This window comes from Salvelinus namaycush, chromosome 8 (genome assembly GCF_016432855.1).
Source record: "Salvelinus namaycush isolate Seneca chromosome 8, SaNama_1.0, whole genome shotgun sequence".
Lineage (NCBI taxonomy): Eukaryota > Metazoa > Chordata > Actinopteri > Salmoniformes > Salmonidae > Salvelinus > Salvelinus namaycush.
In genome coordinates, this window is record NC_052314.1 from 46,069,180 (window position 1) to 46,182,468 (window position 113,289).

General features: G+C 42.1%; 1 protein-coding gene across 1 annotated transcript; it reads left to right on the top strand.

Annotated features, from left to right (window-relative positions):
- Positions 1-16,264: 16,264 nt before the first annotated feature.
- LOC120052154 (C-Jun-amino-terminal kinase-interacting protein 3-like) lies at positions 16,265-88,116 on the top strand. The gene is made up of 35 exons (XM_038998987.1): positions 16,265-16,564; positions 34,687-34,807; positions 37,775-37,845; positions 37,988-38,079; positions 40,299-40,322; positions 44,117-44,174; positions 45,100-45,334; positions 45,592-45,694; positions 45,767-45,885; positions 46,572-46,583; positions 47,022-47,039; positions 51,119-51,176; positions 51,860-52,012; positions 52,098-52,161; positions 58,915-59,066; positions 59,420-59,476; positions 59,926-60,096; positions 60,791-60,917; positions 67,392-67,412; positions 69,507-69,584; positions 70,501-70,665; positions 70,783-70,857; positions 70,980-71,070; positions 74,882-75,070; positions 79,295-79,484; positions 79,776-79,898; positions 80,130-80,210; positions 80,337-80,404; positions 80,604-80,752; positions 81,042-81,213; positions 81,641-81,754; positions 82,653-82,691; positions 83,697-83,873; positions 87,571-87,717; positions 87,989-88,116. Exons 1-35 carry the CDS (start codon positions 16,265-16,267, stop codon positions 88,114-88,116), a joined length of 3,942 nt encoding a protein of 1,313 aa, XP_038854915.1.
- Positions 88,117-113,289: the final 25,173 nt, after the last annotated feature.

The window sequence follows — 113,289 nt, forward strand, 5'->3', positions numbered from 1 at the left end:
GTATTAACTGGTATACGACTCCTTGCCATTCTTCAAGTTATAACGCGTTAGTTGCTTACTGGACCCTGGCAATCTGAAATGTTAACTAGCTAACGAACTAACTGTTTCCCTCTACAGTGTGTGGTTAATTTTCAGAATGAGAGAATTAGGTGAAAATGAGGCGTTGCTTGTTAAGCAAGTGGATTCGGGGATCAAGTGGAGCTGGACCTGGCTTTGGCCTAAGCCGGAAGCCACTATAGAGTTGAAAGGAACACTACACACTTTACCTTTTTCATACTTTTTCAATACAGTGGATAAAAGGGGGTATGCCAGGTATCATGCTGTGCTGGCACATTGTCGAACAGATGTCCACAGGCAGAAAGTGTACAATGTAATAATGTGCAGTGTAGCCCAAATATATAGTTTTTGTTGTGTTGAACTTGACAGTAACACGTGTGTGTATGAGAGAGGGAGGATTATTTAAAAAAAATACTCAGTGAATGTTATTTATGCACACATGTAGCACTTGATCGATGTCGTCTACTATAGTGGCCACTATAATAGAGCAAAAATAGAATGCTTGCTTGTTTCATTCTATTTCTACTTTAAGCTGTTTTTCCCCAAGTGCAATATTTAGATTGTGTGTGGTCACAAGTGTTCTATTATAAAGGTTGTCATGGCTAACTGCAATATTAGTGTATTGTTTTTTGTCTCAAGACTTGTGTCATTTACAGTAAAGTCTAGGCAACAAATAACATGTGGATTGCTTTCTTTACATTTTTTTTAGCTGTGAGTTAGGTTCACATTAACCACTTTTTATTTTACACACACAGACCGATCATGTAGATCATATTATGTGTTTAATTAGTTAAAACCTGCATTTCCCCCTAGCAGGGATTTTTTTTGCATGTTTCAGTGCAAAAAAAAAAAAACTTTTCTGATCATTCAGTTCTACACACATGTATTTAATGATTTATTTACTAACTAAATAACACAGAATACACATACTTACATGAGACAAAAGTCCCTAGTGGACTGACAAGATATGATGGCTTGTTACACAATGAAGAGGGGGTGGGGAAAGAGCGATAGAAAGGGACATTTATCGTGGATACATTCTATAACTATTCTCACATTAATCATATACCTTGCACATGAACCACCGCCCGTCTAGGTAAGAAATGTAATTACTACAATTACGTGTAGATGTCTTTTGTTTGGTTTCAACAGAGAGATGACCATCGATCCTTCTATGGGGAATGGCTCTGATTGTCCACCAGAGGTCACATGGTCCTTAGTTGTCCTGGCTTGGAGTGGTTTCTTCAGAACAGATCTTCAGATGTACCCATGATTGTCTGAGATGGGATCTTCCCCTTCCTTTCTCGGGTAGATAGTCAACGTTCTAATCCCTTTACATGCACAGCTGCAGACTGTCAATGTTTTGGTCTAGTGAGTTCATCTTCAACTCATTGAGTTTGAGTTTCCAACCATTTGTAACATTTAGCTCATGCTTCACGTTAGCGAGTTATTTTCAGCACTCTGGTTGAAAAGGGCGGTTCCATCACACTGACACACTCTTCTGACCTCATTCGGGGCGTGGCTTAGTTAATGTGCAAGGGACACAAACTATGATCTCATTAGGAATGTGCTTTTAGTTTTCTATCTTAACAAAAATAGTTTCATCGTTTTTCATATTGTATTAACATCATATTGGATGGAAACTTAACAGCTGGAGGGGGTTTCCTTCCTAACTTACAGCAGTTGGTTCATACAGCAGTTGTTATTAAAAACTGTATGAACCATCACAAAATGAAAAGCAATACGACATTATTATTCATTAGATCCCCACTGACCATTCCAAACATTCGGATGTTAGAAATAATGTTCCAATGTTCACTTTTTGGACAAAAGGTTTTGGCAGCAGAAGTCTTCTGGAGACAAAGCACTTTTCTTTCCCAATACTGAGGAGCAAAGGGAAAGATTCCCCTCCTGCCTAATTTACGACCGAGTGTTAAGGTATCAAAACCAGGTCTGGTTGATGTCAGCTATTTACCAAGGTGATTGATTTACCAAGGCCTTTGATCCTCACCCAGGAGAGGCATGACAAGTGAAACATTAAAAGTTATCCTTTTTAAATAAAACTATTCTAAATATATTCACGTCACCAAATAATTGATTAAAACACACTGTTTTGCAATAGTCTACATTAGCAATCTGTAGGGGGTAGCACCATGGTGTAGCTGGAGGACAGCTAGCTTCTGTCTTCCTCTGGGTACATTGACTTCAATATTTCACCCCATTCCACAGACTTAGTAAGTATGACAACTTCCGGAGGACGTCCTCTAACCTATCAGAGCTCTTGCAGTATGAACTGACATGTTGTGGACCCAATCAAAACATCAGAGAATGAATCTAGTACTGAAAGCATAATCTACAGCTAGCCATCTCTGCAGTGCTTAACATGTGGTGAATAGTTGACTCAGAGAGAAAGACAATAGTTGAACGGTGTAATTTCTTCCAAACTGATATCTTTTTTTATTTCACCTTTATTTAACCAGGTAGGCCAGTTGAGAACAAGTTCTCATTTACAACTGCGACCTGGCCAAGATAAAGCAAAGCAGTGCAACACAAACAACAACACAGAGTTACACACGGAATAAACAAGCGTACAGTCAATAACACAATAGAAAAAAAGAAAGTCTGTATACAGTGTGTGCAAATGGCATGAGGAGGTAAGGCAATAAATAGGCCATAGTAGCGAAGTAATTACAATTGAGCAAATTAACAAGAGTGATAGATGTGCAGATGATGATGTGCAAGTAGAAATACTGGTATGCAAAAGAGCAGAAAAGTCAATAAAAACAATGTGGTGATGAGGTAGGTAGATTGGATGGGCTATATACAGATGGGCTATGTACAGATGCAGCAATCGGTTAGCTGCTCAGATAGCTGATGTTTAAAGTTAGTGAGGGAAATATAAGTCTCCAGCTTCAGCGATTTTTGCAATTCGTTCCAGTCATTGGCAGCAGAGAACTGGAAGGAAAGGCGGCCAAAGGAGGTGTTGGCTTTAAGAAATGCGAGCGAGAGAAATAGCTATATATATATATATATATTATTTTTTACTTTTACTTTCCCTTAGCTAGCTGAATGCAGCTAGCTAGTGTAGCCTACTCAAACACCTGTCTCAAACAGAGAGGGATGTTATTTTAGCTAGCTGACTATGGCTATCAAATACTGGAACTCCAAGTCAAGGTAAGCTTTTGGTTTTATTAATTTGTTGCCACCGGGGTCCACCAGTGTAACTGCTAAACTGCTTGCTGACTGTACACTGTACTGCATGATTGTAGCATCTTTACTAACGTTAGTTCTAGTAGCTATGTTGACTATGAGGTGACAATGCACTTAAGTCCACAAGTGACGGGAAAAGGTGAGAGGAGGAGAGTGCATAGATAGTTGCAAGAAGGAATTGTGTGTGTGTGTGTGTGTGTGTATATATATATATATATCTCTCACACACACACACACACAAAAGGAGCAAAGTAATCATGATCATGCTGTTTTTATATGGCTGCTATGAAAGTGAACTGCTTGCGTGTGATCAGGGGTGTATTCACTCTGCCAATTCTGTTGGAAAAACATGTTGGATTGTAATTTGAAATACTTGCTACACCAGAAGTTCATGTTTATATATTGGAGGAATGTATATGGTGGGGTCAATTAAGGGTGGATATGAGCCTTGGGCTTGGAGAGTTACTAAGTTAGGGAAAAGGTGGTTGAGGTTGAGGTCACTGATAAGGGTGGATTAGTGAGCAGTGAGGGCCGAGGTTAGGTCACATGAAGGGAGAAGGAACAGTTTATTACCCACATCCCTTAACGTCCTGCCTAGCAACAAAGATGTAATGTTTAGAGAAAAGGAGGAGACTCCACCTAAACGGGGGTATAAATACTTGTGCTGGTGGGAACTATTCTTTGTCTTATGCAGCTCTGTGACCCAGTGGGTGGATAAACTTGGTTTGCAGGCTCATCTTGTCCAGGCGACTGACAAGTATGATGCAACTACTAGATGGGCGGGCTCATGAGTTACATGCTGACCAGACCGGACACGTCGCGTGTGCGTGCGTCGCAAAATATATTCAGAAATCCATGTTATTCAATTATTGCACCCACACTGCGCGCGCCAAGGGCTAAAATAGAAGTCGTTCCTATTTCTGACGCAGATCGCGCTGAAAGTCATCCCCTCATTGGTTTATAGAAGCAGGTACCCATGTGCCATCTCCTCATTGGTTATACCCACGTGGGTGATTGAAAGACGAACTTTGTTGCCGGTTGTCGTGGTAATACAATGAAAGTTTAGATGCGATCACCATATAAATTCAAAGATGAAAAAGCCTGGAAGGAGGAGAGATGACTAGAAACGATTCGGTTGGCCGTTTTATGTGTGGATTAATTGTCGGAGTAGAGGTCCTTGTGCATTTCAGGTAAAATAACTCAATGTTTATATCCCAGGACAAATTAGCTAACAACAGCACGCTAGCTAAATAGGACAAATTAACGTTAGCTAGCAAGTGCAAGCTAGCTAGCTAAATTGCCATACATGTTTAATGCTTTTCGACTTGTCCCCAAATTAATGTCATTGGTTCAGAGTTTGTTTTGATATTTTAACCTGCGTGTCGTGATCGCGTTTGGTGTGGGGGGGGCAAAATAAATGTATGCATGATAGCGCACGCGCGCAGCCGGTTTGAGTTCCGTAGATGAAAAGCACCAAGACCTCACGAGGGCTGTGGAATAATAATCTAAATAAACTCCAACAATTTACGGCTGTCCGTATCAGAACACCATTGGGGGGTATGTAGTCTCGCCACTTCCCCACCGTTCCCCCCGGGATATCATGTATCCCAGGCTAAACAGGTCATGTCTCCGCTATATCCCTCTCATATAGAGGAAAAGGAGTGTTATGGGTTGAGAGAAGAAGCAGAGGGATGTATCACCAATCCAGACATAGTAGTCCCGGACTGGATCATAGATCCGAGTGATTCTGGAAACCATGTGTGCCCGGTTCGTACTCATGCAGTTGCGATGACTTATGATCCTGGGCAGAGACTCCCAGAGGGAGGGAACCCCATTCTGCCAGATGGCCAATCCATAACATGACTCCAAATTCAACACCACCACAAGCTGCTGAGTATTGGTGAAATGCGTAGCATAATAAAAGAAGCACCTGACCTGGATAAAGGGGGTCAGGAGTTTATCCGTGTCCTGAGGAAATGGGGCCGAATTTTGGGATTCTACGCTGGTGATTATGATAATTGTAGTAACTTGACAAGGAATGCCCACACGCAATTCAATATTACTTTCCTTTACTGTCAACCTAATAAAAGGTGTACGGCCATGTACAAACGGTATAAATACAGCAACCGATAAAGCCCACTCAACCTGTGGTAGAGTCGCATTGAACAGGTACAACTCTGGGTGATGACATCATCAAAGGGAAAAGTCACGGTCAAGGCCAATGCCAATAATAACCATGAACACATGAATAGTAATCATACTATACTGCAGGTAAGTACAATAACATTTTCAATGTAATTATTTATATAGTGTCCACACTATAACACTTCTCCCCCCTTAATTTCAATCTGTGAGGAAAGAACATAAGATCAACAAGTAAACCACATCATTGTTTTCTTTTCAACACTTTAGAACTTCTGCTAGTGTTACTGTAAATGTAAACAAACAAAAAATGGCAGTCCTTATTTCTTTTCAACTAAGTCTGCTGTTCCAAACAAACACTAACACTACAAGTCTCTCGGTCTCAGAGTTAGTCTTTCAGGAGGCTTGACACTACACTGTGATCTGCGCAGTACTCGGTGTGCCACAAGACACAGACACAGATAAGGCGTCTCCCAGTGGAGCTGGGTGTGAGGGCACCGGAGCGGGTGTTTGTGAGAGAAAATCCATCACCCTCTGCAGGAACCACTGAATGCCCCTGTTCCTCAGATATTGTTTCCTGTGGGGTTTCAACTTGTATACTACCACCCGCCGCGGTTCCGTCTGCAAACATGGTATTTTCTTTGTCATAGCGCAGGCGGATGTGGTCCTGGTGTCTGCGCATGACTCGACCATCAGTCAGTTTGACCACTCTGACTCAGAATGATACCGGGCAACCAACGTTGGCTTCTTGTGAAGTTGCGAATGTAGACATTGTCATTGGGTTTTAACTGTCTCTCCCTCGCGTGGGGGTCATGTGTCTCCTGCTTCCGTTCCACTCGTGGTTTGATATCCGGACACAGTAGATCCAGGTGAGGTTTTGGCTTTCTGCCCATCAACATCTCAGCTGGAGCCTGTCCTGTTGTTTGTGGCGTGATGCGGTAATGGAACAAGAACCGAGAGAGCTTAGTTGTGATGGTTCCCCCAGTCATCTTTTTGAGCCTCTCTTTTAGTGTCTGCACAGCCCGATCCGCCAAGTCACAGGTAAAGGTTGTTGCGTTGTCGAACATGAGAGTCAGGCAGACCATGTGTTGCAAACACCTGCCAAAGCATTTTGATGGTTGTTGCTTATGATGTAAGACTCCAGCCACTTGGAGTGAGCGTCCACCATGACAAGGGACATGTGGCCCACGAAAGGGCCTGCGAAGTCTATGTGCAGCCTGGACCATGGGTGGTTCCACAGATGTAGCGGCGTGGGCGGCGCCATCTTCTGGTTGATCTGGCACTCAGAACATGATTTCACTTTGTTTTCTACATCCTGATCCATGTTAGGCCACCAGATGTAAGATCTGGCTAAACTTTTCATCCGGGAGGCACCCAGGTAAGCCTCATGGACCTCATCCATGACTTGTGCACGGCCAGGGGGCGGAACAACCACTCTGGACCATCAGAGTATGCAGCCATCATGCACACTCAGCTCAGTTTTGCGCTTTGCATAAGGTCTCAGTCCCTTATCCTCTATGACAGGAGGCCAACCCTGCATAAGGAATCTTTTCACTTGGGCCAGGATAGGATCCCGGTCTGTCCACTGTTTGATCTGTTTGGCATTCAAAGGTGAGTTTGACAATTGTCTCGGGAGGCACCACAGTTGTGGCGGGCATCTCTGGTAGCGGGAGACGGCTGAGCGCGTTTGCATTGTCCTTCCTCGCTCTGTACACTATAGTGTACTGGTAAGCTGACAGTGTGAGGGCCCAGAAAATCATATTTAAATGTATATCAAACCATTTTGAAATGTTGACCCTGATGTCACACATTGGCCCCCTTTTTTTTATAGAAACACCCATATGTTTACTTTTACTCAAGTATGACAATTGAGTACTTTTTCCACCACTCACCCAGCCTGAATTTAAAATGGATTCAATTTAGATATTCTGTCACTGGCCTAAACACTACCCCATAACACTACCCCATAATGTTTTTAGTAATTCAACCCCTTCGTTATGGCAAGCCTAAATAAGTTCAGGAGTAAAATGTGCTTAACAAGTCACATAAGTTGCATGGACTCACACTGTGCAATAATAGTGTTTAACATTATTATTTTTTATGACTACGTCATCTCTGTACCCCACACACAAATATCTGTAAGGTCCCTCAGTTGAGCAGTGAATTTCAAACACAAAAATTCACATTAAATATCCTTTTGAGCATGGCGAAGTTATTAATTACACTTTGGATGGTATATCAATACAACCAGTCACTACAAAGTATTTCCTAACTCAGTTGCCAGAAAGGAAGGGATTTCACCATGAGGCCAATGGTAACTTTAAATCAGTTGGTTTAATTGCTCTGATAGGAGAAAACTGAGGATGGATCAACAAAATTGTAGTTACTCCATAATACTAAGCTAAATGACAGAGTGAAAAGTAAGCCCTTACAGAATAAAAATATGCATCCTGTTTGCAATAGAGTACCACAGTATGAGTCATAATACTCATAAAACCTAGCGGTCAAACAGGGAAATGGTTCCAATCGTTATTCCACCATTTTTCCCATAGGGTATTTTAGAAACACAAATAAGGGCTGTGTTTCGTGTAGGCTTGCCCTGGTGTGACGTTTTGATAACCCTGTAAATCTCTAGGACAAGGTGACTTATATTTGCCTGTATTTACCCCCCCAAAAAAAAGAATCCCTGGATTAATTATCTATTGTTATGTAGTAAATAACATTAAATGTAGTAATTAATAAATTGGCTACATTTCTTTAAATGTGGTGGGGTGAAAGCAGCGCCTCTTCAACCTCAGGAGGCTGAAAAAATGTGGCTTGTCACCGAAACTCTCACTAACTTTTACAGGTGCACAATTGAGAGCATCCTGTCAGGCTGTATCACCGCCTGGTATGGCAACTGCACCACCCACAACCGCAAGGCTCTCCAGAGGGTGGTGCGGTCTGCACAACGCATCACCTGGGGCAAACTACCTGCCCTCCAAGATACCTACAACAGCCGATGTCACAGGAAGGCAAAAAATATAGAAGCTGTTTTTCAATCTCAAGGCCATCAGATTGTTAAACAGCCACCACTAGCACAAAGAGGCGGCTGCCTACCTACAGACTTGATGTCATTGGCCACTTTAATAAATGGAACACTAGCCACTTTAAGAGTGTGTACATATCTCGCATAACTCATCTCATATGTATACTGTATCCTTCACTATCTATTCTTTACTATCTATTGCATCTTAGCCGCTCTGTCACTGCTCATCCATATATTTTATACTTATATATTCTTATCCCATTCCTTTACTAGATTGTGTGTATTAGGTTTTGTTGTGGAATTTGTTAGATATTAGGTTTTGTTGTGGAATTGTTAGATATTACCTGTTAGATACTGCTGCACTGTCTGATCTAGAAGCGCAAGCACTTCGCTACACTCGCAATAACATCTGCTAACCATGTGTATGTGACCACAACATTTGATTTGATAAATTTGCAATTCTGTGAACTGTCTTGTGCAAGTTTAAAATTGTCACAATACATGTAAATAAAGGTGTCAGCTAGAGATGACATGCAGGAGCTTTCAGGGATTTGTAGTTTTGCATGATGTCTACTTTGATACTATTTAGCATTTTCAAAACTAAGAGTAAATAGAGCCGAGTATATTGATAAAAGTCTCCTTGTCCGAGAGATTTACATGGTTATCCAAACGTCACGCCAAGGTAAGCCGACACGAAACACAGCCCTTATTTGAAGTGTTTCTAAAATCCCGTATGGGAAAACGATTGGAACCATTTCCGCTAGATTTGACCGCTAGATTTTATGGGTATCATGACACCTCCACTGTGGGGCTCTATAAAAGGCACTAAAATAAAACTGCAAAGAAATTAACTTTGCCCTGAATACAAAGCTTTATCACTGAGTACCACTCTTCATATTTTCAAGCATGGTGGTGGCTGCAACCTGTTATGGGTATGCTTGTCATCGGCAAGGACTAGGGAGTTTTTTAGGATAAAAAGAAACAGAATTAAGCTAAGCACAGGCAAAATCCTAGAGAAAAACCTGGTTCAATCTGCTTTCCAACAGACACTGGTAGACAAATTAACCTTTAACCCTGGGATCACGGTGTGTGACTTTTTATAACCTATAGCACAAGGCCAAATATACAGTGGAGTTGCTTACCAGGATGACATTGAATGCTTGTGAGTGGCCTAAATGGGCTTGAAAATCTATGGCAAGCCTTGAAAATGTCTGTCTATCAATGATCAACAACCACCTTGACGGAGCTTGAAGGATTTTACAAATAATAATGTGTAAATATTGTTTAATCCAGGTGTGCAAAGCTCTTAGACTTACCCAGAAAGACCCACAGCTGTAATCGCTGCCAAAGGTGCTTCTAACATGTATTGACTCATCGGTGTGAATACTTACAGTACCAGTCAAAAGTTTGGACACACCTACTCATTCAAGGGTTTTTCTTTATTTGTACTATTATCTACATTGTAGAATAATGGTGAAGACATGAAATAACACATATGGTATCATGTAGTAATCAAAAAAGTATTTTATATTTTACATTCTTCAAAGTAGCCACCCTTGATGACAGTTTTGCATTATCTCAACCAGCTTCATGAGGTAGTCACCTGGAATGCATTTCAATTAACAGTGCCTTGTTAAAAGTTAATTTGTGGAATTTCTTTCCTTCTTAATGCATTTGAGCCAATCAGTTGTGTTGTATATTTTTTATACCCTTTGCTATGAAACTCGAAATTGAGCTCCGGTGCATTCCGTTTCCGTTGATCATCCTTGAGATGTTTCTACAATTTGATTGGAGTACATCTGTGGTACATTAAGTTGATTGGACATGATTTGGAAAGGCAGGTAAGCTAGTTCTTTACATGCATGATGGACAGACAAGTGTAACCTATGGTACAACATTTTACGGGTGGAGAGAGAGCTAGTGCGAGTTGAGGAGCAGGCTTGAAGAGCTACTGATCTTGTTATGACATGCATTATCTGAATTAGGTCCACAGAATTATACCGAGGAGGATTGGTTTTATGAAGGAACTTTGAGCTATCTAGCAAGCTTGAGCTAGCAAGCTAACAAGCTTGTGTGTGCAGAGCGGCACCAGAATTAAAAATATGCCTTACCTTTGTAGTTAATAAATCCAATGTGAAACGTGATAACTAGGCCTTAACTATTATTGAAAAAGTTAATCCATTCTTCTCTAGCTAATAAAAAAATCTCGCTATACAGTTGAAGTCGGAAGTTTATATACACCTAGGTTGGAGTCATTAAAACTTGTTTTTCAACCACTCCACAAATTTCTTGTTCACAAACTATAGTTTTGGCAAGTCGGTTAGGACATCTACTTTGTGCATGACACAAGTCATTTTTCCAACAATTGTTTACAGACAGATTATTTCACTTATAATTCACTATATCACAATTCCAGTGGGTCAGAAGTTTACATGCACTTCGTTGACTGTGCTTTATAATAGCTTGGAAAATTCCAGAAAATTATGTCATGGCTTTAGAAGCTTCTGATAGGCTAATTTACATAATTTGAGTCAATTGGAGGTGTACATGTGGATGTATTTCAAGGCCTACCTTCAAACTCAGTGCCTCTTTGCTTGACATCATGGGAAAATCAAAAGAAATCAGCCAAGAATTGTAGACCTCCACAAGTCTGGTTCATCCTTGGGAGCAATTTACAAACGCCTGAAGGTACCACGTTCATCTGTACAAACAATAGTACGCAAGTATAAACACCATGGGACCACGCAGCCGTCATACCGCTCAGGAAAGAGACACGTTCTATCTCCTAGAGATGAACGTACTTTGGTGCGAAAAGTGCAAATCAATCCCAGAACAACAACAAAGGACCTTGTGAAGATGCTGGAGGAAATAGGTATAAAAGTATCTATATCCACAGTAAAATGAGTCCTATATCGACATAACCTGAAAGGCCGCTTAGCATGGAAGAAGCCACTGCTCCAAAACCGGCATAAAAAAGCCAGACTACGGTTTGCAACTGCGCATGGGGACAAAGATCATAATTTTTTGAGAAATGTCCTCTGGTCTGATGAAAAAAAAATAGAACTGTTTAGCCATAATATCCATCGTTATGTTTGGAGGAAAAAGGGGGAGGCTTGCAAGCCGAAGAACACCATCCCAACCGTGAAGCACAGGGGTGGCAGCATCATGTTGTGGGGGTGATTTGCTGCAGGAGGGACTGGTGCACTTCACAAAATAGATGGCTTCGTGAGGAAGGAAAATTATGTGGATATATTGAAGCAACATCTCAAGACATCAGTCAGGAAGTTAAAGCTTGGTCGCAAATGGGTCTTCCAAATGGACAATGACCCCAAGCACACTTGCAAAGTTGTGGCAAAATGGCTTAAGAACAACAAAGTCAAGTTATTGGAGTGGCCATCACAAAGCCCTGACTTCAACCCTATATAACATTTGTGGGCAGAACTGAAAAAGCGTTTGCGGGCAAGGAGGAGTACAAACCTGACTCAGTTACACCAGCTCTGTCAGGAGGAATGGGCCAAAATTCACCCAAGTTATTGTGGGAAGCTTGTGGAAGGCTACCCAAAACGTTTGACCCAAGTTAAACGATTTAAAGGCAATGCTACCAAATACTAATTGAGTGTATGTAAACTTCTGACCCACTGGCAATGTGATGAAAGAAATAAAAGTTGAAATAAATCACTCTACTATTATTCTGAAATTTCACATTCTTTAAATAAAGTGGTGATCCTAACTGACCTAAGACAGGGATTTTTTACTAGGATTAAATGTCAGGAATTGTGAAAAACTGAGTTTAAATGTATTTGGCTAAGGTGTATGTAAATGTCTGACTTCAACTGTATATCTTCTCACACTTCTAATATCAGTGTAGTAGCCTATGCTTTCAGCTTGCAGGCAGATGCTGGAAAAAGTTTCTGAGTGAAAAAGTGAAGGCTTTGCATAGGTGCTTTGTTTAGTTTTTTTGTGGTTCTAGAAAAAAATGCCTGGAGAGTAAAATAAAGTTATTAAAATAACGGTTCTATTTTAGAACCGTGTTGATCACTTTTGTTCCAGGTTCAGCTTGTTTCTTGAAAAGTGTAATTTTCTGGTTTCGGTTCTGTTCACTGAACCGGTTCCAACCCCTGGTCCTCCTTGTTGGCTAGCAGGAGCGACACCAGTAGACAGTGGCCTGCCGAACACCTGCCCTCACGCCGTTGTTAACAAAACTGTGGGAAAACAGTGCCCGACAGGCGCTGGGCGAAGGACCGGTCACCCCCGCCACCCACTAGCACAGCAGGCAGAGGCTGCGACGCCGTGTGCTACATTGCTAGTTAGCGACACTGCGTGCTAGCTTGCTAGTTAGCTACTTAGCACACAGTGTCCCCCCCGCCTCCCACCTGCTGTGTAAGGTGTGGGCGAAGGACACTGTCTACCGGTTGTCCCCACCTCCCGCTAGCACAGCAGTGCCAGTTCGCAAACACACGTTGTCGCCCCGCCTCCCGCCTGCTGTGTACCGGAGTCCTCCTTAGGACTAGCTGGCTAAGCTAGCACACAGTGTCCTTCGTTGTTAACAGAACTGCGGGAAAACAGTGTCCAACAGGTGGGGTCTAAGGACACTGTCTACCGGTGTATGGCTAGCTTGCTACCATTGTCACCCCCGGCCCTTCTTCTGTGGGGTTTATCGGTGGCTGGCATCCAACGTTATTGAGCATTGACACCACCTACTGTACTGGAGCGCCCCCGCCTCCTGCTTGTCCTAACTTAAAAATGTACCAATAGAACAGTGGCGATTTTAGCATGTAAATCTTGGTGCGGCAAAAAAAAACTATGTTTTAGATGCATGCCAGCAAATCACAACACTAAACAATACATGAATTGCACTATAACAATGACAAACGGTGCCCACACACTGTTAGGGCCTACATAAAGCTGTCCCAACACCAGAGTCCCAACAGCAGTCCCAATGTAACAGTATAACTTTAAACCGTCCCCTCGCCCCGACACGGGCGCGAACCAGGGACCTTCTGCACACATCAGCAACTGACACCCACGAAGCGTCGTTACCCATCGCTCCACAAAAGCCGCGGCCCTTGCAGAGCAAGGGGCAACACTACTTAAGTCTCAGAGCAAGTGACGTAACTGATTGAAATGCTACTAGCGCGTACCCGCTAACTAGCTAGCCATTTCACATCCGTTACACTCACCCCCCTTTCAACCTCCTCCTTTTTCCGCAGCAACCAGTGATCCGGGTCAACAGCATCAATGTAACAGTATAACTTTACGTCGTCCCCTCGCCCCGACACGGGCGCGAACCAGGGAACCTCTGCACACATCAACAACGGTTGCCCACGAAGCATCGTTACCCATCGCTCCACAAAGGCCGCGGCCCTTGCAGAGCAAGGGGCAACACTACTTAAGTCTCAGAGCAAGTGACGTAACTGATTGAAATGCTACTAGCGCGTACCCGCTAACTAGCTAGCCATTTCACATCCGTTACACCAACACCTTACCACTGCTACACCTGGCTATCAGTGGAGCCTTGCCTGGCAGCAAAACAGTTCATGCAGCCTCATTTACTGCCTTTAAAAAAAACATAGCTGATATGGCTGACTTGCTTAAACAAATGTGGTTTCTGCTGACAATTGAGATGTACAAACTATGGCATAAGGGGATGACAAGCGGATAAGAGGCAATCAGTAATTTTAATGAAGACATTAATGAGCGAGCTAAGACGAACATGGTCAATATAACTATTTGTTCAGCACTTTTGAAATGTACAGCGACAGAATTCATAAAATGGGCCGTTCTTACAGTATTCTCCCTGTACACCAAGTCAGAACCGTGGGAAACATAAAGCAGACAATATTCGATGATTACATTTCTCTAAAACAGGCTATAGGCTACATGTGTACCACCAAGTCAGAACAGTAGGCGAAATTAGGAGGGGAAACGGGACCAAATTATTAGGGTGAGCCACATGTGCTACTAACAGTTTACTTAGCTTACACAACATATACTTAGTATTACTTTCTTAGCCACAGTATACATATCTCCCTGGCATATTACATAATTTATGCAGCAGCATACAAGCCATTTTTGGACTCACCTTGTGGTGCTGTGCTCACTTGAACAGGAAGGTGGCGTGGCTTTCCTTCATGGGCAAATTTTGTCATCAAACATTGTCATCAAAGTGGTCATCACGCCCCTACCGAGTGGCGCAGCGGTCTATGGCACTGCATCTCAGTGCTAGAGGCGTCACTACAGACCCCGTTTTAATTCCAGGCTGTATCGCAACCAGCTGTGATTGGGAGTCCCATAGGGCAGCGCACAATTGGCCCAGCATCATCCTGGTTAGGGTTTAGCCGGGGTAGGCCGTCATTGTAAATAATAATTTGTTCTTAACTGACTTGCCTAGTTAAATAAATCAAATCAAAGTCTGGCATTCTCTGGATTTATGGTGCTTTCAAGACAACTGGGAACAAGGTTGAAACATTATGACATCAGTGATCTTCAGGTTGGAGCTCTAGAAAGAGGCCAGAGTTCCAGACTTGCAATTCCGAGTTGGATGGCAGTTGAAAACGTATTTTTTCAGTCAGAGTTCCCAGTTTGCTTGAACTCACTGAAATCAAATTTCCCAGTTCTGAGATTCCAGTTGTTTTGAGCGCTGCAGAAGTCATGCTGGATTGACACCATGGTCAATGTTGAATGTTTATCCTTTTAAACTTGGAAAATAGCCTTAAATCCAGACTTTGGACCACACAGCCAATCCACTGAATAGCAGGCTAGTGATTGCTTTGCAATGCTTGTAGTTTGACACTGTTTCTTACAAACCACTCATTGTTGAATTTGCGATTTCCAACTTGTTGTGTAATGTTTATGTCCAATGGCAGATGAGCACCGAGACGTTTTATCAACATTATATTTTTTCATTTTTGGTCAAAATATGTATGTTTTAACCATATTTTTTGTTTTTATAAATTACTTTTTGCATGTTCTTGTTGGCACAATACAAGTGTCCATTGATTAAAATTGAATATCATTTGAATGAGTTATCCACATTGAAATGTTTTATAATGCGGGCTTTTATTTAGAAGGTCTTAACATTACCATGCAACATGACGTCATCGTTTGTGCTGCTGTCAGAATACTAGTCCAGAGCCGACAGCGCCACCGACACCGAACAGCATCGTCCAGAGCCGAGAACAACAACAGTAGCAAAAAACGGATCAAATATGATTTAAGGGGCGGCTTGGGTGTTGGCGGCAAAAGGGAACGCCGTTATCCTCTTTATTTTTACCGATTTCGAATCCTCCCAGTAATGGCTGGGGTCCATGGCTCCGGCTGCTGAGCGGCAGGTGTATTGTGGAGGACATATTTCTCAACCGTTATGTATTCAACTACGGTCGATACACTGGTAGGTAAGGACGGAACCGACTGCTACCGGAATTGGATGTTGCTGTCGCGAGGAAGGCTGTAGCTGGGTGCGTCGTTCCGTCCTCGAGGCTGCGGTGCAGCAGTGGTTGTCGGCTCGAGGAGGGCGGTGTCTCTAACCCCCTGTAAATAGCCTATATATATTTTTTTGTGAATTAAAATGTCTCAGTATAATTTAGTAGTTCAAGGTTAGAAATCCTAACTGCCAAACATGGATACCACCCAAATGATAACAATCTTTGAAATCTTTCGGGATATGGAATGACACAGGAGAAGTTTTATTGATGATTAATCCGAACGGATTATAATTTCAATGATTAGTATTTTCTCTCGTCTTGGTAAGCGTGTTTTATAACTGTAGGCCTATCTAAGCAACATCATCTCACATCTGGTATCGGACCCAGGCCTCATTTTGCCAAGATGATGGAAATCGATGAGGTTGTCTATCAGGACGACTATGGCTCGGTGTCTGTTATGTCGGAGCGGGTGTCGGGCCTGGCCAACAGCATCTACCGGGAGTTTGAGCGCCTCATCAGCAGCTACGACGAGGAAGTGGTCAAGGAGCTCATGCCGCTGGTGGTGAACGTTCTGGAGAATCTGGATTCGGTTTTAACGGAGAACCAGGAGCACGAGGTGGAGCTCGAGCTGCTGAAAGAGGACAACGAGCAGCTCATCACCCAGTACGAGCGTGAGAAGGCGCTGCGCAAGCAGGCAGAGGAGGTGAGGGTGCATTTACTCCATCCATGGCTGTTCTGTTTATAAATACTCGACCAGTGTCTTTATCACTAGCCATATCAATTACTAATAATCATAATCATACATTCACCTTCAATAGCAGTTCAGTTTTCATTGCCACTGTATGCCAATTTGACCAAAAATAAACCCCAAAACGAACCATTTATAAGCTATACCCACATCCCATTCACATTCCTTCTGTAGGCCATTTATTTTTAGGCCTAATTGAACAGGCCTATATAACAAGGGCTACGTCTCAAATGGCACCCTATACCCTATATAGTGCACTACTTTTGACCAGAGCTCATAGGGCCTAATGTAATATACACTGAGTATACCAAACATCAGGAACACCTTCCTAATATTGAGTTGCAGCCCCACTCCCCTTTTACCCTCAGAACAGCCTCAATTTGTCGGGGCTTCGACTCTACAAGGTGTCGGAAACGTTCCACAGGAATGCTGGCCCATGTTGACTCTAAATGCTTTCCACAGTTGTGTCAAGTTGACTGGGTGGTGGACCATTGGTGGACCATTCTTGATACACACGGGAAACTGAGTGTGAAAAACCCAGCAGCATTGCAGTTCATGACACAAACCGGTCTGCCTGGCACCTACTACCATACCCCGTTCAAAGGAACTTAAATATTTGGTCTTGCCCATGCTCTGAATGGCACATATACACATACACAATCCATGTCCACACAATCCATGCTTCTACACCTGCATTGCTTGCTGTTTGGGGTTTTAGGCTGGGTTTCTGTACAGCACTTTGAGGTATCAGCTGATGTAAGAAGGGCTTTATAAATAAATTTGATTTGATGTCTCAATTGTCTTAGGTTTAAATAAGGATTTTTTTTAGCATTGTCTCCTCCCCTTCATCTATACTGATTGAAGTGGATTTAACAACTCACATCAGTAAGGGATTATAGCTTTCACCTGTATTCGCCTGGTCAGTCTGTCACCTTCGATTGCATGCAGTGAGTACTCATATCTGGCCTAATGGCCCATCCATATCAACACAGCAGATCAGAGATAGTGGAAAGGCCTATCTATGAAGCATCATCAGTGGTGGTTCAATGAGGATAGGGGCCTGTGTATAGTGCCTGCCTGGATTGTGCCTGGGCCAGGTTGGTGATCAGTTCAGTGTGCTTGTGTGTTTGCAGAAGGATTCTGCCAAAGTTGTGATTCTGATGTGAATGTACTGTATTTCATTACATTTTATTCAATACAATAATTGTATTTGACAAAGACTTTTATGTACAAAAATATGCCTACAATGAAACCAGCCTTTTCACAATTACAAGTTGTCTTGTAAACTATTACGGACTACAAAGGGAAATCCCGCGAGCTGCCCAGTGATGCGAGTCTGCCAGATGGGCTAAAAGCCTTTTTTGCTGGCTTTGAGGCAAGCAACACTGAAGCATGCATGAGAGCACCAGCTGTTCCAGACAACTGTGAGATCATACTCTCCGTAGCCGATATGAGCAAGACCTTTAAACAGGTCAACATTCACCAGGCCGCTGGGCCAGACAGATTACCAGGATTTGTACTCGGAGCATGCGCGGACCAACTGGCAAGAGTCTTAACTTACATTTTCAACTTCTCCCTGACCGAGTCTGTAATACCTACATGTTTCAAGCAGACCACCATAGTCCATGTGCCCAAGAAAGCGAAGGTAACCTGCCAAAATGACTTACGCCTCATAGCACTCATGTCGGTAGCCATGAAGTGCTTTGAAAGGCTGGTCATGTCTCACATCAACACCATCATCCTGAAAAAACTAGATCCACTCAAATTCTTATACAGCCCCAACAGATCCACAGATGACGCAATCTCACTTGCACTCCACACTGCCCTTTCCCACCTGGACCAGGGGAACACCTATGTGAAAATGCTGTTCATTAACTACAGCTCACCATAGTGCCCACAAAGCTCATCACTAAGTTAAGGACCCTGGGACTGAACACCTCCCTCTGCAACTGGATCTTGGACTTCCTGACGGGCCGTCTCCAGGTGGTAAGGGTAGGCAACAACACATCTGCCATGCTGATCCTCAACACATGGGCCCCTAAGGGGTGCTTGCTTAGCCCCCTGTTCACTCATGACTGTGTGGCCAAGCACGACTCCAACACCATCATTAAGTTTGCTGACGACACAACAGTGGTAGGCCTGATGACCGACAACGATGAGACAGCCTATAGGGAGGTGGTCAGAGACCTGGCAGTGTGGTGCCAGGACAACAACCTCTCCCTCAATGTGAGCAAGACAAAGGAGCTGATCGTGGACTACAGGAAAAGGAGGACCGAACACGTCCCCATTCACATCGACAGGGCTGTTATGGAGCGGGTCGAGAGTTTCAAGTTCCTTGGTGTCCACATCACCAACAAACTATCATGGTCCAAACACACCAAGCTAGTCATGAAGAGGGCACAACAACGCATTTTCTCCCTCAGGAGAATAAAAAGATTTGGCATGGGTCCCCATATCCTCAAAACGTTTTACAGCTGCACCATCGAGAGCATCCTGGCCGGTTGCATCACCGCCTGGTATGGCAACTGCTCGGCATCCGACTGTAAGGCGCTAGAGAGGGTAGTGCGTACAGCCCAGTACATCACTGGGGTCAAGCTTCCTGCTATCCAGGACCTACAGTTGAAGTCGGAAGTTTACATACACCTTAGCCAAATTCATTTAAACTCAGTTTTTCACAATTCCTGACATTTAATCCAAGTAAAAATTCCCTTTTTTAGGTCAGTTAGGATCACCACTTTATTTTAAGAATGTGAAATGTCAGAATAATAGTAGAGAGAATGAGGACAACCTTGACCTTGTTGTCCTTAAGCCATTTTGCCACAACTTTGGAAGTATGCTTGGGGTCATTCTCCATTTGGAAGAGTCATTTGCGACCAAGCTTTTACTTCCTGACTGTTGTCTCGAGATGTAAAAAAACAGGTTTTTAGATACTTTTCAAATTCTTTATAAATAAAAAATTGAAATATCACATTTACTTAAGTATTCAGACCGTTTACTCAGCACTTTGTTGAAACACTTTTGACAGCGATTACAGCCTCGAGTCTTATTGGGTATAACGCTACAAGCTTGGCACATTTGTATTTGGGGAGTTTCTCCCATTCTTCTCTGCAGATCCTCTCAAGTTCTGTCAGGTTGGATGGGGAGCGTTGCTGCGCAGCTATTTCCAGGTCTCTCCAGAGATGCTCGATCGGGTTCAAGTCCGGGCTCTGGCTGGCCTACTCCAGGACATTCAGAGACTTGTCCTGAAGCCACTCCTGCATTGTCTTGGCTGTATGCTCAAATCAAATATCAAATAATTTTATTCGTCACATACACATAGCAGATGTTATTGCGAGTGTAGCGAAATGCTTATGCTTCTAGATCCGACAGTGGAGCAGCATCTAACAAGTAATATCTAACAATTCCACAACAAAACCTAATACACACAATTTAGTAAAGGAATGTGATAAGAATGTATAAGTATAAAATATATGGATGAGCAGTGACAGAGTGGCTAAAATGCAATATAAAGAATAGATCGTGAAGGATACAGTATACATTATATACATATGAGATGAGTAATGCGAGATATGTAAACATTCTTAAAGTGGCATTATTAAAGTGACTAGTGTTCCATTTATTAAAGTGACCAATGATATCAAGTCTGTAGGTAGGCAGACGCCTCTCTGTGCTATTGGTAGCCGTTTAACAATATGACGGCCTTAAGATTGAAAACAGCTTCTATCTCTCTCTGTCCCAGCTTTGATGCACCTGTACTCACCTTCTGGATGGAAGCGGGGTGAACAGGCAGTGGCTTGGGTGGTTATTGTCCTTGATGATATTTTTTGCCTTCCTGTGACATCGGGTGTTGTTGGTGTCCGGGAGGGCAGGTAGTTTGCCCCCTGTGATGCGTTGTGCAGACCGCACCACCCTCTGGAGAGCCTTGTGGTTGTGGGTGGTGCAGTTACCGTACCAGGCGGTGATACAGCCCGACAGGATGCTCTCAATTGTGCACCTGTAAAAGTTAGTGAGGGTTTTCGGTGACAAGCCAAATTTCTTTCAGCCTCCTGAGGTTGAAAAGGCGTTGTGCCTTCTTCACCACACTGTCTGTGTGCGTGGACCATTTCAGTTTGTCAGTGATATGCACACCGAGGAACTTAAAACGTTCCAACTTCCTCTCTGCTGTCCTGTCGATATGGATAGGGGGGTGCTCCCTTTGCTGTTTCCTGAAGTCCACGATAGTTTCTTTTGTTTTGCTGATACCACACGCCAAGGGCCCTCACCTCATGTTGGTAATCAAGCCTACCACTTGTGTCGTCTGCAAATTGATGATTGAGTTGGAAGCGTGCATGTCCACGCAGTTGTGGGTGAACAAGGAGTACAGGAGGGGGCTTGAGTACATACCCTTGTGGGGACCCAGTGTTGAGGATCAGCGGAGTGGAGATGTTGTTTCCTACATTCACCACCTGGGTGCGGCCCATCAGGAAGTCCAGGACCCAGTTGCACAGGGTGGGGTCGAGACACAAGCTTAATGATGAGTTTGCAGGGTACTATGGTGTTAAATGTTGAGCTGTAGTCAATGAACAGCATTCTTACATGGGTATTAGAGGTCGACCGATTAATCGGAATGGCCGATTTAATTTGGGCCAAATTGTCATAACAATCGGTAATCGGCATTTTTGGACACCGATCATGGCCGATTACATTGCACTTCACGAGGAGACTGCGTGGCAGGCTGACTACCTGTTTTGCGAGTGCAGCAAGGAGCCAAGGTAAGGTGCTAGCTAGCATTAAACATATCTTATAAAATACAATCAATCTTAACATATTCACTAGTTAACTACACCCCGTTGTTGATATTACTAGTTTATCTAGCTTGTCCTGCGTTGCATATAATCGATGCGGTGCCTGTTAATTTATCATTGAATCATAGCCTACTTTGCCAAACGGGTGATTTAACAAGCGCATTTGTGAAAAAAGCACTGTCGTTGCACCAATGTGTACCTAACCATAAACATCAACGCCTTTCTTAAAATCAATACACAAGTATATATTTTTAAACCTGCATATTTATTTAATATTGGTTGCTAACGTGAATTTCTTTTAACTAGGGAAATTGTGTCACTTCTTTGCATTCTCTGCAACAGAGTTAGGGGATATGCAGCAGTTTGGGCTGCCTGGCTCGTTGCGAACTGTGAAGACTATTTCTTCCTAACAAATACAGCCAACTTCGCCAAACGGGGGATGATTTAACAAAAGCGCATTTGTGAAAAAAACATAATCGTTGCACGAATGTACCTAACCATAAACATCAAGGCCTTTCTTAAAATCAATACACAGAAGTACATATTTTTAAACCTGCATATTTAGTTAAAAGAAATTCATGTTAGCAGGCAATATTAAACTAGGGAAATTGTGTCACTTCTCTTGCGTTCATTGCACGCAGAGTCAGGGTATATGCAACAGTTTGGGCCTCCTGGCTCATTGCGAACTAATTTGCCCAAATTTTACGTAATTATGACATAACATTGAAGGTTGTGCAATGTAACAGGAATATTTAGACTTATGGATGCCCCCCGTTAGATAAAATACGGAGCGGATCCGTATTTCACTGAAAGAATAAACGTTTTATTTTCGAAATGATAGTTTTCCGAACCACCAGCTTTCATGTGTTCTGATTAAGGAACTTAAACGTTAGCATTTTTACATGGCACATATTGCACTTTTACTTTCTTCTCCAACACTTTGTTTTTGCATTATTTAAACCAAATTGAACATGTTTCATTATTTATTTGAGGCTAAATTGATTTTATTGATGTATTATATTAAGTTAAAATAAAAGTGTTCATTCAGTATTGTTGTAATTGTCATTATTATGAATAAATAACAAATTTGGTTGATTAATCGGTATCGGCTTTTTTTGGTCCTCCAATAATCGGTATCGGCGTTGAAAAATCATAATCGGTCGACCTGTAATAGGTATTCCTCTTGTCCAGTTGGGATAGGGCAGTGTGATGGCGATTGCATCGTCTGTGGACCTATTGGTGCGGTAAGCAAATTGAAGTGGGACTAGGGTGACAGGTAAGGTAGAGGTGATATGATCCTTGACTAGTCTCTCAAAGCACTTCATGATGAATGAAGTGAGTATTACTTCGTTTAGTCGTTCGATATTCGTTTAGTTCCGTTACCTTAGCTTTCTTGGGAACAGGAACAATGGTGGCCATCTTGAAGCATGTGGGGACAGCAAACTGGGACAGGGATTGATTGAATATGTCCGTAAACAAACCAGCCAGCTGGCCTGCGCATGCTCTGAGGATGCGGCTAGGGATGCCGTCTGGGCCGGCAGCCTTGCGAGGGTTAACACGTTTAAATGTTTTACTCACGTCGGCCACGAAGAAGGAGAGCCCACTGTCTTTGGTAGCCTAAAGAAGTTGTTTAATTTGTCTGGAAGCAAGACATCGATGTCCACGACGGGGCTGATTTTCTTTTTGTAATCTGTGATTGTCTGTAGACCCTGCCACATACGTCTCATGTTTGAGCCGTTGAATTGCGACTCCACTTTGTCTCTATACTGACACTTTGCTTGTTTGATTGCCTTACGGAGGGAATAACTACACTGTTTGTATTCAGACATATTTCCAGTCGCCTTGCCATGATTAAATGCGTTGGTACGTGCTTTCAGTTTTGCGCGAATGCTGCCATCAATCCACGTTTTCTTGTTAGGGAAGGTTTTAATAGTCACAGCGGGTACAACATTTCCTATACACTTCCTTATAAACTCGCTCACTGAGTCAGCGTATTTGTCAATGTTATTATCTGAGGCTACCCAGAACATATCCCAGTCCACGTGATCGAAACAATCTTGAAGCGTGGAATCAGATTGGTCAGACCAGCATTGGATAGACCTAAGCACGGGCGCTTCCTGTTTTGGTTTCTGCCTATAGGAGACCAGCAACAAGATGGAGTCATGGTCAGATTTGCCAAAAGGAGGGCGGGGGAGGGCCTTGTATGCATCGCGGAAGTTGGAGTAGCAATGATCGAGCGTGTTACTCGCTCGTGTACAGCAATTGATATGCTGATAGAATTTAGGTAGCCTTGTTCTCAAATTAGCTTTGTTAAAATCCCCAGCTACAATAAATGCAGCCTCAGGATATATGGTTTACAGTTTGCATAAAGTCCAGTGAAGTTCCTTGATGGCCGTCTTGGTATCCGCTTGCGGGGGGATATACACGGCTGTGACGATAACCGAGGGGAGTTCTCTTGGGAGATAATCCGGTTGGCATTTGATTGTGAGGTATTCTAGGTCAGGTGAACAAAAGGACTTGAGTTCCTGAATGTTGTTAAAATTACACTATGAGTTGTTAATCATGAAACATACAACCCCGTGCTTCTTCTTACCGGAGAGAGGTTTATTCCTGTCGGCGCGATGCAATGAAAATCTCGTTGGCTGTATGGACTCCGACAGCATATCCCCAGCTAGCCATGTTTCCGTGAAACAGAGAACGTTACAATCCCGGATATCTCTTTGGAAAGCAACTCTTGCCCTGATTTTGTCAACTTTGTTAACTAGGGACTGAACATTAGCGAGTAATATACTCGGAAGCGGTGGGTGGTGTGCGCACATCCGAAGCCTCACTTGAAGACCGCTCTGGCACCCTCTCCTCTGGCGGTGTCGTTTTGGGTCAGCCTTTGGAATCAATTCAAACACCCTGGGAGGTGCAGACAAAGGATCCGCTTTGGGAAAGTCGTATTCCTGGTCGTAGTGCTGGTAAGTTGACGTCTCTGATATCCAATAGTTCTTCCCGGTTGTATGTAATAACGCATAAGGTTTTCTGGGCAACAATGAAAGAAATAATACATAAAAAAACAAAATACTGCACAGTTTCCTAAGGACTAGAAGCGATGCTGCCATCTCTATCAGTGTCATCTTGCTTAATGTCGTTGTCCTGTTGGAAGGTGAACCTTCGCCCCCAGTCTGAGGTCCTGAGCACTCTGGAGCAGGTTATCAAGGATCTCTCTGTACTTTTCTCCATTCATCTTTGCCTCGATCCTGACGAGTCTCCCAGTCCCTGAAAACCTCCCCACAGCATGATGCTGCCATCACCATGCTTCACCGTAGGTATGGTATTGGCCAGGTGATGAGCGGTGCCTGGTTTCCTCCAGATGTGACGCTTGGCATTCAGGCCAAAGAGTTCAATTTTGGCTTCATCAGACCAGAGAATCTTGTTTCTCGTGGTCTGAGAGTCTTTAGGTGCCTTTTGGCAAACTCCAAACGGGCTGTCATGTGCCTTTTACTGACGAGTGGCTTACGTCTGGTCATTCTACCATAAAGGCCTGATTGGTGGAGTGCTGCAGAGATGGTTGTCCTTCTGGAAGGTTCTCCCATCTCCACAGAGGAACTCTGGAGCTCTGTCAGAGTGACCGTCGGGTTCTCCAATCAAGTTGTAGAAACATCTCAAGGATTATCAATGGAAACAGGATGCACATGAGCTCAATTTCGAGTCTCATAGCAAAAGGTCTGAATACTTATGTAAATCAGGTATTTCTGTTTTTTATATTTAATACATTTGCAAACATTTATAAAAACCTGTTTACAATTTGTCATTATGGAGTATTGGGTATAGATTGCTGAGGATTTTGTTTTACAGTTTAGAATAAGGCTGTAACGTAACAAAATGTGGAAAAAGTCAAGCGGTCTGAATACTTTCCAAAGGCACTGTATGGAAATTTATGGAAATGAGGCACATAATTTTCTTTATTTTAACACAAAATAAAATAAATACCTGATACCATTAGAACATTTATATATAAGTGGATTCTAAGAAACAAAGTGACATTTGACAATAAATTGAATATCTCAATTCCCACCAAAATCCCTGAACTCCATTATGTTTACATTCCAGTAAAATGTTTTATGTGCTATACATTCAAAACGTTTGGGGTATCTTCATCCATTGTCCAACTGTTTGAATTTATTAGAATTGTTTTTAAAACATTTTAACAATTTGAATGACCGTTGCTAATGTTATGCTAGACACATTCTAGTATAGTATAAGCAGACAGCTGTGCAGGGTTTTACCCCAAATAAAGGTCCAATGCCACATGATGCTTAGTCACATGTGTGTGTACAGTTATATACCACGTCACATTTTCTGCGTCCCAAATAGTACCCTATTCCTGGCCTAGTGCACTACTTTTTAATAGGGCCTGTGGGGCTATATAGGGAATATGGTGCCATTTGGGACACAATGGTTTTCTCTGTCTCATTGTTTGCTAAATTTGAGGGAAGAGAACATGATTAAATGCATACATTTGAAATAGATTATCATGAAAGTGTAAAAAGGATATGTTTATATGCTTTTTGAAGCAAGTGACAAAAAAATTGCATGTGCAAGAATTAGTTGTAATGTCTGCTTCCAACTCACTCTCTCAGGCACGAAGCTCCCCTGAACGCAGAACACTTTCCAGCACGCTTTCTAGCTCACACTCTCAAACACAGATCCCCTGAACACAGCTCACTCTCCAGATCCCAATAAACTGAATTCTGATCACCTGTTCACACACCTGTATGTCATTTACACACACTATTTAGTTCAGTTCTTGGCACACAATCATTGTGAGGTATTGTTTGTTTTGGTACACTTCTATTTGGAACTCTGTTTTTTCACGTATTAGTCCTCCTATGCACCGTAGTTTTGGCCATCCTCACTAACGATGCCTTTTTGCCTATTCCTTGCCTGTACTTTTGCCTATCGAATTTCCTGTTATCAACCTCTTGCCTGATCTCCCGGACTATGTCATTAGCCTTCTCCCCGCCTGTACTGTTGCCTTTCTGGACCCCTGTGTATGACCTTCTGCCTGCCCCTGGACCCAGCTACGTGCCTCCTCCTGTGGTCCTTTACAAATAAACACCTGCTGCGCCCTGCGCTTGAAACCAGCTCTCTGTCTCCCATCGTATTCATTACATTAGTAAGTGTGCTGGTCAGAAAATGTGCTAAGTATTTGGATGAAATAGTGCTTACTCCAACAAACATCAATAATGATAATGACAACCTGTAAAGATATAGTGAAAGTTCTTTGGAGTAACTCAGGTAGTACTGTTTTATAACTGTATTATATGAATTAGATACTTCATGATGAACTGCAGAATAGTGTACTATACATTAAAGTAACAGTAATTATCACATTATAACATTGTGCAGGTAATGTAAAGGTAAGAGTTGGGGTCACAGTTATAACCTTTACAACAGAGCTCAATTTTCAATGAGACCATAATGCACTATATTTGCTGTGGTAGTTTCGAACTTTGAATGCTGCAGTGAACATACAAGTGCACAGATGCTATTTCAAACATAAATGATTTAGATGCGACCCAGGGATTGGTTTAAGGCACTGCCTGAGACAGTGACGTGGTGAGTTGTGGGGGGATGGGGCAGGGTGCATTATGGGAAATCAATTGTACACCGAGGGAGACTGGCGCTGTAACCTGATTTTGTGCTTATGACAGAAAGAGAGATGGAGAGGGAGCGGGCAATATAGAGGAGGGGGGAGAGCGGATGAGCGAGAGTTTAGAAAGGAGAGAGCGAGAGGGAATGGAGAGAGAGCGATACAGAGGAAAAGAGAGACAGATGGAACATGAGCAGGAATACACGCCATAAAACGGGGATATAGAGGAGAATTTATTTATTTAACTAGACAAGTCAGTTAACAACAAATTCTTATTTACAATGACGGCCTACCAAAAGACCTCCTGCGGGGACGGTGGCTGTGATTAAAAATACAAATAAATTAAATACAAATATAGGACAAAACAAACATCACGACAAGAGAGACAACACTACATAAAGAGAGACCTAAGACGACAACATGTCGTGTTGCTGCCATGCTAACACAGCATGGTAGCAACACAACATGACAACAACATGGTAGCAATAACATGGCAGCAGCATAAAATGGTAGTAGCACAAAACAGGGTACGAACATTATTGGGCACAGACAACAGCACAAAGGGCAAGAAGGTAGAGACAACAATGCATCACGCAAAGCAGCCACAACTGTCAGTAAAAGTGTCCTTGATTGAGTCTTTGAATGAAGAGATGGAGATAAAACAGTCCAGTTTGAGTGTTTGTTGCAGGTCGTTCCAGTTGTTAGCTGCAGTGAACTGAAAAGGTGAGCGACCCAGGGATGTGTGTGCTTTGGGGACCTTTAACAGAATGTGACTGGCAGAACGGGTGATGTATGTGGAGGATGAGGGCTGCAGTAGATATCTCAGATAGGGGGGAGTGGGGGTTAGTTAATCAGGGTTAGTTTGGCAGCTGGGGTGAAAGAGGAGTGAGTGCGATAGAGTAAACCAAGTCTAGATGTAACTTTAGCCTGCAGCTTTGATATGTGCTGAGAGAATGACAGTGTACCATCTAGCTATACTCCCAAGTACTTGCATGTGGTTAAATACCTCAAGCTCTAAACCCTCAGAGGTAGTAATCACACCTGTGGGGAGTGGGGCATTCTTCTTACCAAACCACATGACCTTTGTTTTTGGAGGTGTTCAGAACAAGGTTAAGGGCAGAGAAAGCTTGTTGGACACTAAGACAGCTTTGTTGTAGAGCGTAACATTGCTTAGATAGCAGCACAACATTGCTTAGAATCAAGGGCAATGGTGACATCATTGAGGACCTTTAAGGTTGCAGTGACACATCCATAACCTGAGTGGAAACCAGATTGTATACCTGAGAGAATACTATAGACATCAAGAAAGCCAGTCAGTTGATTGTTGACAAGCTTTTCCAACACTTTTGATAAACAGGGCAAATAGAAATAGGCCTATCACAGTTAGGATCAGCTTGATCTCCCCCTTTAAATAAAGGACGAACCGTGGCTGCCTTTCAAGCAATGGGAACCTCCCCAGAGAGGAGCGACAGGTTAAAAAGGTCAGAGATAGGCTTGGCGATTATAGGGGCAGCAACCTTATAGAAGAAAGGGTCTAAACCATCTGACCCAGATGGTTTTTGGGGGTCAAGTTTAAGGAGCTCCTTTAGTACCTCGGACTCAGTGACCGCCTGCAGGGAGAAACTTTGTAGCGGGGCAGGGGAACAAAGAGGGAGGAGCATTCTGGCTAATCACATTAGAAGCGGTGGGAGATGAGGAAATGTTGGACGGGCAAGGAGGCATGGCTGAGTCAAATAGGAATCCTGACTTAATGAAGTGGTGATTAAAAAGCTCAGCCATGTGCTTCTTGTCAGTAACAACCACATCATCATCTTTAAGGGACATGGGCAGCTGTGAGGAGAAGGGTTTATTCTCCAGGTCTTTAACTGTTTTCCAGAACTTCTTGGGGTTCGACCCACAGAGAGAGAGCTGCTCCTTAAAGTAACTAACTTTGGTCTCCCAGATATTCTGAGTGCACTTTTTTCTCATTTGCCTGAGTGAGAGCCAGTCAGCCTAAGTATGAAACACAGAGGGAGTTAGAGAAAGGTAGACAAAGAACAAAAGAACAAGACCGAGATGGAGAGAGATACAGAGGGAACATCTTCCCAAGTCCAGAGAGAAGACCTCCCACACCCTGGCTGGAATCTCCTCCCTGTGCCATGTGCTTCTTTTGGGAGTAATTGTCAAGGCTCAGATTACAAGGCTTTTAGACAGACCCAATTGCGCCCTATTCCTTTTATAGTGCACTAGTTTTGACCAGGGCCCATAGGTAGTCAAAGGTAGTGCACTATATAGAGGATAGGGTACCATTTTGGACTCAGATTTAGATAGACCCACTGGTAAATAAATGCAACAACATGTTCTATGATTCCTCCCTGAGTCTCTATTGTATCCACAAAATAGTGTAATTGACAACCACAGTCACGCTAAGGCTGAAATGTAGATACATTTGTTCAAAGGACCATTAATGATTATTGTTTGATTTCTGAAGGTTTGAGACATCAACATGTTGATCCCTACATGCTGTAAAGCACTTTGTGACAAATTATGTTTTGAAATAGCAATATGCAATCTGATTTATTGATTGAAATACAGTATGTACTATCAGAATAGAAATGCAACATCCCACTGTGTGGTGCTTCAATTCATTTGCTTTGATTAAAAAGAGGGCCTGTTATTGTTTTGGCTGCATCCAGCGCTAGGCTATCTGCTCACCAGACCACCCCCTACTGTGGATGCTTCTGGGAGCTGGCTGGGTTCCTGGGTCTGGCTGGGGAGGAGGGGGGCACAGGGGCATGCAGTGTCCTGGGGAGGGGATTTGAAGGGCAGGGGGGTCAGAAGGACAGTTGCCCGGGGTGTAATAGTATATTGTGGCAGACAGAGGGGGGTTCCCTATAGTTCCCTATGGTTCCCTATAGTGCACCATGGGCCCCGGTCAAAAGTAGCGCAATGTGTAGGGAATAGGGAGATGGGGTGGGGTTGTCTATTCGTTGAGGTCAGGGTGCAACACCGGGCATTTGTAGGAAAATGGCAATTCACAGGCTCCATTAATAGGGGTGCCATAGACTTTTAACAGGAGCATTTTTAGGGGCGTACTGGGTGAGGAAATGGACATATGTCCCTGTCCCTAACTTTGGCAGGTTTGCCTCCCTATGTTCCCGGTTCCTGTTATTTGAGGTCAGCCAAGCGATGGTAGAGCATATCTCTAGCAGCAAGCAGGGCCTCGCTGCAGTCGGGGGATTACAGTCGTAAGACTGCAGCCCGGCCGGCCCATTGTGCAAGGCTTTATAAAACTCTGCAGACTGCAGAGAGAGCCCTTGAAAGGAAGGCAGGCAGGCCAGACAGCTGTGTTCGTTTCTGTTCGTTTTCTGCTTCCTGTACAGAGAGAGAGGAGAGCAGGGTCTGGTTCAGTTAGCACGACATGGGACAAAACACTTTGAAATGGAGGAGATGTGCTGATACATGAACGTGTAACAAAAAGAATGCTCATTTTCATTTTCAGGTTTCTAAATCACATTTATTCACATTTAATTATCAAGCCCTTTTTACATCAGCAGATGTCACAAAGTGCTTATACAGAAACCCAGCCTAAAACCCCAAAGAGCAAGCAATGCGGATGTAGAAGCACAGTGGCTAGGAAAACTCTATAGAAAGGCAGGAACCTAGGAAGAAACCTAGAGAGGAACTAGGCTCTGAGTGGTGGCCAGTCCTCTTCTGGCTGTGCCGGGTGGAGATTATAAGAGTGATGGCCATTAAGGCCAGATCGTTCTTCAAGATGTTCAAACATTCATAGATGACCAGCAGGGTCAAATAATAATCACAGTGGGTGAAACAGGTCAGCACCTCAGGAGTAAATGTCAGTTGTCTTTGAGAGAGAGAGAGAGAGAGAGCGAGAGAGAGAGAGAGAGGCACATCCGGTGTACAGGTCAGGGTTCCATAGCCACAGGCAAAACAGCAGCACAAATGTTTTTATGTTTTGCGCCCTACTGAACATGACCCTGGTTTTTGTGATTGGAGATGACAGGGTAGATGTTCTTGACGCATCTTTCTCTGTGACTCACCCCGTCCCAAACAATACTGGCAGTTAATTTTACCTATTATCCTCTAGCTGTCCATGAAAGAAGCAGAAAGCATAATTGAAAATGAATATCTCTGAGTCCTTGTTGCTGGCATTGTTATTTTATGAGAGACATTTCATACTGTGCAATATGCTATATTATACACTCTTAAAAAGAAAGGTTTTTATCAAGATTATAATCTAAAAGGGTTATTCTACTGCTGTCCCCATGGGAGAACCCTTTTGGGTTCCATGTAGAGTTTTCATACAAGGTTCTATCTGGAACCCAAAACGGTTTTTCAAATGGTTCTCACATGGGGACAGCAGTAGAATAACCTTTTTAGATTCTAATCTAGATTTTAAAAAACTTTTGGAACCCCTTTTTCTTAGAGTGTATCAATATAATATATTTTACAATGTGAGCCGTTTACCACACACCATGCATTCATGTAATTGATAAATTGTTATGCTGCATACAATAGGGTTGAAAATAATTTACTTTTTCCTATGTACAGTGCATTCAGAAAGTATTCAGACCCCTTGACTTTTTCCACATTTTGTTACGTTACAGCCTTATTCTAAAATTGATTAAAAATAAATAAATAAGTCATCAATATACACATAATACCCCATAATGACAAAGCAAAAACAGGTTTTGGGATATTTTTGCAAATTTATTGCAAATTAAAAACTGATATTCCATTTACATACAGTGGCAAGAGAAAGTATGTGAACCTTTTGGAATTACCTGGATTTCTGCATGTATTGGTCATACAATTTGATCTAATCTTCATCTAAGTAAAAACAATAGACAAACACAGTCTGCTTAAACTAATAACACACAAACAATTAGACTTTTCATGTCTTTATTGAACACACCGTGTAAACATTCACAGTGCAGGGTGGGAAAAGTATGTAAACCCTTGGATTTATAACTGGTTGACCCTCCTTTGGCAGCAATAACCTCAACCAAATGTTTTGTGTAGTTGCGGATCAGAGCTGCACAACAGTCAGAAGGAATTTGGGACAATTCCTCTTTACAAAACGGTTTCTATTCATCAATATTCTAGGGATGTCTGGTGTGAACCTCTCTCAAGGTCATGCCACAGCATCTCATATCGGGTTTAGGTCAGGACTCTGACTGGGCCATTCCAGAAGGCGTATTTTCTTCTGTTGAAGCCATTCTTTGGTTGATTTGCTTCTATGTTTTGGGTCGTTGTCCTGTTGCATCACCTTCTGTTGAGCTTCAATTGGCGGACAGAGAGCCTTACATTCTCCTGCAAAATGTCTTGATGAACTTGGGAATTCATTTTTCCGTCGATGATAGCAAGCTGTCCAGGCCCTGAGGCAGCAAAGCAGCCCCAAACCATGATGCTCCCTCCACCATACTTTACAGTTAGGATGAGGTTTTGATGTTGGTGTTCTGTGCCATTTTTTCTCCACACATAGTGTTGTGTGTTCTTTCCAAACAACTCAGAATATTTTGCCAGTACCGCTGTGTTAACATCCAGGTGCTCTTTCGCGAACTTCAGACGTGCAGCAATGTTATTTTTGGACAGCACTGGCTTCTTACGTGATGTCCTCCCATGAACACCATTCTTGTTTAGTGTTTTATGTATCGTAGACTCGTCAACAGAGATGTTAGCGTGTTCCAGAGATTTCTGTAAGTCTTTAGCTGACACACTAGGATTCTTCGTAACCTCATTGAGCATTCTGCGCTGTGCTCTTGCAGTCATCTTTGCAGGACAGCCACTCCTAGGGAGAGTAGGAACAGTGCTGAACTCCATTTATAGGCAATTTGTCTTACCGTGGACTGATGAACATCAAGGCTTTTAGAAATACTTTTGTAACCCTTTCCAGCTTTATGCAAGTCAACAGTTCTTCTGAGATCTCTTTTGTTCGAGGCATGGTTCACATCAGGCAATGCTTCTTGTGAATAGCAAACTCTTTGTGAGTGTTTTTTATGGGGCAGGGCAGCTCTAACCAACATCTCAGATCTCGTCTCATTGATTGGACTCCATAACTCCTGACCCCAATTAGCTTTTGGAGTCATTAGCCTAGGGGTTCATGTACTTTTTCCAACCTACACTGTGAATGTTTAAATGATGTATTCAATATAGATACGAAAAATACAATAATTTGTGTGTTATTAGTTTAAGCACACTATGTTTGTCTATTGTTGTGATTTAGATGAAGATCAGATCAAATTTGATGACCCAATACTTTTTCTTGCCACTGTAGGTATTCAGACCCTTTACTCAGTACTTTGTTGAAGCACCTTTGGCAGCGATTACAGCCTCAAGTCTTCTTGGGTATGACGCTACAAGCTTGGCACACCTGTATTTGAAGAGTTTCTCCCATTCTTCTCTGCAGATCCTCTCAAGTTCTGTCAAATTGGATCGGGAGCTTCGCTGCACAGCTATTTTCAGGTCTCTCCAGAGATGTTCGATCGGGTCCAAGTCCGGGCTCTGGCTGGGCCATTCAATGACATTCAGAGACTTGTCTTGAAGTTGTCTTGACTATGTGTTTTGACTGTTGGAAGGTGAACCTTTGCCCCAGTCTAAGGTCCTGAGTGCTCTGGAGCAGGTTTTCATCAAGGATATCTCTGTACTTTGCTCCGTTCATCTTTCCCTCGATCCTGACTAGTCTCCCAGTCCCTGGCACTGAAAAACATCTCCACAGCATGATGCTGCCACCACCATGCTTCACCGTAGGGATGATGCTAGGTTTCCTCCAGATGTGACGCTTGGCATTCAGGCCAAAGAGTTCAATCTTGGTTTCATCAAACCAGAGAATCTGGTTTCTCATGGTCTGAGGGTCCTTTAGGTGCCTTTTGGCAAAGTCCAAGCGGGCTGTCATATGCCTTTTACTGAGGAGTGGCGTCCTCCTGTCTCGGAGCTTTAAGAACAATTCCTTCGACCTCATGGGTTGGTTTTTGCTCTGACATGCACTGTCAACTGTGGGACCTTATATAGACAGGTGTGTGCCTTTCCAAATCATGTCTAATCAATTGAATTTATCACAGGTGGACTCCAATCAAGTTGTAGAAACATCTGAAGGATTATCATTGGAAACAGGATGCACTTGAGCTCAATTCGAGTCTCATAGCAAAGGGTCTGAATACTTATGTAAATAAGATATTTCTGTTTTTATTTTTAATACATTTGCTAACATTTCTAAAAACCTGTTTTCGCTTTGTCATTATTGTGTGTACATTGATGATGATTTTTTTTTAAATGTAATCCATTTTTAGAACAATGCTGTAGCGTAACAAATTGTGGAAAAAGTCAAGGGGTCTGAATACTTTCCGAGTGCGCTGTATTTCCTATCTATTTTATTTTTGATGAAGATTTTTCCATTCTTGATTTGCAATTTCAATTCACTTCCAAATTCCTAGAGTTTGAGGAGACATTAAACTGTGTGGATGTTCTCTCCCATAAAAATGTTTAGGGCCGGTTTCCCGGACATAGAGTAAATCTAGTCTTGGGCTAAAAAACACTTTCAATGGAGATTCTCCCTTGAGTCCGCGTTTTAGTCCAGGACTAGGCTTAATCTGTTTCCGGGAAACCAGCCCATAGCGTTTTGACTGACTGTGTATGGTTGTTCTCTCCCACAGAAATTCATAGAGTTTGAGGATGCATTGGAGGGGGAGAAGAAGGACTTGCAGACTCATGTGGAGAGCTTGGAACTGCAGGGGAAACAGCTGGAGCTCAAGACCAAGAACTACTCTGACCAGAGTGAGTATATACTACTGTTACTGCTCAGAACTAGAACTACTCTGACCAGAGTGAGTATATACTACTGTTACTGCTCAGAACTAGAACTACTCTGACCAGAGTGAGTATATACTACTGTTACTGCTCAGAACTAGAACTACTCTGACCAGAGTGAGTATATACTACTGTTACTGCTCAGAACTAGAACTACTCTGACCAGAGTGAGTATATACTACTGTTACTGCTCAGAACTAGAACTACTCTGACCAGAGTGAGTATATACTACTGTTACTGCTCAGAACTAGAACTACTCTGACCAGAGTGAGTATATACTACTGTTACTGCTCAGAACTAGAACTACTCTGACCAGAGTGAGTATATACTACTGTTACTGCTCAGAACTAGAACTACTCTGACCAGAGTGAGTATATACTACTGTTACTGCTCAGAACTAGAACTACTCTGACCAGAGTGAGTATATACTACTGTTACTGCTCAGAACTAGAACTACTCTGACCAGAGTGAGTATATACTACTGTTACTGCTCAGAACTAGAACTACTCTGACCAGAGTGAGTATTAGTTTGTTTTCACACTTGGTTCCTTTCTGACAATTTTTGTGAACTCAGTGTGGTTTGCTTAATTTTTTGTTCAGTGTGAACACTCCAAAGGAACTCAGACCCCTCAAAAGGGACCCCGAAGCGAACCGAACTCGAGAGGTGGTCAGTTCGGTTCGCTTGAATTCCTCGGTCCGGTTCACTTTTTTTAGGGCAATGTGAACACAAAGCTACCCAGGCCCGCTTGTTATTATTTCCGCACCACATAACATACTAGAATACTGCAACACTGTTTCCCCTGCCATAACCCCTCACATTGGTGCCACAAAAGAGAGAACGGTTTCTGCCGGTTCGCAGAAAAATATTATTTGTTTTCAATATGTGATCTATAAAGAGATATTTTAACCTGTTTATTTGCATGTGGGGTTTGAATAGTGTGTGATGACAACAATATCCTTGGTGAGAATCACGACATAGGGTACAAAATCAGTTTTAGCTCTTAAAGGGGCAATAGACTACATTGGGTGTAGACTTTTCAATTACAGCATTATTTATCTGCAGTTATTCTTCTGCTATTTATTCTGTTACCAACAATATTTACATGTTCATAGAAATTATAATTATTATGTCTCATCTTTTAACTAAATGCAATATATTATCTTCCAAAATATAAGTATAAGTATCTGTATGATAACAAGTTCTGATGGAATGGCTGATCCTGCACTTTGTAAAAACCCAGAGTGCATTGAGTAAATGTTGTAAAAAGACCTTGGTTCCTTTTAAAACATAGCAATGTGAAACCAAAGAAGACTCTGACCACAAAATAGGTGAAGTGAACTGGCAAAAGAGTTGAGTCCTCATTCGAAGTCAAGGGCAGTGTAAGGACCGACGCTGGGAGACGAGAAGCAAGTACAGGGAGTGTACATTTAATGGATAATATACAAGAAACAAACAAGGACAGCGTCTGGACAGGGGAAAACGTAACAACATCAATGATGACACAGGGAATCAACAAAGTAGCAGACAGATATAGAGGGGCAATCAACAAAGTAAAGGAGACCAGGTGAATCCAATGAGCGCTGATGCGTGTAATGATGGTGACAGGTGTGGGGTAATGAAGGACAGCCTAGCACCCTCGAGCGCCAGAGAAGGGAAGCGGGAGCAGGCGTGACAGGCAGTGTGAATACAAAGGGAACTGAGTTCTTTAGCTTTTTTTTTACCCCAGAGTTCACTAAAGAGGACTGAGATCGGTTATTTTAAAGAGGACTATTTGTGAAAACACCCTTAGACTTAATAACTAGAACTACTCCGAATAGAGTGAGTATAAAATTAGAACAACCGGAACTACTTTGATCAGAGTGAGTATAGAACTAGAATAACTAGAATGACGCCGACCAGAGTGAGTATAGAACTATAATAACTAGAACTTCTCTGACCAGAGTGAGTATAGACTATTAATAACTAGAATTACTTCATCAAGAGTGAGTATAAACTTAATAACTAGAAGTACTCTGACAATTTGATTTCGACAATGCCATTTGCCCACTACATGGGATAAACAGCTGCAGGTGATTGCACTGTATCTCATGGCATTTACAGTGAGACAGATATGCCCAGCAGTGCGATGGATCAGACTTTGTTTACATAAGACAACACATCGATTCTGTATGTGTTTTTCTGTTGCTCATCAATGTTTAAAAACTATAACTACTCTGACCAGAGTGAGTATAGAACTATAATAACTTGAACTACTCCAACCAGAGTGAGTAGTACCTCAGTACTAAAACACTGTGTAATATTACTCAGAGCTAGAACTGCTTCGACCAGAGTGAGTGTGTACTTCTCAAAACTAGCACACTGCAAGTGTGCACTAATCAGAACTAGCACACTGTGAGTCTTCACTACTCAGAACTACCACACACACCGTGAGTCTGCATTACTCATAACTAGCACAATGTGACGGTGCACTATTGACAGCCAAGCACAAAGTGTATAGCCTAGCACATAGTGATTGTCTACCTACGATGTGGAGGACTACACATAGCCTACTAGCACACATTGGTTTTGCACCATGAAGAGCTTTGCATGTAGTATTCAAGGACACAATATAGCCTGTTTTACACTAACCCACCATGTCCGGATGAGCCAGTGCATGTTCTGTGGTTAATATGGCTTAATAGGGTTTTAGTGCCTCTGACAGCAAACAGACTCACATATTCAATCAATGAGAAAACGGGCCTGCTACCATTTAGTGTTTCAAAGCAGAACAGCTTTAAATGGAGAGCACCATCATGTTCAATATGGAGCCATGTCCAGAAAGCTGGACTAATAGGCACTTTCGATGGAGAATCTCACCAGCCCGAAGTGTATAACCCACAGTGCTGTTACAATGGGAGGCTGGTTGACTCTGATTCTGTTTATCTGGGTTTCAGTCACTCGTCTGGAGGAGCATGAGTCAGACATGAAGAAGGAGTACAATACTTTGTACCAGCGACACACAGAGGTAGGAACAGCCGTGTGTGTGTGCATGAGAGAGTTTAGTATCTGACTCCATACAAGCTGCTAGGTTTGTATCATGTTGTTTGCCTGGTGCACTAGAACCAAGTCAGTGGAATTACGTCCATCTTCCTCACTCTTCCTGTCAGATGATTCAAACATACATGGAGCATATTGAGAGGTCCAAGCTGCAACAGGCAGGGAACAACAGCCAGTCAGAAGGGCCAGGCAGTGGACGAACGTGAGTGGCTGACCTTTTTTACATTTTCATCATAAAATGTTATTATCCCCAAGTGAGGAAATCCGTTGAGCAGCATGCAGACAAAGCAATACAATTCATATAACAACATAGACATAAAATAATATACACTGCTCAAAAAAATAAAGGGAACACTTAAACAACACAATGTAACTCCAAGTCAATCACACTTCTGTGAAATCAAACTGTCCACTTGGGAAGCAACACTGATTGACAATAAATTTCACATGCTGTTGTGCAAATGGAATAGACAAAAGGTGGAAATTATAGGCAATTAGTAAGACACCCCCAAAAAAGGAATGGTTCTGCAGGTGGTGACCACACACCACTTCTCAGTTCCTATGCTTCCTGGCTGATGTTTTGGTCACTTTCGAATGCTGGCGGTGCTTTCACTCTAGTGGTAGCATGAGACGGCGTCTACAACCCACACAAGTGGCTCAGGTAGTGCAGTTCATCCAGGATGGCACATCAATGCGAGCTGTGGCAAAAAGGTTTGTTGTGTCTGTCAGCGTAGTGTCCAGAGCATGGAGGCGCTACCAGGAGACAGGCCAGTACATCAGGAGACGTGGAGGAGGCCGTAGGAGGGCAACAACCCAGCAGCAGGACCGCTACCTCCGCCTTTGTGCCAGGAGGTGCACTGCCAGAGCCCTGCAAAATGACCTCCAGCAGGCCACAAATGTGCATGTGTCGGCTCAAACGGTCAGAAACAGACTCCATGAGGGTGGTATGAGGGCCCGACGTCCACAGGTGGGGGTTGTGCTTACAGCCCAACACCGTGCAGGACGTTTGGCATTTGCCAGAGAACACCAAGATTGGCAAATTCGCCACTGGCGCCCTGTGCTCTTCACAGATGAAAGCAGGTTCACACTGAGCACATGAGCACATGTGACAGACGTGACAGAGTCTGGAGACGCCGTGGAGAACGTTCTGCTGCCTGCAACATCCTCCAGCATGACCGGTTTGGCGGTGGGTCTTTCATGGTGTGGGGTGGCATTTCTTTGTGGGGCCGCACAGCCCTCCATGTGCTCGCCAGAGGTAGCCTGACTGCCATTAGGTACCGAGATGAGATCCTCAGACCCCTTGTGAGACCATATGCTGACACATGCACATTTGTGGCCTGCTGGAGGTCATTTTGCAGGGCTCTGGCAGTGCACCTCCTTGCACAAAGGCGGAGGTAGCGGTCCTGCAGCTGGGTTGTTGCCCTCCTACGGCCTCCTCCACGTTTCCTGATGTACTGGCCTGTCTCCTGGTAGCGCCTCCATGCTCTGGACACTACGCTGACAGACACAGCAAACCTTTTTGCCACAGCTCGCATTGATGTGCCATCCTGGATGAACTGCACTACCTGAGCCACTTGTGTGGGTTGTAGACTCCGTCTCATGCTACCACTAGAGTGAGAGCACCGCCAGCATTCAAAAGTGACCAAAACATCAGCCAGGAAGCATAGGAACTGAGAAGTGGTGTGTGGTCACCACCTGCAGAACCATTCCTTTTTTGGGGGTGTCTTACTAATTGCCTATAATTTCCACCTTTTGTCTATTCCATTTGCACAACAGCATGTGAAATTTATTGTCAATCAGTGTTGCTTCCTAAGTGGACAGTTTGATTTCACAGAAGTGTGATTGACTTGGAGTTACATTGTGTTGTTTAAGTGTTCCCTTTATTTTTTTGAGCAGTGTAGTTAGTTGTGACCTTTCTGGAAAGTGTGGGTAGGTGGGTATGTTGGTGTGTGTGCAGGGGGAAGAGTATAGAAATGGATCCTGGCATAGCTTAGTAGTAGCAACTATGCTGAGGTAATGGTCTGTGCTTTGTTGTGCTTGGAATAAGTGTGCTAGGGTTTAGTGTTCTGTGTTTAGTGTGCTGTAGTTGTGTTGTGTGTAATGCCTTCTGTTGTGCTGCTGTGTGTTAGCCTGTGGTAGCTTGTCTTGTGACCAGTGATGTAGTGGTTAAAAAACATGTGGGTAAAAGCTGATCGCTGTTTGTGGTGAGTAAAGTAATGCTCCCTATACTTTCAATGCCTTTTTTCCACAAAAGATGGGTAAACGCTTGTGCAAAATAAAATATGTCAGTAAACAACATTTATGTGTGTTTACCCTCCACTACACCACTTGTGACCTGTTGTACCATGGTTTGGCTTCACTCTAATCACTATATGTCTGTCTCGTTGTCTCACTCTGTGCTCGTGCTGCTGTGTTGCACAGTCAACGCCACATGTGGAGGAAAAGGTAAATCACTACCCCTCTTCCCCTCCATCCCTGTCCCCTCAATCCACAATCTCATTCAGTGTTTGTCAGTCTTGGTCCTGAGTATAGGACCCGGGTTCAAATACTTGGAAAATAATTTTAAATACTCAGAGCTTTTGCTTGAGTCTTTTTGGGACTTTTCTATTGGTTTAAGCCAGGCAAGCTGAACCAGGCTCAGATACAGTATTTATTTCAGTAGTGCTGAGAGATTAGTGATTTTTGAGGTCGTTTCAGTTCGATTATTTATTTTTTACATGAAATGCCTTGTGAAATAATGACATTAAAATGATTAGAGCTTTTTCAAAAATAGCGAACATTCAATTGCCAAAACTTTGGAAATATTCCATTGTCTCTGTCAGGTCCACATAGAAAAATAGAGAATTGCTATTAAATATTTCAGTTGTGCATATTACTTAGTTTTATTTGACGACTTCATAAGTATTAATTCCTTAAAATCTGCATCTCAACTCTGCTCAGGCAGTAGCAGCCAGCCAGACAACCATCTAACGTTATCTCTGTTCTCCCCATACTGTACTGTCTTTAGTCATCCTATTTAGCTAGGCTAGCATGCCTAAGTATGCTACAGAGCTGTCTGACGAAATCTTTTTACTAGTTCTTTAAAGTAGATAAGGCATACTTTCACGAACTCTATCCCTCTCTCTCGTTATTGTGTTGTCTACAATCTTCTCTCATGCTGTGGCGTATGCGGTCTGTGTGTATCTAACCTAGCATAGCAGGCGTAAAAATTGATCCAAACCAGAAAAGAACAGTCGCAATGGATTATGGCCATTGTAGTTAATTACCACGTTTCTGAGCTGAACTTGAATATTTGCTAAATGAAAACTACAACTCCCGTCAGCTCAGCATCCCATATAGCTCTGGACTTAATTTCTCTCGTGCATGATTTGATTTCTCTCTCGAGAAACGGCGTGTTGGGTTACCCCAAAAAAATTACAACTAAGTGGAATTCAAGTAATTGAAGCAGGTCAATTAGTTGTTTATAATAAAACAACAACAAAAAACTAAACTTTAGTTAATCGCTCAGCACAATTTTTCAGGTATTTAAAAACCCAGGTCTGCTGAGTATACAGGCTTTTGCTCCAGCCCAGCACTAACACACCTGATTCAACTAATGGGGGGCTTGTTGATTAGTTGAATCAGGCCTGCAGACCCTGTGGTTCCCAGGACTAGGACTGACAATCACTGCCCTGGCTCCATTGACCAACCAGCCTCTCCTTGGACTAGAAGTTCCCCTGCCCCCAGTATGTCCCAATATGGAATGGGCCCAGAGTTTGCGCCTTTGTCCTTTACCTTCTCCTATATCACCCACTGTGTATGGTCTGTCTGTGTTTCTGTCGCACAGCTGAGTCGAGTGGAGACGAATGGATTCGGTTCAGTTAGTTGATGCAGTCGTCCTGATGAGCCCTTCCGAGCTAGCTAGTTTATGCTTGTGGCTAGAAACTCCAGCGAGGATTTGAAGTCTGCCGAAGTCAGGACTTGGTAGAGTATTCAGAATAATTACGTTTTCATCTGAGTATTTTATGTGAAATTTACTACAATAAATGTGCTTTCGCTGTCACCCAGGCTTGATATTGGCTATACTAGCTAGCTACTTCCCACTCCTTACTGCGGGACAGCAGTGCTCGGCAAGCGGAAGCAAAAGACACTGTGCCCCATGTTCAAGTCATTTATATTTAGTAGGTTTTGTTATCTGTTTTAACAAACATTTTTTTTTTATACTTATGTATTGCATATTGTATTTTTTTGTGGTGTGGTTTTCATATAAGCCCTTAAGCTTCCAACTACACCTGCACACCGTTTTTGTTTTGTTTTTATCTGTATTGTTGTCTATCACTTTTTAAATTTTTAATTTTTAAAAACTTATTTCACCTTTATTTAACCAGGTAGGCTAGTTGAGAACAAGTTCTCATTCACAACTGCGACCTGGCCAAGATAAAGCAAAGCAGTTCGATACATACAACATCACAGAGTTACACATGGATTAAACAAACATACAGTAGGAAAAAAAGTATATGTACAATGTGTGCAAATGAGGTAAGATAAGGGAGGTAAGGCAATAAATAGGCCATAGTGGCGAGGTAATTACGATATAGCAATTAAACACTGGAGTGATAGATGTGCAGAAGATGAATGCGAATGGGGTGCGAAGGAGCAAAATAAATAAATAAATACAGTATGGGGATGAGGTAGTTGGATGGGCTATTTACAGGTATAATGATCTGTGAGCTGCTCTGACAGCTGGTGCTTGAAGTTAGTGAGGGAGATATGAGTCTCCAGCTTCAGTGATTTTTGCAGTTCGTTCCAGTCATTGGCAGCAGAGAACTGGAAGGAAAGGCGTCCAAAGGAGGAATTGGCTTTGGGGGTGACCAGTGAAATATACCTGCTGGAGCGGGTGGGTGCTGCTATGGTGACCAGTAAACTGAGATAAGGCGGGGCTTTACCTAGCAAAGACTTGTAGATGACCTGGAACCAGTGGGTTTGGCGACGAGTATGAAGCAAGGGCCAGCCAACGAGAGCGTACAGGTCGGAGTGGTGGGTAGTATATGGGGCATTGGTGACAAAACGGATGGCACTGTGATAGACTGCATCCAATTTGTTGAGTAGAGTGTTGGAGGCTATTTTGTAAATGACATCGCAGAAGTCGAGGATCGGTAGGATAGTCAGTTTTACGAGAGTATGTTTGGCAGCATGAGTGAAGGATGCTTTTTTGCCAAATAGGAAGCCAATTCTAGATTTAATTTTGGATTGGAGATGCATAATGTGGGTCTGGAAGGAGAGTTTACAGTCTAACCAGACACCTAGGTATTTGTAGTTGTCCACATATTCTAGGGATGCTGGACGGGCGGGCAGGTGCGGGCAGCGATCGGTTGAAGAGCATGCATTTAGTTTTACTTGCATTTAAGAGCAGTTGGAGGCCACGGAAGGAGAGTTGTATAGCCATGAAGCTCGTCTGGAGGTTAGTTAGCACAGTGTCCAAAGAAAGTCCAGAAGTATACAGAATGGTGTCGTCTGCGTAGAGGTGGATCAGAGAATCACCAGCAGCAAGAGCGACATCATTGATGTATACACAGTTTTCTAATAAAATAAATTGGGATGGAAGAAATTGACCATGTAATACAGCTGCGCAGTGGGAAGCAGTTCCTGTCGGCAAGCCTCGATTACAACACAGTTGCACTGGTCATTCGCACCAGCTTGACTGAACCCAACCAATCCGCTCGTCTCCACTTTACTCTCATGCGCGACATACAGTACGTCATCAATTTGGGCAACAGGGGTGTCCTTATAGCCTCTCCCGTTTCTCCATAATATGGATATATCGTGCCATATTATGTCGGTCTGGTTTAGTGTCAGTCTGTCCAGTAGCTGGCTTTGTGTGTTGTACTTAAATCAGCGGATTTTCAGTTTTATGTTATGCAACCCCAAAGTTAGCTTTCACCTCTCTCCAGATACCTAATGTACAGTACATTATCTCCTGCTCTCCCCCTCTCTCTGCCCCTCCCTCTCTCTCTCTCCCCTCTCTCCCCTCTCTCCCCCTCTCTCTGCCCCTCCCCTCTCTTTTCCCCCTCACCTCTCTCTCTGCCCCTCCCTCTATCTCCCCGTCTCTCTGCCCTATTCTCTTCCCCCTCACCTCTCTCGCTCTCTTTCATTCTCATTTCCTTTTTCTTCTCTCAAACCTTTACTCTTCCCCCCTTTGTTTTGTGCTCCCCCCTCCTGTCCTCCTCTCTCCTCCCGCCCCCTCTCTTTTCCCCCAGCAGCAAAGTGGAGCGTCCCCCGTCGTTGAGCCTGTACCCCAGTGGAGAGGGCATGGGGATGGTACGTGGGGCTCTTGGGGGGGGGGGGGGGGGGGGGGGGCTAGGATGATAATGCCTGGGTCTGGGACCGGCTTCTGGCAGGTCAACGAGCTCAGCCAATCCCGCTACACCTCTGGCTACCAGGTGTGATAGCGGTTCCATCCAAAATGGCACCCTATTCTTTTTATAGTGCACTACTTTTGACCAGAGCACTATGGGCACCGGTTAAAAGTAGTGCACTATAAAGGGGAATAGGATGTCATTTGGGACGCACCCAGACACTCCCCCTGGACCTCACGTCTGCAGAACACGTCATGCCACACCCACCACTACCACCGTCATTCAGAATCATCCAGACACATTCCTCACGCCTGCTTGTGTCCCTTATCTTCCAAGGGCTTTTCTTTGATGTGTTTGTCGATAGTTTTTTATGGCTGTGAGTGTAATGAAGACATGACAGTGTATGAACAGATATGATGAATACATTAATATTAGGATAAAAATATTACATTAAATTGGTGTAATTTCTTTTCACTTAAGTACTTTTTTCTACAATAATAGAACATAACTTAGATTCTATCGTCTCGTTTGCACCTGTCTTTACATCCCGTTTCACATGTAAGTTTGATGCTTTGTTACTATGTGTGCGTGCAAGATTGTAAGTATAAGCAAGCTTGTGAAGATTCCAACGAGCCTTGCAAGAGAAGAACCCTGGCTTCCCTATTCGCCACCCTTCAGCCTAAATGTGCATTGCACACTCTCCGTCATTAATTTAAAAGCATTGGCTTGGTGCAAACATTGTCTGGAGAGAGTTTCCACCATTGTTAAATCCATGAAGGGAAGTGTGCACGTGTACACTTTGGGAGAAGGATGGAGAATCGGGATGCAGCCCCTCTTTAACAATGCAGCCACTTAACCTCTTTAACCACTGACCTCTGATGCTCCAGGAGGATGGTTCCGAGTCGGACTCAGTGGCGGCCACGCCCAGTAGCACAGGAAGTAAGTCCAACACGCCCACTTCCTCCGTCCCTTCCGCCACTGTCACGCCCCTCAACGAGGGCTTCCTCCCACCCGGCGAGTTCGACCCAATGCATGCTGTAAACCGCGGCATGAAGAGTGCTAAACACCTCAGCAAAAACATGGAGGTGCAGGTCTCCCAGAAAACCAGGAATGTCAGCATCGGTGAGTGTAACGTGCTGTTACACACACACCCATGCACACACACACACGTTAACATGAGTCGATCATTGTGTGATCAGGGCATGTATTCATAAAGTCCCTCAGAGAAGGAGTACTGATCTAGGATCAGGTCCCCCCCTGTCCATGCAATCTTATTCATTATGATCTAAAAGGCTAAACTGATCCTAGATCATCACTCCTATTCTGAGATGCTTTGTGAATACGGTATTGAGTGTGTATGATATTCTATCTGTACTCAGGTATGGGTAGCAGTGACGAGTGGTCAGAATTCCAAGAGATCATCGATTCCACACCAGAGCTGGATATGTGTGTGGACCCCCGTCTCTATGGTGGAGGAAACAGGTAACACACGCACACACACACGCACACACACACACACACACACAGCGATGATTAAATATCAGTGTGTGTCAGTCCTTCCCAGGGCATCGTGAACGAGGCATTCGGTATCAACACAGACTCTCTCTACCATGAGATCAAGGATGCCAAGTCTGACATCATCGGGGATGTTGACGCCGGGGCTGAGCTTTTAGGTAAGCCAATCAGAGGGGCATTGGGTGGGGTATATGCAAATTCGCTATTGGAAGGCAGCCTAGGCCAGTCTCTGGTCGTGTTCCAGGCTGTCTACATTGCAAACGTTGCATTGCATTAACCAATGGTTGTGTGTCATGTTATCGACTGCACAGTCGGGTGTCAGATTGCTATTTCAAATAAGGTGTTTAGCTGATATGTTAAACACCTATCGAGCATTGTGAGGTCTGGCATGCGTCTGAAATGTAGTCACCCTGGAACCTGACCTCTGTCTGCACTAAGCAAAGAGTCATTGGGAATGTAAGCTGCGGTGCTTAGTGCACCAGCTGTGTCACCATTGCCATAGCACTGGCTAGCTCTGAACTTTGACCCTGCACACAGCGGAATGTTCATCACCACCACCTCACATTCCCGGCAGCTCCCCCATCCTCCACTGCACCGCAAAGCACCCAAGGATATCACTTGCGCCATGGCTGCAGTTCCCATTTATTTGATATATTTGAGTGGTTGATTTTACAGGGCAAGCTAAATTATTCTTGATTTAGTCTTGGTTTACTTTCTTTTACCAGGTTTAGTTGACAGAGCTTTATGAGTGGTTTATTTAATTGCGATCATATTAGTTTATTGACCCATGACCCTTCTCTGTGCTTCCTCTCTCCCTTCCTGTGTATGCTGGATACACCTCTAGGGGAGTTCTCAGGTGTGTATCTGAACCCTCTCTTTCTCACACACACACACGCACGCACGCACACACACACACCTTCCAAGACACAAATTACCACTGTGTGCCTGTAGGCTTTACCCAATGGCATGATGCTGGCATTACATGCTACAACAGTTGTTTTAAATGTTGATATTGTCCAGATAATGCTCTCTTTGATTGGTTGGTCATAACGTTACAAAGCTCAACTGAACCCTGTGGTCAATGAAGGTGAATCTCTGAGTCTAAACTGACAGTGTTCTCTGGTCTTGGACAGATCCAAGCTCTCTTTTTACTCTCTCAAGCTTTTGTATATAACAAGTGTTTATCAGCATTCTCTCTCTTTTTTGTCTCACCCCATCCCTCTTTCTCTCTTTCTCTGGCCTGTGCCCCCCTCCCTCTTCCTTCTCTCTCCCCGTTTCTCTTCCTGTCTCCCAGTCCGTGATGATTTTTTCGGTAAGGCTTCCTCTAGCCTTATTCAGCATCTCTGGCTGTTGTTCATCCTCCCATGTTGTTGTGTCTGTCTGTGATGTCTTGTCTTTTCTGCGTTCCATGTTGTGATGCCATTTCCTACCTGTTCCTCTGCTGTGATGTCACTTCCACCCGTTTCCTGTTGGCTGTTATTTGAGTCTGGCAAGCCTTTTCTTTTTGTATTTGTTTTTCACCTTTTATTTTGATTTTTAATCCATTGCTTCATCCTCATATTTGACACTGCGAAAGCTCTAACGGTTTTGACATGAGGTTATTGTTTGTAGGGTTGCCAGGTAGGTTGTGCCTACCGGAGAAAATATTGATTTCTCCTTTTTGGTTGAGAGGGAATGAGTCCCGTCCTGTCCGTCAAGTCTACAAAGGACTCATGTAAAAGTCAGTGTGGACATACACTTTTCATAAACCCTTAAAACTTTGGAAATAACTTCAAAACAATGGTGTTCTTTTGTGTTGGTTGTATTACCAAAATAAATGATTACACACATAATAAATATAACAAACAATGAGCTCTGGTACCTCAAGAAAAGTCCTGTACTTCGGGCCTAAAGGAGTCCAGCCCGGTAAAGGAGTTCAGTGAACCCAAGTGACCTCAGTCACACAATTTTCCTTTCATAAAGTGATTCTAAACCCTGTCTCATTAATACAATCAGATTGCAAGAAACAGTTTTACCACACACCTATAAAGTGTCACATCTCTGTAGTCTTCACTACAACTGAATCAGGGCCGGTCCTGGACGTTCTGCTGCCCTAGGCAAGACAAAAATCAGAGGAACAGAACATGATAGCAGCCCAATTAATAGGCCTATGCTGCAAATTAAACACAATTTTTAACACATCTGGTTAGTAGGCTATATAATCAGTTCAATGTCAATAGCATAGCCTAATATTTTCAATCTGATTACATTGATAAAATCACCAATGCCCTGGACATTCTGCTGCCCTAGGTGAGACAAAAATAATTACATCTTAGTCATGAATCTAAGCATGGCACTTTCAAAAGTTACCTTTCCACCCAGACAGAGGCTCTACTGACACAGAAAACTGTAAGCTTCAACTGCTGGCTAATAGTCCGTTGTATAACCCAACAACAGAAGTGCTTCCCTAAAAGCTGCCTGGGTTTAAACAAACATCTTCTCTTTTCAGAAAGAGAAAAGCTCAATTAATAGGGACAGAATAGCAAAGTCATTTTTTCATCTCCTCGAATATTATAGGCTGCAGTTTAGCTTCAGATTGTCATAGACAGGAATTAATATATCCCCATATGCATCGGAGTCACGTCTTTCGCGGGCATTTTAGAGCTTGTTTCTACCATAAGGCGTCACGGAGTTAAGCATTGTTATAGAACTCTTGATATAATCTGGATACGTTTTATGTATTTATTTCAAAATATAAAGCAAACAATAGATATAATTTTTGCCCTTTTCTTTAACAAATGGTATGTGATACCATCACTCAATTCGAGCACTTGTTTTAGTCAAACACACCAAGCCCTTCTCAGACATGGAGGTATTTAATCAGTGCATGCGACAGTGTTGGAGTATTTGGCTATACCGTCATCAATGGATAGGATAATTGTGTCTGTCAAACAGGTAGGCTCACCACTTATTTTTTGGAAGATGAAGAAATAAGCTCCAATTATATTTAACCCCTGCATTGGAGAGTTACAATGTTGCTATCACTATGCAACCTACTACCTATAGTAGGAAAACAAGTTACTTATTAATAATATCCCACCTGTTATCACACATGGCACGGACCCCATAATTGTTACAATTACAAAAAAAAAGAACACTAACATATTTAACATATATTTTAATATTTATGTAGAACTGTAAAACAGAGTAAGATCATTTGAGCGTTGGAAACAACTGCTGTCATAAATGCATGGTGGGCCTCGTTTCGCTGGCGCAGTGTAAAATAAGCTTTATGTCAATGACCCAGCCTAAACGAATTTCGTTTATTTACATACCGAATTTGATTGTCTAACATCAGTTTAAACAATTTATTGATTTTGTCTCCACCTAGAGTGGCCTCTTTCCTCTGCTGTGGTGCTGCATTGCAGTCAGCGATGTCTTCTCTCGAAGCTGTCCATGGTCCTGAAATCAAATCATCTTGAGTTTGCTTGGACACCAGTCTGATCTCCAGCTCCTTCCACCTTTGGGAACTATCTAGGTGGTCATGTGACTTCTTATGCGAGCTAAGGAGGTGGCACAGATTCTTCCAGTCCCTGGTTCCATCCCTGACCAGCGCAGATTTGCACTCGTGTGAAAAAAGTTTGCAGAAAAAACCTTGGTCTCTTCACTCTCTTCCCGTGGGCCACCGAAATGTTTCGTTGCCCCTCATCTCTTGGGAAATTCCCCTCCTTATCATGATGTGGCCCAGGCTGCACTAACATATCTCGTAAAGATCCATTCCTATATTTTGGCCACTCACCGGGATATTTTATGTTTTTTGTGTGGGAGTCGGATTTATCAGCAGCACCACTGTCATCCGGGACGGGGAGCGACGAATCTGAGTCTGGGTCCAAGATAGTAGGGTCTTCACTGGCATTGTATGGAGGTGTGGCTAGGCCTGGTGCGACCACCTGTTCGTGTCCAGCCAGAGAGCTTTCATCTTCGGTGGAATTGCATGGCTCGGACTCCTCCGGTTTGCTCTCTAAGCTCAGCGAACGGGGGCTCGTCGTTGTCGGCGAATGAGTGACCTGTCCAAGTAGGCTTGTCATTCTCCACACCAGCTGATGGACAGTGCTGCACGCTGATACATTTCACCAGAGAATTACTTTGGTTTAAAGATTGTGCCTCTTTTCTCATTGTTTAAAAAAAATATTCGCTTCCTGATAGTTGTTCACTAATCACTTTAATCACTAATCGTCTTCGTCACACACAAACATAAAAAAAAAAAAAAAAATACAATCATTTAATTGGCAGATACATTTTTATTAATGTTTCACAATTGGAAAATCTCATATAAACACACACATCACCATAGCTACCAATGATAGTTTTAGTGAACTTCGGGAGAAGCGGGAATGGATTGCAGCAACGCTATGAGCTGGTGGCTGGGGTGCCGCGGGCGGTGTAGAAGCCGATAAGGGGTGCTGGAGGGCGGCAGCCAATTGTCAAAATGCTGCCATAGGCGGTGGCCTAATCTTGCCTAATGGGAGGGCCGACCCTGAACTGAACACATAAATCATCACCTTATACATCACACCAATACAAATGAAATACCGTATGCAAAAAGTTGTAGTCAATCGGTCAGTCAGACAATCCAATCCGCCAACAGATCTCCGGCGGGGAAAGGCCACGAAGAAACAGCGGAGACCAACGTAGATTGGTAGTCGAACAATAGACCTAAGTAGAGCCAATACTGATTGATCCTGCCACACGGTTACAGTACACACTTTTTACTACAAACAAAACAAACTGGGTCTCAACGAGCTTCCAAGCTGAGGGTAGAACACTTCGTCTCTCGCGCCACTGTCACAACCTACTTTTGCGCAGCTAATCCTGGCTATTTAATAGGGAATTAAAGGGGAATCGCCCTATTGGCAGGAGAATCACGGATATGGTTCAGACAAATTCAGGGCCGTCACAAAGCGGATGAAAAAACCTTCAGTTGAATGACTTAATTTCAGAGATCCATTCCCCTTTTATTTGAGCATGTCACAGCAAACACATCATTAGTGTATCTGTTTTTATTTTGGGAAATCTTTTGGTCTTTTCTTGGTTTCATTTCAGCTTGCGGGAGTTGGTTTAAACACCATGATGCTCCCCCAAACCTCCAAACGTTCATGCATTACTGAAGTAGAATTAACCCATGAATAGCCCCAGAATTCACATTCAAAGACGATTAATCTGTTAATGAAAAAAAGTCAACTAAATGTATAGTTAATGAACAGTTGGAGAGTTCATGAAGTGTTTATAGAGCTATAGAATGAGTGTAGCCTGGTCCCAGGTCTGTTTGTGCTCTCAGACAGATCTGGGACCAGGCTAGAAAGAGTGTTGTTAGTGCTAATCAATGCTAACACTAATGTTAATATGTCACAGGGATGGGCAAGGAGGTGGAGAATCTGCTGACAGAGAACAAACATCTTCTGGAGACCAAGTAAGTGTGTGTGTGTGTGTGTGTGTGTGTGTGTGTGTGTGTGTGTGTGTGTGTGTGTGTGTGTGTGTGTGTGTGTGTGTGTGTGTGTGTGTGTGTGTGTGTGTGTGTGTGTGTGTGTTGTAAACTTACACTTGTTTGTTGTGCTGCTCCACATTAAAGATGGTTTGGTGCAAGATAGATTTACTAGCGGGGCTGTTCTTTTGTAAGGGTTGAGTAAAAAGGATTTTTTTTAAATGAATAGAGAGAGCACGCAAACGTGTGTGTGTGTGTGTGTGTGTGTGTGTGTGTGTGTGTGTGTGTGTGTGTGTGTGTGTGTGTGTGTGTGTGTGTGTGTGTGTGTGTGTGTGTGTGTGTGTTGAGAGTGATAGTAAGACACGGAGAGAAAGTGTTTTTTTATTGTGTTTTTATTTAGTTTTGTCAGTTTTCTTTTGAGGCCAGGTAACAGGTACAAAAAAACAATCAAAGAAATGAATCCAAGATAACCCCAACCCATTACCCCCATCAGTCCCCATCCACCTGCCCGTGTCCTCCCTCCTCACCCGGAAACCATGCCCCCCCCCGCCCTCCCCCACAACAGGTTTTCCTTTTCCAGTTGAAATGCCTTTCGGTTGGCACCCGAAGACTTTTGTTGAAGGATTATTGAGTAAAGCAGTACAATTAGATTCCCATTTCTCCCCATGCAGAAATGCTCTGAACATTGTGAAGAATGACCTGATAGCCAAAGTGGACGAGCTCTCAGGGGACCATGAGGTGCTGAGAGAGGAACTGGAGGCCCTTAGGACCGCCAAGAACAAAGTAGACACAAAGGTTAAAGAACTGGAAGAAGAGCTGAAGAGGTGAGGGGTTGTGGGAGGGTGTGCGTGCGTGCGTGCGGACATAGTGTGTGTGACTTGTGACTCTTATGACTCTTTGCCTCCTCAGGTTGAGAGCAGAGGCTCTGACGCTGGGAGCATCTCAGGACTCCAAGGATGAAGGAGGAGAAGATGTGAGTCAAACAACCAAAATAATAAACATTTTACATTTACATTTAATCATATAGCAGACACGCTTATCCAGAGCGACTTAGTCAGTGCATTAGTAACTAGATACAACAACCACATATCACAGTCATAGAGTCATAAGCTAGGTTTCCATCCAATTGACAACAGATTTTCATGAAAATATTCTAAAATGTATTTCCATCAGAGATTTGTTTCCATCAAATTGACTTGTTGCTGATAAAAGGCTGTGCTTGTTGACTTAGTGCACATTAAAAAAAAAATGCAGTTAAATTTCTATGTACCAAATAAAAATACAATATAAATGGGTTTCCATTGCATTTTCAACTCTACTGATGGTTTTGTCACAATTTTATTTTTGTTATATAGCGAATGTGCCCACTCTGGTCTTGGCATATGCGCTCAAGCCAATACCTCACAGATACAGTTCGGGAATAGCCTACTATACTACATGATGAGATTATTATGAACAAAAGAGTGAGATTATTTTTACTTGTCAAACAGCAGCCAAGCATCGATCATCATGTCACCAGAATAAGACTCTAGATATTTATTGGAAAGGAGCATTAAGCTCATCACTGTGGACTTTCACCACTCTGAAGTTTATAACTTATTTCATTTGTATCCTAATAAACTGCATGCTTTCCCGAGTCGTGGTGGGAGGACCACACAACACATCCCCGCTTGACTCCAAGTTTACTTTGATATGATGGTTAATATACTGAACGAATATAAACGCAACATGCAACAATTTCAAAGATTTTACTGAGTTACAGTTCATATTAGGAAATCAGTCAGTTGATCAGGCTGTTGATTGTGGCTTGTGGAATGTTCTTCCACTCCTCTTCAATGGCTGTGCGAAGTGGCTGGATATTGACGGGAATTGGAACACGCTGTCCCAAACATGCTAAATGAGTGACACGTCTGGTGAGTATGCAGGCCATGGAAGAACTGGGACATTTTCAGCTTCCAGAAATTGTGTACAGATCCTTGCGACATGCATTGTCATGCTGAAACATGAGGTGATGTCGGCGGATGAATGGCATGACAATGGGACTCAGGATCTCGGAACGGTATCTCTGCATTCAAATTGTCATCGATAAAATGCAATTGTGTTCATTGTCCATAGCTTATGCCTGCCCATACCATAACCCCACCACCACCATGGGGCACTCTGGTCACAACATTGACATCAGCAAACAACTTTGGAGGCAGTTTATGATAGAGAAATGAACATTCAATCCTCTGGCAACAGCTCTAGTGGACATTCCTGCAGTCAGCATGCCAATTGCACGCTCCCTCAAAACTTGAGACATCTGTGGCCTTGTGTCGTGTGACAAAACTGCACATTTTAGATTGGCCTTTTATTGTCCCCAGTCCTCAGTACAAGGTGCACCTGTGTAATGATCATGCTGTTTAATCAGCTTCTTGATATGCCACACCTGTCAGTTGGATGGATTCTTTTAGCAAAGGAGAAATGCTCACTAACAGGGATATAACCACATTTTTGAATAGAACTTGAGAGAAAAAAGCTTTACATGTTGCGTTTATATTTCTGTTCACTATATATCAATATTTTTGTTCTTAAAGGCACCTTTTATTGCATAACAAGAAAGGCAAGTACAAAAGTGTTTTTTAGTTTTTTTCAAATGTCGAATTACTGTAGTTGGTAGATTTGTTGTATATGGGTTAATCCTGGGAGAATGCCACCTGCCAAATTACTATTGTGCCAGCTTTCTCCGTAGAGCTGACCTTGCTAGTTTGACAGAAATGCCTTTGCAGGAGCCCTCAATCCTAATTGAGCTCATATGCAATTCACAACCGCATTTCACATACCTACTCAACTAAAATTGGCTAGGGCAGGGGTTCCCAAACTTTTTTGGCCCACGACCTCATTTTGATATAAAAAATGTTTTGCAACCCCACCATGTAAACAAAGTGATGTAATTAACAGTCAGTTTACTTTTTTAATTGGGGTTATGACAGTCTATTACAAATCAGTCTGATTATACATTTGACAGTATTTCAATCTGAAGGAAGTATGGTTAGAAGTGACTGAAATGCATCAGAAAGGTATTGGGAAGTTCAGAAGATCATCAGGCTATAATTTTGTATGATCTTAATTGTTCTTTTTCCCCCAGTCTGATTTAGTGCCTGGTCTTATCCACTCTGTTCTGATGGGTCCTATGTGGCTTCTGAGCATTGTAGAGGGAAACAGAAGACACATACAGTGCATTCGGAAAGTATTCAGACCCCTTCACTTTTTCCACATTTTGTTACGTTTAGGGGTGTGGCGGTCATGACATTTTGTCAGCCAGTGATTGTCAGGCAAATAACTGCCGGTTTCACGTTAATTGATTGTTAATTAACATAAACACATTTAGCATCTAATTTTTCCACGCATAGCCTACAAGTCACTGACGCAGACCTTTGGAACATGTAATATACACCATCACAATAAATCCATTATTTATTTTAGACGGGTCTAAGGAAACATGATATTAAGAAAATGTAGTCAGTTTCAGAAGAACAGAGTAGCATACTCTGCATTTTCCTTATGTTAGGCCTTGATCTGGCTATGCCGTATGGCTGTGGGCTACACTAGTTCATTTTTAACAGACAAGATTTGCATAGAATTCCATAGCATTATTTATATTATTTTATAGTATGAAGAATACAATTGAACATAGCTGAATAAAATAGACAGAATATTTTCTCCAAGCGATTTGAGGGAGTGTGCACATGCTGCTATTCTGTGTTGAGCGGTTAACAAAGAAAAAGGTACTCCTATATGCTTAATTTAGAGTTATTTATGTAACTTTAGTTGTGATAGAAATGTTGGGCTATAGGTTTTGATTTTTAATACATCCTAAGGCTGCATGATGCAACTCTGATGATGATTTGAAAAAAGTCGCAGGAAAGGTCTGAGCTCTGCTTAGTTTTTTGCGCAGGCTGTACACACTTCATCAGTCTCTCATTCACAATTTCACAAACACTTGATAATGCCTCGAACTACCCGGCTGCATCCCCTTTGTCTGGCCATAATCCCCTTTAAAGAATCCATGCCTTTTGTGGCTGTTATGCCCTTGGGCTGAAAATTATAACTCCCTTCTCCACCCTGCATGCCGAAGCACCTCTCACTCACATGGCTCTCAGTCACGTGATTGGGTCTTTCTCACAGGCTATAAGTGAGAACAGACACATCGGGGACGCAACTGCGCGCGTCCTTATCCAATTCCGAGGCGCATATTGAAGATATTGGAAGAACTGTCCACATTTACTTTTCGTCAGCCAACATTATGAGTAGGCATAATGAACAGCAAAAGCACTAGCCTATGTCAATTGACCTATTCTGTGTGAGAAATAAATATTCCAAACGTAGTCCGGGACAGTTGTGGGATGCAATAGATCCCAAATGAATACAACCACAGATGAGAACATTTAGCTTAAAATGTTGATAAACTATTAGGCTATTTCTTCACATTATAAGCGCAGCAATGTGCACACGGCAGTAGGCTATAAGCGAGGAGAATGTTCCATTTGCAGGAAAACACCAGTCTCAAAAGTGACCACAAATGCGATTATGCATGTAATGCTTTTATTATAAAGGTGCATTTTTATGGTGAAAATTATCCTTCGCAAACTTGAAACTCACGTGCTGCGTATGTATGCCAGTTATGCTCCACACCCATTGTAAAGCAGATTAATCTGCTTCATTTTAAGAAGTTATTTGGCCACTTTAGTTGTGATACAAACCTTATCAAAACAGATAGGCCTATGGGCTAGGCTACATGAGGTGTGCGAAAATGATTTGAAGAAGTCGCAAAAAAAAGCATGCGCTGTTTGCCTTCAGCTGGGCATCATTCAAAAGTGATAATATATCATTCACAAATGATAGGGTAATATTGTCACCCATCACACTTTTCTTGATTTAATCTTGTCTTTATATATACTAAGTAATATATGTGTGAAATTTGTTTTGATTTAGAATGAACCATTATCATGCACCTGTCTCGAAACGGGCAGCGGGAAAAAAAGTACATGTCGTCTATGCACTTAAATAGCGAATGGAGGACGCTTTTTCTGTGGTTCATTTTCATGCCAGCCAGGTAGACTATATTCCTGTTTTAAAGTGAAGCAATGTGCGTAATATTAGGAAGGTTGAGACATAAATATAGTAGGCCTAGCCTATAGAAAGCTGTTAGGAACCTCCTCTTTTTAATAGAAGCCATCACTCTGTTTTCTCACGCAATTGCATAGCCTATAGAAATGTTGTGAGCTCATGGGCTCTCATGAAGTGTTTTGATTAGATTTTCGAACACATTTGCATTGATGTCAGCGTAATTAGAAAGACAATGAAGTGCAGAGTACCAGGCAGTTAGCAAGTTTGGTAGTGTACAAATGACCATCAGCAGCATTAGAGCTTGGAGAAGCCTAATTACCGTGACTAAACTGTCACATGGAATTTGACTGCCATCATAACTCGTGACCGCCAGTGTGGCGGAAATATGGCCATCGTAACAGCCCTACTTATGTTACAGGCTTATTCTAAAATGGATTCAACAGTTTTTTCCCCTCATCAATCTACACACAATACCCCATAATGACAAAGTAAAAACAGGTTTTTAGAATATTTTGCAAATACATAAAAAAATATAAATAATTATATCACATTTACATAAGTATTCAGATCCTTTACTCAGTACTTTGTTGAAGCATCTTTGGCAGCGATTAAAGCCTTCTTGGATATGATGCTATAAGCTTAGCAGACCTGTATTTGGGGAGTTTCTCCCATTCTTCTCTGCAGAACTTCTCAAGCTCTGTCATGTTGGATGGGGAGCGTCACTGCACAGCTATTTTTAGGTCTCTCCAGAAATGTTCAATCGAGTTCAAGTCCGGGCTCTGGCTGGGCCACTCAAGGACATTCAGAGACTTGTCCCAATGCCACTCCTGCGTTGTCTTGACTGTGTGTTTAGGGTCATTGTCCTGTTGGAAAGTGAACCTTCGCCCCAGTCTGAGGTCCTTTTTATATATATATTTTTTATTAGTCAGTTAAGAACAAATTCCTATTTACAAGACGGCCTAGGAATGGTGGGTTAACTGCCTTGTTCAGGGGCAAAATTACAGATTTTTACCTTGTCAGCTCGGGGATTCAATCTAGCAACCTTTCGGTTACTGGCCCAACGCTCTAACCACTAGGCTACCTGCCTGAGCGCTCTGGAGCAGGTTTTCATCAAGGATCTCTCTGTACTTTTCTCTCCCAGTCCCTGCCGTTGAAAAATATCCCCACAGCATGATGCTGCCACCACCATGCTTCACCGTAGGGAGGGTATTGGCCAGGTGATGGGCGGTGCATGGTTTCCTCCAGACTTGACTCTTGGCATTCAGGACAAAGAGTTCAATCTTGGTTTCATCAGACCAGAGAATCTTGTTTGTCATGATCTGAGAGTCCTTTAGGTACATTTTGGCAAACTCCAAGCTGGCTGTCATGTGCCTTTTACTGAGGATTGGCTTCCATCTGGCCACAATACCATAAAGGCCTGATTGGCGGAGTGCTGCAGAGATAGTTGTCCTTCTGGAAGGTTCTCTCATCACCACAGAGGAACTCTGGAGCTCTGTCAGAGTGACCACCGGGTTCTTGGTCATCCTCCCTGACCAAGGCCTTTCTCCTGCGATTTCTCAGTTTGGCCGGGCGGCGAGCTCTAGGTAGAGTCTTGGTGGTTCCAAACTGCTTCCATTTAAGAATGATGTAGGCCACTGTTTTCTTGGGGACCTTCAATACTGCAGAAATGTTTTGGTACCCTTCCCCAGATCTGTGCCTCAATCCTGTCTTGGAGCTCTATGGACATTTCCTTCAACCTCATGGCTTAGTTTTTGCTCTGACATGCACTGTCAACTTTGGGACCTTATATAGACAGATATGTGCCTTTCCAAATCATGTCCAATCAATTGAATGTACCACAGGTGGACTCCAATCGAGTTGAAGAAACATGTCAAGGATTATCAATGGAAATAGGATGTACCTAAGCTCAATTTCGAGTTTCATAGCAAAAGGTCTGAATACTTATGTGAATAGTTGTTTCTGTTTTTTATTTGTAATATATTTGCAAAAAAATGTAAAATCCTGTTTTCACTTTGTCATTATGGGGTATTATTGGTTGATGAGGGAAAAAAATAACTTCATGAAATTTAGAATAAGGCTATAACATAACAGCATTTTGAGAAAGGGAAGAGGTCTGAATACTTTCCGAATGCACTGTATGTGTTCCTTAGAGTCTTATCTTTAAGTGATGGGGTCAAAATATTTTGGAGTTTAAATCGTTCAAAAGACATTTGTAGGAAGAAAACAGAAACCACTCTGTTTATTACAACCACATCTAGCGGCTACCGGAAATTCTCTCGTTACCCCATTTTCAAATCAGGTGACCCCTATTTTGGGAAACGCTGATCTAGGGGCATGTTGAGCTAACTATGCCTCTCGTTTTGGCAGTGAATAGTTTGCTTATAGCCTTCTGAAAATGTTGTGAAAAATAAAATATCTGATAGCCAGCAAAGAACAGTTTGGGGTCGGCAGGCACGACAGTGTAAAAGGGTATGAATGCAACTTGTGCCCTCTCTCTTCCCCCCCTTCTCTCTTCTTCTCTTATCATCCTTCCCTTTCTCTTCCTCTCTTCTCTCCTCCTCCCCTCTCTCCTCCCTTCTCGCCTCCTCCCTTCTCGCCTCCTCCTTTTCTTTCTCAGTACTCGTCTCCGATGGTGGATGGGGATGTGACCATGACGCAGCGTCGGCGTTTCACACGGGTGGAGATGGCCAGGGTCCTGATGGAGAGGAACCAGTACAAGGAGAGACTAATGGAACTACAGGAGGCCGTCCGGTGGACAGAGATGATCAGGTGAGGTGGGGAAGAGGGGGGAGGAGTGAGGGTGGAGGGGGGAAGGTGTGAGGGGTGAGGAGAGAGAAACCAGTACAAGGAGAGGCTGATGGAGATGCTGTAGGCCGTCTGGTGGACAGAGATGATCAGGAGAGGCAGGCCTTATCTCCTATGTTTAGCATGACAATGACCATAGAAGTTGGCAAGACAAACAGATCTGCGACCAGGCTAGGTATATGCTGCTCCCATGCTTTATTCCTGCACAAACATGCCTCTCTCTATTTAAGTACTTTTGGAAGATTAGTCCAAATGAGGACTAAAAGAGATCCAAATAAATTCAAATCAAATTCAAATCAAAATCTCTGTCTCCTCAGGGCATCCAGGGAGAGTCCTCAGATGCAGGAGAAGAAGAAATCCACCATCTGGCAGTTGTGAGTTGTTATCAGTGCCATATATTATAACGGTGTCATCATGCTTCAGTTCTGCTAGCACCTAGTTCGGCTGGAACCGAATGAGTGTGCTCGCTTACTCCCTTAAAAGATGTGCGCTTGAAAAACGAGAAAAAAGCGGCAATAGTACTGTTTGTCAATTTTGAGACGACTCAAAATAGTCCGAATTAATCTAAGATAACTCAAGAAATCTGTCATTTATTTTGACGTTTTTGCAGAGGATATCTTTGAAAAACCCTTACCCGAAGTCCAAAACAAACAAAAACGTCACCAAATGTTGTCAAAATATATGCAGAAACTCTTCCGAACTGTTTCGGCTGGGAAGCATTCGGACACCTTAAGGCTGTGTACTGTATGCTTTGTAATGTACAGTTAATGAAATTGTTACTAAACTTTCTGACTGTTCATCCCTCTCTCTTCTCTCCTTCCAGTTTCGCCCGTCTGTTCAGTTCCTCGGCCAGTCCTCCGCCAGTCAAGCGTCCGTACTACAGCGTCAACATCCACTACAAGTCCCCGTCCCCTGCAGGCTTCCCCCAGAGACGCAGCCACACCATGTGTCAGATCTCCACCTCAAACCGAACCCTGGAGTTTTTCCCAGAAGAGTGAGAGAAAAACACACACCAACCTTTTAATTTACATTCTTCCCTCACTCTGTCTCCATCCCTTCCCATCCCTCTCCCTCCGTCCATCCCTCTTATCTCTCCGTCCCTCTATCCCTTCCTCCCTCCATCCCTCCCTTGTCCACCCTCTAACATTGTAGTTAGTTAGTTGTTTATGCATGTGTAGGGGAGAGGTTGGGGTTGCACTGTCGTAAGTGTAATCCTACAGTATGTGTATGTGTGATGTCATTTTACCCCTCATATTTTTGAGTGAAATGATAATAAGCAGAAAAACGAACATATTTTGAGTCAGTTAGTAGTGTTCCTGCACGTGCCTTCATGTTAAAGTGCAAAAGGATGTAAGTATGGTTGCTAGTTAATATCACTGCTTTGTGCATTGTTCGTAATGATTAGTGTTAAGTGCAGATCACATATTGTGATTGCTTCTTATTTTGAGCTCTACTCCTGTTCTTCTGTTTTCCATTCATTTTCTCCTGGCTTTTGAGCTGGCTGTATCTTAACTGCTTAAAAACACACAATGCTGCTGTAGCTTCTCTCTTTCTTTGCAGCAGCCTGGCTGCGCTTGCTAACGCTTCGCTTCTCTCTCTCTGCCTCTCTCTCTCTCTCTGCGCATTTCTTTCTTTCTCTCCACCCTCTGGTCTAGACTGGCCAGTAATGGTGTTGCGTCTCTCCTTAGCGACTCTGCGCTGTCGGCTCGTCGTGAGCAGCGCCGGGAACAGTACCGGCAGGTCCGAGAGCACATGCGCCGCGATGACGGCATCATGCAGGCCTGCGGCTGGAGCGTACCGCCACGCTTCAAACAGGTACCGTCTCTCATCCACCTATCCGTCTGTCCGGCCGCTTGCCCACCAATCTGAGTGTTTAGCAAGCATTCAGCGTCCATAATGCCATCCTAGCTCTGCAGATCTGTAGAAACTATGAGAATAGAAAGGTTCAGAACTTTTGTGAAACATCACAGCACAGTTGAAAAATATATGGAAAATAGAAATAAAAAAATGGATGGGAGGGGTTGAGTGGAGCTGAATGGTGGGACTAAAACAACAAGATAACTAATGTAAAATATATTGTGTCCGTAAAATGTATAATACTGTAGGTTCAGAACTTTTGTGAAACAGCACAGTTAAAAATATATGGTGAATAGAAATCAAACTGGATGGTCTTCAGAGATAGATGGGAGGGGTTGAGAGTAGCTGAAGGATGGGATTGAAAACAAATAAATAACTATTGGTAAAATACATTTTGTCCGTAAAATGTATATAGTATGTATACAGTGCATTCAGAAAGTATTCAGACCCCTTCACTTTTTCCACATTTTATGTTACAGCCTTGTTCTAAAATGGATAAAATAATTTTTCCCCCTCAATCTACAGTTGAAGACGAAAGTTTACATACACCTTAGCTGTAACGGCAGCCTTCCTCCTCTTCACGAGAAGAGAGGGTGTAACAGGGATCGGACCAACACGCAGCGTAGCCAGTGCTCAACATGTTTAATAAAACGATAAACAGTGAACACTTACAACGAATACAAAATAACAAATGTGGCAAACCGATACAGCCCTATCTGGTGCAGAGAAAACACAAAGACAGGAAACATCCACCCACAAACCCCAACACAAAACAAGCCACCTATATATGATTCCCAATCAGAGACAACACAAAACACCTGCCTCTGATTGAGAACCATATTAGGCCAAACATAGAAACAGACAAACTAGACACACAACATAGAATGCCCACCCAGCTCACGTCCTGACCAACACTAAAACAAGCAAAACACACAAGAGTTATGGTCAGAACGTGACATTAGCCAAATACATTTAAACACAGTTTTTCACAATTCCTGACATTTAATCCTAGTAAAAAAAATCCCTGTCTTAGGTCAGTTAGGATCACCACTTTATTTTAAGAATGTGAAATGTCAGAATAATAGTAGAGAGAATGATTTATTTCAGCTTTTATTTCTTTCATCACATTCCCAGTGGGTCAGAAGTTTACATACACTCAATTAGTATTTGGTAGCATTGCCTTTAAATTGTTTAACTTGGGTCAAACATTTTGGGTAGCCTTCCACAAGCTTCCCACAATAAGTTGGGTGAATTGTGGCCCATTCCCACTGACAGAGCTGGTGTAACTGAGTCAGGTTTGTAGGCCTCCTTGCTCGCACACACTTTTTCAGTTCTGCCCACATATTTTCTATAGGATTGAGGTCAGGGCTTTGTGACGGCCACTCCAATACCTTGACTTTGTTGTCCTTAAGCCATTTTGCCACAACTTTGGAAGTATGCTTGAGGTCATTCTCCATTTGGAAGACCCATTTGCGACCAAGCTTTAACTTCCTGACTGATGTCTTGAGATGTTACTTCAATATATCCACATCATTTTCCTTCCTCAGGTAGCCATCTATTTTGTGAATGCACCAGTCCCTCCTGCTGCACAGCATCCCCACAACATGATGCTGCCACCCCCGTGCTTCACGGTTGGGATGGTGTTCTTCGGCTTGCAAGCATCCCCCTTTTTCCTCCAAACATAACGATGGTCATTATGGCCAAACAGTTCTATTTTTGTTTCATCAGACCAGAGGACATTTCTCCAAAAAGTACGATCTTTGTCCCCATGTGCAGTTGCAAACCGTAGTCTGGCTTTTTTATGGCGGTTTTGGAGCAGTGGCTTCTTCCTTGCTGAGCGGCCTTTCAGTTTATGTCAATATAGAACTCGTTTTACTGTGGATATAGATACCTTTGTACCTGTTTCCTCCAGCATCTTCACAAGGTCCTTTGCTGTTGTTCTGGGATTGATTTGCACTTTTTGCTCCAAAGTACATTAATCTCTAGGAGACAGAACGTGTCTCCTTCCTGAGCGGTATGACGGCTGCGTGGTCTCATGGTGGTTATACTTGCGTACTATTGTTTGTACAGATAAACATTGTACCTTCAGGCATTTGGAAATTGCTCCCAAGGATGAACCAGACTTGTGGAGGTCTACAATTATTTTTCCAAGGTCTTGGCTGATTTCTTTTGGTTTTCCCATGATGTCAAACAAAGATGCACTGAGTTTGTCACGCCCTGACCGTAGAGATCCTTTTATTCTCTATGTTTGTTTGGTCAGGGTGTGACTCAGGTGGGAAAGTCTATGCTTTCTGGTTCTTTGTTTTTGGCCGGGTATGATTCTCAATCAGGGACAGCTGTCTATCGTTGTCTCTGATTGGGAATCAGACTTAGGCAGCCTTTTTTCCTTTTCTCATTTGAGGGTTGTTGTCTTTGTTACTGGCATGTATAGCCTTACAGAGCTTCATGTTCGTTTTGTTGTTTATTGTTTTTGTTGGCGACATTTAAAATAAAAGAATGTACGCTTACCACGCTGCACCTTGGTCCGGTCATTTCCTTGACGACGATCGTGACAGAGTTTCAAGGTAGGTCTTGAAATCAGAAGCTTAGCCTATCAGTAGCTTCTAAAGCCATGGCATAATTTTCTGGAATTTTCCAAGCTGGTTAAAAGCACAGTCAACTTAGTGTGTGTAAACTTCTGACCCACTGGAATTGTGATACAGTGAAGTAAGTGAAATAATCTGTCTGTAAACAATTGTTGGAATAATTACTTGTGTCATGCACAAAGTAGATGTCCTAAACGACTTGCCAAAACTATAGTTTGTTAAGAAGAAATTTGTGGAGTGGTTGAAAAACGAGTTTTAATAACTCCAACCTAAGTGTATGTAAACTTCTGACTTCAACTGTACATAAGTATGCAGGCCCTTTGCTATGATACTCTAAATTGAGCTCAGATGCATCCTGTTTCCATTGATCAGGATTGTGTTGAGGTACAGATCTGTGGAAGGGTGCCAAAACGTTTCTGTAGCATTGAAGGTCCCCAAGAACACAGTGGCCTCCATCATTCATAAATGGAAGATGTTTGGAACCACCAAGACTCTTCCTAGAGCTGGCCGCCCGGCCAAACTGAGCAATCGGGGAAGGAAGGGCCTTGGTCAGGGAGGTGACCAAGAACCCAATGGTCACTCTGACAGAGCTCCAGAGTTCCTCTGTGGAGATGGGAGAACCTTTCAGAAGGACAACCATCTCTGCAGCACTCCACCAATCAGGCCTTAATGGTAAAGTGGCCAGACGGAAGCCACTCCTCAGTAAAAGGCACATGACAGCCAGCTTGGAGTTTTCCAAAAGGCACCTAAAGGACTCTCAGAATATGAGAAACAAGATTCTCTGGTCTGATGAACTGATTGAACTGGAGGAAACCATGCACCGCTCATCACCTGGCCAATACCATCCCTACGGTGATGCATGGTGGTGGCAGCATCATGCTGTGGGGATGTTTTTCAGCAGCAGGGACTGAGAGATTAGTCAGAATTGAGGCAAAGATGAACGGAGCAAAGTACAGAGAGATCCTTGATGAGAACCTGCTCCAGAGCGCTCAGGACCTCAGACTGGGGTGAAGGTTCACCTTCCAAAAGGACAACAACTCTAAGCATACAGCCAAGAGAAGCAGGAGTGGCTTAAGAACAAGTCTCTGAATGTCCTTGAGTGGCCCAGCCAGAGCTTGGACTTGAACCCAATAAAACATCTCTGGAGAAACCTGAAAATAGCTGTGCATCCAACCTGATCCGCATAGAAGAATGGGAAAAACTCCCCAAATACAGGTGTGTCTATCTTGTTGCGTTATAACCAAGAAGACTCGAGGCTGTAATTGCTGCCAAAGGTGCTTCAGCAAAGTACTGAGTAAAGTGTCTGAATTCGTATTTTTATACATTTGCCAAAAATGATAAAAACGTGTTTTTGCTTTGTCATTATGGGGTATTGTGTGTAGATCAGTGGTTCTTAACCTTGTTGGAGGTACTGAACCCCACCAGTTTCATATGCGCATTCACCGAACCCTTCTTAATTGGAAAAATAAAATATGATTTTTTCAAATTCAAAACATAGGTATATATTTTACTGGTGCACAAAATGAACCGTGCATCAACATCAACACCGTGTGTTCAAAGAACAAAATCATCAAAACATGATTTTCACACAAAAACAAAAACATAATAATGAATATTTACTGCAAATCAGTGTGACTTCTGCTGTTGCCTTTCAGAGACCAGTTCAGAAATGCGCGGCTTCACCTTGGCAAGTGCCACTCTCATGTCATTTTCTCAACAAAGTCTGTTCCTTTTCTTCGTTTTTATGTCCAGCATCCTCGAAAAGGATTGCTCGCAAAGATATGTTGTAACAAACGGTATGAAAATCTCCAGAGCTTTCTTAGCAATAACAGGGTACGTTACCATTTGTTGACACCAAAACGTTGAAAGCGTTGTTGTTCTGAAGAGTTGCTGTTGAACCTGGCTCTGCTGAATTTCAATGATTTCATCGAGGTATTCATCATTGACATCTGTTGTCTCAACACTAAACGTGAACGGCTGTCTCACCCATGCTGGATATGACTCTCTTGTAGGGAAGTATCCGTCGAGAGACTTTGCAAGCTCATCTAAGTGTGTGGCAATTGCTTGCTTCAGTTCCGTGGGTACAGAAATGTCTCCGATTCCAGATACATCTTCGATCTTACTTACACAGTCGTCCAGCAGGGGAAAGTTTGCGAAGTTATCGTTCTCTGTTTGTCGTTTCCATAACGGTAGCTTTTTTTGAAAAGCCTTCAGGTTTTCCTCCGCTTCGATGATGTTGACTCCACCACCCTGCATCTTTTGATTGAGATGATTGAGAGCTGCGAAGATATCAGCCATGTACGCTAAAATGAGAATGAACTCAGGATTTTTGAAGCAACCTGCATGACAATGTTGGTGCTCTTGCAAAAACAGGGCTAATTCCACACGCACGGCAAAAACACGATTCAGCACCTGTCCCCGGGATAACCACCGAACGTTAGAATGGTACAGAAGTACCTCGAATTCAGAGCCCATTTCTTTACACAGCTCACTGAAGATGCGGTGCCTCAGAGCACTAGTTCGCACATAGTTCACACATTCCACTACAATTTTTAATACTTCTGCCAGTTTTGGAGGCAAGGTTTTTGTTGCCAACGCATGCCTGTGCAGAATACAATGCGTAACAATGATGTGTGGTGCATCGGCTTTCACTAGCGCAACAAAACCAGACTTTCTTCCCAGCATGACTGGAGCTCCGTCCGAACAAACTGCAGAAACCATATCCCACGAAAGATTGTTGTCTTTGAAGAAGTCATCCACAAGTTTCTTCACATCGGCTGCCTTAGTTGTTGTTGTAAGAGGCTTACAAAATAAAAAATCTTCCTTTATCACGTCGTCTTTCACATAGCGCACGAATACAGCAAGCTGGCTTAGATTGGAAACGTCTGTGGTCTCGTCGAGTTGAAGGCTGAATTTTGCCGGGCTTGAAATCAGATCTGCAACTACTTGAGCCAAGATGTCTTTGCTCATGTCCTCTATTCTGTCGCTGATGGTGTCATTTGAAAGAGGAATTTGGGATAACTTAACTTCAGCCTCTTTTCCCAGCATGATATTTGCCATCTTCAACACAGCTGGTTTTATGAGTGTTTCACCAATGGTGTGTGGTTTGCCCTGCTTTGCAATCAGGTAAGCAACTTCGTACGATGCTGTGAGGATCGGTTTGTTGATGGGTACAAAGCCGAGAACAGGCAGAGTAGCCTTTTCATCGAATCTGGCTCTCTTCACCTTGAATTCAGCGAGCGTTGTGTTCTTGTATTTTCCATCTCCATGCAGCTTAAGGAAGTGTTCTCTTAGTTTTGCCGGTGCTAGACTAGAATTGCTCAACTTGGCATTGCAAATCATGCAGTTAGGACGCTGACTCCCATCACGTTCCGTTATACATGTGAATCCATATTGTACATATTCGTCCGACCACTTTCTTTTTTTGCTCGACATAGTAAGTATGAAGGGATTAAAATATTAAGAAAGAAATCACAAGACGTACCATCACGACAGTCACAAGTCGACTACTGACCGCACCAAATTCCCTGCAGCACAGATAGGCCAAGCGATGTAGCGTGATCACCTGCAGCCAATGATGGCCAAGCGGGGCGTGTCATCACGAATCATATGAGTCGGATGTGTGTCTTGACCTCCGCCAAACCCCTGAGACTGACTCACCGAACCCCTGGGGTTCGATCGAACCCAGGTTAAGAACCACTGGTGTAGATTAATGAAAAACAAACAATTGGATCCATTTTAGAATAAGGCTGTAACATAACAAAATGTATAGAAGTGAAGGGGTCTGAATACTTTCCCGAATACACTGTAAGCTGGAAGTAGAAGCCTATGTCTTGTTGTCTATTAGTTTTCTCCAATTAGGGGAGGGGTGGTAGGTTTAGGGGAAATAATAAAGGATTATTTATTTTTTAAATATTATATTTACAAAAAAATATATGTGGTATTGTAACGTGTACGCGAATAGTCGGGAAGCATGTACAGGGAGTGAATTCAATAAATAAACGTACATGGAACATAACAAGAAACACGAGTAGCGCTCAGACATGAAATGTATAAACAGAAACAATAACGCCTGGGGTAAGAACCAAAGGGAGTGACAGATATAGGGGAGATAATCAGGAAGGTGATGTAGTCCAGGTGAGTCTCATGAGGTACAGGTGCGTGTAACGATGGTGGCACGTGTGCGTAATAATGAATAAAATGGCGACAATGAGCGCCAGAGAGGAGGAGCGGGAGTAGACGTGACAAGGATTGGAAATGATGCCGACAATTACATTGATGGAAGCTACAATCTATCTGCAATATTAAAGCTGATCTACCCCCAAATAAATAAAAATAAATATAAATAAAAATGCCATCCATGTAGCAGTGAAAATACAGCATATAGGGCGGTGTCTCTCTAACTATTTCTCCCATAGACTGGTGCTCAGCTGGACAGTGCACTGGAAGGCCCGCTGAAGAAACAACAGGTAAGTGACACCCACAGAGTCCCTCCCTAACCTAGCATGAGCCGCTCTTAGTTACCCCAAAGACATGTCACAAGACACATCAACAGACACCACAGTCTGACACAACACCTACAGTGCATTCGGAAAGTATTCAGACCCCTTCACTTTTTCCACATTTTGTTACGTTACAGCCTTATTCTAAAATGGATTAAACAAATATTTTTCCCCATCAATCTACACACAATACCCCATATTGACACATTTTAGCAAATTTATAAAAAATTTAAAAACTAAGCCATGAGTTCGAAGGAATTGTCCATAGAGCTCCCAAGACAGGATTGTGTCGAGGCACAGGGGGCTTTCCTCTTTTGTTCTCTATTTTTATTTCACCTTTATTTTGTAGCAGGAGTCCCATTGAGATTTAGATCTCTCTTACAAGGGAGCCTTGTGTCGTAGAATTACAACATTATGTTAATCACATTACTCTTAAATTAGAATGTAATCCTATATTAGTACTCACATGGTATGTTTTTCTTACAGGCAACAGAATAGGATTGTTAGAACTTTCATGTGTCTGTGTGTGGAGAGATGCCTGAGATTTAACGCTGACAAGTAGATTTACAATGGCCTGGTGATAACCTAAAGACTGCTTTGCATTCCAATCCATGATTAGTGTCTGTGTGCCTGTCTGTCGGTAACAGGGAGAACCAACCACCAGTTTAGTATTCTAGGTTGCATTAGTATTTTTGTATAAGCAAGCAGTAAATGAACTAGAGACAGATATTTGCGCCATGTAAATGTCTGTTGCTTGAGAGCATCTTGATGTCTGTTGCTTGAGAGCAAAATGTACCTTTTGTATAATTTCAACATATCTGTTCATCGTTCACAGGGACTCAGGAAGACTATAAAGAGTTGTAACCAAATCCTGTTTATTTGGGCTTTTAACTCTACACCATTGGGTGATTGTTAAATGTTCCATTACTAATAAAGTTCCATTACTAATGCAGTAATTACTAATAAAGTTTGATTGTTTTGAGGAAATCTAAGTCTCTCCTTTGATTAGAATAATTCCACGACACTTGCATATACACAATTTATAAATACAACATAATACAAAATTACAAAACATACTCAAGAGGACGGATCACATTCCACAGCATAGAGGTCCCCAATCAACAATTTCAACTGCCTGAGAGGCACCATTACATTTAGTTGCAGGGAGCTCTTTAGATTTGTTCCATACATGGGGTGCAAAGAAACTAAAAGCAGATTTACCCAACTCTGTGGAGACCGAAGGGATCTCCAGAGTTAGCCATCCCTGAGACAGGGTTTGGTCATTCGTACATTAAAAGTTAAATAATGACGTTAGGTATGGTGGAATTTCATTGTTCCCGCAAGCAAGGGGGAAGCCTATGACATCCGAGGGCACCATCAGACCAACTTCTTAAATGGTCTACTCCATGCAGTTTTGTGATTGGAGGGTTTGTCTGTCTGTCTTCCCCCAGGCCAATGAGAAGGAGGACAACCGCATGAAGAATGTCCCTGTTCCTGTCTACTGTCGCCCCCTAGTAGAGAAGGACCCCAACAGGAAGGTAAAAAAACAAACAAATATGTACTTGGTTAAAGCCACAATCTGCAATTTTTACCGCTGTTCAATCAATCGTCATGTTAATTAATTATATATACCCATTGATTATTGAAGAATATTACTATAACTGCTTCAAGAACTTAGCCCATCATAACCAAAAAGTTGTTTTACTCCAATGTTTTTATTTTATTTTTACCTTTATTTAACTAGGCAAGTCAGTTAAGAACACATTTGTATTTACAATGACGGCCTACCAAAAGGCAAAAGGCCTCCTGTGGGGATGGGGGCTGGGATTAAAAAATAAAAATATAGGACAAAACACACATCACAACAAGAGAGACACCACAACACTACATAAAGAGTGACCCAAGACAGCAACACAACTTGGCAGCAGCACAACATGGTAACAGCACAAAACATGGTACAAACATTATTGGGCACAGACAACAGCACAAAGGGCAAGAAGGTAGAGACAACAATACATCACACGAAGCAGCCACAACTGTCAGTAAGTGTGTCCATGATTGAGTCTTTGAATGAAGAGATAGAGATAAAACAGTCCAGTTTGAGTGTTTTTTGGAGCTCGTTCCAGTCGCTAGCTGCAGCGAACTGAAAAGACGAGCAACCCAGGGATGTGTGTGCTTTGGGGACCTTTAACAGAATGGGACTGGCAGACCGTGTGTGGAGGATGAGGGCTGCAGTAGGTATCTCAGATAGGGGGGAGTGAGGCCTAAGAGGGTTTTATAAATAAGTATCAACCAGTGGGTTTTGCAGCGGGTATTCAGACCAATTTACAGAGTAGTATAGAGTGCAGTGATGTGTCCTATAAGGAACATTGGTTTCAAATCTGATGGCCGAATGGGAAAAAACATCTAGCCGCTCGAGAGTGGTGTTAACGATGTGTGTAACGATGTGTGTAGTTGTGGTGTGCGGCGGGCGTGGACCTGACGGGATGGAAGACGTGCACTCAGGAAGTGATGACAGTTAAGGCTGGCCCCGGCAACAGCGTTACGAATCCTCTAGCCATTGAGGAGGGAGAGGGAGGAGACGGCAAGAGCAACCACAGCTCACCAGAGAAGAGAAAGGTACTTGATCTAGTTGGTTTGTTAGTTAATTAAGCTATTTGTTTTAGTTTGAAAACATACTTATTGTCCCTTCTTCCTTTTCTCACCCCCACCTCTCCCTCCTTTTCCGTCCCCTAGTCTAAGGAGCTCCATGAAACAGACACTATGAGTAGCAGAGTCTGGATCCTGACCAGTACCCACTCGGCCAGCAAGGTGTTAAATAGTACTTTTTTGTATCTAATCATTTCATTGTAAGTTGTACTTGTAATTCAGTGTTGCTGCCATTCGTACAATTTGTCAAATAATGAAAAAACATTATCGTTATCATCATCAAGGTGGTCATCATTGATGCCAACCAGCCCGGCTCGTTGGTCGACCAGTTCAACGTCTGCAATGCCCACGTGCTCTGCATCTCCAGCGTGCCAGGTTAGTGGTCAAACCATAACACGACCACATAAATTAGCATTCCTCACCTGGATCAAATCTACTGTAACATGACCATTGTACTCAACTACCATAACACAATTACTGACCACCTAGACCCCATGTTCTCTGCATCTCCAGTGTGCCAGGTTAGCGGTCAAACCATAACACAAACACATAGTACTCACCTGTTAGACCAACTCTACCGCAACTTGACGACTTAGCACCCTACTACTAAATTAACACAACCATATCTACTACCACAACATGACCACATACAGTAGTACTCACCATCTGGACCAAATCTACTGCAACTTGACCACTAAGGAATCTACTGCCATAATAACATGACTACCGATCACCTATCTTACACCCTATCTATTAACGCAACACGACCATATAGCAGTCTCCACCTGAACCAAATCTACTACCATAACATGACCATAGTATTCAGATCAAAGCAACATTCGGAAAGTACGTTACAGCCTTATTCTAAAATTGATTCAATTGTTTTTTTCCCTCATCAATCTACACACAATACCCCATAATGACAAAGCAGAAACAGGTTTTTAGAAAATGTTGCAAATGTATAACCCCCCCCCCCCCCCCCCCCCCGGAAATATCACATTTACCCCACATTTATTCAGACCCTTTACTTGGTACTTTGTTGAATCACCTTTGGCAGCAATTACAGCTTCGAGTCTTCTTTGGTATAACGCTACAAGCTTGGCACACCTGCATTTGGGGAGTTTCTCCCATTCTTCTCTGCAGATACTTTCAAGCTTTGTCAGGTTAGATGGGGAGTGTCGCTGCACAGCTATTTTCAAGTCTCTCCAAAGATGTTCGATCGGGTTCAAGTCCGGGCTCTGACTGGGCCACTCAAGGACATTCAGAGACTTGTTCCTAAGCCACTCCTGCGTTGTCTTGGCTGTGTGCTTAGGGTGGTTGTCCTGTTGGAAGGTGAACCTTCGCACCACTCTGAAGTCCTGAGCGCTCTGGAGCAGGTTTTCATCAAGGATCTCTTTGTACTTTGCTCCGTTCATCTTTTCTTCGAGCCTGACTAGTCTCCCAGTCCCTACTGCTGAAAAACATCCCCACAGCATGATGCTGCCACCACCATGCTTCACCGTAGGGATGGTATTGGCCAGGTGATGAGCGGTGCCTGGTTTCCTCCAGACGTGACGCTTGGCAGTCAGGCCAAAGAGCTCAATCTTGGTTTCATCAGACCAGAGAATCTTGTTTCTCATGGTCTAAGAGTTCTTTAAGTGCCTTTTGGCAAACTCCAAGGGGGCTGTCATGTGCCTTTTACTGAGGACTATTTGTTACTGAGGAGTAAGGCAGCAGCTACTCTTCCTGGGGTTCAGCAAAATTACGGCAGTTACACAATTTTCAAAACGTTACAATACATTTATTACAGAATTCACAAAACAGTAAGTGTGTGCCCTCAGGCCCATTCTCCACTACCACATATCTACAACACAAAATCCATGTGTATGTGTGTGTATAGTACATATGTTATCATGTGTGTGTATGCATGTGTCTCAGTACCTTCAGCTTGTCAACACCTCTCTTCCAATTTTGAGCCATGAGAGATTGACATGCATGTCATTAATGTTAGCTCTCCATGTATTTTTAAGGGCCAGCTGTGCTGATCTGTTCTGAGCCAACTGCATTTTCCCAAGTCCCTCTTTGTGGCACCTGACCACACTACTGAACATTAGTCCAGGTGTGACAAAACCAGGCCTGTAGGACCTGCCTTGTTGATAGTGTTGTTAAGAATGCAGAGCAGTGCTTTATTATGGACAGACTTCTCCCCATCTTAGCTACTGTTGTATCAATATGTTTTGACCATGGCAGTTCACAATCCAGGATTACTCCAAGCAGTTTAGTCACCTCAACTTGCTCAATTTCCACATTAATAATTACGAGATGTAGTTGAGGTTTAGGGTTTAGTGAATGATTTGTCCCAAATACAATGCTTTTAGTTTTGGAAATATTTAGGACAAACTTATTCCTTGCTACCCATTCCAAAACTACCTGCAGCTATTTGTTAAGTGTTGCAGTCATTTCAGTTGCTGTAGTAGCTGATGTGTATAGTGTTGAGGCATCCGCATGCATAGACACACTGGCGTTACTCAAAGCCAGTGGCATGTCGTTAGTAAAGATTGAAAAAAGCAAGGGGCCAAAACAGCTACCCTGGGGAATTCCTGCTTCTACCTGGATTATGTTTGAGAGGCTTCCATTAAAGTACAAGTAACTGTTAGTTCTGTGTTCTGTCAGACAAGTAACTCTTTATCCACATTATAGCAGGGGGTGTAAAGCCATAACACATCAGTTTTTCCAGCAGCAGACTATGATCGATAATGTCAAAAGCTGCACTGAAGTCTAACAAGACAGCCCCCTCAATCATTTTATCATACATTTCTCTCAGCCAATCATCAGTCATTTGTTTAAGTGCTGTGCTTGTTGAGTGTCCTTCTCTATGTGTGTGCTGAAAGTCTGTTGTCAATTTGTTTACTGTGAAATAGCATTGTATCTGGTCGAACACAACTTTTTCCAGAGGTTTACTAAGGGTTGGTAACAGGCTGATTGGTCGGCTATTTGAGCCAGTAAAGGGGACTTTACTATTCTTGGGACTTTAACTTCCCTCCAGGCTTGAGGGCACACACTTTCTATTAGGCTTAAATTGAAGATGTGGCAATATCGTCCGTATTATCCTCAGTAATTTTCCATGCAGATTGTCAGACACCAGTGGCTTGTCATTGTTGATCGACAACAATATTTTTTTCACCTCTTCCAAACGGACTTTACAGAATTCAAAAGTACAATTCTTGTCTTTCATAATTTGGTCCGATAAGCTTGGATGTGTAGTGTCAGCGTTTGTTGCTGGCATGTCATCCCTAAGTTTGCAAATCTTGCCAATGAAAAAGTAATTAAAGTAGTTGGCAATAGGAGTGTCTTCCATCTGGAAGGTTCTCCCATCTCCACAGAGGAACTCTGGAGCTCTGTCAGAGTGACCATCCGGTTCTTGGGCACCTTCCTGACCAAGGCCCTTCTCCTTCGATTGCTCAGTTTGGCCAGGCGGCCAGCTCTAGGAAGAGTCTTTCTTGGTGGTTCCAAACTTCTTCCAGTTAAGACTGATGGAGTTCACTGTGCTCTTGGGACCTTCAATGCTGCAGAAATGTTTTAGTACCCTTCCCCAGATCTGTGCCTCTACACAATCCTGTCTCTACGGACAATTCCTTCGTCCTCATGGCTTGGTTTTTGCTCTGACATGCACTGTCAACTGTGGGACCTTATATAGACAGGTGTGTGCCTTTCCAAGTCATGTCCAATCAATTGAATTTTCCACAGGTGGACTCCAATCAAGTTGTAAAAATGTCTCAAGGATGATCAATGGAAAAGGGATGCATCTGAGCTCAATTTTGAATCTCATAGCAAAGGAATACTTACATAAATAAGGTATTTCTGTTGTGGTTTTTTAAATAGAAATTTGCAATAATTTCTAAAAACCTTTTTTTGCTTTGTCATAATGGAGAATTTTGTGTATAGATTAATGGGGGGGGGGAATAATTCCATACATTTTAGAATAAGGCTGTATCGTAACAGAATGTGGGGAAAGGGTCTGAATACTTTCCGAATGCACTGTACTTCCACATCTACTGAACTAGAATCACCTCTGTTTGTGATTTTTCTGTGTGTGCGTGTACATGTGTCTCTGTGTGTATGGGTGTGTATTTCTGTGTGTGCTTGCTTGTTTCTGTGTTTACATATGTGCATGTCTGTGTGTGCGTTTCTGTGTGTCTGTCTGCAGCGGCCAGTGAGAGTGACTACCCGGCGGGTGAGATCGTGCTGGACCCTGGGGAGGGTGGTGGTGAGGAGACAGGCGGGGTGGAGGGCATGCTAGCAGGCATCACCCTGGTGGGCTGTGCCACCAACTGTAGCGTGGTCCGCAGCAACTGCTCCTCGCGCACTGACACACCCGTACTGGACCGGGGACAAGGTGAGAATCCGAGAGATTTATCTACAGTGCCTTCAGAAAGTTTTCATACCCCGTGACTTTGTTGTTACATCCTAATTTCAAAATGGATTAAATATTATTTTTTTCTCACCCATCTACACACAATAACCCAGAATTTGAAAATGAAAACATGTTTTTAGAAATGTTAGCAATTTTACAGAAATATCTCCTTTACATAAGTATTCACACCCCTGGGTCAATACTTTGTAGAAGATCCTTTGGCAGCTATAACAGCTGTGAGTCTGTCTGGGTAAGTCTCTAAGAGCTTTCCACATCTGGATTGTGCAACATTTGCCCATTATTCTTTTCAAAATTCTTAAAGCTCTGTCAAATTAGTTGTTGATTGTTGCTAGACAACTATTTTCAGGTCTTGCCATAGATTTTCATTAGGATTTAAGTCAAAACTGTAACTCGGCCACTCAGAAACATTCACTGTCTTCTTGGTAAGGAACCAGTGTAGATTGTCCTTGTGTTTTAGGTTATTTTCCTGCTGAGAGATTAATTCATCTCCCAGTGTCTGGCGGAAAGCAAACTGAACCAGGTTTTCAACTAGGATTTTGCCTGTGCTTAGCTCCATTCTGTTTCTTTTTAACCTGAAAAACTTCCCAGTCCTTAACTATTACAAGCATATCCATAACATGATGCAGCCACCACTATGCTTATGGAGAGTGGTATTCAGAATGGGTTGTATTGGATTTACCCCAAACATGTAACACTTTGTTTTCTGGACAAAAAGTTAATAACTTTGCCACATTTTTTGCAGTATTACTTTAGTGCCTTGTTGCAAACAGGATGCAAGTTTTGGCATATTTTTATTCTGTACAGCAGGGTTCCCCAACTGGCGGCCCATGGGCTGATTTTGACCCGCGGGTGATTTTATTTGGCCCCCCAAGTTTTCTGAGCATTTAATTTTTTGTCTTTTTTTTGTTGGATGTAAGACTTTTAAAACGCCAGCAAATCAGCTCCAAGCAATTTTTTTTTTAGCACCAAACCCGACACAATCAGATGGGGTTGGCTTAGATTGTTGATAACATGTAAACTATATTTCGTCTCCAATGTTTATTGAAAACATAAATAAATTTGTAGAATGAGCACTTCTTGTCTCTCAAATACATCGTTACAGTTGTTGGTTAGCTAGCTAGCAATTTTTTTGCCATATAAGCATTGACATGAAATCAGTTAAAACACCTCAAAACAAGACATGGTATCAAGAACAAGATGAAACGAGCCACTTATGATTTCCCACATGGCAGTTTCTTGTCATTCTTGCTAGCAATCTGGCCATCCAGAATCACAACAACACGCTCCATGTAAGTGTTCACATTGTTTTCGTGACGTTGTCAAATCAATCAAATCAGCTAACCCATCTATGTGATCATATACAGTGGCAAGAAAAAGTATGTGAACCCTTTGGAAATACCTGGATTTCTGCATAAATTGGTCATAAAATTTGGTCTGATCTTCATCTAGGTCACAACAATAGACAAACACAGTCTGCTTAAACTAATAACACACAAACAATTATACATTTTCATGTCTTTATTGAAATCACCAAGTAAACATTCACAGTGCAGGGTGGGAAAAGTATGTGAACCCTTGGATTTATAACTGGTTGACCCTCCTTTGGCAGCAATAACCTCAACCAAATGTTTTCTGTAGTTGCGGATAAGAGCTGCACAACGGTCAGGAGGAATTTCGGACAATTCCTCTTTACAAAACGGTTTCTGTTCAGCAATATTCTAGGGCTGTCTGGTGTGAACCGCTCTCAAGGTCATGCCACAGCATCTCAAATTGGCTTGAGGTCAGGACTCTGACTGGGCCACTCCAGAAGGCGTATTTTCTTCTGTTGAAGCCATTCTGCTGTTGATTTACTTCTGTGTTTTGGTTCGTTGTCCTGTTGCATCACCCAACTTCTGTTGAGCTTCAATTGGCGGACAGAGAGCCTAACATTCTCCTGCAAAATGTTTTGATAAACTTGGGAATTCATTTTTCCGTCGATGATAGCAAGCTGTCCAGGCCCTGAGGTAGCAAATCAGCCCCAAACCATGATGCTCCCTCCACCATACTTTACAGTTGGGATGAGGTTTTGATGTCGGTGTGCTGTGCCTTTTTTTTCTCCACACATAGTGTTGTGTGTGTTCCTTCCAAACAACTCAACTGTAGTTTCATCTGTACACAAAATATTTTGCCAGTAGCGCTGTGGAACATCCAGGTGCGCTTTTGCAAACTTCAGACGTGCAGCAATGTTTTTTTTGGACAGCAGTGGCTTCTTCCATGGTGTTCTCCCATGAAACCATTCTTGTTTAGTGTTTTACGTATTGTAGACTCGTCAAAAGAGATGTTAGCATGTTCCAGAGATTTCTGTAAGTCTTTAGCTGACACTCTAGGATTCTTCTTAACCTCATTGAGCATTCTGCGCTGTGCTCTTGCAGTCATCTTTGCAGGACAGCCACTCCTAGGGAGAGTAGCAACAGTGCTGAACTTTCTTCATTTATAGACAATTTGTCTTACCGTGGACTGATGAACATCAAGGCTTTTAGAGATACTTTTGTAACCCTTTCCAGCTTTATGCAAGTCAACAGTTCTTAATCTTAGGTCTTCTGAGATATCTTTTGTTCAAGGCATGGTTCACATCAGGCAATGCTTCTTGTGAATAGCAAACTCAAATTTTGTCAGTGTTTTTTATAGGGCAAGGCAACTCTATCCAACATCTCCAATCTCGTCTCATTGATTGGACTCCAGGTTAGGTGACTCCTGACTCCAATTAGTGTTTGCAGAAGTCACTAGCCTAGGGGTTCACATGTTTTTTCCATGTTTAAATGATGTATTCAGTATAGACAAGAAAAATTATATAATTTGTGTGTTGTTAGTTGAAGCACGTTATGTTTGTCTATTGTTGTGACTTAGATGAAGAGCAGATGAAATTTGATGACCAATTTATGCAGAAGTTCAGGTAATTCCAAAAGGTTCACATACTTTTTCTTGTCAAATGTAAGCAAGAATCAAATATTATACCTGTTTGGTCTTTTTGCGGTCAATTTGCGGTCTACAAATTATTCATAATTATGTTCTGGCCCCTTGACCATCCACTCAAGAAAAAATCGGCCCGCGGCTAAATCTAGTTGATGATCCCTGCTGTACAGGCTTACATCTTTTTCCTCAATTAGGTTAGTATTGTGGAGTAACGACAATGTTGTTGATCCATCCTCAGTTTTCTCCTATCATAGCCATTAAACTCTTTAACTGTTTTATGGTCCCCATTGGCTTCATGGTGAAATCCCTGAGCGATTTCCTTCGTCTCCAGCAACTCAGTTAGGAAGGAGGCCTTTGTAGTGACTGGGTGTGTTGTAATTAATAACTTCACCATGCTCAAAGGGATATTCAATGTCTGCTTTTTAAAAATATTTTGTCTACCAATACGTGCCCTTCTTTGTGAGGCATGGGAAAACCTCCCTGGTCTTTGTGGTTGAATCTGTGTTTGAAATGCAATGCTCACCTGAGGGACCTCACATATTGTAATTGTATGTGTGGGGTACATAGATGAGGTAGTCATTCAAAAATCATGTTAAACTATTATTGCACACAGAGTGAGTCCATGTAACTTATTGTGTGACTTGTTAACCAAATTACTTATGAACTTATTTAGGCTTGCCTTAACAAAGGGGTGTGAATACTTTCTGAAGGCACTGTACATTAAACTGTATATGTATCATCGGACTTGCAAAAATAATAGGCTTTAACTGCGGCACAATTCTTCTTCTTGTCCCTCATCCTTGTGTCGCTGACGTGGCTCCCCCTCTCTGTGGGAGGCTGATTTCAGCTGAATCTAGTTGGGGACCTCTGCTATATATTTTGGTGTATATATCCCAGCAAACATACTACCACCACTAAACGTTGTTTCGAAGTTGACACGAAGTGCTGATATGTCTTTTCCTGTGTCCCTGTCCCCCCCCCAGCCCCGGTATCTCCCCCTCTCATTGGGAAGCTGCACCCAGCCCAGTCAGTTGAAGAGTTATAAGTATAGTTAATAGGCCTTCACATGTTTTTAAAATTCCGATATGATATCGATAGCAAATAAAATACATTTCAACTGATATTGATAGGGACTTTTCATATTAGTGCCCATCTCTAGTTAATAGGTATAGTTGGTATAGTTATAGTAGTATATAGTGTATAATGTCTCTCCTTGTGTCCCTGTCGCCTCAGCCCCCATGGCTCCACCACTCAGTGGGAAGCTGCATCCGGCCCAGTCAGCAGAGGAGGCCACAGAGGCTACAGAGGTGGCTGGGCCGGCCGCCAGCGAGACAGGCGGCACCTTGGGACCTCCAGGGCCCTTCATGGAGCACGTCTTCACAGACCCCCAGCCTCCGGTGGTTGATGCTGGCAAATACGACCGGTAAGACACAGGATTTGACCAGATTTGAATTGCTAGTAGTTGTAAAGAGAGGAAGTATTGCCAGGACATTTTTGAAAAGTTGTCATTGAAACTTTAAAAAAATGTCAGTTTTCAAATGTTTACTGAAAGTGTATTTACATACACTTTAGTTTGATTTGATTTAGTTTTAGTCTAAACATTTCTGCAGAGACAATAATGCTAACATGCTACAGTAGTTGGATTTTCCACCGTGTGGACTGTGGTAGTCTATAGTGGACTTCAAGACAACTCTCTGTTTGTGTCACCTGTCAGGTGTGCAGGTCAGTTAAAAGAGGAGTCTAACTCCCCACCCCAGGAGACGGAGGATGGAAACGACGACCCCAAAGCTGGCACCAGCGTCGTCCCCACCATGTGGCTGGGAGCACAAAATGGCTGGTGGGTAACTAATCACTAAATGGCTAGCTAGTGGCGGGAATGTATCATAGTGATGTTGTTTTCTGGTTTTCTAAAAAGGTGCAAAAAATGTCATTGACCACGATGTCACAAAAAACGTCATTATTTTTTTGCCAACCAGTTTTGCCTGCATATGTCTCCCAACCCATAACCCTAACCCATAAAACCCTATATCTGTCTATGTCCTAACTAAGCTTTACCTCCTTTCTTCAGGCTTTACGTCCATTCGGCAGTGGCCAACTGGAAGAAGTGTCTCCACTCCATCAAACTGAAGGACTCTGTGCTCAGTCTAGTGTAAGTCCCCCACTACTGACCACTGTCTGCTTTTAGAATGGCCATTTTTAGCAGTCCTTGATTTATGTTGTAGTAAATGGGTGCATGTTGCTTTGTGTAACGTTGGCTTGACTGTTTCTGCTTCAGGCATGTGAAGGGTCGTGTGCTGGTGGCTCTGGCAGACGGGACACTGGCTATCTTCCACAGATCTGAGGGTAACTTAAACTTAACCCTAACCTACCTAATTATTCTGAGCTCTCACCTATGAACCTTAACCATTAACTGTCTGTTGTGCTCAAAAAATGACATTCCATGAAAGCAACATTACTTTTTCATGTGCGTGCGTGTGTCCATGTGTGTGTGTGTGTGTGTGTGTGTGTGTGTGTGTGTGTGTCTCTCTCTCTTTATCTCCAGATGGGCAGTGGGACCTGTCAAACTACCACCTGATGGACCTGGGTAGACCGCACCACTCTATCCGCTGCATGGCCATGGTCCATGACAAGGTGTGGTGTGGCTACAAGAACAAGATCCACGTCATCCAGCCCAAGAGCATGCAGATAGAGGTTGGTCACAGCAGGGAAGGGACTGTTTGTATAGTAGAGGAAGTTGCAAAGTAACCTTTTCTGAGACCTGGAGACTCACGTTAGCTCCCAGACATAATGTCAAGACATTAGCTCAGTGGACTAGCAGTCTTGAGTCTATCCCCAGTTATGTCGCAGATTGAGACGGGTTGGGGAGAGGTCATGTAATGTCGCTCCACATTGATTTACTTTGATTTATTTCAGAATATTATCAATCAACCAATCCTCCCTTCTCCACCCATCACCCCCCCTACCCCCTCTCCCACATCAGAAGTCCTTTGACGCCCACCCTCGCAGGGAGAGCCAGGTGAGGCAGCTGGCGTGGATCGGGGATGGGGTGTGGGTGTCAATCCGTCTGGACTCCACGCTGCGTCTCTACCATGCCCTCACACACCAGCACCTACAGGATGTCGATATCGAACCATACGTCAGCAAGATGTTGGGTAGGGAAAACCTAAGCTTAACAGCAGGAATGGGGTCTATTTCCATTTCAATTCAGTCAATTTAGAAATTATACTGTCTTAGCATTATCCTCTAAGAGAAAGATGTGGAAATGGAATTGCAGTTTACTTCCTGAATTGACTGAATTGAAATGGAATTGACCCCAACCATGCTATCTAGCTCTGGCTAGGCTGGTTGTCCAAGATATGTTTGTGTTGTATAGACACTTTTTATGTTTCTTGTCATATCAAGACCATGACTGTAGGAGTTGGCAAGACAGATCTGGGACCAGCAGGCTAAGCTTCGGCCGACTCATTGATAGGACACCATATTATTTGACCCCACTTTAGTCTATTGAGATGCATCCAATGTATGGATTGACCTGTGTTCTCTCTCTCTCTCTCTCCTTTCTCTCGCTCTGATTGACAGGTACTGGCAAGCTGGGCTTCTCCTTTGTGCGAATAACAGCCCTTCTTATTGGTGGAAACCGCCTGTGGGTGGGGACTGGGAATGGTGTGGTCATCTCCATACCACTGACAGAGAGTGAGTTTGAGTGGTGCGCACACGCGCTTTAACCCTACCTCTTTGATTTCACTATTCTGTGCTTCTGTCTTTTACTTTCCCTTTCTATACTGAACAAAAATATTTCGCAACCATTTCAACGTTTTTACTGAGTTACAGTTCATATTAGGAAATCAGTCAATTTAAATAAATTCATTAGGCCCTAATCTATGGATTTCACATGACTGGGAATACAGAAATGCATCTGTTGGTCACAGATACCTTAAAAAAAAGTTGGGCCGTGGGTCAGAAAACCAGTCAGTATCTGGTGTGACCAACATTTGCCTCATGCAGCGCGACACATCTCCTTCTCATAGAGTTGATCAGGCTATTGATTGTGGCATGCCAATTGCACGCTCCCTCAAAACTTGTGGCATTATGTTGTATGACAAAACTGCTCATTTTAGAGTGGGCTTTTATTGTCCCCAGCACAAGATGCACCTGTGTAATGATCATGCTGTTTAATTAGTTTCTTGTTATGACACACCTGTCAGGTGGATGAATTATCTTGGCAAAGGAGAAATGCTCACTAACAGGGATATAAACACATTTGTGCACAAAATTTGAGAGAAATAAACTTTTTGTGTATATGGACATTTCTGGGATCTTTTTTTCAGCTCATGAAACATGGGACCAACACTTTACATGTTGCGTTTATATTTTTGTTCAGTGTATATCAGTCTGTCTATTTTTCTGTCTTCTCTTATTCCTTAATGGTTTCTCTTTGTTTTTTCTCTTTCTCTCTATTTTATGGCTGGTATCCCTGTACTTGTCCTCCCTGTCCTGATATCACTCTTGTCCACTCTCTCCTCTCCTCCCTCCCTCTCTCCTCACTCTCTCCACTCCTCCTTCTCCTCTCCTCCCTCCTTCCCTTCCTTAGCGGTAGTCCTTCATCGGGGACAGCTCCTAGGTCTGAGGGGTAAGTTAGGACTCCCTCTGTCCCACAGGGATGATGTCACATACCTCTCTCTGCCTGTCTTACCTCCATCTCCCCTTTATCGGTCTCCAACATAAGCCTGGTTCAGTTTCAGTCCTAAGCACCCTTATTACCCTAATGTTCACATATCTGATAGACTGGATAGGTGTGAGCAGTATAGTGATTGGACCGGAGTAAGGTACAGTATATAGCACTTTTTGAGATCTGAGAGGATTAGATAGCCCACCAACAGGATAAGCAACAGGACAAGTTCATAAAGCTGCCTGCCACCTATCCAGTCATTTCAGATGTATCAACCACAAAGGGGATGAGGGGCTAGGGATCGAAATGGAACAGAGACAGAAACAGTGGTCCGGTGGTCTGGATCTGATTCAGGGAAATCACTTTTGTTCATGTGTAACTCTGCATGCTATCTTCAGGTGTTGTAAAGTACTGTATATAATGCATTGGCACACATATATGTAGAGTATGGTGTTAATGTATGTATATGTATGAGTCATTTGTATGCCATTTGTGTGATGAATATTGATCATTTCAGTGACGTAGTCAATATATTAGGTTTGAGGTTTTGGGGATGCCTTGTCTCTTCATTATTGCATGTTGATGGCATGTTTTAGTATTGCTCCTATTTCAGTATTCAGATTTTTTTATTTTTCACTATCTGCAAATTCATAAGTGAATGACCACAGGGTTATTCAATTGGTTGCCACGTACAGAGAATTTCACGTAGAAATGTTATGTATAGAGCCAGCCGACACAGTTTCCTATTCTGCATGACTGAGAGGGGTCTGTTCTATTTTGCACATTTCTATTTTAAATGCTCTGTAACGATGTAGCATACCCAATTGATGGGTCTTATTGGCAAGCCTGCTCTGTGTGTACTATTGTGATTGGATGGTCTCATGCATCAATGTCCTTGTCCTATTCGCTGGTCTGTCAGATGTCAGCTGTTCTGATTGGCTATTGACTCCACTCCCATCCCGATAGCCAATAAGGTGTCCCCGACGTCGTCCGGCGGCGTGGCCGGGGGTGTTATTCATGTGTATGCGGACGACAACCCAGAGAAAAGCAGCGGCAGCTTCATTCCATACTGCTCCATGGCCCAGGCTCAGCTCTGTTTCCATGGACACCGAGATGCCGTCAAGTTCTTTGTCTCTGTGCCAGGTCAGTTAGTAATCATAATTTGATAAAGTTAATTATCCCCTTAAATGCATTAAATCAAATGTGTAGTTCTTGACTAACTAAAAAAGTATTATACCTACTGTCAATACTCTCAACTTGATGTATTTGAGGACTGTGAGGATGGACTAGGTTGTCAACTGGGCACTAAAATGCAAAAGTGGTTCACAGTGTTTAATTTGTGGGTATCTATTGGTAAGGTCCTTTAGTACTATGTGACAACAGCTGATGTAAAAAGGGTATTATAAATACAGTTGATTGACTGATCTGTTTCTCGTTACCTGTTTAACAAATATATATATATACAGTACCAGTCAAAGGTTTGGACACACCTACACATTCAAGGGTTTTTCTTTATTTTTTAGTATTTTCTAAATTGTAGAATAATAGTGAAGACAGCAAAACTATGAAATAACACATATGGATTAATGTAGTAACCAAAAAAGTGTAAGAGGAATGCTTTTCCAACAGTCTTGAAGGAGTTCCCACATATGTTGAGCAATTGTTGGCTGCTTTTCCTTCACTCTGCGGTCCAACTCATCCCAAACCATCTCAATTGGTTTGAGGTTGAGGGATTGTGGAGGCCAGGTCATCTGATGCAGCACTCCATCACTCTCCTTGGTCAAATAGCCCTTACACAGCCTGGAGGTGTGTTTTGGGTCATTGTCCGTTGAAAAACAAATGATAGTTCCACTAAGCGCAAACCAGATAGGATGGCGTATTGCTGCAGAATGCTGTGGTAGCCATGCTGGTTAAATGTGCCTTGAATTCTAAATAAATCACTGACAGTGTCACCAGCAAAGCACCATCACACACGGCGGTTGGAACCAAAAAATATATAATTTGGACTCATCAAACCAAAGGACAGATTTCCACCGATCTAATGTCAATTGCTCGTGTTTCTTGGCCCAAGCAAGTCTCTTATTCTTATTGGTGTCCTTTAGTAGTGGTGTCTTTGCAGCAATTCGACCATGAAGGCTTGATTCCCGCAGTCTCCTCTGAACAGTTGCTGTTGAGATGTGTCTGTTACTTTAAATCTGTGAAGCATTTATTTGGGCTGCAATCTGAGGTGCAGTTAACTCTAATGAACTTATCCTCTGGGTCTTCCTTTCCTGTGGCGGTCCTCATGAGAGCCAGTTTCATCATAGCGCTTGATGGTTTTTTGCAACTGCACTTCTAGAAACTTTCAAAGTTCTTGAAATATTCCGGATTGACTGACCTTCATGTCTTAATGTAATGATGGACTGTCATTTCTCTTTGCTTATTTGAGCTGTTCTTGCCATAATATGGACGTGGTCTTTTATTCAGTAGGGCTATCTTCTGTATACCACCCCTACCTTGTCACAACGCAACTGATTGTCAAAAAACACATTAAGAAGGAAAGGAAAGAAATTCCACAAATTAACTTTTAACAAGGCACACCTATTAATTGAAATGCATTCCAAGTGACTAGCTCATGAAGCTGGTTGAGAGAATGCCAAGAGTGTGCAAAGCTGTCATCAAGGCAAAGGGTGGCTACTTTGAAGAATCTCAAATATAAAACATATTTTGATTTTGTTAGCAGTTGATGTTATTCTAAAATAACACAAACCCCAAAGCAAATCAGAGGGATAAAATTAGATTTTGTTTGAGAAGGACAAATCATTGATTTTATGCTGGGAGGTAGATGTTCAGTCTCCCCTGTCCTCAGCTTTTCTCCACAGAATAAAGAAACAGGATGTAATTTATAACCCCCCACCCTAGCCTGGGGTTGACCAATCAGAAGTCCTTGCAGTACAACTGGGACAATGGCCAAATAACAAGTATCCTGCTCCAGACTCAATGTACAGAACGTAGCACACATAGCACATGTAGATCTGAGTTCAGGACTGACATTCCACAGATTCTAAACAGCTGTTGAACTAAAAACCAACTCCTATTTACATTGATAATTCCCTATTGACCATTAGTACTCTATTTAGTTTTTAGTACTCTCGTCCTTTCATCCTCTGCATTGTGTATTTATCTTCAAAATATTCTTATAATTTGTTGAACACTTTTTTGGTTACTGCATGATTCCATATGTGCTATTTCATATATTTGATGTCTTCATTATTATTCTACATTTAGAAAATAGTTTTAAAAAATCATTGAATGAGTAGGTGTGTCCAAATGTTTGACTTGTACTGTGTACAGTCGTGGCCAAAAGTTTTGAGAATGACACAAATATTAATTTTCACAAAGTTTGCTGCTTCAGTGTCTTTAGATATTTTTGTCAGATGTTACTATGGGATACTGAAGTATAATTACAAGCATTTCATAAGTGTCAAAAGCTTTTATTGACAATGACATGAAGTTGATGCAAAGAGTCAATATTTGCAGTGTTGACCCTTCTTTTTCAAGACCTCTGCAATCCGCCCTGGCATGCTGTCAATTAACTTCTGGGCCACATCCTGACTGATGGCAGCCCATTCTTGCATAATCAATGCTTGGAGTTTGTCAGAATTTGTGGGTTTTTGTTTGTCCACCCACCTCTTGAGGATTGACCACAAGTTCTCAATGGGATTAAGGTCTGGGGAGTTTCCTGGTCATGGACCCAAAATATCAATGTTTTGTTCCCCACGCCACTTAGTTATCACTTTTCCCTTATGGCAAGGTGCTCCATCATGCTGGAAACAGCATTGTTTGTCACCAAACTGTTCCTGGATAGTTGGGAGAAGTTGTTCTCGGAGGATGTGTTGGTACCATTCTTTATTCATGGCTGTGTTCTTAGGCAAAATTGAAGAAGCAACCCCACACATGAATGGTCTCAGGATGCTTTACTGTTGGCATGACACAGGACTGATGGTAGCGCTCAACTTGTCTTCTCCGGAAAAGCTTTTTTCCGGATTCCTCAAACAATCGGAAAGGGGATTCATCAGAGAAAATGACTTTACCCCAGTCCTCAGCAGTCCAATCCCTGTACCTTTTGCAGAATATCAGTCTGTCCCTGATGTTTTTCCTGGAGAGAAGTGGCTTCTTTGCTGCCCTTCTTGACACCAGGCCATCCTCCAAAAGTCTTCGCCTCACTGTGCGTGCAGATGCACTCACATCTGCCTGCTGCCATTCCTGAGCAAGCTCTGTACTGGTGGTGCCCCGATCCCGCAGCTGAATCAACTTTAGGAGATGGTCCTGGAGCTTGCTGGACTTTCTTGTGCAAAGCGATGATGGTGGCACGTGTTTCCTTGCAGGTAACCATGATTGACAGAGGAAGAACAATGATTCCAAGCACCACCCTCTTTCTGAAGCTTCCCGTCTGTTATTCGAACTCAATCAGCATGACGGAGTGATCTCCAGCCTTGTCCTCGTCAACACTCACACCTGTGTTAACAAGAGAATCACTGACATGATGTCAGCTGGTCCTTTTGTGGCAGGGCTGAAATGCAGTGGAAAGGTTTTTGGGGGATTCAGTTAATTTGCATGGCAAAGAGGGACTTTGCAATTAATTGCAATTCATCTGATCACTCTTCATAACATTCTGGAGTATATGCAAATTACCATCATACAAACTGAGGCAGCAGACTTTGTGAAAATTAATATTTGTGTCATTCTCAACTTTTGGCCACAACTGTGTGTGTGTGAATATATATTTATATACACACACAGTTGTATATAATAATATAATAATAATATATAATATTACATTTTTCTGTTTTTCTGTCAGGCAATGTGTTGGCCACCCTAAATGGTAGTGTGCTGGACAGCCCGTCAGAGGGTCAGGGGTCCTCGGCACAGCCGGAGGCTGAGGCTCAGAGCATACAGAACGTTCTGGTGCTGAGTGGAGGGGAGGGCTACATCGACTTCCGCATCGGTGAGGAAAACCACACACTCACTCATGCACACACACACTGCCATACACCCAAGTTCATGTGGTGCTCTTTTGAATTCCTAATCGAATTCGTCTCCAGATTCTCTACCCTTCTGCCCTAGTTGTGCACTTGTTCATTTCACTTTATGGATTTAAAATACCAATCCAATGCTTTTATATGTGTGGATGTGCAGAAACACTTCAGTACAAAGGTGACAGACACCGGGCATGTCTGTTCATGCTGACTGGCTCTCTCACTTCATCTGTGTGTCAGGTGATGGCGAGGACGACGAGACAGAGGAAGGGGAGGTGCCGGGGGGCGCCCCGCAGATGAAGCCTGCCGTGTGCAAAGCCGAGCGGAGCCATATTATTGTGTGGCAGGTGTCCTACATCCCCGTTTGACACTCCCACCCTCAAGGGTTACCTTGCATCCCCCTGTCCCCCCTTCTTGCGCCCAGATTATCACCCCCTTCCCCCATCCTAAAACTAACCCACCCTACCCACCCCACCCCTCCCTGCCCCTGTATCTACCCCTGGTCATGCTGTAACTATCCCTAGGCTTGGGAATGACCCCTCAGCCCCTGTATGTACTATTACACCCCTTTAAACTATCGATATCCCCCCAAAAACCTTGTAACTACCTATTGCCTTGTAAGTATCACTCCCCCAGTCCAGTAACTTTCCAAATACCTTGACTATGACTACCCCCTTCCCCGCCCTGTTTTTTGCCGCTTCTACCAATGTAATTATTTCCCCCCACCATGAGCCTTGTAACTACCCCTGCCTCCTAACTACCTCCGCTACCCTGTATCTACTCCCTAAAGCCTGGAGTGTGTCTTAAATGGCACCCTAGTCCATATGGTGCATTACTTTTGATCAGGGCCCATATGGTGCTGGACAAAACTAATGCACTATATTGGGAATAGAGTGCCGTTTCAGACATACCTGTATTTATTTCCCCTGGAAGTACATCTGTATCTCTCCTGTATTGACCTTTGACTTGTAACGGCCTGCATCTGCCCCCAAGCTATTCCCTGATACCTACAATCACCCCTAACTCCTCCCTTTCTCACCTTGCCCACCTGCATCTTACCAACAACACAAGTACAGGAACATTAAAGACTACTGCGTAATATAACGCCTCTCCAGAAATTACCCAAGATTTGCAGCAACAGCCAACCAGTAATCCCAAAACTATTTATGGTATGACTTACTAAAACCCCCCACCTCCAATCAGCTTTCAGCTCACTGAACCACGCTGGAAACAGAGACAGCTGATTGGTCAAGAGGGATTCAGAGACAGGCAGCTATTGGTCGGAGTGAGTGACACAGTCAACTAGCCGCTCATTGGTGAGTTAAATGTAGAGAGAGAGAGACTGACAGTTGATTGGTTGGTTCAGGGTGATTTTACCTCAGCCAGCTGTTAGGTGAGGAGACGTTGTTGAATGTACGTGGAAAAAACAAGATCAGTCTTGAATGCATTGGCCTGTAAATACAGTGAAGTTTGATCAGGAGGTGTGCAGACTCAGGATGCATCCCAAATGGCACCCTACGCCCTCCCTTTATAATGCACTACTTTTGACTAGAGCCCTATGGTTCTTTGTCAAAAGTAGTGTACTATATAGGGAATAGGGTGCCATTTGGGGTACAGATGTAGTAAAATTCATGGGGGATGGCCAGTAAGTCAGGTGTAGTGGAGTAAAGAGAAACTCTTGATTTGGCATCAGAGGATGAACAGGGATTGTAATTGTTCCACGTTAGAAGCAAGTTTCCAGACAGCCTTATGGACATAGATTGGCTGTGTTTGAGCGCATCAAATATGTGATGCATTGTGGGTAAGTTGGAACTGACTGATTGATCTACAAATAATAATGAGTAGTTATTTATGATGCAAGGTGATTTGTAGATCAGTCAGTCGGCTGCACTGTCGATCAAACCCAAACTCTCCTGTAGAGAAAATGGACAGGTAAAGAGTCTCAGTTCTATTTCAGCCTTTGTAAAAACCTATCTCCTCTCAGGTCTGTGAACACCAAATGGGTAAGGGCGTAGGGGAAAGTAACCGTGCCGAAATGTAACTGTGCCAAATAGTGGAAGGAGAGAGAGAGAGCCAGGCATATCCTCGAGCTGTGAGCTGATTGGTTCATAACTGATTCACCAACCACCCACTGCTCTAATTCGCTGTTCCCAGACTGACAGTTGGACAGTGAGGTTTGTGCTTGGTCGCCTGTTTTGAGTGACAGCTGTCATTGAGGATTCTGTAACTCTCCAGACATGCCCAGGGCCCCTTCCCCTCTTGTTCAGTATGTAACTCATATCTCTATCTGTGTGGATTAAATATTAAACCTAGTGTGCGCTGAAAACCAGAGGCCATGTTGTCTGTCGTTCTCTTCTCTGTTGGTTGACTTATTTTCAACCTTTTTTGTGTTTTTTTGTCGTTTAAAAAAAAACTTTTTTACTTTTTGAATTAGGACCAGGATTCAATCTGATTTCAAGGCCAACCTATGCCGCATTTAAAGGTAATTTACTATTTGCGTTTGCCGTGAATACGGTCTCCGCGAACATTACCTTTAAAAGATGCATAGCCGACAAAACGCGATCGGATTAAGGACTCGATTTAATCTGTATCACAGATTGTGTGATTGAAATTTAAAGGTAATTTCCGATTGAGCCATGAGCCTTTGCAGTCTCCACTAACGCGGGAACATTGCCTTTAAGTTTCAATTATGCTATAGCGCGGAACTTCCGCGATACGGATTGAATTGAAGGTATATAAAGAATGTATGAAATGGCATCCTGTAAGACCAAACCCACTTTAAGTAACAAGGACAGTGGTTCAGATTCAGAAGAGTCAAGTCGATTTGGATCATACCCTGTCAACTTTAGGCACCTCTAAAACTTTAGGTACTATAGACGTTCATGTTGCACAGCGGACATTACGTTACATTTTAGATCCTGGTTAAAGGTGCATTGAGTACAGTACAAAGTCTATCACACATACAACCACCCTTAATGCCTATGATATACCTGTAACAATAAAGGAATGAAATTCATTGAGAAAATAAATGCAAATTCATCCAAATTTATTTGAAGCTATACAGTTGGCTGTCCGACCACATTCAGTGTTTACAAACTGCAGCGCCTTCCTTCTTCACTGTTGGTTCTCCTCGGAAGTTGAAGAGTGTTTTTGGATTATGATCAGGTAAGAAAGCAGTACACAGCTTCAAGCATTTTTTAGACATATTCTTCAAAAACCAAGAGGTGTTATGTTATAGACGACATCTTTAAAACTGCTAAAATGAATTAAATAACGACACTGACCGAACTGTGAATGTGTGCCTTCAGATTAAAACACAATAAATCACAATTCATTCATGAGATTAGAGAAATGTGCCCTATGTTCGCCTTTCTCTCTTTGTCAGGGGTTATTTCTAAGTTTCAGAGAGAGCACAATTGCATTCTACATACATGACTGTCCAGTACATACAGAGAGCAGCAGCAGATATAATACTAAAGAACCTACAGTACAAGGATTCTCCATGCAGTGTGAGTTCAATCTTAAAGTTAACTCGCTGTAAATCTTGCACCTTGCAATTTAATCTCAATGTTATCTTCTGTAAGTAACTGTAGCAGAGAAGATGTGCGTTGTCATTCATTCATTCAATAAATATTTAATCAAAGCAGCAACATCACTCCTATCACCTACAGTACAACTGCCTGCTACAGAAAGCCGCAAAGAGATTTTGTATCAGTGTGTGTTTTAAGTGTCTGTGAAGAGGGTGAGTGGGTATGATCAGTGGCCATAAAAGTAGACCTACATTGATAAGTATAGTGCCTTCAGAAAGTATTCACACCCCTTGACTTTTTCCACATTTTGTGTTACAGCCTGAATTTAAAATTGATTCTATTTAGAATTTGTGTCACCGGTCTACATACAATACCTGTGGTGGCATATTTCTGCTTTACCAAATGAGGAAAAACAAACTTCACACACCAGTCAGAGTTATACTTAAACTACATTTTTAATAATAATAAGAGCTTTGCAATAGCATTTGACTTTCAATGATGCGCCATCTCTAATGAACCATTGAAAGTGACAACAGAAAAGTACAAAGATCTTTTATAGCCAAGATACACCCCTCTCAACCTACATGATGAACCACAGATCTTAGGAACAGTTCACAAAGGGACTTTATAATTGAGAAAGGAGTATCCCTTAGCCAGATAACATTCGCTATAAATTATCGTTCAGTTTGGTCCCTAAGACGAAGTTCTAATCCCGTTCCTCGTACTTTATAGCACAAAAACACCATCTCATCCAATGGCATAAATCAATTGTAAACTCTAGATACTCCCATCTCAAGTAAACCCCTTCTTGACCCCTCTCCTGGACAAACTCACTGAGGGGAGTGAGCTTCTATGTCATACACTATCCCAGGATATGTGCAACATCAGAGAGGACATACAATGGTTCCAGATACTGCCATACACCTCCCCCCAATGCCAAAGGAGGGAGTGACTTGCGCACAGACATTGTGGAGACAAGTAATTGGTTCCCCCTTAATCACGCCATCCCTTCACATGGTTAAACAGATACATTCACATATGAAGACAATGTTCCATCCTGTCCTCTTCCCTTTCTGATATTATGCATAGCACCAGAGACATTTAAAAGACAAGCCTGACCTCTCCCCTCTCTGGGCCCCAAGTGACTGAGCCCCAGCTGAGGGAAGAATTGCAACTGCCAACACTAGAGTCCAAAGGGATACATTCTAATGACAAGTATCTCACATAAGCATATTATGCAAATAAAACATCTTAATTATCTATGTTACCCAACTAATTCTGATTCATCCGCCACATTCCCCTCTCAAGGGACTCCGTCCCTTCTGGAGAATCAGAACAGTAACATTACACCTTACTAACAGTAGTTGCAGAGTATATGAATTATGAAAAAAATACATAATCAATATTTAAAAGAAAATAAAGAATCAAATCCCTTCAATGTCGAGTACCTTAGCTTATATGTAAGCTTTCTCCCTTCGGAAACTGAGTTTACAACCTTTATACCACAAGACAGACTTGCACATGTTTAATCATACAGAATAATACATTGTTGAGTAAAAAAAAAAAAAAAACATAAATGCTCACTAAATTACAGGAGAATCAGTTTCTAAACACAGGCCTCATCACAACATATAGGACAGTCATCTCTCTGAGTCCTCATGCTCAGAATTGGGGTCCTCACCATCAGAGATGTAGTCAGGAATAGATAATAGGTCAGGGAAATCATTCATATTCCAAATCATAATTAAAAACCCAACTAATTATCCAACCAAAATTTAGAATGACATTGCTCAATGATTCAAATTGGTCCTATCACTCAAAGTAAAAAACTAAATTTAACACACATCGACATTGGCAGAATGTACATTTATAATAACATCCAGTATAATTATCCCATAATTCTACTATTAACTTTTTTATCACGATTATAATACAGATCAGTATCTCAATGCATTCTTAATCTAAATTACTATAATTTTACGTGGTGTAGACCTGTACAATCAACCTGATACCCCAAAAGTCTAAAACAATTTTTGGGGCAAAGTTGACCAACCCCCTCCTTCAGGCAGTGATTCTTCTGGCGTCCTTTTCATACTTCTTCAGATAGCTTTACAGTTCAAAGTAGATGGCCCATGATAATGTTCCAATTTCAATGTTTCACCTTAGACGCCATCACCTTTACCACCCATTATGTCTTGTCCATTCATCAACCAGTATACGAGCAACATGAGAGAAGTTTAGAACAGATTTCTCTCCATGCTCACTCCACGTGGACTCCTCTCACACTCCTGAGAAAAACATGAGAGAAAAGTGGTTGATAGAGAACAGATCTGATGCTGTACACCGATTTCTGTCTCGGCTCCTTTCTCTCGGTAGAAGTGGTTCGGACAGGGCCTTATTCAACGTCTTTGTCACTCTTCTTCAGCCAGTTAGAGGGGGTTTTGAAGTACACACACTGTTCGGTCCAATTATCTCTTCCATGCATTAAGATACCGTCTGATGTCACTTTTCATGATAACCTCGAAAGAACAGATCAGAACAACAGTTTAGTTCAGTTCATTAACTACATGATAAATGATTACTTTTACCAATTATTCTTAATACAAATGTCTAAACATATGTTAAAGAGAATAACACATTCTATTGAAACTATTATTTCAAATTGGCTTATACTCCCCATCACACTGTCAACTCCATCACAGAGCCAAAGGATCAGGAAGTTAGACCTATAACCCATCGGGAATAGAACAAAACAAACAACACAACAATACACTCCTTCACATATCACTCAAGGTGTGTAAACTTCAATCCAAAACCTCAAAGAACTGAATCCTCCCCCATTTTTAACACATAACTCTCATGAGTTGACAGTGTGAGAGAGTAATGTACTCGCTCATGAGAGTAATGTATAAAACAACACTACTACTGGTCAAAAGATAAAACAAAATTTCAAATAACATAATCAAATTAAAATCACTACTCTGAAAAACTCCACAAAGAAAAAATATTGTACCCATATGGTCATAGGAAAATAGACTTAAAGCAGCCTACCCTTAGTTAAAGGCAATGCCCTCTCCTTCACATTGGTCCAAATTACAAATATGGCTAAGAACTATAAAAGAACTCCACAATAATTATCAATTACACAAATTACCTTGAAATCAGTATTACAAATGACCTGAAATTCATTATCCAAATGGGGGTGATCAAGCCACAATGAAAAGTCATGATACGGGTCATAGGTCATACAAACCCTTCAAAGAAGTGTTTCTTACTATATTAGACAAATAAAATTAAAAAAAGTCAAACATTTCCTACATGTTCTATCCCAGGTTCCCAGAACATTCCTTTATCAAAAGAATTCACGTGATTAATTAAAACTCAGAAAATAAAAACGTATAAAAATTCCATGTGTGCGTGCCCATTTAAGATTCTTAAAGATATCTTAAAGGGATATCAAATGTAAAACTCACCAAACCCAAAGGAAATAAAACACACAAATCAAACAGTATTTTAAAAACACCAACAAATAGTCATAACAAATGTGTTGTGTGTGTGGGTATTTGCAAACCTTAAGATAAAAACAAACAAAACATTTCCAGGCCTTTTCAATTGGGTAGTTTACGGCCTCAATCTCACTCAATCTCCCCAAGTTTATAGTTCCAGGAAACATTTCAAAGAGAGACAATGAAACACCCATTTTCCCAGAAAAAAACACTTCGTTAGCATTCATTATACTACACCGATTCAGAAACCCAAAAGTTAACTACAAACAAAACCTAATAATAATAATATTTCCACTGTACTCCCTCAAATCATTAATCATTAGTTTTAAACTTCCTCAATATTTATATGTACTTAATTTAGCATGCGCTACCCTTAGACACAATTATCCTCTATCGCAAATGTAGTAAATTTCTCAGCATAAGGAATCAGCTATATTTAATCCCAGGCATTTAATAAAAATGTAGACGTGTTCTCCTATGTCTCCTTAAACATACATACTTTAGGTGACTTCCATCCATCCCGGAAGAAAGAATCCTACTCAAACACATCAGATAATACAATGTTTAATTAAGTAAAATCAACACCTAAAATAACCAATAAACAGTAAACAATAAACAAACCCATAACCCCTTTCCAGCAATCTAATCATTTCAACCTGTTGCATAAATTTAGTAAAAACAATCCTGATTTTTAACAAATCTAAAACCTTTCAAAAGTTGGTGCTGTCTCATCAGCGTAAAGAGTCAAAACTAACTTTTTTCCACTCATATCTACAATGTTTGCATTCCCCAAAGGTCAATACTTTTCAGATCGTACATTAATGATCTTCCTTCTGTCTGTACAGGGTCTGAAGTTCCAATGTATGCAGATGATACAGTGATAAATGCATGCAAATAGTAAACAACAAGCTACACAAGAACTCACTACTGTAATGGTTCAGATGACAAAGTTGCTCAGGGACTCATGTTTGCATCTCAATAAATAAATAAAATAGAAAACAGTCTGCATGTTCTTCACAAAGAAAACAACTGATGCCCCTGAGACAGATGTCTATGTACAAGGGGAAAAGCTCCAAAGACATCTAGAGGGTGCCAAATCCCATGTCAGGGTTCTGTTTGTTGACTTTTCTTCTGCCTTCAACACAATCCAGCCTTACATTCTGGCACAGACTCATTCGGGACTTCTCCTTAGATGGGGGGCTGGTTTTGTGGCTGTTGGACTTCCTGAGCCAACGCTCACAGCGAGTCAAAATAGGTTCCCACGTGTCGGATATACGTGTAACGGATGTGAAATGGCTAGCTAGTTAGCGGGTACGCGCTAGTAGCGTTTCAATCAGTTACGTCACTTACTCTGAAACCTAGAAGTAGTGTTGCCCCTTGCTCTGCAAGGGCCGCGGCTTTTGTGGAGCGATGGGTAACGACGCTTCGTGGGTGTCAGTTGTTGATGTGTGCAGAGGGTCCCTGGTTCGCGCCCGTGTCGGGGCGAGGGGACGACGTAAAGTTATACTGTTACATACGCAATACCAACACAGGCTCTCCTCAGGGATGTGTTTTGTCCCCACTCCTGTACATCTTGTACACTAATAGTTGTACTAGTTCCCATACTGACCGACACCTCGTTAAGTTCGCTGATGACACTGCCTTGATCAGCTTGTTGCATGATGACGAGGAACATCATGGCCCGGTCCTAGATGACTTTGTAGAGTGGTGTGAGGAATCACACTTGGTCCTCAATACCAACAAGACCAAAGAGATGTGCATAGACTTCAGGAAGCGTACAACACCTACCTCTGCAACATCTATCAGAGGTCAGAATATAGAAATTGTAGAGGAATACAAATATCTGGGTGTCCTTTTGGACAATAAGCTTCAGTGGAGTAAATGTACAGACCTGATCTACAAAAAGAGCCAAGAGACTGTACTTTCTCAAAAAGCTGGGATCTTTTAATGTAGACTGTACTATATTGACTCTGTTTTACAAATCTTTTATTGAGAGTATTTTAACTTTTTGTATTGTTTGTTGGTTTGGCAATGCCACTGTCAGCCAGAGAAATATGTTGAGAAGGATTATTACCACAGCAAGCAAGGTACTTGGAGTCAAACAGTCAGGCCTGGATGAGATCTTTAAGGTCAGGGCCCTCCGTGAGGCTCACAAAATCATTTTAGACCCAAGCCACCCCCTGTACCTGGACTTTGAACTACTCCCCTCTGGGCGCAGGTATAGGGTACCCCTCAGCAGGAAAAACAGAACTAGACAATAATTTGTGCCAGGTGTGATATCCATAAATAGCTTGGGCTAATGTTCCTATCGACTCCGTAAGGCCAGCAGGCTAGTCTAAAAAAAAAAATGGATTTCTTTATTTATTATGATTATATATATATTTTTTTTATTACTGGTATGTAACTGTTATGAAAGTTGTATTGTGATTTTTGTTCTGTATTTAAACTCCACTTTAAATGTGTACATGACACTGCAACAAAATTTCCCCATTGGCACAATAAAGTAAGTAAGTAAAGTGGCGCAGCGGTCTAAGGCACTGCATCACAGTGCTGGAGGCGTTACTAAAGACTCTGGTTCGATCCCGGGCTGTATCACAACCGGCCGTGATCGGGAGTCCCAGGCGGCGCACAATTGGCCCAGAGTCGTCCGGGTTAGGGAAGGGTTTTGCCGGGGTAGGACGTCATTGTAAATAAGAATATGTTCTTAACTGACTTGCCTAGTTAAATAAAGGTTAAAATACCAAAACATTGTTTTTTGGTGGAGTTTTCCTTTAAGTTCAAGGTTAGAATAAGCAGAGAGAAACGTGCGTAAAAAGTTAATTCCATTCCATTTAAGCTCGCCTAACTCGGATCGGATCCGGGCCCTACCCCCTTTGCATACCTGGATTGTACAATATTTGCACAATATTATTATTTAAAAAATTCTTCAAGCTCTGTCAAGTTGGTTGTTGATCATTGCTAGACAGACATTTTCAAATCTTGTTATAGATTTTCTGATTTAAGTCAAAACTGTAACTAGGCCACTCAGGAACATTCAACGTCGTCTTGGTAAGCAACTTCAGTGTATATTTGGCCTTGTGTTTCAGGTTATTGTCCTGCTGAAAGGTGACTTTGTTTCCCAGTGTCTGTTGGAAAGCAGACTGAACCAAGTTTTGCTCTAGGATTTTGCCTGTGCTTAGCTCTATTCCGTGTCTTTTTATCCTAAAAAACTCCTTAGTCCTTGCCGATGACAAGCATAGCCATAACATGATGCAGCCACCACCATGCTTGAAAATATGAAGTGGTACTCCGTAATGCGTTGTGTTGGATTTGCCTCAAACATAACGCTTTGTATTAGTTAATTTCCACATTTTTTGCAGTTTTACTTTAGTCAAATGTATGTTTTGACATATTTTACTGTGCACAGGCTTCCTTCTTCTTACTCTTTCATTTCGTTTAGTATTGTGGAGTAATTAATATGTTGTTGCTCCATCTTCAGTTTTCTCCTATCATAGCCATTTAATGCTGTAACTGGTTTAAAGTCAGAATTACATCCAAAATGTAATTCATAACTATACCATGCTCAAAGGCATACCAATAGGTTCCCTTCTTTGCAATGCTTTGAAAAACCTCCCTGGTCTTTGTGGTTAAATCTGTTTGAAATTCACTGGTGGACTGATGGACCTTAGAGATATGTGTGGGGTACAACGATGAGGTAGTCATTCAAAAATAATGTTAAACACTATTATTGCACACAGCGTGTGTCCATGCAACTTGTGAGACTTGATTAGCACATTTTTACTTCTGAACTTATTTAGGCTTGCCATAACAAAGGGGTTGAATACTTATTGACTCAAAACAATTTGGCTTTTAAACTATTAATGTGTAAAAACATATATATATACATAATTCCACTTTGACATTATGGGGTATTGTGTGTAGGCCAGTGACACAATCTCAATTTAATCAATGTTAATTTCAGGCTGTAACAACAAAATGTGGAAAAAGGGGTGTGAATACTTTCTGAAGGGAATGGAGTTGCTTACCAAGACAACATTGAATGTTCCTGAGTGGCCTAGTTACAGTTTTCACTTAAATCTGCTTGAAAATTTATGGCAAGACTTGAAAATAGCTGTCTAGAAATGATCAACAACCAACCTGACAGCGCTTGAAGAGTTTTTTAAGAATACTGTGCAAATATTGTACAATCCAGGTGTGCAAAGCTCTTAGAGACTTACCCAGAAAGACTCACTGCTGTAATCGCTGCCAAAGTTGATTCTAACATGTATTGACTCAGGTGGATGAATACTCTCTGCCTGGGATTCAAGTTAACACACAACATAGCACCACCACCTTTGAAGGTTTTCATCAACCTCTGCTCAGACTTAAATAGCAGGTTCAAGAACCTCCACCAGGGGTGACTGTAGCATCCACAAACAAACAAAAAGGAGACACAGGAGTCAGGCCGACACTAACTTTAGATACCAAGGAGCAGTGCTTGATTTGAGCCAGATCCTGCCGGAACAGGATCCGGCACCTCTCAGTTTTGGACTTGTTTCGTTGCGGAACCCATTTGCCAAGATCTGGTACCTCTCGTGACATGAAAAATACTTTTCACTGTTTGCAATGTAAAAATAAAAGCAATTAGAGTTAGGCTAATTCAAGTTGACTGCTTTGTAATTCTCCTGGTTGCCCCCTAAAAAACGTAATGTGAATAATTGATTCGTGTTGGGCTGGACCGGTTTATGTTTTGCCCAACATTGTAGCCTGTATAGACCAATGCATGGCCATTGCTGTGTTGAGAAAGAAGCGCGCCTGTATCTTGCACAGAACTAGAATGATATTCACTTTCTATATCTCTCCCTCTTTCTACTCTGATAGACATGAGCCTGCAACTCTCATCATTTATTTCCTAATAGAATCATAGCCACGTGAAGGGTTCTGGAGGTGCCGCAGCAGCACTCCTGATAAATTTAAATCAAATCAAATGTTATTTGATGTTATTTGTCACATGCGCCGAATACAACAGGTACAACAGGTACCCTACCATAAAAAAAGAATACATACATATAGAATTACTGCTGTCTGTTCAGAAACAACTGAAATACCTTATAATAGTGCACCAGGAGTAGGCATATAACTTAGCCACAGATTATCAATGATTTTTTTTTTTTTAATTGCCTAGCTGTGGATTGTGTGTAGCCCAATCATGAGGCATGCCTAAAGTCGGGAACACGCGGCAAGTCTGTCAGTGAACAGCATGCAGCCAAAACAGGCTTTTACCAAGTAAAACAAGAGAGATAAGCTTTTGGCACGAGCACATTGGCCATCGCCGGTGAGTAAGCTGAGCATCAATGGGTATAATTTCCTCCTCATACTGTACAATATGTGTGTCTCCACACACCTACAGTAGGTCTAGGGCTAGGCTATGGATGGATTGAGGACAAGGTCGTTTTTATTGATCTCAGATTCTCAGTTTGTCAGTGTCAAAGTAGCTTTGTCATTTCAATCATTTGTGAGGTAGTAAAAGTCTCCAGTCATCTACAATTATATAAAATTGCATGAAATGCATTTATGAAGGTCACATTTTTTCCGAACCCTAGGCTACAAAAATGTGTGCAACTTCTGCAAGCAACTTCTACTGATCTATGTCGGTATGCAAAATAAATGATAATGCATGCAGTGTTTTATTATAACGTTTTTTTTGTTCTCATGTGTTCTGGTACCTCAGTGTACCACGGGTCACCCCCCTATCTGGCTCACTTTTTGTTCCAGCACCTCCCAATTTACAAATTAAGCACTGCCATATGCTATCACTCACATCAATATCTCCTTTGGGAACATCACACTCATGTCTTTTCTTGACATACAATTCAGTCCCATTCAAAATCCTATTTTCCCTAACCCCTAACCCTAATCCTAACCCGTACTCTTACCCTAACCTTAACCCTAACCCTAACCCAAAAACCTAAACTTTATCCTAACCCTAAACCTAACCCTAGCTCCTAACCCTAACCCTACAACTAACCCTAGCTCCTAACCTTAATATTTAACTTAATTCTAACCCTAACACTAATTCTAACCTTAACCCTAAACCCCCTAGAAATAGCATTTGACCTTGTGGGGACATAACAAAATGTCCCCAGCTGGTCAACTTTTTGTTCGTTTACTATTCTTGTAGGGACTTCTGGTCCCCACAAGAATAGTTAAACACGTCCACACGCACGCACGCACGCACGCACGCACACACACACACACACACACACACAGTAGCATCTTGTTACATTTCTCAAATTTAGGCATCCTCTGACTAGGGCACAGATGTATGTACAGTTATTTTCTGTGTGGTGGAAAATTAGTTGAAAGGGAGAAGAGGATGTGATTGCTTGTGGAGGGAGAGCGGTGGGGGTGGTGGGATGAACAGCTGCAGTGAAGCTGATTGGTTGCTCTGGCTATCACATCTTCTTGACTAAAAGAAATACAGATTTAGGAATTAGTTCAACATTGCCATAGTTCAACAGCTGAAAGCCTTCATTAACATGCTCCCAAAGACAGCAAGACATTCAATGACTCATGATTATTATTGTAGACTATAGGCTACTCCTGCATCTACCTTGTACAATACTGTAATCATTGAATGAAGTAGGGTATCCATCCACATTTTAAATTAAATGTATCAATTAGATAAATAATGCTATAGTAATAATATTGTAGAATAGGCTACTCCTGTATCCACACTATAATAGGATACCGTTATGATACTGGCATAATTTTAGGTCTTCAATCTAAGATGTATGTTGTACCTCGTTTTCGTCCTTCAGTGAAAAGTAGTTATGCATCCCCCATTCAATTCAGTGCAGGTGTGAATGTCCCATAGCTCCAGCATACAATGGCATGTTGCAACATACCATTTTTATATATCTATAGCACAAGTTTGTATATTTTCATTTACAATTTAATTAATCCATGAAATAAATAATATTATCACATCAAATTACGTTATTGTTGTACACAGGCCTTCTCCCCTATCAACACAGTAATTAATATTGCCTACGTGCCTTCGACAATACGTTATCAACTCAGCAAAAAGTAATTATTTTCAAATAAACCAGTTTCCCTTATCAACACAGTAGACCTAAATATTTCCTAACAATATTATAACTTAAATATATTTACTCCTCAATCGGATCAAGGACATCTTGTGAATTATTTTCATCTTCTCTAAGGAAACTATCTGGGCAGACACTCGAAAATTGTTGTGTGGTATACCATTTCTTTGCCATAGTTTTTTCTGTAAGAAAACCAAGCTTTCAAATACCTTGCCCGTCTCTCACTCTATGAACGGTCACTGCTATCCGGATTCCTTGGGACGTCCCTATCCTGAACCAAACCCTATAACTCAACTATAATCATAATCCTTACCTAACACTAAACTTAACCCTTTCCTTAACCATTTTACATTTCTACTTGATTGAGGTAGGGACATATAAGGATCCCAGATAGCATGGACCCTCTGGGAAATCCTATCCTAAACTCCTCTACTCTACTGAAAGTCATGGACACAACTCCTACTGACATACTGGGAACTTGTAACAACACAGTCTGTGATTGGCTAACAATGTTTAGATCTGTATACAGCGAGATAAGATAACATACACCATGAGGTGTTGAGGGAAAGCAAGATTACCTATAGATTTGACGTCATCTTTTCTAGGCCATAATAACCAGAAATGTGACCCGATTCAGGAAACTAGGTGTATGTCGCAAGTCACAACTTCACAGGAGAGCCGTTTGAACGTACATTTTTTGGGGGGCATGCCTTCTCGAACATGTGAACTTTCATGTGCCTTAATAACAAACTTGTATGCCATCTGTAAATACAAATAAAAGTGTTAAATCACAAGCCTTGTTGGTTAAGCCACAGAAAAAGTTAGCAACCTTCCCAATAACCATGATTGGCTGAGATAATGAGTGGGCTGGACATGCCGAGAGAGGAGAGAGGATTGGTCTGCCATATTGAAGGCTGCTGTCTATTTGAGCTCGTCAGTCTGTGTTGGTAATCCTATTGAACACGGCTTTAAAAAAAATGTTTTGTGTAGTGGAGCTGCACTTCCTGCACTTTCTGGAGGATCAAGTTTTGAAATCAGTGGAAATAGAGTATGACAGCTAAAGAGATGGAGAAAACACCTGTCTCCGGATTACATCTCCACCTAAGGGCAACCGTTGTATGGCATTCCTGACAGGGAGACACGTCCATCATGCATGATGATGTATACAGGTAAGATAGTCTAGCATTAGCTAGCTAATTCTTCAGATATCATACGTTTCTACTTTTGACAGAAAGTGGTTTCATTTTAAGCTAAAGTGTACTGTTAGCTAGCTAGCTAATGTTAGTTGGCTGGCTCCCTAGCTGATGTTATTAATTGTTTCCCAGAGCCGTTTGCTTTTCTAGTTAGAGCCTAATGTTAGCTAGCTAACATTGGACCTGGTTGGTTAGCTCCCAGCACTGTGGCATTGTTGGCACTTTGTTCATTGTTGTTTAACTAGCCAACGTTAGCTGGCTGGTTCGTTAGCTAACGTTACGTGACGTGTGTACAACACCCGTTGAATATGTCCGCTGTCAGTAACCGTCCGCAAATATTTTTTTATGAAATTGTTGCCAGCAGAGCTGGATAGGCTGTTTTCATGTTATCCAGAGGTAAACAAATCATCGGTTAGAGCGTCAAGTGTGCGCTCCGAGAGCGAAACGAGATGGGTGGGGCTAAAGCTTAAGAGGGTGTGAACGATGCTGAATGGGAGTAGACAAAGAAGAGCTTTTCACTAGATACCAAAACATTGAAAAGCGATTTTCTCAAAAGTGAGTTTACAAGTTGATCAACTTTCAAAGCAGAATTACTTTCCCATTGTTCCTCAAATGCAGTGTATGATATACCATTTTGTAGCTCTGAGTCTCTACCTTTATCCAATGTAAAAAAAAATGTTTTAAACATTTTGCTATATAAGACCGAATCGAGGTGGTGAATCACAAATACACAAGCTGTTGGCAACACAGCTCAATGTGGCAAGATATATCGGAATGTAAGGAAAAACTGTACATTTCTAACATTTGTGGTTGATATTTAATTAATATAAATATAAACAATGCACCTTATGACTTTTATTAACATGCAGGCGTCCCACAGATGTTAGTAAGGCGTTGATATCACTTAATTTCAGTCAGATGTTCAAAGGTAGAGATAGCCGCAGGTGGTGCTGTTGCCAAGGCTTAATTTTGGCACGAATCACTCCCCTAGCGCACTACAGGTTTTGTATTTATTATGGATCCCCATTAGCTGCTGCCGAGGCAGCAACTGCTCTTTCCTTGGGTCCAGCAAAATTAAGGCAGTTATAAATGTTTTAAAACATTACAATACTATTGTAGGTTGTAGTCATTAAAACTCATTTTTCAACCACTCGTTTTTCAACCACCATTTCTTGTAAACAAACTATAGTTTAGGCAAGTTGGTTAGGACATCTACTTTATGCATGACACAAGTAATTTTTCCAACAATTGTTTACAGACAGATTATTTCACTTATAATTCACTGTATCACAATTCCAGTGGATCAGAAGTTTACATACACTAAGTTGACTGTGCCTTTAACCAGCTTGGAAAATTCCAGAAAATTATGTCATGGCTTTAGAAGCTTCTGATAGGCTAATTGACATCATTTGAGTCAATTGGAGGTGTACCTGTGGATGCATTTCAAGGCTACCGTCAAACTCAGTGCCTTTTTGCTTGACATGAGACAATCAAAAGAAATCAGCCAAAACCTCAGAAAATAAATTGTAGACCTCCACAAGTCTGGTTCATCCTTGGGAGCAATTTCCAAACGCCTGAAGGTACCACGTTCATCTGTACAAACAATAGCACGCAAGTATAAACACCATGGGACCACGCAGCCGTCATACCGCTCAGGAAGGAGACGCGTTCTGATGAGATGAAAGTACTTTGGTCAAAAAGTGCAAATCAATCCCAGAACAACAGCAAAGGACCTTGTAAAGATGCTGGAGGAAACATAGTAAAACGAGTCCTATATCGACATAACCTGAAAGGCCTCTCAGCAAGGAAGAAGCCACTGCTCCAAAACCACCATAAAAAAGTCGCAAATGAGTCTTCCAAACGGACAATGACCCCAAGCATACTTCCAAAGTTGTGGCAAAATGGCTTAAGGACAACAAGGTCAAGGTATTGGAGTGGCCGTCACAAAGCTCTGACCTCAATCCTACAGAAAATTTGTGGGCAGAACTGAAAAAGCGTGTGCGAGCAAGGAGGCCTACAAACTTGACTCAGTTACACCAGCTCTGTCAGGAGGAATGGGCCAAAATTCACCCAACTTATTGTGGGAAGCTTGTGGAAGGCTACCCAAAACGTTTGACCCAAGTTAAACAATTTAAAGGCAATGCTACCACATACTAATTGAGTGTATGTAAACTTCTGACCCACTGGGAATGTGCTGAAAGAAATAAAAGCTGAAATAAATCATTCTCTCTACTATTATTCTGACATTTCCCATTCTTTAAATAAAGTGGTGATCCTAACTGACCTAAGACAGGGATTTTTTACGTGGATTAAATGTCAGGAATTGTGAAAAACTGAGTTTAAATGTATTTGGCTAAGGTGTATGTAAACTTCCGACTTCAACTGTATATATATATAAAAAAGTATGTATGTATATATGTATGAATGTTTATGTATTCATATATATATATATATATATACATACTTTTTTTAGAATATAATTTATTATTCCCAGCAAACCCTACCATCTCTCCCCCAATTGGAATAAACTAATAAACAATAACACTTAGGCTTCTACCTTCAGTTTATCCATATTATACACATTTTACAGACACAATCTATTTTGCAATAGTTATATTTTTCTAGCTTCTACAGATTGTAAATTAAAGATAAACATTTTTGCAAAAATATTTAATATATTATTGATTGATTGACTGACTTTTCAAATCACCCAGTCTGTGTTAGTTCTAGGTAAATGGTAAATGTTGCAATTCTTCAGCCATTCCTGGACCTGTGACCAAAATCTAGCTACATATGGACAGTACCAAAATAAATGATCTAATTACTCTGCCTCCTCACAGCAAAATCTGCAGAGCTGGGAAGATTGTATCCCCCATATATATAACATTCTGTTGGTGGCAAGAATTTTGTATAATAATTTAAAGTGAATTTTTTTTGAATCCGGCGTTGTTTTGCGTGTCAATTCATAAACCATGTGCCATGGAATGGGTATATCGCAAATCTCTTCCCAACTATTTTGCAATTTATATGGCTCAGCTGTCAATTTGTTGGTCCTTAAATGAAATTGGTGCATGTTTTTACTCATCACAATTTTCTTTAACCATTTATGTTCTTTAATGTAAGGCACTCAGACAAGTTCCTTACTTTTTCCCCTTTCTACTTGCTTCTTCCATTTTTGTGGTAATGCTGCAATTAGTTGGTTGTAATTTGGGGTAGAGCAGACATTTCCATATGTCTGTGTTAGCTGCATGTGTGACAACTCCACCAGTCCCGTTTATGACATAATTTACAAAAATGATACCTTTGTAAAAAAAAACATCGAAAAATATGTTTTTTTGATCAATTAATATATTTGAGTTTAACCACAATATTTGTTGTATTATTTGTTCTGTCTTTTCAGGTGGATTAAACTGAAATTGCAACCAACCTTCTAAGGCTTGTTTAAAAAATAACGATATTTAAAACAACCGAAAGTGAGCAGTTGTAATCTGAATAAAGGGAAAAAGGCCATTCTTGAACATGAGGTGAGACATGCCTACCAATTTACTAGAGAACCATTTCGGATTTAAGTATAACTTTTCTATGACTGTTGCCTTTCGTTGAGAGCTCTAATGCTTTAATATTTAATCATTTCTGGCCTCCAAATTCATATTCGTTATATAAATAGGCCCTTTTAATTTTGTCTGGCTTGCCTTTCCAAATAAAATGTAATATTTTTTGTTCATGTAATTTAAAAAGCAGGTCACTAGGTGTAGGCAAAACCATAAGCAAATAGGTAAACTGTGATATGACAAAAAAGTTAACCAGGGTAATTTTTCACAAATAGACAGGTATTTTCCTTTCCATGGTAGCAAGATCTTATCTATTTTTGCTAACTTTCTATAAAAATTTCCTTCTTTCTTTCGCGATTTGTATATTGAGTATGTCCACATCCCCGTCAGACCATTTTATTGGTAAACTACACGGTAATGTAAAAGTTGAATTTTTTTGTGATCCAATACGTAAAATAGTACACTTATCATAATTTCAAATCAAATCAAATTTTATTTGTCACATACACATGATTAGCAGATGTTAATGCGATTATAGCGAAATGCTTGTGCTTCTAGTTCTGACCATGCAGTAATATTAAACAAGTAATCTAACACTTTCACAACAACTACCTTATACACACAATTGTAAAGCAATGAATAAGAATATGTACATAAAAATATATGGATGAGCGATGGCCGAACGTCATAGGCAAGATGCAGTAGACGGTATAGAGTACAGTATATACATATGAGATGAGTAATATAGGGTATGTAAACATTATATAAAGTGGCATTGTTTAAAGTGGCTAGTGATACATTTATTACATCAATTTTTCCATTATTAAAGTGGCTAGAGTTGAGTCAGTATGTTGGCAGCAGCCACTCAATGTTAATGATGGCTGTTTAACAGTCTGATGGCCTTGAGATAGAAGCTGTTTTTCAGTTTCTCGGTCCCCGCTTTGATGCACCTGTACTGACCTCGCCTTTTGGATGATAGCGGGGTGAACAGGCAGTGGCTTGGATGGTTGTTGTCCTTGATGATCTTTTTGGCCTTCCTGTGACATCGGGTGGTGTAGGTGTCCTGGAGGGCAGGCAGATTGCCCCTGGTGATGCGTTGTGCAGACCTCACTACCTTCTGGAGAGCCTTACGGTTGTGGGCAGAGCAGTTGCCATACCAAGCGGTGATACAGCCCGACAGGATGCTCTCGATTGTGCATCTGTGTGGGTGGACCATTTCAGTTTGTCCGTGATGTGTACGCTGAGGAACTTAACTTTCCACTTTCTCCCGTTGATGTGGATAGGGTTCTGCTCCCTCTACCGTTTCCTGAAGTCCACGATCATCTCCTTTGTTTTGTTGACATTGAGTGTGAGGTTATTTTCCTGACACCCCACTCCAAGGGCCCTCACCTCCTCCCTGTAGGCCGTCTTGTCGTTGTTGGTAATCAAGCCTACCACTGTTGTGTCGTCTGCAAACTTGATGATTGAGTTGGAGGCGTGCATGGCCACGCAGTCATGGGTGAACAGGGAGTACAGGAGAGGGCTGAGAACGCACCTTTGTGGGGCCCCAGTGTTGAGGATCAGCGGGGTGGAGATGTTGTTTCCTACCCTCACCACCTGGGGGCAGCCCTTCAGGAAGTCCAGGACCCAGTTGCACAGGCCAGGACCCAGGGTCTCAAGCTTAATGACGAGTTTGGAGGGTACTATGATGTTAAATGCTGAGCTGTAGTCGATGAACAGCATTCTTACATAGGCATTCCTCTTGTCCAGATGGGTTTTTGGGTAGTGTGCAGTGTGATTGCGATTTGCATCGTCTGTGGACCTATTGGGGCGGTAAGCAAATTGGAGTGGGTCTAGGGTGTCAGGTAGGGTGGAAGTGATATGGTCCTTGACTAGTCTCTCAAAGCACTTCATGATGACGGAAGTGAGTGCTACGGGGCGATAGTCATTTAGCTCAGTTACCTTAGCTTCCTTGGGAACAAGAACAATGGTGGCCCTCTTGAAGCACCTGGGAACAGCAGACTGGGATAAGGATTGATTGAATATGTCCGTAAACACACCAGCCAGCTGGTCTGCGCATGCTCTGAGGACGCGGCTAGGGATGCCGTCTGGGCCGGCAGCCTTGCGAGGGTTAACACGTTTAAATGTTTTACTCACGTTGGCTGCAGTGAAGGAGATCCCGCAGGTTTTCTTTTTGTAGTCCGTGATTGACTGTAGACCCTGCCACATACCTCTCGTGTCTGTTTTTTCATTTTCAGTTAGTCAAGACTGTTGAGTTACCTGGTTTCATTATTGCAATAATTAATCGATACGAAATAAAGATGATTGTTTGAAGAAATGACCAAGTCTCTCTCAGTACTGAATTTCCACAACAGCGGCCACTTGAGTATCTGGTCAATATAATGCAGGGCTGACAAACTCATTCCACGAAAGCAGTGTTTGCATGTTTTTGTTTTTTCCTTTCAATTAAGACTTAAGACAACTAGGTAAGGGGAGTTCCTTACTAATTAGTGACCTTAATTAGTCAATCAAGTACATGGGTGGATTGAAAACCGGCAGACACTCGACCCTCCATGAGATGAGTTTGACACGTGACATAATGGATCATCTGTGGGGCTGCCCATTCTCTCAAAGACGCCATAATTGGACAGATACAATGATGCGATGTCTATGGGTTAGCCACACAGGTAGCTAGCTAGCTAACGTGGAATTGGACTGGGAAGGAGAAAATGGCTTCTAGATCATCTCTCCCAGTGCACTGTCCTGTGTGCTGTGCCAAGGATCCTATCATACGATCGCAGTTTCTAAACATACTGTACTGTCTTTGATACTGTGTGGTGGCCACAGCTTCTGTATCCTATACAGAAAAAAAATATTGAAATACAAATAAAAAAAATATTTTAAAATAATACAGTGCATCCAGAAAGTATTCAGACCCCTTGACATTTTCTACATCGTTACATTCCAGCCTTATTCTAAAATTGATTTAAAAAAATCCCTCATCAATCTATACATTATACACCATACTGACAAAGCCAAAACAGGTTTTTAGACATTTTTGCTAATTTAAAAACTGAAATTTACACAAGTATTAAGTATTCAAACCCTTTACTCAGTACTTCATTGAAGCACCTTTGCCAGCGATTCTAACCTAGAGTCTTCTTGGGTATGACGCTACAAGCTTGACTCAGTTGTATTTAGGGAGTTTCTCCCATTCTTCTCTGCAGATCCTCTCAAGCTCTGTCAGGTTGGTTGGGGAGCGTTGCTGCACAGCTATTTTTAGGTCTCTCCAGAGATGTTCGATCGGTTTCAAGTCTGGTCTCCGGCTGGGCCACTCAAGGACATTCAGAGACTTGCCCCGAAGCCACTCCTGCGTTGTCTTGGCAGTGTGCTTAGGGTCGTTATCCTGTTGGAAGGTGAACCTTCACCCCAGTCTGAGGTCTTGAGCAGGTTTTCATCAAGGATCTCTCTGTATTTTGCTCCGTTCATCTTTCCCTCGATCCTGACTAGTCTCCCAGTAACTGCCTCTGAAAAGCATCCCCACAGCATGATGCTGCCACCACCATGCTTCACCATAGGGATGGTGCCAGGTTTCTTCCAGACGTGACACTTGGCATTCAGGCCAAAGAGTTCAATCTTGGTTTCATCAGACCAGAGAATATGGTTTCTTATGGCAAACTCCAAGCGGGCTGTCATGTACATTTTTACTGAGGAGTGGCTTCCATCTGGCCACTCTACCATAAAAACTTGACTGGTGGAGTGCTGCAGAGATGGTTGTTCTTCTGGAAGGTTCTCCCACCTCCCTGACCAAGGCCCTTCTTCCCCGATTGCTCAGTTTCGCCAGGTGGCCAGCTCTATGAAGTCTTGGTGGTTACAAACTTCTTCAATTTAAATATGATGGAGGCCACTGTGTTCTTGGGGACCTTCAATGCTGCAGAAATGTTTTGCTACCCTTCCCAGAGCTGTGCCTCGACACAATCATGTCTCAGCACTCTACAAACAAATTCCTTCGACCTCATGGCTTGGGTTTTGCTCTGACATGCACTGTCAACTGTGAGACCTTTTATAGACAGGTGTGTGCCTTTCCAAATCATGTCCAATTAATTGAATTTACCGGTGAACTCTAAGTTGTAGAAACATCTCAAGGATGATCAATGGAAACAGGAAGCACCTGAGCTTAATGTCGGGTCTCATAGTAAAGGGTATGAATACTTACATTCTGTTTTTATTTTTTTATAAATGTGCATACATTTCTAAGAACTTGTTTTCACTTTGTCATTATGGGGTATTGTGTGAAGATTGATGAAGAAAACATTTTATTTAATCAAATTTAGAATAAGGCTGTAATGTAACATTTGGAAAAAGTCAAGGGGTCTGAATACTTACCAAATGCATTGTATGTAAGGTCCCTCATTCAGGTATTGAATTTCAAGCACAGATTCGACTACAAAGACCAGGGAACTTTTTGAAAGCCTCAAAGAAGGGCAGTGATTGGTTGATTAAAAAAAAAAAAAAAAAAAATATTGAATATCTTATTGAGCAAGTTAATAATTATGCTGTGCATTATATATTAAACGACCCGGACACATATATACAGTCGTCCTTCTGAACTGAGCTGCAGGACAGGAATAAAATTGCACAGGGATGTTAACCTGAGGCCATTGGTGATTTTAAAACAGTTATTGAGTTCAATGTCTGTGATGGTAGAAAACTGAGGATGGCTCGACAACATAGTAGTGACACCACAATAATGACCTAAATGACAGGGTGAATAGAAAACACAGAAATATACAGAATAAAAATATTCCAAAACATGCATCTTGTTTGCAACAAGGCATTTAAAGTAATACTGCAGAAACAACAAACACAGCATCGGAATACACTTTTTGGCTTAAATGCAAAGCCTTGTGTTTGGGACAAATCTCACACATCACTGAGTAACTGCCTCCTTATTTTCAAGCATGGTGGTGGCTGCATCATGGTATGGGTATGCTCTACATAGGCAAATAGTGGGGAGTTTTTCGGGATAAAAAGAAACGGGATGGAGCAAAGCACAGGCAAAATCCTAGAGGGAAACCTGCTTCAGTCTGCTTTACACCAGACTGGGAGAGGAATTCACCTTTCAGCAGGACAATGACCTACAACACAAGGCCAAATCTACACGAGTTGTTTACCAAGAAGAGAGTGAATGTTCCAGTTTTGACTTAAATCTGCTTGAAAATGTATGGCAAGACTTGAATATTGCCATCTAGCCATGCTCCCCCAACATCTTGACAGAGCTTGAAGAATTTTGAAAATAATAAATGGGCGAATATTGCACAATCCAGGTGTGGAACGTGCTTCTAAGCTTACCCAAGAAGACTCAGAGCTGTAATCGCTACGAAATCCTATAGGTGCCTTCTACAAAGTACTGACTCAGGGGTGTGAATACTTGTGTAAATGAGATATGTCTGATATTTCGGGGAGTTTGTATTTAGAGGTCACTTCTTCTAAACCTGAAAAGGGACACCTTCAAAATGTTACGCATCGAAAACAGACAAATGTATAAAAATCAGACTTAAAACTTCTTCTTAATAGGGGGCGCTGTTTTCACTTTGGGAAAAAATAGTGCCCAAATTAAACGGCCACGTACTCTGTTCTAGATCATATGATATGCATATTATTATTACTATTGGATAGAAAACACTCTGAAGTTTCTAAAACTGTTTGAATTATATCTGTGAGAAAAACAGAACTCATTTGGCAGCAAACTTCCAAACAGGAAGTGAAAATTCTGAAAATGGGTCTCTGTGTAAGGCCTTGCTTATTCAATTGCCTTGTATTTATGGATCTGTATGCACTTCATACACCTTCCACTAGATGTCAACAGGCAGTAGAACGTTGAATGAAGTCTCTAGCCTTTTCTGGGACCGGATGGGACTCGTTGGAGTGAGAGGTCAGCCATATCGGTAGTACTTGGTGACACACGAGGATTTGTCATATGGTTGGTTGCAATTCGTTTGGTAGACACAAGGAAATGCTCCGTCTGGGACGTTATTGGATGTATTTCTTAAAAACATCCTAAAGATGGATTCTCAAGTTGAGTTTGACCAGTTTATTTAACTTTTATCTTGACTTTTTGAATTTTTTGTTCATGCCCAAAATCTTCGTGGAAACGTGAGCTCCACCATGCTAGCCAAAGTTGCTAATTCGACAGACGTAATGGACATTCTAAAACCAAACAACGATTTATTGTCGAACTAGGATTCCTGGCACTGCATTCTGATGAAAGTTCATCAAAGGTAAGGGAATATTTATGATGTTATTTCGTATTTTTGTGGACTCTTTGGACTCCAACATGGCGGAGAATGGCTGAGCGCTGTCTCAGATTATTGCATGCTGTGCTTTGTACTAAAGTTATTTTTTTAAATCTAACACAGCGGTTGCATTAAGAACCAGTGTATCTTTCATTTGCTGTACAACATGTATTTTTCAGCAAAGTTTATGATGAGTTTTTCTGTTAGATTACATCGCTGTCTAAAATTTCTGGTTTTATTTGGTTTTATTTGTGACGATGGCTGCGTTGTAAAACCCAGATTTGTAGCTATAAATATGCACATTTTCGAACAAAACATAAATGTATTGTATAACATGATGTCATAAGACTGTCATCTGATGAAGTTGTTCAAAGGTTAGTGATTAATTTTATCTCTAT

What these genes read in the sequence shown, in the direction of transcription:
- LOC120052154 (XM_038998987.1), top strand. Translation starts at nt 16,265, where the DNA reads ATGATGGAAATCGATGAGGTTGTCTATCAGGACGACTATGGCTCGGTG. An exon ending in TATCTTCCACAGATCTGAGG is followed by an intron (nt 80,405 to 80,603) that starts GTAACTTAAACT and finishes CTTTATCTCCAG; the next exon opens with ATGGGCAGTGGGACCTGTCA. An exon ending in CTACATCGACTTCCGCATCG is followed by an intron (nt 87,718 to 87,988) that starts GTGAGGAAAACC and finishes TCTGTGTGTCAG; the next exon opens with GTGATGGCGAGGACGACGAG.